Source organism: Orbicella faveolata, unplaced genomic scaffold (genome assembly GCF_042242905.1).
Source record: "Orbicella faveolata isolate gen_17 unplaced genomic scaffold, um_ofav_v1 contig_36, whole genome shotgun sequence".
Taxonomy (NCBI): domain Eukaryota; kingdom Metazoa; phylum Cnidaria; class Anthozoa; order Scleractinia; family Merulinidae; genus Orbicella; species Orbicella faveolata.
The window spans coordinates 16,275,445-16,419,055 of record NW_028301565.1 but is presented as its reverse complement, the minus strand read 5'-3'; the positions used below and the strand labels follow the sequence as shown (position 1 = coordinate 16,419,055).

The 143,611-nt window shown below is 39.5% G+C and overlaps 7 protein-coding genes, 5 long non-coding RNA genes, 1 other non-coding gene and 3 pseudogenes across 23 annotated transcripts in view; 8 read left to right on the top strand and 8 right to left on the bottom strand.

Annotated features, from left to right (window-relative positions):
• LOC110040220 (uncharacterized) overlaps positions 1-924 on the bottom strand; it is a 5,632-nt gene extending 4,708 nt beyond the window's left edge. For both annotated transcript variants that reach the window (XM_089275449.1, XM_089275450.1), the window contains exons 1-2: positions 676-924; positions 457-539 (exon numbers count right to left, since the gene is read on the bottom strand). The gene's annotated coding sequence lies outside the window, so the exon portion shown is untranslated. The remainder of the gene's footprint in view (positions 1-456; positions 540-675) is intronic.
• Positions 925-9,012: 8,088 nt separating this feature from the next.
• LOC149102440 (small nucleolar RNA SNORD24) lies at positions 9,013-9,085 on the top strand. The gene has a single exon (XR_016202783.1). It is a non-coding gene; the product is annotated as a small nucleolar RNA SNORD24 (small nucleolar RNA).
• Positions 9,086-11,864: 2,779 nt separating this feature from the next.
• On the top strand, positions 11,865-13,574 carry LOC149102439 (uncharacterized; annotated as a pseudogene).
• Positions 13,575-19,371: 5,797 nt separating this feature from the next.
• LOC149102438 (uncharacterized) lies at positions 19,372-21,410 on the bottom strand. Its single transcript, XR_016202359.1, has 2 exons — positions 20,924-21,410; positions 19,372-20,483 (listed from the first exon to the last, which is right to left on the bottom strand). It is a non-coding gene; the product is annotated as an uncharacterized LOC149102438 (long non-coding RNA).
• On the top strand, positions 21,403-22,697 carry LOC149102437 (uncharacterized). Its single transcript, XR_016202358.1, has 2 exons — positions 21,403-21,528; positions 22,294-22,697. It is a non-coding gene; the product is annotated as an uncharacterized LOC149102437 (long non-coding RNA).
• Positions 22,698-23,757: 1,060 nt separating this feature from the next.
• LOC110040192 (uncharacterized) lies at positions 23,758-29,717 on the bottom strand. Its single transcript, XM_089274730.1, has 6 exons — positions 29,462-29,717; positions 27,812-28,742; positions 27,293-27,358; positions 26,308-26,373; positions 25,425-25,490; positions 23,758-24,563 (listed from the first exon to the last, which is right to left on the bottom strand). Exons 1-6 carry the CDS (start codon positions 29,465-29,467, stop codon positions 24,238-24,240), a joined length of 1,461 nt encoding a protein of 486 aa, XP_089130856.1. The 5' UTR covers positions 29,468-29,717; the 3' UTR covers positions 23,758-24,237.
• Positions 24,552-27,790, top strand: LOC149102436 (uncharacterized). The gene is made up of 2 exons (XR_016202360.1): positions 24,552-24,675; positions 25,213-27,790. It is a non-coding gene; the product is annotated as an uncharacterized LOC149102436 (long non-coding RNA).
• Positions 29,718-46,169: 16,452 nt separating the features above from the next.
• Positions 46,170-49,732, bottom strand: LOC149102435 (uncharacterized; annotated as a pseudogene). Its single transcript, XR_016202477.1, has 4 exons — positions 48,700-49,732; positions 48,488-48,558; positions 47,882-48,067; positions 46,170-47,501 (listed from the first exon to the last, which is right to left on the bottom strand). The product of XR_016202477.1 is annotated as an uncharacterized LOC149102435 (transcript).
• Positions 49,733-52,839: 3,107 nt separating this feature from the next.
• Positions 52,840-59,590, top strand: LOC110066055 (uncharacterized). Its single transcript, XM_020773255.2, has 5 exons — positions 52,840-52,982; positions 53,585-53,672; positions 54,998-55,305; positions 55,974-56,374; positions 57,409-59,590. Exons 1-5 carry the CDS (start codon positions 52,855-52,857, stop codon positions 57,489-57,491), a joined length of 1,008 nt encoding a protein of 335 aa, XP_020628914.2. The 5' UTR covers positions 52,840-52,854; the 3' UTR covers positions 57,492-59,590.
• Positions 59,132-72,454, bottom strand: LOC110040341 (glycosaminoglycan xylosylkinase-like). The gene is made up of 8 exons (XM_020745559.2): positions 71,785-72,454; positions 70,423-70,509; positions 69,645-69,754; positions 65,707-65,878; positions 65,107-65,219; positions 64,484-64,565; positions 60,711-60,770; positions 59,132-59,972 (listed from the first exon to the last, which is right to left on the bottom strand). The coding sequence occupies exons 1-8, from the start codon at positions 72,384-72,386 to the stop codon at positions 59,747-59,749; spliced, it is 1,452 nt and encodes a 483-aa protein (XP_020601218.2). The 5' UTR covers positions 72,387-72,454; the 3' UTR covers positions 59,132-59,746.
• Positions 72,455-72,715: 261 nt separating this feature from the next.
• On the top strand, positions 72,716-79,890 carry LOC110040342 (mediator of RNA polymerase II transcription subunit 27-like). Its single transcript, XM_020745560.2, has 8 exons — positions 72,716-72,993; positions 75,281-75,428; positions 75,898-76,013; positions 76,386-76,476; positions 77,191-77,295; positions 78,118-78,156; positions 78,680-78,757; positions 78,996-79,890. Exons 1-8 carry the CDS (start codon positions 72,731-72,733, stop codon positions 79,143-79,145), a joined length of 990 nt encoding a protein of 329 aa, XP_020601219.2. The 5' UTR covers positions 72,716-72,730; the 3' UTR covers positions 79,146-79,890.
• Positions 79,891-82,282: 2,392 nt separating this feature from the next.
• Positions 82,283-102,477, bottom strand: LOC110040368 (TNF receptor-associated factor 2-like). 6 transcript variants are annotated; one of them, XM_089275046.1, is made up of 8 exons: positions 102,407-102,477; positions 90,767-90,954; positions 89,469-89,523; positions 89,204-89,308; positions 88,623-88,787; positions 88,059-88,136; positions 87,516-87,605; positions 82,283-87,293 (listed from the first exon to the last, which is right to left on the bottom strand). In XM_089275046.1, the coding sequence occupies exons 2-8, from the start codon at positions 90,904-90,906 to the stop codon at positions 86,235-86,237; spliced, it is 1,692 nt and encodes a 563-aa protein (XP_089131172.1). In that variant the 5' UTR covers positions 90,907-90,954; positions 102,407-102,477; the 3' UTR covers positions 82,283-86,234. The 6 variants fall into 6 exon arrangements, with proteins under 6 accessions (XP_089131172.1, XP_089131173.1, XP_089131178.1 ...); XM_089275047.1 differs by lacking the exon at positions 102,407-102,477 and adding an exon at positions 101,273-101,354; XM_089275052.1 differs by lacking the exon at positions 102,407-102,477 and adding an exon at positions 97,961-98,064.
• Positions 102,478-102,600: 123 nt separating this feature from the next.
• Positions 102,601-103,290, top strand: LOC149102434 (uncharacterized). Its single transcript, XR_016202478.1, has 2 exons — positions 102,601-102,746; positions 102,847-103,290. It is a non-coding gene; the product is annotated as an uncharacterized LOC149102434 (long non-coding RNA).
• A 1,602-nt stretch (positions 103,291-104,892) lies between these two features.
• LOC110040411 (uncharacterized) lies at positions 104,893-108,358 on the bottom strand. 3 transcript variants are annotated; one of them, XR_016202474.1, is made up of 5 exons: positions 108,220-108,358; positions 107,745-107,840; positions 107,295-107,399; positions 106,774-106,874; positions 104,893-106,632 (listed from the first exon to the last, which is right to left on the bottom strand). It is a non-coding gene; the product is annotated as an uncharacterized LOC110040411 (long non-coding RNA). The 3 variants fall into 3 exon arrangements; XR_016202475.1 differs by having other exon boundaries at positions 104,893-106,289; XR_016202476.1 differs by lacking the exon at positions 108,220-108,358 and adding an exon at positions 107,069-107,153 and having other exon boundaries at positions 107,745-107,779.
• LOC110040281 (TNF receptor-associated factor 2-like) lies at positions 108,220-126,996 on the bottom strand. Of its 2 annotated transcripts, none has more exons than XR_016202473.1 (9): positions 126,565-126,969; positions 113,991-114,153; positions 112,549-112,603; positions 112,284-112,388; positions 111,704-111,868; positions 111,145-111,222; positions 110,593-110,682; positions 108,880-110,370; positions 108,220-108,363 (listed from the first exon to the last, which is right to left on the bottom strand). XR_016202473.1 is itself a non-coding variant. In XM_089275045.1 (9 exons), the coding sequence occupies exons 1-8, from the start codon at positions 126,788-126,790 to the stop codon at positions 109,312-109,314; spliced, it is 1,941 nt and encodes a 646-aa protein (XP_089131171.1). In that variant the 5' UTR covers positions 126,791-126,996; the 3' UTR covers positions 108,220-108,363; positions 109,291-109,311. The 2 variants fall into 2 exon arrangements, 1 of the variants encoding a protein (XP_089131171.1); XM_089275045.1 differs by having other exon boundaries at positions 109,291-110,370; positions 126,565-126,996.
• A 4,536-nt stretch (positions 126,997-131,532) lies between these two features.
• LOC149102433 (uncharacterized) lies at positions 131,533-142,909 on the top strand (annotated as a pseudogene).
• Positions 142,910-143,611: the final 702 nt, after the last annotated feature.

Genomic DNA, 143,611 nt, shown 5'->3' with positions numbered 1-143,611 from the left:
AGTGATTTCAATTATTTGTATTTTTTTCAGTCAATATATAACAATCGATATACCTGAATACAGGAATTATCGATTTTATAGCAATCAATAATTGTAAGCAAGATTATAATTAGCATAACATGATGATATTGACGTTCCCTTATTCTGAGATTCTGCTTTCCGCGAGAAGTCCTCGGTCGACTACTGATTGATTAAGGATTTGAATCTGAGACGTTACGAGTTAAATCTAGCTTATGACCTTGCAAATATACAGTCTCGGTTAAACTGTAGAGTTCGACACCCGCGGCCGCAGAAAAGTAAACATTTTAAAAAGCTACGTGTTCGAAAAGACGATAAGCCCCAAATTTACAAATTCTGTCAATCGTGTATTGTTACTCTTTTCTAGTGTTGAGCGATGATTTCGATGTTTTGACCGAACAATAACGTTTGAGGGTAAAACACGTAGATTAATCTTACCTCGGCGAGGATCTTCGTGTCTTGTTCTACAGCCTGTTCTGAATACGTTTGTCTTCAACCTGTAACACACTGACCCCTGGTGGCTGTATGGAAAGCATGTTAAAAGTTAGTTTGAATACTGTAAAGCAACCAACAGAAAATACCAGTATCAAATAACAGCAAAATTTCAAAAATGGCATCGACAACGTGATTGGATTTGTTATTCTGTATCAAATATACCTGAAGTACAGAGAGATGCCAACTCAGCAATAAACTCCGTAGAAACACCTAGCACCTTGTAAATTCTGCGTTCAGAGCAAAATTCAACTTTGGAGCTTGCTCATTCCACTGATTTCTCGGAAGCAGGTATTCCTGTCGATTAATTCAGTATTTGAACGCAATATTCCGACGGAGTCGAGTTCAACGGCTGACGAAACTGATTGTGCAACATTTCTGCGACACTGTTATGAGGTTTTTTATTGATCACGTGGTTGTATAGATTCGGGGATTCCCATATTTGCGTGCGTCATCCGTTGGTAACTTATTACAGGTCTAAAATATTAACGAAATTTACCAAAACATGGGAAATAATCCTTTACGCTTTCAGACTTTGACCACTAAATAATGAAATGTAGAAAACTGTGTTGTCTCCACGAACGTAATCGAGGTGACGTCATGATGGTATGTTGCTGAATTACCTCAAAGATGGTCAAAGCAGCTTAGATCATCGTAGCTTAATAAGAAATAACGCGCAAACTACGGTGGTAAACATGGCAATAAAACGCATGTTTATCACCGCAGTTTGCGTGTTATTTCTTATTGAGCTACGATGGCCAAAGAAAAAGAATATTTAGATCATCGTCTTTTGAGAAAGCTTATGCAAATTTTTCTTGACAAAGCTTATGCAAATGTTTCTTGTCAAAAACAAGACGATCCAGAATCGTCGGCGAATTTTTTTGAGATAACGTAATACGCTCGACTAGGAAATTACCCTCCACCCCCTCCTAAGCAGGCGCTGTGTGGGAGACAGAATGACGAGCCTTGCAAGCGACCCGTTTTTCGAATTTCGTGAAAAATTATATGCATCCAGGATAAAAAAAAAAAAAAAAGACTATGCTTATAGAAAATCACGGGTTGAGACAATAATGTTACCGAAAGGCTTTCATTCTTGGAATAGCTTTTGCTCTGTGATGGGTACCTTATTACATGCTTGTGCCAGGTGATCAAGTATTTAGCACTTAGCAAAGGAGGACATTTCACCGGCGTGCTTTGCGCGCCTAGTCGAACCATATTATCAACGCACCTCTCACGTGACCTTATCATTCCTGAGGTGGAGAGCGTTCCGAAGGCGATGGAGATTGTTGAAGGGAATTGCGCTCCTTTTTCGGACTCAGATATTCTCTTGTGTGGACTCCAATGTTAAATTCGCACTTAGCTTTGCAGTTAGCAAACTTGAGCGAGGACCCTGGTTTTCATGGGCTCGAAACAATCCCTTCGTGGTCGATTTCGATACCAAAAACTTAAATTCTCACTCTGTTGTTTGAGGAAAGGCTTACCGAAGTTTTTTCAAGTCTTGAACGTATTTCCCATTCAGCACCGTTCAACAATATTAACGCCGGCAAAGCTATTTATTCAGTTTGCCGGGCGAGCTCGCGTTCCAGGAACTCCCGAAAACGGTTGATATGGATACATTCTTACCCATTTTCTATCTCACTTGTGTGTGATCATGAATATTACGGGACATAACGGGTAATATATCGGTCTTTTTTAACCTAAACCCAGGGTACCACCCCGGAGGTCCAGGATTCACCAGAAGGAATCTGGGAGCTATGATTCCCGGGAGGTACTCCAAGAAAAATTGGGTGGGGGTGTGCGGCCCGCTTCCCAAAATCCTTACCCTATTTATGACCAATATCTGCGATTTTGCCTTTCCTATTTATGACCTGACCCTTAAACCAATACCCAGCTGTTTCAGTCCTGCCTTACAATTAGTTTCCTAGTTCAGATCAATGTTAACTTGCCATAAACATAATTTGTGAGGGGCTTCTGTTGACGGTCTTATCGATAATGACAAAAAAGGAGCTTCTTCTTAAAAAAAAAAAAAAAAACATACTAGACTAGAGTGCAAAATCATGCCTTATTTATGACCAAAATGGCTAACAAAAACATACCCTTTCGGACCGCACATACCTATATAGCCCATACAAGGGAGTGCATTGATTTGCATAGCAAAGGACAATGAAGACAATTGACTGAAGGCAGAAGAGTGAAGGAGCTTTTTCTGAGAGGGCCATTTAACAAGTTTGCACAACCCAAACTACAGAAAATGTTTCACACCGGATTATATTCTGTTTACAAACATTTTTTTTGTCATTTCAATTTGCCAAACGATAAACAAAAGAACTCTTTTTATTTTATCCATGATATTATTTAAGTTATAAAAGAGCTAACACTACATTAAGCAATTAATACTAATGACTTAGTACATCTAATTACCAATAAGTAAATTACCAAAATACAGCGCGACTACTCGCCCAGGCCACTTAGAAGGAAACTAACAAATCAAAACTAAACTGAGAACAACGGACCGGTAGCTTCTCGTGACGGCAAGTAACGGTCTGTTTGACGTGAAAACATAAACACTATGGACTCCTCTCTGTTATATGCACTCTTAAAGATTCAGTCCTTGACGGCGAATTATCATAATTATAAATCTTGCTCGAAGCATTTGGCTTGATCAACATAACCGAAACCGTTGAAAAGCGTTAAAAAAATTTAGGATCGAAGCTAACCAATCAAAAATGGCTACGTTTCATGAGAGGTTCGCAACTCCTCGCACGTTTTTGATTAGATCTGTTGTTCGTATTTTTCAATGTTATTGGTGTGTCACATATACAAACCTATATTGCTTTACTCTTTTAAGGTTTCCGGTTTCTTTGATTTATAATAAACATTTACTTTGATACATAATCATACAATACAGTTCAAATAGTGTACAAACTAGTAAATATCCCAAGATTTCAGAATAATTATGTCGTTCAATACGTTAATTGTTACGAGGGTAGACTATAAAAAAGTTAGTGTCCACAATTACGATTTGTGGTACACATTTACTTTGATGCATAATCGACCATACAGGTCAAATAGTGTATAAACTAGTATATATTCCTAGATTTCAGACTATTATGTCATTCAAGACGTTGTAATGAGAGTATACAACAAATTTTAGATTGAGACAATGTAAAGTGTCCACTTGTACGTAAAATAGCGGAAGTAAATTCCATACATTTCCTTGCAGTTTCGACTCGGGATGTAGGATCAGTCTGTAATGGCAAGAAAGGTGTCCGTAATAGAGTGGACAGTGATATCAAGATAGAGTTATTGATAGACCGTGCCGTTTTTTAATTATAATCCTCTAAAGCTGTAATTAAGGGTGCAGGTCAAACTGTTGTCATACGCTATGAATTAAAAGAGCTAGCGAATGGCGCGAGTGTCATCATATGATATTCCCTGTAAGCTATTCAAAAATATGCTTCTACAATTATTCCACGAGTTCAAAATAATTTTGTCGTTCAATACGAGAGTAGACTACAAAAATTTTAGTCTGAGACAATATAAGTGTCCACAATTCCGTAAAAGCGGGAGTCCGTTATATAGCGGGAGTGATTTTAAAACACTTCCTTTTAGTTTCGACTCGGGATGCAACTTCAGTCCCTAACAGCAAGAATGGTGTCAAGACAAGAGTTTTCAGTCTGGGCTTCATCCAGGGATTTTGTAACCAGATGCATGTGCTTTGCCCAGCTTCTTTAGTTGTGTCACCATCAACTTTTTGGAATGGATTTTAGAGGATTGAAGACTCCCTAGCTGTGGTAAGTAACTGAATAATTCTTATTTCCAATGATAACCGTAAAATTCTGCTTAAACACACAGCGAGCCTATAAAAGTCAAGAACATGGCTTTTTTGGCTCTTTTGTGTAATGGTGGAAAGCTGAAACAACAGTCGCACAACAGTAGAAGTCGTGAAAAAAAGCATTCTGTTAACACAAGGGCATCATTTACGTACAGTACCGGTCAAGGGGACTGTAGCTTTACACGCACGTAAAGGGCATGTACTATACGCACTTTACGCGCAAATACACTAAAATGCGTGTAATTACACGCAGTAGACGTGATATTTCGTGTAATATTACTCGCATTCGTTCAACTGGAATTCATTAAGTGCATGTAATGAGAACGAAATATTAAAAGTGCGAGTAATGAAAACAAAACATTTACCGTGTAACATTCACCGTACTGGACTGCACTGCGATACAGTTTAGTCTTTAGCCTTCTTGCCTCTGGTCATCAAACGTTTCCGATAGAATCGACCTGTTTCCTTAAACCGACTTACCGCTTTACAGTAAAAGTATTTTTTCCGTTGTAGTTCAACAAGCGGCACCAGTGACTGACAGGCGTGCTAGGATTTACTCAGATAACAGAACATAAACATATGTCGCTTTCAATTTTAAATTACAGCAATTAGTGTACTTTAAATCAATCCGAAGATTCATTAAAAATATTTCGTACTCCGAAGCGTTCGGAGTTTACCGGTGTTCAAGAGCTTTTTCCAACGTGTTTTTTACCTTTTCTCGAGAAACAATGAGGGCGCCAGCGACTGATTAACTGAGGCTTGACGGACATGAAATAACAGAAAAACACAGCATTTCGCTTGAGATTTTCAGTTAATTTTTAAACATCAGTTATCCTTCTATAAGTTTAAAAAGCATTTGAAGATTCGTCATTAATAGTACCCAGACTGAAGCAAATGTTTTCTATCTGAAAACATAATGTTTTGATCTGATAAAAATGAAATTCGATCTGTTTCTTGATTAGCGTTGCCTAGCACGTGACCAACATATACCCAGGCGAAAATCCTGTACAATGTGAAAGTTGTTTGTTGTTACTACTTCATTTATTGCACACGCGTATACATATACAGACATGCGACGATCTGTTCACCAGCTTAACCCACAGATGAAAATCCCAATGTTTTTCTTGAATCTAGCTTATCAGTAGTCAAATGTATTGTAATTTAAGCACAGGCAGCCCAAGCTCTCTCTCTGAACCACGCAAGCAACACAATATGACATCGAATTATAAGGGTTTATATGGAATTTTCTACAAGATAAATAGTAATAATAACAATAATAATAATAATAATAATAATAATAATAATAACGAATATTAATATCATGAATAAGATATCCATGGAGGTAGTTAAAAGTGAAAATTCTCAATAAAAATGGCTTACCTTATTCCATACGTGTGTTATTTGCTCCTTGTGTGGTTATTTTACCTATTGAACTTGATTTAAGCGACTTTTTTGAATTCTGGTTTTCCCTTCATAAAGAGAGGACAAGAAGGGAGTTAGTTCATGGAACATTCAAATTTCACCGCTAACTAAAATAGTAAAGCTGATTGAACAATGGTGAGTTATTCCTCAAACTAGTCTATATTCAGAGCAAAGACTAATTCGAAACAGAAAGTACTATTAAGAAAACAAAGAGAAATTGAAAAATGACAGAGTGAGACTTCGCAGAATATTGACGTTAGAACGGGAGAAGGAAGGATAGCAGGGTTTGGAACGTTCTCCCCATCTCAGGCCCCCCATTTCCGACCCCCCCATCTCAGACCCACCATCTCAGGCCCCCATCTCAAGCCACCATCTCAGCCCCCCACCTCAGACCCTCCATCTCAGACCCCCCCATCTCAGTCCCCAAGCCCCCCATCTCAGACCCCCCACCTCAGACCCTCCACCTCAGACCCCACGCGTTTTTGCGTGAGACTACAATATCAGGCCCCGACAATGTCAGTTATTACGTTTTTCGCGCAAGACTACAATATCAGGCCCCGAACATGACACCTACAATCTCATACCCCACGCTTTTCGTGTGAGACTACAATATCAGGCCCCGACAATGTCAGTTATTACGTTTTTCGCGCAAGACTACAATATCAGGCCCCGAACATGACACCTACAATCTCATACCCCACGCTTTTCGTGTGAGACTACAATATCAGGCCCCGACAATGTCAGTTATTACGTTTCTCGTGCAAGACTACAATATCAGGCCCCGAACATGACACCTACAATCTCAGACCCCACGCTTTTCGTGCGAGCTTACAATATCAGGCCCCGACAATGTCAGACCCCACGCTTTTCGCGCGAGACTACAATATCAGGCCCCGAACATGACACCTACAATCTCAGACCCCACGCTTTTCGTGCGCGACTACAACATTGATCAGAAACCCTCGAACCTTCGTCAAAGATTCATTTTTCTGGCAATCTCTCAGCCGCGCACATTTATGAGTCGACATACCAGCCTCCTGAACGGGTTTATTTATTTGATTGAGGAGAGGCCAAAAGTGAAAATTCATTTTAAAACTTCAGTCAACGACATGTATTTACGTGGAATAAATTGGTCATTTAATGGGAGTCCATACCCTCTGGTTGCAAGTAGACGACTTATTTTCACCTAAGCGACATTGCTTAAACCGGTATTTGAAAATAGTGAAAGAGGCCTTCCAGTGCTGTCGATGAATATAACTATAAAAATTTCGGGCGTGAAATTATACAAATATCCCGATAAAGAAATGCTATAAAATCACCTTACGCTTGATCTTTATAAACGTGTTATACACTTCTCGTCGGTCTACCTTATTGCATAGAAAAGCTTCGGTACATTAAACGAGTAATATGCGAGTGTGAGAATTGCGTGACTACATGAAGCAATCGGATAATAACTTCTGAGACGGACATGATACCAATCCGTCAGTGAAGTCCGCTAATAAACAAAGGCATTTTGAGGTCAACAAAAATTTCAAGACGCTGGTTGCGTGACTTGAAACAAAGTGACGCATATAATTATCTTAGAACGTTTTGGGACGGATGCTTGCTTCAAAAATATATTTCAAAAGTATTTATAATTTATATATTTCCTAACAAAATAATACCAGAATACGGTAATAAGAAACGCGATGCTGTGAAGTCTATAGGCTAGAAAGGAAGTTGCAACAATGGCGACTTTCTCTTCCAGTGAACTTGCAGTTTGTTATTCGTAATAGCCATATTCCATAACAATTTCAGTACATTACTGAAGAATTACTGCATTACTTAGCACAACAGTTAACATAAAGTTAAACCCGACACATAAAACAGTCAAACCCGACTGATATGATCGGGGTCTGATATGGTACGTTAGGGTCTGATATGGTAGGTCGGGGTCTCGTATTGTATGTTGGGGTCTGATATGGGGGGCCTGATATGGTAGGTCACGTTCCAACTCTAATAGGAAGGAAGACTCGTGGCTGAACGCACCAAAAACGGAAATTATGGTCATAAAAGACCGACTGAGTTTTAGCAGCAAGATTACAGCAGCAGCTAATGCTCACCTTATGGATTCTCTTCTAGATATTTGGCTGAAGAATAACCATATTACCGTGGATACAATAATATTTTGTTTTAGAGCCAGCTTGAGTTACATTCAACTTCTTCGCGATGTACAAATCCAGCCACGTTTATAATTTAACCGGGATAATTTACGGGCTGCATATCGTCATCTCGCGCATTATTTCCTTTGCAATCTGCTTGTGTCTGGGATCTTTACGAGTTGAAGTTTCCAAACTTATTTCTTAACGGCGTTAATCCACGAAGGAGTAAAGACTATTCTGCCATCAAAACTGCTAGAGAGGGCATTTAAATTTGAGTAAACAGCTCGAAAACATACAGTTTTGTAGGTGGAAAAACAAAATTAAGAAGTTGAAATTAAAAAAAAAAGAAGTAATCATCTTTCTAAAGAAGCTATCCTTCATTTAATTCAAAAGGTACTGCTTACTTCTAAAAAAAAGAAAAAAATTACACCCGATCACTCTCCATGCAGAATTTTGTGGCAACTAAGTACATGCTAAAATTGGACCTGAGTGAATAAACCAATCAAATGGAAGTATTAGTGGCCCGTTGGGATTTCTGATTGGCAGGCCGAACACCTCAGCCTCTCTATATAGGCTCGCTCTGTGTTTAAATAAGACCTGGGCTTACACAAGGGTTTTTGCGTGGTATGTCTCCACAGTATTGTTGTAACATCAATGCTGCTGATGCACGAAACAAAACAAGAATGTGCAGGCCCCCCTTTTTTCTCCATTTCATTGTTCTTCAACAGTGGACTGTTCATGTCATATTGCACTACTACCTCCTCGTAATGGCCACTCTTCTACAATACAACTTTGTCTATAGACTTTATTAATATGTGGTGTAAGGGATGACTCCAGAATAGGAACATAAGAAAGTCGTTTTGTGACTTGTTTAGAAAACCTAGAAGCCATCTTTACATCGTCCAGGAATTTGAGTTGAGCATTTTGGTGACTTCAACTTGCTTTTGGCGGCATTTTTACAGAAACTGCATACTGACATGGAAATCAGCTCTCGTCTTCTCACCAAGGGGAGTTTCAAGGGTGAGCATAAATGGTACATTTTGGGACTATGTGACTGTCCATTGTGGTCTTTGATAGGTTTCGTGCTTTTGTTACAACTTTTGTGGCCAATGATGTATTATATATTTGCTAATCTTAAGCATTAGTGATGATAAGTATCACCAAATTGCCTGAGGCCACATTATTGAGACTAGGGTGTAAGCACCCTGTGTGAAGTATTTCTCAGATACCCACTAACAGTAATTTTTGATTTGCAATAGAGTGTGTTCATGTGACGTCATCAAATTCTCAAATCCAAAACTAAAGAGCCACGAAAGGTTTTATCCTCGTCAGACATAAGAGGTACTAAATTTGTTTCTGGTTACAAATTTCCAGCTCAATAGCGTCCTTCGTTTAGAAACCAGCGCATTTTGAGTTTCGGAGTTATGGGGGTGTGTGACATAAAGCTAAGATCGCATTTGTCGAAAAATATACACTTATCTCGTGATTTTTAGCCATTTTAGGAGTTAAAGTGCTAGTATATGGAAAAGTGCTTGTGTAAATGTTTTTTGGTTAGGTTCAGATAATCAGTCGACTAGATTTGCCAATATGAACTTCGTTAGTTCCAGATGTTTACACTATTTTTCGGCCACCATATTGGAGGGCTAAGGAGGTCCACCAACATGGCAGCTCCATACTAGGCTCTATAATTTTGCGTGGAACATTTCATGGAATATCTCGACTTTTGGACAACGCACACGCCTTAAACTTGGAGAACTGTCTTCTTTATTTATGGTCTATAATGTCAGTGACAATTTCTTGTCTTAATGTACTGAATGGTTTTTGATTTTATTTTTTTGTGTGACAATGAACACACTTTATAGCAATGTGGTCAACTTGTGAGTGGGTTCCAGTTAGATCAAAGTTTACATCGAAACAATTAGAGGCTTAAACTCTTGCTGACTTGTTTGAATTGACTTTACAAACCCATTTAGACAATACAGTTGTCTGGGTTTTTTTTTCTCATTATTGATGAGCCTTTTTATCTTGCAGGTGTATATACATTTGCATGTAATTCCATGTGCTTGCCAACTGTTAATCAGGTAATTAACATCTTGCATGTTATAAAATATTGTACAAGTCTAGAATATAATGTAGTCATGAGCCCTTTTGGTAAAGCTGTAAACTTTGCCTCTCAGTAAATCACTGAGAATAGTTATTAAATTTTATAAAGCATAGATGCCACCTGTCGTGTTCACTGTACATTTGAAAGCCAGTGATGATTTAACATATTCAGTCATAGTCCACTGAGTAATTTACTTTGAAGACAAATTCAATCCTGAGGCTTTCATTTGATCCTTTACCATTGCCACAAGTTCAAGGTAAGTATGTAATACTAACATATTTTTTTAGTTTTTCATTTAGGTACATGTTGTGTTCTAGAAGAACAACTTCGCAAGTCTATGTTAATCCGAAAGCAATGAAACTTGAATGAACTGGACATAAATTTAAAAAAATAAATATTAAAAAAAAAGTCTCGGTAGTCATTCCTTTAATTTGTCTATTTAAATAATGTAACGCCCTTCACTTTCAATGGCAACATTTCTTTCATTCACTGTTTTTTGTCAAGCCCCAAGAGTGAGTATCACATACTAAAAGTATTTTTCCCATTACAGACCACGTGATAAAAATTATTTATTCTTATGCACACGACTATTGAAAATTTAAAAGCTGCAAGAATTCTCAAGAGTTTAAACACATGGTATGAAATGGGGCAACAAATCGCCCAATCGAAAAAGGTCTATTGGCAGGAGGTAACATAACATGAAAAGGATCGTGAAAGGTCTTGATTTTCCAAACGTTATTTCAGTTCTAAATAATATTTTATTTAATATTTAATGCATAGAAAATTTTAATCATTGTTGGCTCTCAACATTTTGTGCTATTAGAGAGAAAACCTGGTAGCATGTACTGTAAACTGATAATGTTTGCTTCACCAGCTAAGCCATTGTCAAAACTTAACCATGTACCTATTTCATACCTGGTGTTAATATTCATGAAGCATAATTTAATAGTTTGTTCCATTTTGTCGTGCGTCTTCATCACAGGTGATGTCAAAATGTGGTAAGAACAAAAAAGGGGCACATAAGTCATAAGAAAAGTGTGTAGCTTGTGTTCTTACCGCACTTTGACATCTGTAATCTAATACTGAACAGATGCATGGCAACATGGAATCTATCTGTTATATATAAGAAAGAATCAAAACAATGTGAATGACTTAATAAGTAAGACCCAATGAAAACGTGAGAATAATTTGACTAATTATATAAACAATATTGTTCAGTGTCACTTGGACGATGTTTATACCATCTCCATTTTTGTCTTGTATTTGATATTCAAAATCTTGGTTATCCTTACTATTGATTTTTTTTCCTTCTTTTTTTTCAACATTTGATTATTGCTTAAAACACAGTTACAAGAGCGGTACAAACAATGACATAGTTAAATTACACTAACACTTACACTACCCACTAATGCTAATTACGAATTTACATTACATTACATTTCATTTCATTTCATTACATTGCATTGCATTGCATTGCATTACATTACATGCACAGTCAGCTACATCTAATTCAGGGTATGGTTGATAATAATAAACCCATGACTCTTGATGATCCTTAGCCTACAAGCAAGCTCTTTGCAGGGAAAGAAAGGAGAGGTTCTTTCTTTTCCCACGAAGAGGCTGCTAGCAGGCTAGATTCTACTTCACAGACTCCGTTCGAAATATATGAGACCACAAATGGTAGGAATTTCCTGGTTAGTGCTTCAAACCATTCTTTAACGCCATCAGAAAGGCGAACCTCCCTAAAGAAACAATAAAAGGGGCTTGGGTATATCCACAAGGCCCTTTGACCTAGATCTCGTGGTCCCGTGATGCTTCGGTGCTTCAAACCATTCAGTAAGTATTTTGCCTTTGCCCCGCTTTTTTACAAATTGTAACCGTTTTTTAGGCTTTGCCTCTGTGTTTTTACACAGTAGGTTTCTTTTAGGTGATATCTGTCGCTTTTCAGGATATCTAATTTGAAATCGCTGAACATGTCCCATAGAAGACACAAGTCGCGAAAAAGGTCTCGCTCTCGGTCGCCATCTTCCCGCCAAAACTCTGTTTCGTCGCCTGACGTACATCATGAAGGGTCCCCGCTGAAACGGCGCAAGGACGAAAACGATTCCCTTCAGAAGATTCTTCAGTCGATTGAACGTCTTTCCAACAGAAGAGACTCGTTCGAGTCCCGAGCAAATCAGCCAGAAACTATTGTAGATACTGATGATGATGCTTTGTTGATTATGGCTGATGAAACGTCAGGCTTTGGAATTAGCGAATCTTTGGCGACCGAAGCGTCTTTTAAGACTGCTACTACACCCGTTGGGACACCCGTAAAGCCTATTTAGGCACCCGTAACGCCTACTAAGGCACCAACAGAGTCTAGCAAGACATCTGACGAAGCTGAAAACTCAACGAAATCTAGTGATGATCGTGGGCTGTTCGACCCAGTTGCCAAGTCAACCTCCTGGAAACCATCAGCTTCTTTCTCCAAGTTTCTGGATACTAATTTTTGGAGAAAATTACATTTTATCTTACCAGCCATCTCTTGTTATTTTGGATGACTGGGCGACTCCTGAGGTGGATGCACTCTCTGCTCTAAAACTCGAGCAACAATTTAAAGTGAAAAAGTTTGTACAAGAAAGGGATGATGGATTGTTTAATGTTCAGTGTGCTTTCTTAATTGCCACGGGTCCACTTTGTGGCCTTCATGATTGTATCGAAAATGATTCAGCTCCACTTTATGACGAAATTAAAGTAGCTTTTGAGCAAGTTCTTTGCCTTTTAGGCTCAGCCAATGCTCAACTGTCTAACCTGAAACGACAGAGAGACCTCGCAGTCATAAACCGTTCGAGAACCTCGCGGAACTACCTCTGCCTAATGCAAAATCATGGCTATTTGGAGATGATTTCCCCTCCTTGGCCTCAAAACAGGCCGAGTTGTCAAGGGGTCTCACAAAAAAATTGGCACAGACTACAGGGAAATCCTTTTCTAGACGTAGTAATAGTTCCCAGTCTCAAAGCAGACATCGAGGAGACACCTTTAACTAGTATCAATCCACTGGGTATTCCAACCCTTCTAAATCTCAGTCAAATTACTAAGGGCCTCATTCAAAAAACGGGCTTTTTCGTCCCCCTCACCAGAAGGGACGTCAGCCAGACTCCCAGAGTGCATAGTGTCTTGGAGAACCCTAACATCGGACCCGCAGATTCTCTCAATTGTTTCAGGTTACAATATAAGTTGCCCCAAAACTCCTTTTCAAAAGTCTCCACCGTTTATTCAAACATCGGGTCAGGAGGCACTCCTAATATCCCAGGAAGTGAACGAGTTATTGCAAAAAGGGGCCATACTTAAGACCCCTTTTACCAGAGACAGTTTTTTAACAGCCGCCTGTTTCTTGTATTCAGAAAGGGAGGATCTTTGCGTCCGGTGATACGTTTTTTGAACAAGTTCATTGTACACGAGCATTTCCAGATGGAAAACCTCAGTTGCCTAAAGACGTTGCTTTTACCAGAGATTTTATACAAGTATATACAGATTTAAAAGATGCTTACCTTTGTGTGCCTGTTCACGAGTCTTCCCGAAAGTTCCTTCGCTTCTTTTGGAAGGGAACATGTTGCCAGTTCAAAGCTCTTCCATTCGGCCCCCCAGGATTTTTACGAAAGTCCTAAAACCTGTTGCCGCATCCCTGAGGAGCAAGGCCATTCGAGTCATTATTTACCTGAACGACTTTCTTCTTTTGGCTGCCACAATGGAGGTAGCTGTGAAAAATACTCAGCTGGTAGTGACTCTCCTTCAGTCCCTAGGTTTTAAAATAAACCTCAAGAAATCATTACTGATTCCAACACAAGTGATAACCTTCCCGGGTTTCCAAATCGACTCTATGTGCATGATGATATCACTCCCGGCAGAAAAGGCCAACAAAATTCTAGACTGTTGTCGCCGACTGCTCGTTTCTCAAAGTATCAAATTGCGAAACCTAGCAAGTTTAATAGGCCTGTTAGAGTCCTCGAGACCAGCCATTTGGCGAGCTCCACTACACTTTCGTCACTTGCAGTCAGATCTGATAAGAGGCCTATAAATGAACCAGGAGTCTTACGACGCTTTGATTGCCCTGTCACCGAGTGCCAAAGTAGAACGTGCTTAGTGGTTGAAACACACCCTCAATGCAAACGGCAGTCCCGTGCATACGGTTACGTGAGACTTACCTTTGAGACAGGTTTTTCAGTAAAGCCAAAAAAAGGGACGCCTTTAGCTCTAGATAATTGATGTGTTAGAGAGACTCTTTTGTGACCATCCTTTTGCACCCCAACCTTTCTTGGGTGCGTCAGTTGTGATCATATCCGGCGGAGGAAGGTGCAATGATATCACATAAAATGATGATGAAAATTTTATGCTGAAGTTTAGAAAAATGTTTTTGAATGAGGAAAAATGGCTTCAAGAAAGGTCTTCGGCACTTCCTCCCACGCAAATTTTTTCATGTTTATATTATTAATAAGTAATCATACGGTTTTTCTCGTTCAATTTGAAATTAATTTGCACTTGTGAGTTTTTCAAAAAGTTGAAATTGCACTCGCCGAAGCGGCTCGTGCAATTTCAGCTTTTTGAAAAACTCACAAGTGCAAATTAATTCCAAATTGCACTCGAAACCGTATGATTACCTACATGCATGTATACTAACAATATTTGGGCTGTATTTAACAAGTGCAGAAATTTATGCATACATTATAACTACTAGTTACTCAAAGCCTTTTTTTTGCTTTTTAGTTGCACATTTATCTTCAAATAGGCTAGCACTACTAATTGATACCCTAAGAAGTTATCATAAGGTGAACTTCAAATTGGGATGGAGTTTTCTTGCTGCCATAAACATGAATGCATTATTATTATTATTATTATTATTATTATTATTATTATTATTATTATTATTATGACAATAAACAGTTAACCAAAGGTGCAAACCGGTGATAAACAGTTTCTTATAGTACTACCAAGAAAAAATTGATATCAGCACTAAGGTGTAAGTTATAAAATTAATTTTAGTCACCTCTGTTTCCTGTTTCCCACATTCATTTGATAATGAGAATTATACTAGGGCCGCGAAGCGGCCTGAAGTTATAATTCAAATTATATGAACAGATGAAGTGAGAAATATATGAGACAACAAATGGTAGGAATTTCCCGGTTAGTGCTTCAAACCACTTTTTAACGCCATCAGAAGGGCGAACCCCCCTAAAGAAACAATAAAAGTGGCCTGGGTATACCCACAAGGCCCTGGGACCTAGATCTCGTGGTCCCGTGATGCTTCGGTGGCTTTTTGACGCCATGGAATAGACAGGTAAAAGAGAGACCCCATAGAAGGGAGGGAAGAAGGGTGGGAAGCTCATATATTTCTCACTTCATCTGTTCATATAATTTGAATTATAACTTCAGGCCGCTTCGCGGCCCTAGTATAATTCTCATTATATCTCACAGACTCCGTTCGAAATATATGAGACAACAAATGGTAGTTTTTAACGCTGCTACTAAGAGCAATAAAACAGCCATGGTTCCACATAACAAAACATTTAAATTATATATAAAAATCAAAACTCAACAGGGGAATAGCTGAGTTTACAAGTAGATCTACTTTGAGGATAAGAACCCAGTAGCAAAGTCTGAAGTAAACAAGGATTTATAGTAAAATGTTCTGAAAATTGAAGCAGAAGACCAGTCGGCCATTGACGTGATAGTCGACAGCGGGACAAATGCATTGGCAGCTGCTGTCGTAGATGTACCACGCACAGAGTGAGCTTTAAAAACTTGACTGTCTATTCCTGCTGCACTCATAAAGGTTCGTAGCTATCGCCCCAACGATGTAGAAGTGACCGGTTTGTGGGGGCGTTTAAATGAAATAAACAACTTATCAGGAAGATAAGACGGGATAACGGGCCGAACGTTCCTGGATGATTTTGGATATTGTCTGAAACAATCTATGGGACAGAGCTTCTTGTCTTGGTCAAAGCGAGCAAAAAATGCTTCCGCTGGTTTATCTGCACTGCCAGTTTTTCTAGGGACGGTGAGTTTGAAAAAACACCCCTTCTGGAAGGACGCTGCAATGTCTGAGATCCAGGGAAGCCAAGGCGGAAATCCGTTCAGGACAAGTTAATGCAAACAGGGTGACTAACTTCATTGAGATAGCTTTAAGTGATTGAGTGCTGTTTTTCCCCAAAGAAATCATGTATTTAATCATAACAATAATAATAATAATAATAATAATAATAATTTTTTTAATGATAATTAATAATGTTTATTAGTGGCTTATAAAAAATTACAACTGTAAAAATTCTTAGGACAATATATATGTCAGGGAAATACTAACTTACAAACAAATCACAAATTACACTCATTCTTTACAACCCTTATAAATTTGTCTATTATCATTTGTCGAAAAAATTTAAATAACAATAGTAAAAAATACTCTACACATTTAAATGGCAAAAACTGTACTTTAAAAATACACTGTAGCTATATGCAGGTCCACTTCTTGGCTCAGTGTTAGTGGCTTCGGCTAGAGTTCCCCAGAAATAGCATTAATAAGCATTAATAATAATAATAATAATAATAATAATAATAACAGTTACAGAAAACGAGGATGTCACGATATTGTGGGACATGCCAATACACACAGACAGGAAAATAACAGCCAACAGACCCGATATAGTGATTAAGGACCACAAAACGAAAACCTGTAAATTTATTGACATGGCAGTACCATCAGACAGAAACACATCCGTGAAAGTCACTGAAAAACTATCCAAATATAAGGACTTGGAAATCGAAACAAGCCGAATGTGGGGCATGAGAACGGAAACGATACCAGTTATCATTGGAGCACTTGGAGCTATCAAAAAGGGACTAGAAACTTATCTTGGAAGAATTCCCGGCCAATTAAGCATCAGTGAACTACAAAAGATAACCTTGCTAGGTACAGAACACATTTTGAGGAGGGTGCTATCAAGCTAAAAACTGGCTATCCCCTAGTGCCCCAGGACCATGGTATGGTCTCGGCCCTAAGGACTGTAAGCAAGCATTACGTGAGGACGATAATAATAATAATAATAATAATAATAATAATAATAATAATAATAATAATAATAATAATACATAATATTTTAACAGGAGGCCTCCAATCACCATAAGGTGTTTTTCAGGAGGGTCCTCTGAGAAAATAAATGTTAAACCAATTAAAATACATTAAAATCTAAAAGACAATATAAAGGACAAAAACCTATGCAGGTAAGCTATCTAAGATTAAAAACTAAAACAAGAATTAAATACTACTAACTAAGGTTAAAATGGTTCAATAAAAACTGTTTCAGTTTGTATTTAAAAATAGTTTTCAGCATCAGCTTCTTTAAAGCACTTGGTAGTGTGGCCCAGTCGTTAATGGCTACATTCCAGGTATGGGAATACCTGGGCTTTGGAGGACGTTTATTGGAAACTCCTTTAAGGAACCTAGTAACGTAAGGATGCTGACCCACTGAAAAAACCGTCTATCTTTGGATGAGTTGACAAAATAGCGGAACGATGAGTAGATCGGCAAGTCGTTTGTTGGAATGCCCTCAGCTTGGAAACGTTTGTAGAGATGTGAAACATGGCCAAGTGAAGGCGAGGATACACTGAATGAACTCGGTTCAGGTCGGTTGGGTCCGGTAAGAGGGTTGGACCGTTCGGTAGCAACACTGGCTGAGATATAGCAGTCTCAGCAGAATCGGCCACCAGGGCTGGGCTTGCCAAACCGGAGCAACGAGAATTAGATGCGTTTGGTCGATTGTTACCTTCGTGAGGGTTTTGGATATCAGACTGAAGTGGGGGGGGGGGGGGGGGGGGGCGGCATAGCCCCGTAGAGGAGCCCAGTTTATTGTAAAGGCTTTGTGTAGATGGCTCCGGGGTCGGGTCTCCAACTGTTGTAATCCGTGAGTTGGTTGGTTAGACGACTCGCAAGCAGATCTGTCTGATAATTCAGCAGAAAAGGCTGAATAATTGTTGGGACCAACTTCCACTCGCTCATGTCCTTGAATTCTTTGGACTCCTTGTCCGCTGAGACGTTGTCTCTTTCTAGGATGTGAGAAGCTATCAAAAGGATGTCTCTATCCTGACACCAATCCCACATCTCCAAGACCAGAGTCATAAGTTGGGGGAACGTGTACCCTCTTTGTTGTTGATGTAAGCGATGGCGGTAGTGTTGTCTAGCCGTAGAGATATATTCATGGCTTAGAAAATTTCTTATTGTCTTTCAGCCAATCATAATCCAGAATTACGATGTGTAGTTTGCACTGGTGTTGCACTTTTTTACACCGGTGTTGCACTTTTTGCACTGGTGTTACACCTTTTTTTAGATATATATATTCTTGATTTATTTTTTGTAATTATAATATTATTGTACTTATATTCTTAATTAATTTAAATTTAAATGTGTAATTGTAATTGTATTGAGCTGAAAACCCACTTAGGGAGCATCAATAAAGTTTGTATGTATGTATGTATGTATGTATGTATGTATGTATGTATGTATGTATGTATGTATGTATGTATGTATGTATGTATGTATGTATGTATGTATGTATGTATGTATGTATGTATGTATGTATGTATGTATGTATGTATGTATGTATGTATGTATGTATGTATGTATGTATGTATGTATGTATGTATGTATGTATGTATGTATGTATGTATGTATGTATGTATGTATGTATGTATGTATGTATGTATGTATGTATGTATGTATGTATGTATGTATGTATGTATGTATGTATGTATGTATGTATGTATGTATGTATGTATGTATGTATGTATGTATGTACTTGAACTGAACTGCTCTCATCTAATCAGAATTGAGTAATTTTTTTATGTATATTATTATGTCAGTTACTATAAGCTATAAAATTACAAAAGGACAAAAACATTGTTAATACAGGGCAAGTTCAGTGTGTTGTTCCCCTGCGAAATAAATTCCCAGTAGTCTGGGAATTCCTAGGAATTCCTAGGAATTCTTAGGAATTCCAAGTTATTCCAAGACATGCAAATTATGCTTTATCCAAGACCTTGGAATTTCTGGGAATATTTGGGAATAGTGGAAGTATGACTGGGAATTATTGGGAATTCCTAGGAATTCCAAGTTATTCCAAGCCATGCAAATTATGCTTAATCCAAGACCTTGGAATTTCTGGGAATATTTGGGAATAGTGAAAAGTATGACTGGGAATTTTTGGGAACAGCTAAAACACATGAAATATTGTGTTTGAAATTTCTATAAACTTCCCAAAATGTCAAAATTAAAGATGAACTCAGTGCATGAATCAGTTTCTGTGAATTAGTAAAAATCAACAGGATCATTTCCCTGGAGTTCCATACCTTTTTATTGTTGTCAAGCTCCAAGGTAATTATTTCCAAACAAATGTTACTACATTAATTCTAGTTTAAGTCTGACAACTCAACATAAAACTATAGCACTCATAACATTGCTTTTTAGATCCAACCTGATTTGTTAGTGTATATGTGCCCATATGGACCCTTAAATCAAACACCCAGAGTTTAACTGATAGAAAAATGGATGCTCTCAGATCTGATAAATAGATTAGGCAAAAAATTCCTGTCAGCATAAATGTATATATATTATTTACAATTTCAATAAAACCAAAAGTATATATATGCATGTATATATTTAATATAATTGTAGATTCACACACATACCCATCACAGCCCACTGTTGAACAATTTTTGACTTGATCCTTTATGACTTTAGGAAAAAGAGGAAGACATCTCTCACAGATGTCAGAAATGAAAAGCTCACAGTTTCCACACACTTGCTGTAAATTTGCAAAACTGTACTGTGACATTCTCTGGACAAATTACCCGTAGTTTCATTAAAACAAGGATATCTTTAGCAGCCTCTCATTGTCATACAATGTCTTGAAATTAAGGCCAGAATAGCCATACAGGCATATTCTTTGGCAGAAAATGTTCTTTTCTTGTGAACAATTAGTTTCACTTTCATCAGGGGAGTCCAGTGAATGGCCGTCAGCGTCAGAGTTCTCAATTTCTTCAGAGGAGTCAGAACTAGAAACTTCAACATCATTATCTGAATCACTGTCTGTAGACAAATCTGAGTTGTTGTGTGTATTACATCAATTGGTATTTCTGTGGTCTTTTCAGGTACAGTGTATAGGCAACTCAATTTCATCAAATGCTTCTGTGAAGCTTCAATTCTTGCATAAAGGTTGACTCCATAGTCCATCAAAGTCATCCACAACATTTCTGTCAACAGCCATCTCACTCAGGCGAGCCGAAAACTCTGAGGTGTTCTGTTCATGGTGCTGGAAATGATCTCCAGGAAAAAGTGATGCAAGAGAGGGAGATGACATCAACTGGTCAAATCTTGTAGATTTTGGTATGGGTATAGTGGGATCATCAATATGTTTCTTGTATTTCCTTGTCCTCGCGGTCACTTTAATTCATGACACAACAAAATCAAAAGAATAAAAAAGATTATGAGTCAGTGGGAAACAAATAAATAACTGACATAAATAAATGACAAATAAAAAAAACCTACATCTTGATGTATTGAAAAGACTATAGATCTCATATAATGTTAATCCTTATAAATAATTCAAAGGAAAAAATGATAAGCATTGCAAATTTCTACTTGCTGCATCGTGCTGACTGGGCGTTGAAACACGTGGGCTCTCAAAATAGATTTGGTGGACTTACAACAAGCTTAAGCTTATTTTGCAGAATTTATCTCGTTTTCTCAGGTCGATCTGAAACCTTTTAGGTGAATTTCGGCTTTTGGGGTTTTTAAAGAGCACACAATGCATTGCTTAGTTTGATTTATTTAGAATTATAGCTTATCATAACAGAAAATCCCTATAAAATTGGATTCCTTACCTTTGTAGTGAACTTGATTTAAGTGCCTCACGATCCTTTGTTATCTCGACAACCGTCGGGAACAGATCAACTAGTTAAAGTACGTTCCAGTTTCCTCGATTTCTTCGTAAAAAGTTTGTGTAGTTTTTTCCTTTTGAAGCAATACCCATCTTTCAAAAGACCACCAACACAGCGTGGAAAGGGAAGCAGAGTTACTATCGAAAGCGACTGGTCTGGCAACCTTGTTGCCAGTCTCACTCTCCTTCTTCTCCAGTTTCCATTCTCTCCTCAACTGATCAACTGAACCAATCACAGCACGCGAATTTTCACGTGACTATCCTGGTGACTGAGCGTGACAAAGATCGCGTTAGTCATTCTCTTTTGGCGCCCATCTTTGAATTTAGCGTTAACGGTTGATCGCTCGTGCGTATTAGTAGATTTCACTTCCAAAATTATATCAAAATGGTTTTTTCTGCGGTCCTGTGACTAGAAGAAAACAGCGTGAGTGTTATTAATGAGAAACATGTTATTCTTGGCGAAGATTTGGAGCTAAAAGAAAGTCTTACTGTGGATGTTTCAACAGGGAAAAATTCAAAGGGCAGATTAGCTGTATACAAAATTATTTGGTGAGTAATCAAATTCAAGTAACCCTATATTATACAAAGTAACTTCTTTTAGTTAGACAAAAGCTTTTGAATGAACTTTGTCATCACGAATCATACACGAGTGGGTCACTCAGTCATGGCATGAAATGAATTCTGGCTAAAGCAAGGTTGAAACAATTTAGGTTGCCCAGAGGGCATGCCTAAACAATTTGATTTGCGAATAACAAATCGTTTCTCTCGCCACACTTGTTCAAACGAAACAAATATAGCAGTTCTCGCTGATCCCAGTCAAAGTTCTTGACAAAAACTCCAACGAGGCAGCCACAGTCTGCATGAGTTTGATATGTCTCCTGTGTGTTTCAGCCTGACTGTATGGCAATCCGTGTTGATCTTCAATTTTGTCCATCCGTATATTCTTTTGCGTTTACTCTATTATTTCAATGTTCCTTTAATGTTTTAAGTGTCTTTTTTAATATTTCTAATGTCTAAATTTGGCTAAAAACCGTGATATATATCCTCCAATTCGAGAGTTGTTGATACACTTATAGAAGAAGGAAAACCTTGATTTAGTCTACTGTAAGCTCAAGATTTATGTAACATATTTATCAATAGTATACAAGCACCTTCACAATTATCAAGTCTTCTCTTTTAACATTTCAACCAGCTTACAGTCAGGCCTTAATTAGCTGCATGTATTAAACTGTGAGCACATAAATATTTGGATCTTAGTCTTACAGTACCTCATATATATCGCAGTGTAATGTATTTTTTTAAATTTTGTTTCAGGTGTCATACAACAAAGATGAAGATGAAGAGGCTAGCTGCAGAATCAACAGAAATAACTGAACAGCAGCTAAGTTTGCCCAAAGTCAGCCTTTTTTTTAATTTTAAGGAATGTCTCAGTTTTGTTCTTATCATTGATTCCTTACAATCATGAAAATCCAGATATGTTCCACACAATAACAATAATTTAAGGTAAAATCTTGTGTATGGAAAATTGTTGGATTTGTAAACTAAAAAAGTAAATTATCTGAAAAAGTTCTCTTTTTATCAAACATGTAAAAGTTTGACCTTCATATCTGTTTTCAGTTTTACTTTTGATTCTTGATGTAATGAAAAAGAAACAGGATGATTATTCTTATGTTTAAATTCATGAGAGCCAATGTAATAAACAATTCATTTAAAACCTGTTTGATGTGATATCAGTGACTTTATTTGTTATTTTAATGCTAGGCATTTATCATCAAAATTTTGTCTGGCCTACAAATGATACAAAATTCCCAGTTTTTCTCAGATTTTCCCAAAAATTCCAACCTATTCTCAAAAAATCCTACAAATTCCAAGTTATTCTCAGAAATTCCTAAGAATTTTTGGGAATTTTAAGGAATTTTCAAGGTGAGTATATTTCAGTTGGAATTCCTAGGAATTCCTAGGAATTCCAAGTCAGCTCTATGTAAACTTGGAATTCCTTGGAATTCCTAGGAATTCCGAGTCCGAATTACCGTGAAAATTCACACCTTAGATTCCTAGGAATTCCTAGGAATTCTTAGGAATTCCTAGGAATTTTTTCCTAGGAATTCTTAGGAAATTCCTAGGAATTCCTAGGAATTCTCAAAGTCATCTCACAAGGGTTAGCTTAACAACTACCAAACCAAGAATACAATTTTATCCAATTTTCAAGCTAATAAAGAATTCAAGCTAAAAAGCCGTGCTGACCTTGACAATTTTACAGAAGTTCAAGAAACTAAAATTATATTTTAACTAACTTGCTTAAAGAACATTTTTTGCATTAATTATTATCCTGTAAATGCTTTGTACCAGTAGGAAATAACATGTTTATCGACTGACTCAAAACACTGTGTTAAGTGTTTCAGTAGTAAAGTAATCAGTATCACTGGGTTGAATTCCAGTAAAATTACAAACTGGGTTTTCTTTACCATGGCTCACATTAATTTATAATGAGAAGTTTAGTACTGTACTATGATCTTGTTTTCTCCAGCCCCTTTTTTTGTTGTTTTTGTAGATTTTTTGTCGTACCGTTTTTTTTAAACATAATTTTGCAACAAGATGGTTTTTATCATCCTGATTCTAGAACTGGTGGGTTCATCAAGCAATGATGCAGTAGTCTTATCGGAAAGGTCATGGGTTTCAGTTCCCTGTCAATTCACTTTTTCAGTGACTGTTACTCCAGTTCTCAGGGTTGAAATCTACCATTGATTTGAATCCATTATTCACAGAAACCTCACATAATTACATGGGCCCTCTCTGCTTTATTTTCTTTCTCTCCAGTGATGAAAACATACAACTGTTGCTGCCCATTTCAGCTCACTTGGATTACTTATTTTCATTCTGCATTTATCAGATCTAATAGATTTTCAAGTTGCTGAAAGCTTGCTATATTGGGCTTCTTCCAGTGCCTGAAGCTTTCCTGTGTTTGCCCTTATCAGTTTCTGATATTGGTCCACCTCATCCTTCCTGTGTTTGCCCCCTCATCAGTTTCTGATATTGGTCCACCTCATCCTTGCCGAGTGCTCATCTCCAGTAGGAGCATGGTTCCTAGAAGCTTATGATGCTGGTTCCATCCCAGCATAGGCATCATTTTGTTCAGGCCTTCATTCTGCAATGTTTTTGAATGTAGAGTTGCTTGAGTTGTTAGCCAACTTCAACCTCATTCTCTCAGCTGGCAGGTTGATGAACCATTTCAAATGGGTTTTCACTTTCTACTGATTTTCAACGTTTCTCCCATGGCCAGTTGCAGATGTAGTGTGCCACATCATTCCTTTGACAAATAACAAGGGCCTTGACAAACTCCCTCATTGTGGTTTCCGGGGTAAAAGTTTTAAATTTTGCCAAAAGGCTTTCTGTAGGACTTCTATCAGCTTTGTAACCAGTTTCTATCAAGTCCAAATCATCAGAACTGATGTTCATAGCATATCCAACACTGCGCCACGTTTTTCGGTCTGGATTGCCTACGACATCAAGCTTGCGTTGAACATAGAAGAGCATTGGCTCACCTTTATTATCATGCAGCTGTTCCATTTCAGAGACACAGCAATCTGAATGCCAAGAAAAAGAAACATTTAGTTGGATAATACTCTTAATTTATTTCTGCTATGAAGTTCTCAAGGATGCAATGGGCTTTTGAGCCCTCCATACTCTATTGGTAAGGTAGGTAAAGTCTGCATACGAGCCAAGTGGCCCATCAGGCCAGAGCTTATCTCGGTTTCTGTAGCATGAAGCGACTAGGAGTATTTCTACTCCCCCCTGGATGGGATGCTAGTCCATCGCAGGGTTACCCCCAGCATTAAGTTTGCCGGTACCCATTTCTACACCTGGGTGGAGAAAGGCACTGTGAGAGTAAAGTGTCTTGCCCAAGAACACAACACAATGTCCCCGGCCAGAGCTCGAACCCGGACCGCTCGATCCGGAGACGAGCGCACTAACCATGAGGCCAACGCGCCTCCCACTACTCTATTGGTAGTTTCTAGAAATAATTGCAATTTGATGGAAAAAAAAAACCAAGATAACTGAACCTTGAGTTGATCAAGTGTCATAATCAATAAGTAAGGGTAATTAATTTTTAGAATTGCATACATCATGTTGCAAAACTAGAAAGTTTAAATTACCTGTGGCAATAAGTTTTGTGATTTTAATACCTTTGATAACTATTAAAATTGACGAAATTCTGTGTTACCATCTGAACAGGAACCACAAATGAATGCTGGCTTAAATATTCAGCCTTGGGATAGGTCTGACAGTGCATCTGATGGCCAAACGGAATGAGTCTGGACTAGCTATTGCAAGATTTGTGGGTTAAGGCTGTAAATTCATTTTTTTTTGACATTTGTCCTGAGCATCAACCACTTAAATAGTCGCTTTAACTCTCTTGCTGATATTACACATAAAGACTACCATACCTGCTGGAATGTTTTCTGTATTTGGTTCTTCAATTACTTCGGCAGACACTGCACCTGTTAAGTTGTCTGTAAAGATTATGATTGTAGTTTTAGATACTAAAAGAAATGTATAGCATATGATAAGCTATAATTGTGTGCATAGTCACAGGCACCTCATAAATAACAAGAAGCAAATTCAGGGCGGTCAGCACTCCTGACCAGATTCTGGACAGGCTGATGTCATAATTAAGGATAGATATTCTCTGACTGCCAGTTGCAGGTGCTTTCTCTCGTGAATGCTTGAAGGGGCTTGACCTTTTACCAATAAGGTGACTATCAACATAAGGTTTATACAGATACCTGCTTAATTAATATGGACAATTTTGACGCCACTTATACATGAACACAATCATTCTTGTGTAAGAAGTTTATATTTTGCCTTAATTGTGATGGTGTGGATATTTTCATGCATTTACCATCTATGTTACAAAACTTAAGAAAGTTTAACTTACCTGTGGGGATAAGTTTTGTGATTTTAATAACTTTGATAACTAGTAAAATTGAAACGTATTAAAATGTCACTAAATAAGGGTTAAATGCCCTTATGTAGCAGAACAATGGGTCTAAACTTGGTACAATTCTTGGTTGTCCACAAAACAATATGAAATGACCAAATTCTGTGGTACCATGTGAACAGGAACCACAAATGAATGCTGGCTTAAATATTCAGTATTGGAATAGGTCTGACAGTGCATCTGATGGATGAACTGAATAAGTCTGGACTATTGTAAGATTTGTGGGTTAAGGCTATAAATTCATTTTTACTTGACATTTGTCCTGAGCATGACTGCTCATATAGTTGCTTCAATTCTCTTACTGATATTACACGTAAAGACTACCATACCTGCTGGAATGTTTTCTGTATTTGGTTCTTCAATTTCTTCGGCAGACACTTCATTTGTTAAGTTGTCTGTGAAAGATTATTATTGCATTTTTAGATACTAAAAGAAATGTGCAGCATATGATAAGCAATAATTGTGTGCATAGTCACATGCACTTCATAAATAACAAGAAGCAAATTGGGCAGTCAGCACTCCTGACCAGATTCTGGACAGGCTGATGTCATAATTAACAATTAGATTATGAGCTCGAGATTTCTATAAAGTGATAGTTGATGAGGCCGAAGGCTGAATCAACTAACACCTCATAGAAATCGAGAGTGAATAATCTAATTGTTTTAGTAGAATTCTTACTAACATTTACTTCAAATAATGGTTTCCAATTATTTCTTGATGTATTATTAAACTTTGCACCTGAGAAAGGTCGCTCGGATTGAATTGTCATTTAAAATTGAAGTTGTGTGCGCACACATCAGTTTTCTTCAATAATTGCGACCTTTTTAAATGTCAAGAAACCGAAAATGTTCTTCATTTTGACTTCTCAGGAATTTAATTATCCATTTGCATCAAAATTTTCCTCCAAAACCTTGGAAAAATGGAAAAAAGGTTGCCGTTTCCTAGTTGACCTCCAGCCACTGCACACTAATGGCTGATAGTGTTCAATGGGTCAGCCAATCAGATTACAGCATTTGCATTAGTATACTAGTAGAATTCTACTAATTAAGGATAGATATTGTCTGACTGCCAGTTGCAGGTGCTTTCTCTCATGAATGCCCAAAGAGGCTTGACCTTTTACAGATAAGGTGACTATCAACATATGGTTTATACAGATTCCTGCTTAATATGGACAATTTTGACACCACTTATAATGGGGCCTAATTGTTATGGGGTGGATATTTTCATGCATTTACCATCCTGAGTGATCCAGACTTTGACTCAGTGCCAATTTGTTTGGTGAAATAAAAAGGATGCAACTTTGACTAAACAAACCTATAGGAGATGTCCTGCCTGAATCAGTAGGTTCACGGGTTGACAGTGGTATCCGTTCAGTAGAATCTGCAAGAAAAGTCAAATACATGTGAAAAGTTGTGATTGCGTATTATCAAGTTCACTGTACTTCAGACATCTACCATCAAGGCTAGAAAGTTTTAGAAAAACACCCTTTAACTTGAATTTGGTAGAATCATTGAATCTGACTCAAAGTCCATCCATCTTCCATCATTTCAGTGAAAAGAAATCAGAGAAATGACAGAGGCTGGATTGACTTTTGGCGCCAGATTCAACAGTGGTCATCTGAGAGAGAGCATTGTCATTCCTTGGTGACAAGGATACTTAGCACAGACAGGATTACACAAGTAAGTAGTAGTTACTTTCGTTACATTTGTTACTTTCAGAGGGTTGCAACTGTTGCAACTGTTGTAACTGTCGGTTGGATGCTCAAATATAGCTTAATTAATTAAATACATACCATACATGCATGTAGGCTGATTTATGAGTTTTATATCTCACCTGCTGTTTCTGAGTTATTTGTCCTTGAAAAGTGCTTCCTAATTCCTTTTTTTGAGGTTACTAGGACAAATGCCGAAATAATGACAATAACCGAAACTACCCCGCCCATAACAGTTCCTATAGATACAGGTCCATGTTCCTTCTGCCTATTCTCTCTTTTTGTTCTTCGTGTTGCACTTCTGAAATCGCCATTTGTGGGTGACACTGCCACTTTCCCCACGTGACTTGTGATAGGTGTACTTCCACCTTGCGTACTTTTTGATCCAGTTAATGATTTGGTTGGAAGATGTGCTATACTGGTAGCATTATCATGACTTTGGGGTTGAAAATGTTTTTTAGTCATTGTATCGTGACCATGTGGGGCAGTGTCAACAGTAGGTTTTGGGCGTGTTGGCTTAGTAGTCACTTTTTTCAAGGCCTCCCAACAGCGCTGATTTTGCTCAGTTTTTTCACATTGCCGGTCCCTGCTCATTCCAATGTCTTTGCACCCTTGACGTCTTTGAGCTTCACTGACACTGCCACAGCAAAAGTAGCATTCCTGGCAGCTGTGATTGTCATCAAGAAAATATCCTTGGGGACACTCCGTTCCACAAATGCGGTTTTTGTCCGGTGAGCAGTGCTGAATCACATTCTTTAAACCACATTCATGGCAAGCCTTGCAACTTTCTATGCCATGGCTGTTGGAGTATGACACATTTGCCTGGCATTGAATACATTCTATTTTGGTGTCGTTTCGAACCCTGCTACCACACTGTGGGGTCAATCCTTGACCTTCGGGACACTCAGGACATATTCTGCACATAGTCTTAACTCCTGGATCAGTGGGGTCATAGAGTTCAATTTCTGATGTCTGTGAACAACGTGCTGGTCGGGGCTTTCCTTCTGCAGATAATTGCAACCATGATAGTAAAACCACAAGCAGAACAATTTCCTAAAATGGAAAACGCGAGGAATTAATATTTGCAGGATTAAAAACTGTAGTAGTTAATGTGAAACTCAGTAAGTCCTCCTAGCTAGTTAATTTGACCAATAAGCCTGTTACATATACATGCCGCCATACATGCAGACATTAATACATATAGAAGTACAGTATTTTATAGCTTCTCATTACAGACAACGTGACATTCTTCAGAGAATTCTTTTGTCTATCTAAAAGTTATTCATTCATACATACGCGGCTATTTGAAAATTTGAAAGCAAGAATTCTCGAGAGTATCATCGCATGGTCTGAAAAGGAGCAACGAATTTTCCCCCTTGGGTCTTGGCAACTCCATGTAAAGCAACAAGACTAGATTTGGGTTACTGCAGCGTGGGTTATATTTACGTTTTCTAATTCGATATTCTGTTTGAAGAGAGACGTCCTCGATCGACTCTGCTAGATGAAGGCCTAAGATTAAGATGCTTATATTAACTTTCTGATTTCGATATTCTGCATTAGTTGAAGTCCTCGATCAACTCTACGAGATTAAGCCCTTAGAATTTGAGACGTTTGGAGTTAAAGCTAGCTTTCATATATCGGGTAGCGCCTATACAATGAGAAGTTTACAAATTCTACCATTAAATGGTTATTTTTTACAGTGTTAATCGATGATTTCGAAGTTAAGACCGATCGAACAACAAGGGGGAAAAAAGGTAAAAAAATTTTCTTACCTTCATGTCTTGTTCAATTTACAGCCCACATTACATTTGCCTTCAGCACGCAGGTTGCTGTATAAATGAACGACTGTTGTAATATAAAGTTAAGTCAAACGTTATAGAGCAACCAACTTAAAATACCAGAATCATGTAACAGCAAAAGTTTAAAAGAGTCTACAACGACCGCAAACTTAGCGGAAAATTTAAAGTGCAAACTCAGCAAAACACGTAATTTTAAGCCCATGCATCTACGTGATCGAAATTTCTGACTTGATGTGAAGTATGACTGGAATGTTTATATCAATTTTGTTGATCACGTTTTTGAGTTCGGGGATTCCCCTACTGTTACCAGTCATCAAATCGTCATCACTGACGACATACCTTGTTGCCAAGTTCAGATAGTACAATTAAAGTTTACCTGAATAATTTTCCGTCTCAGTGATTTCGTGACTGTTGACACGTTCGGATTTTTAACTCTCAAAATTAAGCCTTCAAGGATTTTTTTTTCATGTATTTATTTTTATGGAAAAAAATCAATGGACATTTTTTCTGTTTACAATCAAGGACATTTTAGGTTTTTCACTTAAGACCAATAAAAAAAAGGGAGAAGTCTATCTAGAATCGTCCTTTTAATGACGTAATACACACAAGTAGGACGTGGTCCAAAGTTCGTATGAGGCTATATATAGAAGGAAAACTGCGTGTCATTTGTTATGAAAGCTACTCGCTAAAAATAAGCCTTGCTCATCAGGAAGTCACCCACGGAGACAGTAATATGGAACGCCAGAACTGTCTTATGATACTTTTTTTTATTATATCGGGTGGTTATGTCATTATATTGAGTAGTTATGTTATTATATTCGGTGATTAACTCATTATACTCGGTGCTGATTCCATTATACTCGGTGCTTATGTCTTTATATGCGGTGCTGTCTTCATTATATTCGGTGCTTATTCCATTATATTCGGTGCTTCCCTCGTTATATTCGGTGCTTTCTTCGTTATATTCGGTGCTTACTTCATTATATTCGGTGCTTACTTCATTATATTCGGTGCTTACTTCATTATATTCGGTGCTTACTTCATTATATTCGGTGCTTACTTCATTATATTCGGTGCTTACTTCATTATATTCGGTGCTTACTTCATTATATTCGGTGCTTTCTTCGATATGATCGTCACCAGTCTTCGCAAGGGGTCGTACAATTTGGAGGTAGTCTAGGGAACGCCGGGAAAAACGGGTGTCACGAAAACTCAGACCCCGAAACAGACCCCGAAAACTCAGACCCCTCGAAATTAAAAACTCAATTGTTATCACCTGAATTGCTCTATGGCCACAATGGGGCGAGATGTTTATCTTCTCCGGTTTATGTTGTCGCGTCGATCGAACGGTGAAACACAAATATTTAACTTCTCAGGTTTATCGCTGTCGCGTCGGTCAAACAGTGAAGAACTAACAAGGTTTAGAACAGCAGCCGACACTGTTTTTCAAAACAGACCTTTCTTATGCAATCGTATGCAGCAAAAAAATGTGTTGTTCTCTGAAACATACTCGTTTGATCGCAATCTGCTTTTGACTTTATGTGCGTTACATGACTGTCGGCACGTAACCCGCAGAAATTAACAAAATTTAGAAAAAAAAAAAAAGAAAAAAAGAGTACATAGAGATAGCCATGTTTGCGTTCCAACTTATAACGGGAATAGTGAATATTTGTTACAGGAAACAGTAAGTTTCAAACCAAACACTTCTATTTCTTTTTTTTTTTTCTTTTTTTTTTTTTTTCATACCGCTTGGATTAGTTAATTATTAAATCTGCCTCGTGGCGGGGCCTTCGCGCCAGTTTTCAATTTTCTATAAAATGTTTAAGCAAGCAACCGGAACGATGATCCTGCTGGTATACGTTGGATCAGTAGTGATCTAATCGGCTTTACATATAAAATGAAGAATACAAAAGCAAAAACCGACACAACTTCTGGTTCTTTCCGTTGTGGCAAAAACTGTGCTACTTGTCCCTACATTTCTCACGGACTTACTACATATACCTTCTTTTCTACCGGGGAAACGCGCGCCATAAAATCCAACCTGACCTGTGACACTAAAAACCTCATCTACATGATTCAATGTAACCGCTGTAATTTACAATACATAGGAGAGACGAAACGACGATTAAAAGACCGATTTAATGAACACCGCCGTACCATAGATAACCCTAACAACAAATGTAAACCTACTACAGCCGCCGAACATTTCCTGTCCTCTCCTAACCACACTGCTAACGACATGCAATTAATCCCCATCGAAAAAATCGTTTCTAACCGAGACTCTATCCGTACGGCCAGGGAAGCTTTTTTAATTCAAAAAGGCAGAACAATTGATCCTAATGGTCTGAACATCCGCGAAGAAACATATTAATTGTTTCCATTTGTTTTCTTTTATTATGTTCTTTTATCATGTTATTTTATTTTACCGTATGCTTATCTTCAATTAACACGATCAATTACTTTTGCGTAGTCCGGTATTACGTAAATATCGGCTACATAAAAACACGCACCAATGTAAAATCTTCCATTGTACCTGAAGAAGGCTGGTTTGGCCAGCCGAAATATAGTACACCTTCAAAAAATCATTCTACGTTGTGTCGGTTTTTGCTTTTGTATTCTTCATTTCAATTTTCGTTCACTCACATTTCGAGACCAGACATGGCGGTTCAATCGGTTCGACCTTCACGTGCTTTTTACGTGCCGACAGTCACGCAACGCACATAAAGTCAAAAAGCAGATTGCGATCAAACGAGTATGTTTCAGAGAACAACACATTTTTTTGCTACATACGATTGCATAAAAAAGGTCTGTTTTGAAAAACAGTGTCGGCTGCTGTTCTAAACCTTGTTAGTTCTTCACTGTTTGACCGACGCGACAGCGATAAACCTGAGAAGTTAAATATTTGTGTTTCACCGTTCGATCGACGCGACAACATAAACCGGAGAAGATAAACATCTCGCCCCATTGTGGCCATAGAGCAATTCAGGTGATAACAATTGAGTTTTTAATTTCGAGGGGTCTGAGTTTTCGGGGTCTGTTTCGGGGTCTGAGTTTTCGTGACACCCGTTTTTCCCGGCGTTCCCTAGACTACCTCCAAATTGTACGACCCCTTGCGAAGACTGGTGACGATCATATCGAAGAAAGCACCGAATATAATGAAGTAAGCACCGAATATAATGAAGTAAGCACCGAATATAATGAAGTAAGCACCGAATATAATGAAGTAAGCACCGAATATAATGAAGTAAGCACCGAATATAATGAAGTAAGCACCGAATATAATAAAGACAGCACCGAATATAATGAAAAAAGCACCGAATATAACGAAGAAAGCACCGAATATAACGAGGGAAGCACCGAATATAATGGAATAAGCACCGAATATAATGAAGACAGCACCGCATATAAAGACATAAGCACCGAGTATAATGGAATCAGCACCGAGTATAATGAGTTAATCACCGAATATAATAACATAACTACTCAATATAATGACATAACCACCCGATATAATAAAAAAAAGTATCATAAGACAGTTCTGGCGTTCCATACAATAATGTTATTGGAATTGACTGCAGTGGAACCTCGACATAACTAAGGTCCAAGGAACTGGCATAACATGTTATGTAACGAAGTTCCGCTGTAGCGACGTTCTTTTCCATACATTTTACTATCGCTGGGGGGAAGAATATCGTTCGCTATACCGAGGACTTCGTTATGTAGAGGTTCGTTAAATCGAGTTTCCACTGTATAAGTATTAATACACAATTCCTATATGTATTTAATCGATTTCATGGTCAATAGTTTTATTGTGATAAAAGTCGGGTTTTCATATGCCGCCGACCTACCTTGGACATTTGCGAACGTTTATCGCCGAATCATAATCTGTCCCAGGCATTTACCGCCGGTCACAGTGATATGTGTATCCCCGTGATATGTGTATCCCCGTGATATGTGTATCCCCGTGATATGTGTATCCCCGCACACATATCACTAGTGATATGTGTATCCCCCGTGGGGATACACAAAACACTGATACGCGCCTGGGCATTCAACGAACGAAATGGCGACTCGGCTGCGAGGTTCCAACGAGCGCTGTAAAGAGTAGGAGAAACCAGAAATGAATTCGCGCCCAACGGAGCACATTAAGATTTCTCGAGTTTGGTTGAGTTCCAACCGACTCGATCGTATATGTGACTAAAACTTCGAACAGCGGATAGATACACATATCACTAATTATTTCATGGCGCAGTGATCTCAGTGTGTATTCCCTAAACACAGCCGTTAGATTGGCTATCTACCTGATCGAAGAAAAGGGCCAATTATTGCCGAAACGTGCTGGCTGCTTACTCGCGACGGCGTTTATACCCAGGTTGAGGTTTGCGGAGTTTGCAACTCGAATGTCTAAATATCTAAACTGAAATCGCGTGTAGGGGATACACATATCTCTAATTATTACACTGATGGCGCGGTGATATGTGTAAACCCTGAAGACAGCCGTTATCTAGGCTAACTGCCGAAGAATAAACGTCGGTTATTATGAAACTTGCTAGCAATATTCGCAGTATAGCAATGTATACAGCTTGAGACTTAACATATCTTACAAAAAGTCGAACTGAAAAGCGGGTGCTGGGGATACACGAGTGCCACTAATCATTTTATGGCGAGCGGGTCGAAGCAGTGATACCTGTTTCACTCCACGAATAATTTAAATTCAGATGCAAACAAGGCGATGAACAGTGGAGAATATGCGTTACTCGAGGGTTGAGAATGCACCGCGCAATTAATATCGTCCTAGAAATCCCGTGCCGCGAAACTCAAATTGAAATATATCTAGATCCATTTGGTGTTCAACTTTAAATTCATTATATCCTGCTCGCAGAAAACCATTTAGGATCAAGAACACAATTCCAGCAGCAGATACATAAGCTTTTTCAACAACAAAAATTGAGATTTGTGTTTTAAGTCTGTTTGGGTTAGTCGTTCGTCCAGTAAGCGACCGGACGACGAGAGCGCTTTCAAGGATGATATTGCTATTTAAAGTAGAGGGGAGGGGGTGGGGGATACACATATCACTGGTCGCCATTTTGGAGGGGATACATATATCACTAGTGATATGTGTGCGGGGATACACATATCACGGAGATACACATATCACTGTGACCGGCTTGCCTGCAAAGTTGACCTGAGTTCAACTTCGCAGGCAAGCCGGCAGTCGTCGGCGATTGTCGGCGATGAAAATATTTTATGTGAACACCATCTGGACCATCTGCGGACCCAACGTATGACGTAACAACTCTATTTTTTCCCACAATCCCATTCTTTACAGATGAAATTGTCGAAAATTGCGCCAATTCGATTTGCATTTCACGCCAATTTGAGTACGTCGGCGATCCATCGCCGATGGGCCGGGGACCCACTGGAACAGATCGCCGAACGTTGCACTTGCACTTGCAACCGGCGACTACGTTGCAAGTAGGTAGGCGGCATATGAGAACCAGGCTTTATCGACGTTATCACAATTTATTGAACATATGAAATAAATTTCAAAATCAACAACTCTTGTTCTATTTTGAGCTATGCGCTTTGTTAATCATCCATTCATCGACCTTGGATGACCTCACGTGAGAATCCCGAAAACCACCCAATCAGAGCGAACTTTAGCATCTTGATACGTGCTTGCTAAATTTGGCCACTGTCTTTTGCTCTCACACGAGATAGACTACAGTGCGACATCTTGTCCAGAATATTTTTCGTTTTTTCAAACTTTCTATGTAGACGAGAAACCTGTTACTCCGTTGTACAATATTATAAACTACTGTCAGTCTCCCCAGTAACGTTATTTATTTTTGTTAGAGGCAACCATTTTAATCTTGCGATGAGAAAATTCTGTCTGGCCGAAGCTTATTGGCGTATTGGAAGCCCGAGCACGGAATATACTGAGATTACGCAGCAGTCGAAATATAAGGATTTGCTATGAGAAAAACGATTCTATTCTTAAGACTAAAAAATACATGAACGTGTATTTGAATAATACTAAACTTACCTCTCTTCATGAGGGTTTCCATCTTACTTGTGAGATTTTTAATTTAGGCCTATTTACCACCATTTAGGTGGTTTTATCCAGTGGCGGAACTAGGGGAGGCTCGGGGGGGCCCGGGCCCCCATTGCTTTGGGTATTAAAAAAATCGCAGAAGAAAAGTCGGCAGGGCATGCAAAAACAAAAAAAAAAAACAAAAAAAAAACCGCCCCTCGCCCCCCGCCCCCAGCTCAAGGTCTGGATCCGCCACTGTCTTCCATATATCCTTTCATGGAGGAAAAAGAAGTGGGACCAAGAGTGGAATTGAAACCACCCAAGGAGTAGACCATTTGACTTTTGAGAGGGAGATGGATGATCATGGAAAATATCCTGCAGGCATACTTATACCAAAAAATTCTTGCACGCGACGTCCACTGCAGAAAAAAATTCACGCATATTCAGTGAGCCGACAAAAATATGTTATACGGAGTAAAATAAACATGCATGCGCACATCCCGAGAAAAATTTTCCTAGTGCACTAATTGGTTAAAAAAACAAAATTGTGCCTGTATGAAATCACACGCACTGCCCTCAAAAGTGAAATGGTCCACCCCTAAATAGCCATAAATCAGGGGAGGCGTTGCGTGACGAACCAAATAACGGCTGTGAAGGAGACTAGGGTATCATAGTATATAGTGAAAGTGGACTGTACCGTGCTGTCCAATACAGTCTGAAGACATTATGAAACTCAAAACTTAATTGATATTGTTAGATAGTGCAGTCGCACCCTTCAATAACGACCACCTTGTGGACAGATTTCTGTTGTAGAGAGGTGGCCGTTCTGGGGAGGTAGGGGTGTAATATGATACTTGATTTTTCGTGGGGCGCAACATTTTTATTTTTAAACAATGCTTATTGCAGCATATAGACACGTAACAAAATCAAAATGAAGCAATAAGAAATGAAGAGATACAGAGACCAAGGACGCGCGGTACCGATCACGTTTCCTGACCGTTTGAAATAAAATAATGGGGTTTTGTATATACAGTTTGTCAGTCCTTGATTAACTGTCCGTCTTTGAGAGGTTATTTTGGAAGTTGGGACACGCCTTGATGGCCGTTGCCGTTGTGGAGAGATGGCCGTTAGTGGGGATTTGACTGTGGTGACTGTTATCGCCTCGCTAACTGAAGAGAGGCTACTGGTACTCAATTTGTTCAGTTATAGTAGTGTATGAATATCTACATATATGTATCGGAAAATAGCATTGCAAGGGATTTAATTGGTTCATTTTCATTGCCCTTTAAAGTTTGTTTTACTTGATTTATGGATTCTAAGTTTTCAGTGAATTTTATACAACAAGAACCTGTTTAGGTTAAACATTTTAGGCTAAAACAGCTTCTTAAGGAAAACAGGTTCTTCTGCAACACTTAGCCAAACAGGTTCTTGAAAATGATATAATTATTAAGTTATTAAAATTAGTATGCGGGTTTTTACTGTACCACAGAGAAGTCTTATGACATCAACTAATTTATTTAACAATACGTCGAAAAGTTACAGTTACAAGGAAGCGACTTCTATACGATACAATTTTAATCTTTTTTCAAACTAACTTTGGCCCACAATTTAAGTTTCACCACTGAAAAAAATTCACAAAGCTTCAGTAATTTCCGTGCGCTCAAAGAAAAACGCCAGTGTTTGCAGTCAAGTTCCGTAAACTTTGCTTTCTTCCCACCCTATGTAGGGGTTGAACCCAGGCGGACGAAAAGAGAGTCCAGACTGAGTCCAAGCTATGCAGCCAGCTATGCAAGCTATGCAGCCAGCAGAGTCCCTACATAAAATTAGCATGTACATATTCCAGAATGTTTGTTTTAGAACTTCACAAACAAACAATTGCTTATACAGCGACTATTCTCTGGGACAATATCCCTCCTCACCTTAAAGATCTCAATACCTTGACTTCAACTTCTCGAAACATCTGAAACTTTATTTACTCTCTGAACAACAATCTGAAAACTAGTAATATTTCTATATGCTCCATTTTTTCCAATTTTATGTACATATCTCATTCTCTTAATAGCCTTTTTTCTCTTAAATCATCATAGAAACATAATAACTGGAGGCTGACTAGAAAACCCTTGGTTACTTCAGTCTCCAGACTCATATAGTACACTTTTTTCTTTGTCTTTACATTTCCCTGATTAAAAAAAAAACTGTAAATGTACGAGTAAAAAAAGTTATTATTATTATTATTATTATTATTATTATTATTATTATTATTATCATTATTACTATTATGATTATTATTATTATCACAACGCAGTTTTTTGTGTAGCATTACGTCTTAATTTCATCAGCCGGGAGAATGCACATTCCATAGCGTGACAGTAGAAAGTTCTGATTACATATATTGCGTGATGACAATTTCCAGAAACTTACTACAATCAACTCTTGTTATAGCAGACACGCTCGGGATTGTCATTTGTTGTCCGTAATAGACAGAGTCCGCAATAGTGGGGTGTGAGGAAAATGATCCTAGCTGAAGTGTCGCATATAACGTATACTGCTATATCTGTAAAGTTTCCAGTTTTCTTTCAATTATTTAAAGAACACATTTACTTTGATACATAATCATACAATACAGGTCAAATAGTGTAAAAACTAGTAATTATGTCACCAAACAGATTTCAGGACTGTCTCGTACAAGGAATCAGAACGAACTAGTTCAGGAATTCTTTAATATCGTGCGGAGGCTACAATAGATGTGTACGTCTCTGGACAGAATCATCTATCCATTACAATGGCTTGTATTTAAGCACTACATTACATATTCATAAACTTCATCTGTGAACAGCAGAAGTCAAGAGAATATGATCTGAGAGAACACATCCCCCATACATGGGACTCTTCCAATAATAATCTTTTTCACTCTAATTTTAGCGTGTGGTCAAACTGCGAAGCTATTTTAGGAAAGACACCTGATTTGTCAATTTAAAAGACGTAGTAACATTGGAGGTTTAGTTTTAATAGTTAATCAAATATGCAGAAACTTGCGCCTGGATTTTCGGAGCGTAATTAGTAAGGAAAGAGGAAGAAAAATTCTAACTGTCCAGCGCATTGAAAGAGCTTTCAGAGCCACCTTAAATTTTCAAAACTTTAAGGTGACTCTCAACCCCATGTACAGAGTTTTTCAAACTTTGCCAAAAGTTGCGTCTTATCATGCTTATTGAAATTTGATAAAATAACAAAATTTCACTGTGCCGTTTTTGAATTATAAGCCTCTAAAGTTGTAATTTATTAAGGGTGTTTTTAGCAGGTCATAATGTTGCTATGGTAACCTATTGTGTCACGAAAATGATAACAATGTGTCTACCAATGATTGGGCAGTTTTTTTGATATCATGATTGTAGCATCAAGTGATAAAGAGTGGTAATAATGACCTATCAAAATCTAACTGCTGGAAACTGCTTTGAGCCACCTTAACTTCGCTCTGCAATTAAGAAAAAATTACTACAAAATTACAATCATATGCTATGAATTAAAAAAGTTAGCGAATGGCGCGAGTGTCGTCATATGATATCCCAAGCTATTCCAAAATATGCTTCTACAATTATTCCAAGATTTCAAAATAATTTTGTTGTTCAATACGAGAGTAGACAAAATTTTAGTTTGGGACAATATAAAGTGTCTACAATAGACCATTTTACAATTGTCTGCTCAGTGAGGCTGGAGTTGACCTTGTTTTGATACAGACCTCACTGCTTTGGTAATGTAAATGCACCTAGTTAGCATCAGAACAACTTGTTTTACACGACAAAAGCAGTGAGGTCTGTATCAAAACAAGGTCAACTCCAGCTTCGTTGCCATCCAAAGGCCAGGTCACTGAGCAGACAACTGTAAAATGGTCTATTCCGTAAAAGCGGGAGTCCGTTATAGCGGGAGTGATTTCAAAACACTTCCTTGTAGTTTCGACTCAAGGGATGTAGCTTCAGCCCGTAAGAGCAAGAAAGGTGTCAAGATAGGAGTTTTTCTGGGCTTCATCCGGGGATTTTGTAACCAGATGTGCTTTGCCAAACTTCTTTAGTTGTGTCACCACCAACTTTCTGTTGAAAGATTTATTTCACCAACTTGAACTTCATTGCCTCTGGCTACTGTTTACTGAACCATATCACATAGGTTCTCACTGTGAATGAATTGGTCCAAAGTATTTTGCCCATGGCCAATTGCAGATGAGATCTGCCACATGGTGTCTACCACAAATAGTAAGGGCTTTAACAAACTCCCCCACTGTGGGTTCCTTCTCATAATTTTTTAATTTTTGCCAGCAGGCTTTCTGTAGGACTTCTCCCTGCCATACAATCAGTCTCTATCAAGTCCAAATCCTCAGAGCTGACTTGTAGAAGTTGTCCAACGCTGCACCATGTTTTACGAGTGGGATTTCTGAGCGCATTCATTTTAATGATGAATAACATCAGATTACCTTCATCGTCGTGTAACTGCTCCATCTCTGAGATGCGACAATCTGAAAATTGTTTTGATGAGTAAATTAGCAAACTGGCTTTTATCGTGTATTTCTCAAACATTTTCTGTGCCTTTGATTCCCCCATCTCTAGATCTCTGAAATAGGGACCTTGCTCAGTGTACACAATTTTGGCAATACATTAGGTAACAATAACACTGAGCTCGATTTCCAGCCGTATTGGGAGTGCGGTTGTTCATCCTCCTCCCAACTGGTGTGGGGCAAGGAACGCGGGCTCACAAAACGGCTGGAAATCGAGGGTATAATAACACTGACCCAAAAAATTTAACAAGTAGTACCAAAAATTTGTGCTGTGTGTGCGTTTGAAAATTTTACCCGCAGGAATGACGTCTGCTGCAATTGGTTTGCAAACGTCCTTGCCACACTCTTTAAGCTCTTTAGTTGTTAAGTTGTTATCTGCACTTGGTTCGCAAACTTCCTTGCCACACTCTTCATGCTCCTCAGTTGTTAAATTGTTATCTGCGCAGACAATGGAGGCACTTCAGTTGTTAATATGTCTGCAAAAGACAGATTATGAATGATACTTAAAAATATTCGGTAAAGAAAATGAGATGTCTCTCTCCCCTCTTGCAGACATGCGTAATTGAATGTTGTAAAAAAAGTAAAAAATGTTTTGCACATCTTCAGGTCATTAATAGAACCCAAAAAAATTGGACACCAAAAATGCCTGCGTGTATGGACATCTTTACCACAACTTATTATTCAAGGTTATTTTTAATGATAATATGATGATGCAACGCTATTACAATAAATTTTGGAGATCAACATATTTCAATGCATGCATGTCACCTGCAAAATAACACTGATTCAAAAATGTAGTGATTCAACGTCTGTTGACAATAATAATTAAACACAGACTTATGTCCTGGACCCAAGAGAGGGAGCTAACTGAAATTTGCAGGTTCAAGTTAACTGTCCTTCAAATTAAAGTCTCCTTTCAGTCTCATTGTTCCTGGACACCTGGTGTCTGTGAGAGAGTATCTGCCACAATTATCTATCAGTTGAAACATTTACACAGTTGAACCCAGGCTGTTTTACAGACACTGCTTCACATCTGTATACACCTCTTTGTTACAGACAATTAACTTAAAGGAACACTATGGTCTGACTGATTGTGTGTATTTTGATTAACTAATACCTTGAGGAGAAGCTCAGCCTGAATCCGTGTGTTCACAGATGGAGTTCAGTGGCATCAATTCAGGATTATCTGTACAAGAATAACTAGTCACATTATAAACTTCAGCCCTAGCAAGTGGTTTTTTTTTTCAGTACTTATTTAAATGAGTTAATAAAACTTCAGTTAAAAAATTATTATGTACTAAGAGTGAATAGAGCTCAGTGGATAGAGCGCCCGCCCGGTGTTCGGGAGGTCATGGGTTCGATTCCTGTCGGGGACTCAGAATTTTTCTTTGTCCCACGATCGTGTCATGTTGATTAATTCACCTTCACATTTCATTACCGAGCTTAAAATTCACCATCTTTATTAACTTATCACTACTCACGATGAATTCGATAGCGTTGATCCTAGCAGTATGCAGGACACCTATCATATATGAACTCAGTTAAATGACCTTGCTCTCCATGAGTTCTCGTAGCTCAGTGGATAGAACGCCCGCCCGGTGTTCGGGAGGTCATGGGTTCGATTCCTGTCGGGGACTCAGAATTTTTCTTTGTCCCACGCTCGTGTCATGTTGATTAATTCACCTTCATATAGAGCCCATATAAGGGAGTAATTCCCCCCCCCCCTCCCGGGGTGAGATACACAGAACTAAGCTAACGCAGTACTACCTGTAATCCCTCTGTCACACTCTGAGCCGCGCTCACTAACCCAAATGTATAATCTTTCAGCGACATCTTTCCGGCCCACGTTCTCACTCAACAGTGACTGGTGAAGTTTACGGAGAGTTGGTCGGCAGTCAAGCAGCAACTCCTCTTCTGTAGGACTTGGTTTGTCTTTCAAATAGTGAATATATCTCTGGTCTTTCTCAAATATCCCTGCTAAGGATCGATAGTCCCCATCACTTTTTCTCCGCGTATCCAGATCTATCTTGAGCTCCTTTAATAATGATTGAAAGTTAGGTATATTCTGCACTTGTTGATCCCATTTGCAGTCATGTCCTTTGGATTCTGTATACAAAAAATCGCAATTGAAAAAACCAAGGGAAAAATTTATTTACAACCAAAACACACCCATATGATAAATATAAAACACCGAACATCCCAGGAGAGAACCTCAACTTTTCCCCTCCCCCGCCCCTACCCTGACAAACAAACAGATTATCCAGTATCGACCAACGTAAAATATATGAATTTTACGTATAGTTCTCAGCGAAAAAATTTCGGAGGGGCCCCATTAAAAAGAGATATCCATTATAGCGAACCTATGCCATATTCGTATTCTCGGTATTGGACTGGAACTAGCTTGCAATGGAGTGCGGAGAATATCATTAAAAAGAGATAACTAACATTTACATCCCCGCATTAGCCTCAGTTGCAAGCTAGTTTCAGTCCCATACCGAGAAAACGAGTATGATCTATTAAACATACACTGACATAACAAATTTTAAGTCGCAACTAAAATTCAATAAAACTCAATGCAAAACAGATCAACAGAGAGGGAACTCCTTATTGTACGAGACTGTGTGTTTTCTGTAAACAGCTCATTGTATTCCTCCAGATGCAAATATATTAAATTGCAGTGTAATTGGTGGTTTGCAACAGATCCCGGGAGACTGAAATGACGAAAGCATGGCTCCTTCACCAGCTACAGGACGGATTGAAGCTCTTCAGTCAGCGTCGACTGTTAGCAGTAACTAAGGTGAAAGAGACGGTCATCAAAGCGACAGAAGCGACAGGCTCTCTGGGGCAGGTGAGAATTTCGGCCTCACCATCAGTGCCTAAAAAACCGAAGTCATGCACCAATGTTGCCCCGGCAAGTCCCACGTACAAAACTCAACATCAGAGTGAATGGTGAGGGGCTAAACAATGTGGACAAAGCAAGAAACTTAGGAAACACCCTATCTCACGAAGCCGACATCAATGACGAAGGCAAGTGCAAAATCGGCAAGGCCAACAGCGCCTTTGAAAGGCCTCAAACCAACACCTGGGAGCAAAGGGGCATCAGCCTCAGTACCAAGTTCAAGGTCTATTAGGCTGAGGTCATCACTACTTTTCTTTACTCCTGGACTGTTTGCAGCAGACCCACTATACAGCTGAACCACTTCCACACAACCCGTCTCCGTAAGCTGATAATAATCAGATGGCGGGGGCGAATCCCTGACACAGAGATCTTCTCTCGCATCAACATGCCCAGCATACACACCCTCCTAGATGGCCTGGACATGCACTGTGCTCAAGATGCTTTTGTATGGCGAACTGGCAGATGGCACGCGTCAAGTCGGACGACCTAAGCTTCGCTTCACAGACAATCTCAAGACCACCTTAAAGAGCTTACAAATTCTTGTCGATGCCTGGGAATTGCCTCAAACCGACCATCATGGCGCAGCCTGGTTAGTAAAGGAGCCAAGTCAGCTGAACAGTGTCGCAGAGCCATGACTGAGCCATGGGCGGCACGGAAAGCGAGAGCTGCTAGCTCCTCTAACCAGTGCACAATTGCGGCAGACAGTTCCGTGATCGCATCGGATTAATCAGCCACCTTCCTAAATATGCAACCAACGGTCAGTGACTTGGAGTCATAGTCATGTGTAGGAGTGTTTTGTGCATGATTTTGCTCGATTAAGGCTACAAGTAACGTACAAGTGATAACTATATTATTATTTATTTTGCAAAAGGACGTCAAGAGCAATTTACAAGATATCAGCTACAGTGAAACTTGTATTAAGCGGACACAGTTGGGATACTCACTGGTGTATGCTTATAGAGGGTGTCCGCTTAATAGGGGTCCGCTTAGTACAGGTTTCAATGTAGAGGCAAAACCTTTGAATAGTTACAAAGAAAAGTCTGCCTTGGAGAAGGGCAGTGTTGAGGGGTATCCAACGTAAGTTAGACAATCTCAGATAGTGCAGAGCGTAGTACAGAGCACTGACACATACCGTAAATCCTCGAATTAGCGCCCGGCGCGCTTATTTCAAATTTAGAAGAAAACGCGGGACGCTTATTCGAGGGGTCGCTTATTTAATTTGTCCCAAATCGTGGTCATGTATGATCGCTTTTTTTTTTAAATATATGTATGTGTCAGTTCCTCAGAAGGATCCTGTCTCTCTTGAATTAAGAACTACGAAATATAACCCCTTTAGCCGGTCTAGGCCTGCTGAATAAGGTTGGTTGAGCTTAAGGCAATGACTGATCAGCAGATCTTCACTACCATCCGCTGCGACGGTCAATGTGCAGTGCTTGAATGAGTCGATATTCACTTGCTTGTGATTGAACACGACCAAAACTATACATCCTTTGTTGTCTTAGCACTCTTCCATAAACCAGGGGAAGGGAACGGGTGCTTATTCGAGTAGAGGCGCTTATTTTAAATTTTGGCTTATAAGAGGGGCGCTTATTCGAAGGGGGCGCTTATTTGAGGGGAGGCGCTAATTCGAGGATTGATGGTGGCAGACGTGCAGGTTCCCAGGCCACCTCTGCTAACATCCAGTGGAAAAGTTTCGAAAAAAATGGAATACATTCAGAGGTATTCCTCTTTGACGTTTTAACCAGAACGATCGAAAAACCGAGGTACCATTTGCTTTTCTCGCACAGCTCCTGACCTTGATGGAATACGGAATGGTTCCAGTTCAAGGTTTCATATGCTGTCAATTGGTGCATTCTCATCCCATCTCATTTCAGTTGTTGAAAAGTTGTGCTGTTCCATTTGACAGAAAGTTCACACCACGCAAATGGAAAGAGCTCTTAACAGTGTATGGGCGTTCTTTTGTCCAAGGCGCAAAAAAGGAGGACGAGACATTACCGGAAGTATAAACCTAACTGCTGCTCCGAACTATAAGAGAGTATAGTCGTTTTTATCTAATTTCTTGTGATGCTAGGCTGTTGGAAATTGTATTCAGCGAGTTGTAGGCTCAACCTCCAAATATACGATCTATTTAATCAACTAACCAAGTAATCCGGCACATAAATGAACGGCGAATCACAGTGGCTAAAAACGGTGAAGAAGTTAGACTCAAAACGTCCAAATCAGCGGCAAGGCTGGCCAAGAATGTCAAACACGGCAAGAAAATACAACAAGGATGAAAATCTGGTAAATTACGACAGCGAAGTTCAAATGTACGCGCGTGCACGTTCTGGACCACGATTGGCTAATTAAAATAACCTGAAATCACGCGCGCGGACAAAAACTCTTTCTAAGGTGAGAGGGGTGAGTTCAGAGTTCGTAAAGTTGTGTGTATAACTACGATGATCAGTCATATCTTCATATCGGCTTTCTCCGCAGCTCAAATATATGATCTTTCACATATTCACCTGTATTTCGCAACAGTGTTGGGCGCAAAATGTTGCGCACGTTTGGCCACCCTCTTACGACGTGTTGCGAAGTCGCAACAGGGTGACAAACGCGCGCAATATTTTGCACCAAATAATGATGCGATATGTTGCGTTGAAAATGTTGCGATCATTTGGCCGGGGCTTTAGTGAAGCGGTGTATGACGTTTGCAGACTCCAGACTGCAGAAGTCCCATTGCCATTTCGTAACCTGAGCGCTAGTCAGGCTAACCCGATAGCTATTCAGGCTAACTGGAGTGATATTTAGGCGAAACTACGTGATTTTCAGGCTAACCTAAATGATATTACGGCTAACCTGACTGATATTAAGGTTAACTGCAGCACTATTTAGGCCTAAAATGATATTCACCCTGTGGTTTTTTCCCAGTGATAGCCAGTGACAGCGACGGAACAGTTTACAAGTACGGGTAGACATCAGTAGTCACTACGTGAATAGTTTTATCAGGATAGTTATCTTGTGGAACTCTATGCCTAATATATACCACTTAAGATGAGGATTCTCTCTAAAGTTTTAAAAATCAACTGATATTAAAAAATGCCACGTTTTTCGATCTTATAACGTCTTTGATGCAGACAGTATTCGAAGTGACAAAATTATCTGTCCTAAATGCCGCCTCTGTAATCCCTCGCGTGCTCCTGTTAATCTGTTTTTTTTTTCTTAATTCTTTTGTGGGTGGAATACGGGTTTAAAGTTCAAAGTGGTTAGGCAGTTAGGCCTTGTGGTGGACTTAAGTTCTTTTGTCTAGACAGACAGACAGACAGACAGACAGAAAGACAGATAGACAGACAGAGAGACAGATAGACAGACAGACAGAAAGACAGACTGACAGACAGAAAGACAGAAAGACAGACAGACAGACAGACAGACAGACAAACCTGCTACCAGACGTTCTTTTTACTCAAGTGGACTCTTGCGTATTCATCCATTCATTCACTTACTTACTCACTCACTCATCCACTCACTCACTCACTCACCCACCCACCCACTCACTCACTCACTCACTCACTCACTCACTCACTCACCCACCCACTCACTCATTCACTAACTCACTCGCTCACTCACTCATTCATTCATTCATTCATTCATTCATTCATTCATTCATTCATTCATTCATTCATTCAAGTTATTTCTGATTCATACTCTTCCTCTTTTCTTCCAAGCTTTAGGGATTTAAAATTTTAACGCCTGGTTTTGGACTGGCACTAGTTACGCACGGGAAATCATATCATTTTCAAAGCAAACTTTCCCTCGTATAAAATTCACCAATAAGCTTAGCAAAACGCTCCAAAATAGCATTCCTCTAAACATCGCCTTCAGCAATCCCTTAGCAACTGCTCTAAATCTTTAGTTAAGAAGGATCCCCTTTAAGTCTTTTACTTTTTTGAACTAGCAAACTGGATTCTTACCACTCCCTAAAAATGCGAGGGATTACCTTCTTCCACCAGTGAGCAAGCGCCAGTTTACGCATGTTCAAAGTGCAATGTTTCTCACTTAGTGTGTACCGAGGGCAAGTCAAAGAGGTCCCATCTTCATGAAATACTCGATCAAACGGTCATATTAGAGTGTATTACTCGTCATCTTAGTAAAGCTTCTTCAACAGAAGCTTCATCCGTGCAAGTTTAACTGTGCTCAGGGTCAAACAAGAAACACTTTTATACTGATTCGTTGATTGAACTTATTTAATGAAATACTATTTACACATTTACATCAAATTCTCCATCAAAATAAAGCAAGCGGAACTTCAGCCTACAACTGTCTTGAACTGTACAGACAATTTATTTCTTTTGTTTTTACTAACAAGCTCATAAGACTTCCAGTTCACAAGTCTCTGAAGTAAAGATTAGGCAGAGAGCAGACAGTCCATTCTTCCACAGGATTTGCTTGTAGAAAATGACCAAATTGACAAGCTTCCTGTTTTAGTTTTAATGCTGCCAGGTCTGTTTCACAGACTGAACTCTGCCTATGAAGGCTAATTTCATTGTCATGGAGAAGTCTGTAACGAATTAGAGACAAAAAGGTTAAGCAATTAAACTTGGATAGCTCAGTTAAGGCGCGGTGAAGTTAAAGAAAGTGAATAGTGCGCGACAAAGCAAACAAATGGTTTAATGATCCTGACTAGGAAACATTACGTTACCACTGCCAAAAGTAGCTAATATCAGGAAGGTAATTATCGTGTTTTTACACGTTTACTTAAAAAAAAAAATAGCATATCAAGCCTAATAACGGCTGGATAAGATTGGGAAGTGCATTGTACCCAAATATTCGTGACCTCCATTTTTCTACCACGTGTTTTGTTTCTCCGTAAGTTGTCATAAGGTAACCGTTGTCGTTTAAAATAAAAGTTTAAATGACTTAATAGAAACAAAAACTCACCTGAAGTTCCTGTCTAGAAAATTGCATCGCTCGTCTGTAATATTAACTGCAATTTCCTCAAGGAAAAGCTTTCGCTCCAAAGCTTTCACCTCTTCCTCCATTCCAGCAACCATGCAATCTGCTTTGGCTGTCTCAGTGTCAGGAATTGAGTCAGTGTGGAGGCATCTTCGGTATTGATCGAGTAAGCTACAGAAACGTGAAAAGAAAAAGAACCTCTTTTTAATACCCTGGGCATTTACACCTTAGTTTATGAGGGGACAATTATCTTATGAAAGAAGAGATCATGATCTAAGCTAACCATAAGCGTGAACTCAGATGTGTTCCCGCGCGTGTAACGATTTCCTTAACCAACGGAAGCTTGGAATAAAAGAATCGAGTAGCTCTGGCAACGATAATGACTTCAGACTGACTGCAATCGATCTTTTCTATAAGACTCCGGCGAGCGTCCATCCTCGCAAACGGCAAACGCAAAAAGGGCGGGAAGGGATTGGAGCGAAGAGATTTCTTCTCGTGTGCGCAACGTGTGCCCCGCACCCTTTTCTTTTTCTAGTCCCTTCCCGTGTTAAACTCGCTTCTTTAAGCCGAACACACTACTAATAAACTTACTCATTTTCAAGCTACAGTTGTTCCTGGAGACGAGTAATACATTCCTCTGCTTCTTTTAACTGCTTTCTTAGCTTTCTGTTGGACAAAAAAAGTTCGTTATCGACTCGATAACGTAGTTTTCAAATTTTTAGTGCTTTCAGTTGGTGAAACATTTTTAATTATGGTCTTTTTTTGGAATCGGAAAAACGTGACTGAATACCATAAAATTTCACTTGCCTTATGTAATCCTTTTTCTCTTTTCTCTTCGACTTATAAGAACTCCAAGCTAGTCCCATTTTAACTGTTCACGTTGAACTTCTCAAACAAAATTAGAGAGCTTTAAAAGAGACGGCTAACAAGACGCTTCTCTGTTTGCGAATAAAGTGTTTTACATTGTGACATAACAAAGGAGAGGAAAATGCGCGCGTTGCAATAAGCCAATCAGATTCAGCCACAACAGCCGTCATTCAAGCGCGAGCAACACGGCGAACAATGAGCATATCAGGAGTTATATATCGGTAAGTAACGGATAACATGAAAAAAGAAAGGAAGAAGGTTTCTGAGCAATTGACACAAATGCGCAAGAAAAAGGAATCAAAAGATCGTTGGATTGCTAAGATTGTGAAGATGTCGTAACCGTTCTAGCGCGCGCAATACTTGACAGTTCTTCAGTTCGCGGATGGCGCATCTACAAAAATAGACTTTCTAAAAGTCCTTTCCAATAAGTCTTCCCTGGCTTGTTGGTTTCGCCGTTGAAAAGGACTTTTCTCACTTGCAGCGCGCCAAATTTACCGGTGGATTTTTCCACCGGTGACGTAAATACACTTTAACCAATGAACAAACAAATACTGTCTTAAGGTGGCCCGTACCAGTTTTCAGGTTTTTGACGGCTCATAACTTTGTAAGAAATGAACAAAAAGGCAGATCAGGGCCACTGTAATATTTTTGTAGGTTTGGATTATATTATAAATAAGTTGTTATTTTGTCGTCAGCAGTTACCATGGCAACATTCTAAAAGGATTTTCCAGACCTGATTTTTCGCTTATGTCACTAATAACTAAAAAATTAACCCGGTGACCCCAAGTTTTTTTTAATCAATAGCTTTTGGCATCTGAAAATGAAAATGCACGACAATTTTAAAATAATTTTACGGAGCCGATTTCTTGTAAACTTGGAAAAACGACAATTTGCACAAAGTACAAATTTCCCTCCGGAGAATTTTTTTATTTCTTTTCTGACGCTTCCTAATAATAATAATAATAATAATAATGATATTATATTAAAACAATAAAAAGAAGGGGTCACCGGACTTGTTTTCATGTAAAAGCCGTCGCGAGTTCCGTTACTCCCACGCGCGTAGACGCGCATTCAAAAATCCAGACTTTATAAGATCAGCAGTTGCTCATGAGCTGTCTTGACTACCACAGACTGCTTCGTGTGCCCACGCGGGCGAGCGGGCTTCGAACAGGCGCTTTGTTTTGTTTGCTGCTAAAACTTCATTTACAGTTGTAGTTGTCGTTAAAGACAACCTCCTAGGCTTACTCTGTTGGATTTTCACACAAATTCTTGGTAGATTTGTTATGTTTTGCGAGTCCTTTATACGCTCCCGGTGGTTGCACGATCGACCGAGTTTCCTTTGAAATTTGGGAAACATCGAATTCCCGGAACAATTTTTCTTAAATACACAGAATTGACTAAAGTTGCTCTAGCAGGTAAACCCTCATTTATATGCGAATTTCGTCTCCAACAGTACAAAGTGACCTTGCGCGAATAAAGCCGCGCGCCGCCTTATTTGTTTTCGTCTTTCGGGTTTTAAATTTCCCGCCTCTATCGTACGTGTTACTCACGCGTGACGCACGATGGTAATCTACTCCCCGCGCGAGAAAACTGGTACCAGCCGCCTTAACGTCATAACGTCGCGCGCGATCAACGACACTTCTCGCAGAGCAAATGTCTGCTGAGTTCATATTACTATGAACTTTTGTTCATTTAGCCTTTGTCCTCGAATACCGTCACGGTTATGAATTTTAAGGAAGCAATTGGCTATGGCCTATCCAAGCCTAATTTCACGGCGTTGAAAGAAGGACAGAGAAAAGCAATGGAAGGCTATTTATCTGACTAATACGTGTTTGTCAGCCCACTGACAGAATCGGGAGTCTGTGTTTTGAGGTTCTTACGTGATCCGGATCGTTTGGTTAAGTTTGGAGCTTTTGAAGAAGAACAGAGCCATTCGTTTACTTTGTGTAATTGTCATACTTTTAGTTGATTTAATGAATGACCAAGTTTCTTCTCTGCAAAGAAACGGCATCGCAGCAAATTCAGTTGCATCGGCCGTTTAATGACTTTCGCGTCTTCGTCGTCGTCGTTTCTTCGATTCTAGAGAGCTTTACAGAATTAAAGCTCTCCCCGACTAATTCCGTTTTCTTAACTGAGTTAATTTGAATTCTTGTCGCTTATAGCATTTATCACGCAGCTCTCCGGTCGATCAGGACATCCGGTTAAAACACGTATGGGAGTCTTTTTACTCCTTTTTAGGAGGCGTTACTCAATGGAACAGTTTTCACCGTTTGTCAATATTGCTGACTACGTTAAACATACATGCACTGTACACAAATAGTTTCATTTCAGTTTAGAAGACTACTCGAAAAAGGTTTGGCTGTGCAAATCACGTCTGCTTTCGCGACGATCGCGCGCGGTGCACACGAAAAGTGAGAAATGTCACCTTCGCGCCATAAAGGTCGACACACACGAGGAAACTGGTCCGTGCGATTATTCCCCGCAACTAGTCGCGGGGACAAGTCCCATCGTGTGAACTAGCCACTTTAACCACAAAATCTAGTCGCAGGGACTAAAATTTGGTCCTAGCGACTAGTCCCACGAATTCAAATTGGTTTGAATTTTTGGGACAAGTCCCTGCGACTTGTTCCTCAAAACGCTTCGTGTGAACTGTTCGTGAGACAAGTCCCTGCGACCAGTCCCTTCGTGTAAACTCTTCAGGGGACTACTCGCAGGGACTAGTCCCCTCGTGTGTGCCGACCTCGCTCTGTGCTCTGAAGCCCACCTTTCGCGACCTACGTCGCTCGCGCTTGCGACTTCGTGGCTCGAGATTTATACTTCGAGATTACTTCGTCGCTCGAAATCATCTTCTCGCTTTTGTTTTTTTTTTCGCTTTTTTATTCGTATTCCACTTTGATCATTTCCTTTATCATCGTCAACTTCTTTTTGCGTTATATTTACAATCATCAAACGTTCTAGATTCTACTTTTGAATCCTATTATTTTCCTCTTATTGTATTGTGATTGTATCAATATCTAGCAAATAAATGATCCTGCTACGTCGTAAAACAGAGCCATCATTTTTCCCTGGGGCAGTTTAAAATTCTTTCAGTCGTTTGATCGCGAGAGCAGACTCTACGCGCAACGATTGTGATCACTGGCAAGTTACATTTATACCCGGGGGGAAGGGGGGGGGGGTACTGTCACATATGGGCTATATAGGTATGTGCCGCTGTGAAGGGTATGGTTTTCAAGCAGTTTACTCTAGGATAGGATATATAAATCAGAGCATTTGGGTCTAGAATAGGGTATCATTTTTCGCGAAACTGACCAGTTGTTTGAAGATTTTATGTAGACTAAGGAAACCAGGAATTGCCACTCAAAAATATAAAAAAATCAAATCGGTAAGATTAAATTTACGCAAATAAGCCTCCACAGTGTCGATAGATGCCGGGGCGATCTGGGGAGTTTACTCTAGTATAGGGTAGCAAAATTCAGCTGAACTAGCTCTGGTTTAGGCTAAGGGTTACAGGGTCCCAGACGGCACATCCCTACCCAGAAATTCCCAAAGTACCCCCGGACATTTATATAAAGTAAGGCATCCTGCATATTAAACAATTCCTACAGTCTTTGCCCAGACAAAGATTTTGTATGCGTCTATGCGTGACGCATGCGTTTGGTGTCCGTTTTAAAAAGGAACGACTGCTTACGTGTTCCCGTACAAGTTTCAGTCCAAGCAGTTTTTTTTATGGTCCCTTACGAAGCTTTTGAGACCTTGAGAGATCTAAAAGCTAAAAGGAATGAGTGCATTGACTTACCATGTTTGATTTCAAGCAAAATCGAATCGCCGATCAATATATGGCATGTATATCGTTGCTTGGATCATCATGTTCTATTTTTCCAGACCGTGAAAAGTCAGTCTTCAGGTATACAGTCCTAACTTGACTAACTTGACTTATTTCAGTTAACTCGTTTCAATAAAAGCTTAGAAAAAGCCGTAGCTAGTATTGCGACAATGCAAGCTACCTAATTTCGATGCCGAAATATGACACCCACACATGCTTTGCCTACATATCAAAGGTCCTTTGAACTGTGACGGGAGGGGTTTTTCCCATGCTCTTTCAATCATCAGATAAAATAGCATTTCGCAAAGTGCATCGCTCCTTAACCTATTTGGAGTTCGAAGGAAGAGCTTTGTCTATCGGGACAAGCAAGACCGTTTCGGGAATCTTCTGGTGGAGGTAAATGATTTGTGTTTTAATTTTGCTTACCGTTAAATTAAGTGTGCGACAGAAGTGCGCGGTGGCTTGGCAAGCGTATTAGCATTCCAGGTTTCTTCCGTTGTCACTTGTTTAGATGCTGACTAAGCAAAAACGGCAAATAAATTTTGCTTGTATGGGAATTATCCCTCAGTTACTGTGAAAAAAGTTGTCGTCTAAGGGAGCTAAACGTAAAAAAGGATATTTCAAACTTTCAAAGCCCGCACGATTGTCTGAAAGCGTAGCTTGACAAGAAAATGTGGCCTTTGAGTCGACACGAAGTATTTTGACTGGTTTTGCATACAAAGCATATTTAACATAAAGGTTTCACTAAGAAATAAACTATTTCAGCTGCCACGCTCGAAAAGTGGATGATTTTGAGGAAACAACATTTATTGTCTTGTAGACGTTTATGCCGTATCATATAATAAGTGTATTAGATTATTTGACTGAAAAATGTAAATTATCAGCGTCAAACTATTAACATACAGCGCGAGTGGCAGAAGCGCCGAAGCTAAGCGCCAAGTTATTTCCAGTACTTACACAGAGTCACAACAGTTCTAACTATCCTTTACACTTTTCAGGTTGTTCCATTGTAAAGCCATGTCCATTGTAATCATCACTGTGATCACGAATGCCTTAACGCTTTTATGGGTATTTTCTCTCTGCACGGTACGCTAGTTTGATAATAACTAATACCGTTTACCTCTTTAAATATTTTTCTCCTATATCCCGCTCAGAGATTGAAACGCACGTTGGAAATTTCCGGCGCATAGAGCATCAAGTTTCCGGCCGAGCACCACTTACTAAACTATAGAATTGATCGTTTTTATCGTCTGGTAACAAATTCTTTAATTTGGCTGAGCATAAACGGTTTTGAATATGTAGAGTAATTAAATAAAATTACAAAGTTATGAAACTGTCGGTTTATTCAACTACAGTGTACCCCATTAAAATTTCTCGACAGGTTTGGCTTTATTATTTCAGCAGAAAGAATGCACCTTAAAGCGCAGTTATATATAAGGAGAGTGACTAATGCTCCGGTTATTTAAATCTCCTCATTCCTGAAATACTGTACTTTCACTTTCGATTTCCACATAAAGAGTATAGTTGGCCTGAAATGTCAGTCATTTCCCGCCTTCAGCCTAATCCCCGTTAGGCACAGTCTTCGAGCTTCTACACAGCCATTAGTGCCGTTGTGCCGATACCGTTACCCGTCGTTCCTGTTCACTTTTTTTTTTTTAAATTCTTTTCTTTTGGTTTTCATTATCATTTATATTGGAGTTCTAGGGAATGGGTTACCAATTTTTTGGGGGGATGGTTAGGTGGCGGGTTTACCTAGTAAGGGACCTAGAGTTCTTTTGTATGCCCACCTGCCTCATGGCGAATCTTTAAATAAAAATAAAATAAAAATAAAGAAATAAATAGTTATCTGCTTTGCGTGATGATTTAAATAACGCGGTTGCGTGGGAGACTATTAAAACAAAGACACTTTGATATTTGAATTGTTTCACGAGCGAAGGGAAAAATCCCTTTATATATCAGCTATGTATAGAATGTAAATATAATTATGCTTTTCCCCAAATGACCGGATTAACTTTCAGTTTCGCCGAGAAACGCCCGGGGAAATTACCGACAACTTTTATATCAAAAACATCATAGGTTTCAAAAGAGTATTCGTAGATGTTAACTGTTATGTTGGTTCTGTCATACGGCCATCTTGATTGTACGTACCTGAACGATTTTAGCATAGGACATGAATGTTCAAGCATAACATTTGAATATTATGACGTTTTTATAGTATGCAATTAAGATGGGTTGGAACGACCAAGTTGAAATATTAAAATTAAATTAAAAATAGTTTATTGATTTTCCACTTGCAGTACAAACTTAACAAAATATGTACAAAATGTATCAAACTAAGTTCTGAGTAGAGTGTCATTATTTGTGACAAAGAGACCATAATCTCGTTTCTGATTCAATACAACCATTCTCAGTTTTCAGCGCAAGAAACATATCGCCGGAAATGCAGATGGAACCAGATTACTATAGGGAGACCCGACAAGGCAGTTGAATGCTTGGACTGTCCCAAATGTCCCGAGGGTCTGGGCTTGGTCCCGCAGTGCGGATCACTTGCTGGGGCTAATGCTCCTGTAAAGTGCGTACGGTGCAAACCAGGTGAAACTTACTCGGATAGGCACGACATCTCATCATGTAAGCCATGCACTATCTGTCACCCTAACGAAGAGATGATTAGTCCTTGCACTGAGACAAAGAACGCCGTTTGCGGAAAGTGCAATGCTGGGTACGTATATCTCTGTACTAACGAATGGACACTTTGTTAACTTCGGACACTTTCCATCTGGGAGCACCACCTCCCAAGGGGACGCCTGGAAAAGGCCCGACCACATACATGTCATAGCGAATAGTTAGTTTTAGAATTGTTAGTTCATAGTTAGTTTTTAACTCTTCGTCAGCAGGACGCCGTTGATAACATTACTTTGTACTGAAGGGTTATCCGAAATAAATATTCGATGATGATGATGATGACGATTATTGTTAACACATTGGTCGTATAGAACATTGGGTTCGCGGGTAAACTATTCTGAAAACAATCAAAAAGGTGTCTGTGTTCCCAGCGCCTTTATTCGATCCTAATGATCAGCGGTAGGGCTTATCACCTATATCCCTCCCGTTATTTTTCTCAGTCAGTCCCAGAGTCTTGAGTGTCTTGAGTCCAGGCCCCAGGCCCCATCTACAATAGTCTCCCTCGCAGCCGTTATTAGGGTCGTCACGCAACATGAGGAGAAGCGTTGCGTGACGACCCTAATAATGGCTGCGAAGGAGACTATGGTAGGTGGGGCCTGGGGTATGACTCTGAAGATTCTGGACACGAATTTGAGCCTTAACTTAAAACCGCCATTTGAGTAAAGATTTATCTGACATCTGCAGTTCAACTTTTTTCCACGACAGTTACTATCGAGCAGTAACCGGCGATTGTCATCCGTGTTCCTGGTGCTGTACCGACAGCAAAGACTGGAAGGAAGATATAGAAAAACAGTGCAGGGAACAGTCTAATCTTCCAGCCAAGCAGATATGTCGCTACGATGTCAACACTATCAAATGCGCACCTGTGGCAAGCACATCTCCGGCCTATGCTTCATTGGTAGCCACCCCAAAACCTGGCGGTTTGCAAGCCATGCAGGATACCGAGCCAGCCAAAGCCAACAGTGGATTGTGGCTGATTTTAGTCGCTGCTTCTGCTGCTTTTGCTTTGTGTGTCTTAATTGTCACACTGTTCATTTGCTATCGCAAAAGGGAGCAAACGCTGTCCCAGTTGCTGTGTTGTACGCGAGGCTGCGAGACTACGCTTCGTAAGTATCCGAATCTCTCTCTAGTCTACGAAATAGAAAAGTCTTCTGGTATTCCATGTAGAATCAATGTAGTCAGATAGATACGGAAAAGGACTGACAGACCAAACTGAACTGATCAACACTTGACATAGATAAAAAGTTGAGCCAAGAGAAACAGGGGCCCGTTTCTCGAAAGCCCCGGAAACTTTTCGGGCCCGGAAAGCCATAGCAAAATCTTGAACCTTACGATTACAGAGCTGTTTTATTCACATATTTTTAATATGAACAGAGGTTCACTTCATACAAGAAGTTTCAGGCGTATACACTTCTCCGTTTTAGATACAGATGAACCAAAAATGGCTTTACGGGTCCGAAAAGTTTCCGGGGCTTTCGAGAAACCGCCCCAGAAACGATAACACGGAAATAAGATTTACGTTTTCCTCCAAAATTTTTCCTCGAGAAAAAGCTTCATTTCTTTCATCACTATCATTCACGGCCTGGGGCCCCTTATTCGAAAGTCCCGGCAACTCAACGCACCCGAAGCCACATATTTTAAGATCTGAGTCTAAGGAACGGTAGTGCGGGTTTAAGGTAAAAAAAAAACCCAGTCCATTCTGTTTCGCTTTCTTACACTTTTATTGTCTGAATTTTAAACTTAGTATACCAGTGATATCTCGATCTTGAATGTAAACACGGCAATCAGAAAACAGCCCTTTCGGACCGGTAACTACTGGGACGTTAGAGAAAGGGATCCCTGGACCGGTACAGTCTAGATAAAAAAAAAAATTGCATTAATCCCTACTTTATTTTTCAACGCAGCCATGTCAAGTTAAGGTTTTATTCAGCGCAACGTTGCCTTGTGTCGCACTGATCAAAGTTGGCTAATGACGCTGAACATATTGACGGTTTGTTACACGACCTCACAATTTCATCCGAAATCTGAGCCGTGTTTTACATTATGCGATCACCGTGGTCTTATTGCCCTTATTTGATGTCTAAAACTCTACAATTTAAGTTTAATCAGATATCACTTTTGCTTTTCTGATCTTTTGCAGCAATACAAGCAGTTGGTAATCCTGAACCACGGTCACATTTAGTTGTAATAGGCGGCAAGCAAACCAGTGGGCAGAGGGTGTAAAAACCGAGCTACTGACTGGAAAGACAAAGAAGGCTTCACGAGTCCATAGTACCTTTTGTTTGGTTGATATTTCGTTACATCATGTAAAGTGTTGCAATACATACTACGAACATAAAACGGACTCTCTGCGAGTTCTGACTCGAAGGATACTGTTGTATTGACTGATAGAACATGTGATACGCTGAATGGACAAAACGTCACCTGCACTGTTTTAAAGTTTCGTTATAAAAAGGAATTGACTGTCTTCAAGCCCTCTCTGCCAGGCCTCTCTTAATCATACTCTTGCTCCTATTACTTCAAAATAATCGTCACTACGAGTAATTTCCCTGTGTATTTCTGAATTCCGGCCTTGTGAGAGCTCGATCTTTGTGTCACCTGATAAGATTCATGCGATCAAGCCGTTAGCGAGAGAATTCATATTTTCAACTGTTAGGAAGAACCATGCAACATTTCCTCATCAATCGACACAGAGAGACAGAGAGAGAGAGAGTCAGGTAAAAGACATATGATGATTTGCGTCTTCTCGGTGTGCGAGGCCTTCCGACGATCAATTTTCCTTGCCGACCGGGACAAGTGCTAGTTCGGTCAACAGTCGGAGTAGTGATTTACGTTCCGGTTCGTTAATTTGGACACAATTTACGATCACAGTCAGGTGCCGGCGTTATCATAAGTCTTGGCCTAGGACCAATAGTTCTACAAATGCTGACTGTCCCAGTCAACAAGTTTATATCAGTTAGTTATAGCCTGGTACGTTATTTCCGTAATCTGCTATCAAAGTGTAGATGGTTTTCATCCTGACATGATCAAAGTAGGTGTAGATGTGGACACACTTGACTGTTTTTTTTACTGGTGTCTGTAAGGGTTAACCCGCGTACACTAGTATTGAGAGCTAACCTGACTGTAGAATCAGTGATACTTAGCCTAATCTGAGCCGAGCACTACTGATTTAGGCTAACCGTTGTGCTATTTCCTCATTTGGTGTAAGGTAAACACAGGAAAAATGACTAAAAGTAACTGTTGGAGAGATTCCGTGTTTCTTTAAATGCACGTCTCTCTTGGGCCAGTATTGCGAGAATAGTGGGACAAAATCATATATTTCTCCCGTGAAAACATTTTTCCTGATGTTTAACAGTTTGCGTAATGAGGCGTGCGCAATCACAGTTAGTTACCACGATGCAACGCAGACGATCTCTGTCCGTCTGTACGATCCGCACAAATCGCACGGATCGTCTAACCGTTTCACCGAGGTTAAGACTCAAGAATATCACTTGCAATCAATGAGATGCATTTTTCGGTCTGTACATTGACCGGAAACAGTTAACAGTCTGTCAAACTGTACAGATGATAAAGTTGTTTTTTTTCTCCAGCTGTATCAGTTTGCCGACACTGGACAACCCTCAACTAAGGCCCAGTTCACACCAGCGAAGTCATGTCATGTTTGCAGTGTGAACATCTTGACATAATGGCAACATAACAGCATGAACATGACGACATCAGGGAAAAAAACCCTGATATTTGCCGGCGTTATGTCTTTATGTCGATGTTCATTCACATTACCGACATAAGCGATTATGTCGTTATGTCATTATGTCGCTGGTATGAACCAGACCTAACGGGATAGAAAACAATCGGACATAGAGTGTAATAAATCATCCTTTTATTTTTAAGCTTTATTTTCTGAAATATAATTTTGATATTACTAATCAATATGTTCTCAGAAAAAGATATATTTTTAAGCTCCCATTAAAGTTGTATTCTAGTTTTTTAGTGAAGTTCCCTTTTAAAACACTGTCTAGCTAGTATTTTGTATTTCCCACCCTTTCAAAAAGTTACTCTTTTTGTAATACTAAAACAAGCACAGCCAGTTCATTCTAACGGCCTGGCTATGACAAACCATCTCCGAACTCAAAAATATCTTTACATCTTTAAAGAAATCTACAATAACTCCCTACGGAATAGCTACAAAGGCAGACAATAAGGGATTATAAAACTAGGATTTCATTCAACGTTAATTTGCTTTTAGCCATGTGAGGTACAATCCGAGTTAGTTCAGGGCAGAGTATATTATTTTTCAGAATGAAAATAAATTTAGCAACCAATATCTCGCGCGGTTTCATTTCAACGTATGTGTAAATTTCCATACCCTGTTTCAGTACAACACTGGTTAAGAGCATGACCTAACTATATAACTTATATTTCAAAATTTGTATCGAAACTTGCAAATAAATAGATAAGTACGAGAAGCCCGTTAAACTCTAAACATCTTCTTCAGAGACCAACACTCCAGCCTCTCCATGGCTTTTGATACAGTTCTTTATCGTGTCAATGGCGATTTTCATTCTTCTGTCGATGGCTCTAAAGTGAGGATCTGATAAGACCGGCGCCACAGGATCTTCTTCCGTTGCTTTCCGTAGAAGTTCACTTAAGGGCGTATTCTTTGTAGCTATAGACTGAAAGCGATTCCAAGTTGACCGCCGAATTCTGAAAGAAACACAAACGACATTTCAGTTCACTAACGGTCTATGGAATGTCGGAGATTAGAGACTGCAAGCAAGCAAGTAAGCAAGCTACTTCAGAATTTTCGGGTCATGTCCAACAGTGCAATGATAATTACTCGTAGTGTGAACAAGAAGCAGAATGCGCAAAATATCTTTTTCATTGCTTCGTCAAGCGACAGAAAGCGCGGGAAAAGGTGCACGACCCAAACAACGTTTAGTTTTGGCTTATACTCTGATTGGCTGAGAATAAAAAATCTTCGAAACTTGTTCTGATTGGTTGGAGCCGCACGTGGTACGGATGGCTTCCTGAAGCACAGCCAACGCTAGTCATTTTTCAAAGTCATCGGAAAAGTAAAGCGCTTCAGTGAAATAAGTACTTCTCACTTTCAACGTCAGCGAAATTTTCTTGCTTATTACTGCGCACTTTAAAACGCTTCTCTGCATTAAACTGATAAAAAGTTTCCTTCTCCTTTTTCCATAATAATGAGATGAACAGGTTATCGCTCTGTTGTCTCAAATCGAAGAAATTCGGTCAGATGTTGGCGCGGATACTTCACTGAAGTTTTTTCTGACTTAAAGATGTTCGCATGGATGTTAACCACAAACTGTATTCTTCAGAAGACTTCGCGTGGTAATATGTACCTTTTCATTCAAAATTGGCAAAACCAGAAAATCAAATTTAGAGGAGGAGTAAGAAAGGTTTAGATTACTGTTGACTCACTTGCAGCATTGATAAATAGGAGCCAGGATGGACATTTCATCGTGATAAGGATCGCCAAAACTACAGCAAAAATATAACACTTCGTTATTACATTGTACTTGTAGTCCTCTATTAAAAGGATATCTAAAAAGGCAGGCAGGCAGGCAGACAGACAGACAGACAGACAGACAGACAGACAGACAGACAGACAAACAGACACAAACTTTATTTAAGCTCGATTAAAATTAAAGCTCAGAAGCTTGTGGGGTCATGCAAAAAATAATAAAATAAAAATTAAATTAAACTTCGCTCAAAGTACATACATGATAGATATAGCTCATCTAAAATTCGTCGAAAAAATTAAACTGAGAGGGATTAATTAACTAATTATTCTATTTATTAAATCCATTTTGAAATCACTGGTTATCCTTGCAATCTGATTGGCTCTCAATGGTGCGATTTATTCACGAATCGCACTATTTTTTGCTCTAAATCGCATCTTTTTCTCAGCCAATGAGAATGGGCCAGTAAAACATAACAACCCATCAGATTTCAAGATTAGTTTAAAGTAATCAATAAAATTTCAGGAAAATGAAAGGCAAAAAGCCACTGTGTGGAGAATTTTGCAAATACTATTGCCAAAACTTTGTTGTTATTGTAGCTTTTTTTCCAAAAATATTGACAAATTTAATTAATTAGTTTCTGAATGACGATTATGAGCTCCTTTAGGCTGAAGACCTACTTTAATGGAAGTTCCCAACTTTCAGTGTCCATTTTGACGAATATTTTGGCCATTTTTCTTCAACATCTGCTCAAGATCCGTATGATACTGAGTCCAGTAAAACATAAACAAACGAAAACCACACAACAACAAATTCAGAGTCATCTCAAGAAGGTAGATGTTTCCAGGTTTCCGGTAGTTTCAAACGAAGCAACAAAACAGCTCAACTCTGTTGCTGTGAATAAACATAGTCAACATACGTCACACTGCACAAAATAGTGAATGAACGAACGTCTTACGAAGCCGGTGCCAGTCCCGCCATCTTGGAAATATCTTTTGTTAAAACAAATGGCACTGCCAGAACTTGACAAGGTCCTGAGTATTGAGTCCTACGCCGAGGTTACAAAAAGAAACGGAGATGATAACGAGCTGGACCCCGTAAAATCATACCATTGAACGGCATTTAAAAGAAAAAAAACGTACTATCCACTTGGCATCGTACACTCGAGGGAGTTTCACAACTCAAAAGAAATCGATCGCAGAATTACACAGGATATGCACCTTCAAATTTCTTCTCCAAAGACAATGAAAAGTCGCAGCCTCAACCACAGAAGAAAGGTAGGCCTTCCATAATTGATTCAGGCGACGAGAATTGCACTTTTATACCTGAAGTAGACTATTTTCGACTTCAGATCAGAATTGCTTGTTTCTTTGTCATGCTCGAATGAGTTTTCGTCACATGACATCGTTTTGCCTACTAAATTAGACGTAACGGCGTTTCCGGTTCCGCTTTTTTTTAACAAACCGGCTACTGGAACAATACACCAAAAATCTAAAATTTAAGGCGATAAAATTGTGCGATTTCAAAATGGACCTAATAAAGTGGCAATTGAACTTCGTGTCGTGCAATTTTGGTCTGAAATCATACTTGTGATTTCAAATCGAACTCGCGCTGCGCGCTCGTTCGATTTTGAAATCACGCGTATGATTTCAGACCAAATTGCACTCCACTCAGTTCAATTACCATTATTAAGCAATGTATACATGCTAAACCCTCTACTAAATCTTCTTCTACAGTTCCCTGGATATTATTACAATCTGAATATCTAAAATTGGCCGTTGTAACAGAAGTTTCCTCGAAGATCAACTCTTATCACTGAATCGAACGGATTTTCCTTCCCAGGTCCTTATACTTTGTGTTCGCAAAATCCCTGTCTTGGGACAATCTATATGGTGTTTTAAGTACATAAGTTTCAATACTTCCGCGTAAAGATTGTCACTGCTCAAACTACAATTTTGTAGTCAATGAAAAAGTATTTTCACCGCAATATTAGCGAGAGAAATATACGACGTTTCGAAATCGTCGGATTTCATTGTCAAGTAAATGTGAAGGTTAGCTTTTGCATTATAAAAAAAGTCTACAATTTGCGCATATTTGTGTTGAAAACATTCCCTCAAGCCTTACTTAATCAGTGAAAAAGTAGAAAAGTTTATTTCTTCTAGTTTCAATTTTTCTCTTGGCCTTAGCCGAGAAACAATGCATCTTTATACAGCTTTGTACGCTGAACATACAGCCTACGCATGTGTCTTTCGTTGGGTCTTGCAGACACATTTATCTTATAAACTGAGTTTAGTTAGTTGACGGTTTCAATGAAGCCGACTCTATTCATGCCTTCTAGGTTGTCATTAGTTGCTTCTTTCAGGTTTCAAGCTGACTTTATTTAGCCGTCTCTGTTTTGTTCCTAACATGATGTAATCAGGTGTTTCCTTAGTACTAAGAGAGTGCTCTTATCCTCATAATACGATTTATATCTCTGCGATTTGCTTCGAAGATCTACACCCACGCGAAGTTACGAAGAATGTAAAGTCCAAGTTCTACGTGTGTTCTGATTTCCAGTTGTAGCAGATCCGACGGTACTTTGGAACCCGTGAAAAGTTCCTAACACAGCAAGCGAGTTGCTCCGAGCTAATAGACCATTTTACAGTTGTCTACTCAGTGACCTGGCCTTTGGATGGCAGCGAGGCTGGAGTTGACATTGTTTTGATACAGACCTTGCTGCTTTTGTCATGTAAATACACCTAGTTAGCATAAGAACAACTTGCTTACACAACAAAAGCAGTGAGGTTTGTATCAAAACAAGGTCAACTCCAGCCTCGCTGCCATCCAAAGACCAGGTCACTGAGCAGACTACTGTAAAATGGTCTATTCCCCAAGCGCAGTCGTTCAGCCAGTTAGGTCTTTCAAACATTTCCCCAGTTAAAGTTCAGAGCGGAAAAACCTGTTGTCACATCTGATGGAGTTTTCACCATAGTTCGTGTTAAAGCGTGGCATTGTTAGCAAATCATACGACTGTTCGCCAAGAATGCATGCCCTAAAGCCTTCTTTACTGCAATACTGTAGGAGTCCTGTGGGAGTCAGGCTGTCGTAAAATGCGTTATGTGTAAACTTATAGCTATGGCTCAGAGGATGCCAGTTGGCATGATCTAGCACATCTAGCGATCTCATATCCTTTGGTAAATTGAAGATTATTCTTGCGGCCCTACAATGCAGTCATTCCAAGCAATAAAAAAGATCAGCATTTGAGCACGACCTCCAAATAACAAGGCCATATGTTATTGATGGTAGTATAACTTTAAAATAAAAATTTGCAAGAGCTTCCTTTGGTAAAAAGGAACAGCGCCCAGTGGTTAGAATGTTCAATTCACGATGCGACTGCCCCCGTAATCCCAGTACTGCGTTTTTGTACAAGGCAGTTCACAATAAATATAGTGTGCCCAGCTTGCTTTACCCGGCTGATTGAATAAATACATGTAAGTATAATGTCACACCAGTTAAGGCAATGTGACAAAAACCTGTGTGAAGCAAACATAGCAGAAATACTCTTTTTTTAAAGGAGCCTTGTTGGACACATTAACCCTACAGAGACTAATGCTTCCCTGCTGAGTTCAAAAATACTGTTACAGTACAGACGTAAAAGACAACTTCTCCATGAAACGGACTAAAAACGACCATTGATTTGCCTAGGTATCTCAGCAGCATTCCTTTTCGCGAGACACCTAAAAGATATGTTACCTCTTGGCGTTGTCCAAATGCAATGGCATTCCAGTATCTTCCTCTTTTAAAAAGGTCTCGTAGTGATGTCTGTCTGCGTTTCCTAACAAAGAAGAATATCAAGACTTACAATACTTGTTGTGTCACCGATGGAAAGCTAAAACTGCAACTTAACGCCATTGCAATACCCTCAATACCCGATGTATATGTATTTCCAAACTTGCATTATAAGAATCATTCTTAGGCTTACGAGTTAGATGGGTTTTGTATAGCGTAATCAACTGAACTTCAAGGCTCCTACAGGTATTAAAACAGTGCGAGGTCAGGTCTGTACCGTAATTTCCGAACTAAACTTGATACGCTTGTATGATCTGGAGCGAAAAGCGTTTCACAGAAAGGAAAGAAAATGAGGACCAGTAAATTACGATACTGACCTAGCCAATGAGGTTGACACATGAATGCAGGAGTTGTGGGCTATATGACGTAATCGTTCAATTCGAAAGGAAATCAGGAAACTAGTCACAAGAAAATGGGATTCTTGGAATTTATACTTAATGAGTTCCTTCTCCTTTGCTTACACAGTCCCTCTCTAAAATATCTCTGCTTTCCACGTAGACCGTATATAAAATACAAGGATTACCAACCTATTAAAAAGTCAAACAATGCTGTGTCCAAGAGATCTAGCAGACGAGGGCCAGAATCATAAGGTGACATGTTCACCACCTTCTCTTTACAGTAGTTGTTGTCTGTCTCCCACCTGCGACATTAAATTAAGGAATTAACTAAGCTGTAGGAGAACGTGGAGGGAGGGAGGGGAATAAGAACTCCTAGTATATTGAACACAATAAGTGACACGGGGTACCAAGAAAACCGTGGCATTCGGAAACTGTTGCGCCGATCTCGAATCGTCTCGTTTCTGTGTGTTTCTGTCCGTCTCGGAGTCTAAAATCGTTCAAGTCACCCTTAGTCTCCAGGTCTCGGCGAGTCTCACATTTTAGGACTCGTCACCTCTTTCATACACTGTGTTGATGAGATAGTGTGTACCCACGTATTTAAGGTGGACAGAGCACTTCTGAGCTGGGTTCTCCAAAGTACGATTTAAAAGCTACATGTATTCCAGGACTACAGCAAATTATGTTTCTAGTTTAGTATCTATGCATGCATGCATGCATGCATGCATTCATTCATTCATTCGTTCAGTAACGCTTTCTATGTATATTTTCTGTCCTATTCCATATACTTACTTTGCCTTTCTTGTATCGCTGTATGTTCTCTGCCAAGGATGTGACCACTTTGTGAGGGGCCAACCTTGCGGTAGCCATAATGTTACTGAGCCTTCCATGACTGTACCATTGGCACAAGCAGCATCTGCTTTCTTACAGTAGTAACAACGACCATAGAAACAGGTATCTCCGCCTAGACAAAAACCAATACATAATTAGAAGCTACTCCCATTACAAAGCATGTGCAGAAGGCCAAATTGTTACTTAACCCGTTAAAAATTAATATAGCCAGTAAAACTGTGTGATCTAACTCAAAAGTAACAGCAAAATTATCTCTAGCACATATCCACATAACATTTCCAAACAGTAAACAATTTCTCCAAAACAAAAACTTGGCAGTTTCATTCTCTTTTCAGTCATATTTTTGTACTGATTACTACAATGTAGGTGGCTTTCTAACTTGAAAATAATTCTATCATAAAACAACGAGAGAAAAACTGGACATCATAACACAAAAAAGTCATAAAACAAAATGGTTTATTACCAGGTTATTTTTATTCAGTAATTTGGAAAAGGGGCTTAAGACTAAGAAAGACTAAGAACCTCGGCAGAGGCAGTGTCGGCTGAAGAGGACAGAGTAGCCTACAGACAGAGAGCCTACAATACATGTGCATGTACAGTCCAATTCACTACCTAGGAGAGTGGAGAAATGATGAATTTATTTGGAAATATAAGAATCACAAGACAATTACTGGTATATTTTGTACAGCTGCGCATTAATCAATGACATGAAGAAGCTAGTCATAAAAGGGGATAAGTGACGATTTTGGTTGCTTTTCTTTTTTCTTGCTCCAAATTAGCTGAATTTTTGCATGTGGTCTTCAATGTAATAGAAAAATGTGGTTCTGTATTTTTGTCGCTGGTTTTTGCTTTGTTTTCGAGTTAAAACGTAGGCAAAAAACTTGGCTTTTCCTAGCCATGTCTTTAGGAGTTTATTTGTTGAACAGCAAACAAGCAGACTGTTTATAGTGTATGAAGTCAAAACCAAATCCCACAGCATATAGAGCGGAAATCTGGGAACGGATTGTTTACACCGGTTATTGTGACGTGAACACAACACGTGAATCGATCGAGCGTCAAACGAAATGCCATCAAACAAAAAAGAGATGTGCCGTATTAGAGCTCTGTCAACTAATATCTTAAGCATTGTTTTAAAGTACCTTGTGTGCCTACCTGGTGGTTGAGAGACATCATAAAGCCTCGATAAACCCGTAAGTCATCAGCACGTTTTAAAGAATCAAAATGTGTTCTGAAACTTCGAAGGCAGCTGATATACCGTAATCGTGTTATCGGCGTTCGAAGTCAGATCGAGCCAGGTAGCAAAGTCCAAGAGCAGTTCTTGCCCAAGAAAAATACCCTCTGGTGAGTTGTGGCCCATTTGCCAAGCGTTGCTAGCGTCAAAGTTTGGAAAGCGAGAACTGGTTTTAGACTTATAAAATTTGTCTTGTATCGACCGCCATGTCTTCCCGCGCACGAGGTGTAAAGACCCTTCCCGGCATGCCTTGCGATTACGTTCTGCGGACGTTTCTCGAACTGGTAACTAGATTTAAACATAATAATGGCCAGCAAGTGGCGATCGATTGTAACAGATCTGTGATCCAGTCTGCGTTGATTTTATTTCAAATCGACATGATTTGTAGTGTTTTGAGCTTCTGGGATCAGGGGACATGCAGATGTATGGAGACCCGTACGTTGCGCAGAAGGGTTAATCTGTTAATCTGTCAGCCCTATTTATAGAGCGTTTTCACGTGGAGTCATCAAATTCTTAAATCCAAAACTAAACAGCCGCCAAAGTTGTTGTCCTCATCAGGCATAAGAGGTACCAGCGCATTTTGAACTTGGAAGTTATGGCGGTGCGTGACATAAAGCTACGATCGCGTTTGTCGAAAACTATGTTTTATCTCGTGATTTTTTAGCCATTGAAGACGTTGCCGTATTTGAAAAAGTGTTTATTGAAATGTTTATTTGTTTCATTTTATTTTTATTTACACCTTTTTTTCACCTGAAATCAGCATTTTTGAGCTTATACGTTGCGTGAAATTACCATTTTCAGGAGCCCATCATGGGCTCCTACCATTTTGCTGTTTTCTAAGTGAAACCAACATCCTTGCCGTCACGCGTTAACGCGAAATCAACATTTTAACCTATTTAGACCTGAAATCAACATCATTGAGCTTATGCGCTGCGTGAAATTGACATTTTGCTGGTCTCTAAGTGAAACCAACATCCTTGCCGTCACGCGTTAACGTGAAATCAACATTTTAACCTATTTAGACCTGAAATCAACATCATTGAGCTTATGCGCTGCGTGAAATTGACATTTTGCTGGTTTCTAAGTGAAATCAACATCCTTGCCGTCACGCGTTAACGTGAAATCAACATTTTAAGCTATTTAGACCTGAAATCAACATCATTGAGCTTATGCGCTGCGTAAAATTGACATTTTGCTGGTTTCTAAGTGAAACCAACATCCTTGCCGTCACGCGTTAACGTGAAATCAACATTTAAACCTTTTTTGACCTGAAATCAACATTTTTGAGCTTGTACGTTGCGTGGAATTGACATTTTGCTGGTTTCTAAGAGAAATCAACCTCCTTGCCGTCACGCGTTAACGTGAAATCAACATTTCAACCTTTTTTGACCTGAAATCAACATTTTTGAGCTTATACGTTGCGTGGAATTGACATTTTGCTGGTTTCTAAGAGAAATCAACCTCCTTGCCGTCACGCGTTAACGTGAAATCAACATTTCAACCTACTTAGACCTGAAATCAACATCATTGAGCTTATGCGCTGCGTAAAATTGACATTTTGCTGGTTTCTAAGTGAAATCAACATCCTTGCCGTCACGCGTTAACGTGAAATCAACATTTTAACCTATTTAGACCTGAAATCAACATCATTGAGCTTATGCGCTGCGTAAAATTGACATTTTGCTGGTTTCTAAGTGAAACCAACATCCTTGCCGTCACGCGTTAACGTGAAATCAACATTTAAACCTTTTTTGACCTAAAATCAACATTTTTGAGCTTATACGTTGCGTGAAATTGACATTTTGCTGCTTTCTAAGTGAGATCAAAGTCCCTGCGGTCGCGGCGGGCCGATCCTCTGTTATGATAAACCGAGGCGAGACTTCCACTTATAACAAAGGCTTGGCTTGGTTATTATAACAAAGGATCGGCTCTGTTTATCATAACAAAGGCCCGGCTTCGTTTATTTGCAGCCTCGGCGGGAAAAGGGCGTTAGGTATTTTAATCAAAAGTGAACTTTGTCGAAAACGCTCCAAATTTCGCATAGAGTTTTGTTTAGGTATGTTTAGCAATGTCCCGTAGTTTTTGCGCTAAACCTTGCTTCGTTTTCAGGATATTGCGTATGCAAAAAACCACTCGGTTTTCCTAGCGGCGTCTTTATAAAGCGAAGCAAAAACCAGCGGCAGAAATACAGGAACACGTTTTTCTATTACATTGAAGACCACATGCAAAAATTCAGCTAATTTGGAGCAAGAAAAAAGAAAAGCAACCAAAATCGTCACTTATCCCCTTTTATGACTAGCTTCTTCACATATAGTATGTACCAGAAAGTGAAACTTCTGACCCCTACTGTCGCTACTGTTGGGATAGAAAAATGCTGCTGTATTATCTGGGTACATGGATTATTTAAAGGTATTTTAAAATAAGAAAATGACTAACTAATCCTTTTTGAGGCCAAAGAAAGTAGTCATAACAACGAGGTGGTAGTTAAATTGGTGTTCTTAACTGATTAAACATTATACATGGGAATGATCAATTCTTAGGAAAAATGAATCCAACGTTTTTTAAAAACTGCGAGACTTAAAAGTCTCACTGACAACAGTATTGCTAAGTTGCCCAGGCTTTTTATTCGTCAGTATATATATCTTACCCTTTTTAAAGAAAGTGTCTAGAAGTCGCTTGTCTGCTATAGGTTCTATCTCATCTTCTAAGTTTATATTTCTTCCAACAACAGGTGGAGCTCTGTAGAACCCTAAAATTCTGCAATTATATTGTATGATTATTTTTGAGGTCACTAAAAGTACAAGAATTAAAAATTATACTTAATGTGGGCCCAAAGTTTATTTGTAAGTGACAATGTGTAATTAGCAAATACTTAAAACAGGCAGCCTGTTGCTAGGCTGGCATTAAACTTTAATTTTTGTAGCATGAAACAACTGAGAATACTTTATTTTTACATATGCATAACTGTACTTGACAGAGTTTACCCTCAGCCAAATTTGGCTGTACCGTTTCATACACTTTGGTAGAGAGATGCACTGTGAAAGTAGTGTGCTATTGCCCAAGGACACAACAGAGCTTGAACCTGGACCACTCGACATGGAGATGCCTGATGGATTTGTACATATGTGTGAAGCAAAACTTGCTAAGCCAGTTGTTACAAACATAAGTTGAACTCTATGATCAGGATATGAACTTGAATAGATGCTATTAAATAAAATTTAATGTAGTTTTAACACTGAGATGCACATGTGGGTAAGAGCCAGCTGCATACTAATTGAATAAAAGCTGACAACAAGCTGAAATTTCACTCCAAAAACTAGAATGTAAGATTTTGAAGTTGCAAAGGCCAGACAAGCCAGCTGGGCTTGTTAATCATGAGTCATCTATCAGAACTATAAAATTAATTTATTTGATCAATAATGCACCTGTCCAAATGAAATGCTGCAATTTCTCCATTATGTCTGTCAAAACCAGCATACGGAGTTCCTTCCACTATGAAGTCTCTAGGATATCTGGGAAGAAGAAATGTTTTCACTTTGTCTAAGCTTATTTCAGGTATGGCTGTGACAATAAGAGTGACCTTTCCTTACAGTTAAAGTAGGTCTGTATTAAGCAAGACATGTGTATAGTCAAGACCAATGATCTAAATTATATGTGGCTAAATGTAATTTAGGCTAAAATAAACGTGAAACAAGATGCTTGCCAGCAGTCTCCCTCAGAGTGAGTTCCGGGTGGCCAGGGGATTTGTGCAGGGGGTGCCAGGATTTTACAGCTCAGCTTTGGATGTCAAATCATTCCATGTATTTTTTGCTGCTGGACAGTGCTTGTTAAGCTTTTCTCCCAGCCCACCCGTCCCCCTTTGGCTTGAGGGTAAGTATGTGGAAAGTATCCTGTGTTTCCACTGTTTTTTTAGTGTGACAGTGCCTGGTGGTTGCCACAGGGTTGTCATGGATACCCTACGAGCTCGGTTTAGTTTGCTCTCAGGCTCCACCATCCTTTCAGGCACCATTCCCCAAGCTCATCGTTTTTTGTCAAGTTTAACTTACAGAAAAATTGTACTTAGTGGAAAAATAGTGATTAGCCAGTGTTTTGTGATTTCAATCGACCAATTGATCAATCAATCAAGCAAGCAAGCAAGCAAGCAGTCAATTAAATAATCAAAACTAATTACCGAGCAATCTTTCATTATTCCAAGGCTAAGGCCATCCTCTTTTGTTTCTCCGTCTAATGTTGTAACGACATTGTTAAATCGTTTTTCTTGTTAATAATTCTGTTAAGTGTTGCCACCATCTTAGCCTGCAAACGTAGACGTATTTCCAGCTGTCACTTGGTTCCGCTGAAAAATAACGTCTGCGAACCCGAGCCAGGAAATGATTTCTGTGACATAATGACTTTTGTTTCTCCTTGGCCAATCAGATTTCATGATAGAATGAAACTCGAGTGCTCCTCGCAGCGAATACATCGCGCAGTAGTTCTGGGGTTATTTGAGCTAAACTGTGATTGGCTTAGAATCCCTACGTTGTCTTAATTTTACAATAACATCAACCAACTTTTCCACCACATTGATTTTGGTTTCATGTCTTTGTTGTTTCCTTGCTTCACAGCAATGATTCTGAGGTACCAGCCCTCCCATTCAGAGACTTCTTGTGATTTCTTTTTTTTTTAGTCTTTTTTTTTTTCAATACAACCAACTGACGCAATATCAGGAAACACATTTGACACTAAATGTAAATAATAATAAAAAATAAAACAAAGGGATGGCCTGGATACCTCTTTTTTGGTCTTACCTCTTAGGCTTGAAAACTACTCTCTGCTTTCCCTCAAGAGTTAAAGTGGCTTTCAACTGTGTGCCACGGTATCCAACGCCGGCTGCTATAACAGGTTTATACATCATGGCTTCTAATATCATATTGACTGCATCAGTGTCATCAGGAGGGGTAATTTGTCGAGATTTGACCATGTCTTTCCATATCAACCATGGGTCGTCATATTCATAGTCCACATCATTATTGGCATTCCTTGCGTTGTTGTCGTGTTTACTAACTGTGTTTTTGTGATCCTTTTCTACAAATCGCTTCTCTAACCTTGGTTTTACATGTACGTCATTAGAATCAGTGTTCGTTTTCACACTTTCCATTTCCTCGTTTGATCGCTGGACATGATGATGAGAATGATCGATTCTGTTGAAATCCGTTTCGTCCACCGGAAACTGTGAATCTTCATGAACAGAAAGTAACAGCGGGTGCTTCTTGTCCGAGACTCGCATTCGTAACCAAATAAATGGTACTATAAGAACAAATACACAGAGGCAAAACGCAAAACGCTCCTTAAACTTCATGGTACCAAAATACGCTCGATAGAAGACAGAAAATGGCCAAAGGTCCACCATGTTAGCCGAGGTCTAACATCGTGTCGCTCGATCTTTTCATATTACTACAATTTCTACCAGGCATTAGTAATTGATGAAATTAAAATGAGCCCACGTCATCCGCAAACGGGATGGGGTAGGGTGACCAATAATAAACCAATGTCAAACTTAAACTGTTTGTACTAAATATTCTGTTTTCCCTGCCAAGTAATTTGATTTTTTTTGAAGTTTATACTCTTCAATAGAATTTCGTTTCCTCGATAAATTGTGCTATAACAGGATAGCCTTGTACCTGTGTAATTCCAGTGGACCCTAGGCAGTTATACATTGTCCCTTTTATCAGCGGTTTGCCACTGATATTGAGGATGCTGGGGACTGGCACTGGTCAATATCCTGCCCAGAGTCTCTCCGGCTGCGCGTTGGGAATCATGGCGGACAAGGTGAAGAGCATAGATGAGGTCGTTTCCACGGCAAATAGTCTAAGAGCGACTGTGAGCAAAGTTTTCCAAGATCTTGCAACTAATCCCAGTGTAAACAAGGAAACAGGGGATTCTTCCGAGACTTCTAAGGGAGGAAATATAACTCAAATACTGAAGAAAAATCTTACAAGTGTACACAAAGTCTTGAGGTGAGCACATTGAAAAGATGTTGCCAATCCTCCTAGTTAAGCAAAATAGCATTTTTTTTAATTGCAATACTACACTTTACGTACAATTTTACAAAAAAACTAAAGTTACTTACATCACTATCTACCACTACTTACAAATTACAAATTACAATACCAATCAACATTGCTTACAACACTAACAATATAACAAACTTTTTTACAGGAGTTAACTCTAAAAAAACAACGATATTACTAATAGGGCCAAAAAAAAAAAAAATTAATAATAATACAACTAACAGATATAATACTGCTACTGCTGCTAACACACTCTTCTATCAACTGATGAAAGTAGATATGAGCGAAAAAAAAAATTTATATATATTGGGCCATGAAATACTAAGTTAAAAGCTGTTCCAAAATGTAAAGGAGAACCTAAATATCATTTAATTAAATTACCTGTTAAAACAAAAGTTCAAAGGAGAGATCAGGAAGTTATAATGACTGGAGTATTTTGTGCTACTTCTGTTGGAAAGCGTTTTGTGTTCCTGTAGTAATTGAAACATGTTTTTCTACTTTTAAATTGCATCTAACCTGATTAACGTATTCTATTGAGGATGGTTGAACATTTTTGCACTTACAAGAGTAAATGTAAAATCTACCAAGTAGTAAACATTGATTGAATAACAAGGTACTCCTCTCTCCTTGGAGACCTAAACATTGGCAAAAAGCTAAAACTTGTGAGGCTGGTATTAAATCAACAGAGAAAAAATTGTTGAACGCTATTCCAAAAGGCTTCTGTGATCGGGCATTCCCAGAAAAGATGAAACAACGTTTCTTGTGCTGTTTGACAAACACAACAAAGATTTGATTCTGAAAATTTAATTTTAAATAGAAAAGAGTTTGTAGCTATTCTCCTGTGTTGAAATCTGAACTGGAAGTTCCTTAATTTCGTGCTTAATGTACATATCCTAGGTAGTAGATAAATTGACTCCCAGTCCAAACTTTCCACATCGTCGAGTTCACAGTCTCTAATCCATTTCTTTTGGCTTTTTTCTGGGTGAGTACATTTTTCGGTGACAAGGATTTGGTAAGCTGCCTGACTTGGTTTGTTAGACGAGTTAACTTAAGCAGTACATTTTCTAGATTTTTTTCTCCTGGTAATGTCAACTTCAGAGATCTCGTAGCACTCCTGATAGCTGAGGTTACTCCACAAAATTCAAGGAACGAAACTGGAAAACTAAACTTATCTTTGAAACACCCGTAAGATATTATTCTTAAATCACTTGTCATCAGATCGTTAATTTTCATCACCCCTGCATTAGCCCAGTGTTCATAAAATATAGTCTTGCCTGTGATTCTGATCATCAAGTTATTCCAAATATGACCAGCACTGAAATTAGCTTGAGAGGCAAAGGAATTCCTATAATTTAAGTCCGTCCACAGTTCAATAAGTTCCTGGATGAAATCATCTTTTAAATGAAGTTTTTTGGCATCTTTTGGCGCCAAATTACCGAGAAAAACTAATTTCCCGCCTACCTTAGATAAATGAAAATTGAAAAAGCACTTCCATTTAGATTTGCAGTCATTTGAAATATACTTAAGTATCCATGAAATTTTCAAGGCTTTATTAAATTCTATTATGTCTAGCATCTTCTGTCCTCCATCTTGGTAATCTGCTATCATTTCAGTCCACTTAATTTTGTTGCCCTTGTTATGTGAAAGAAATTTAAAAAGAAGATTGTTTGTTTCTTTGAGCGATTTTGAACATGACGTTGTTGATGACAGAATATAGACAAATTGTGATGCAGCTAGAGCCTTAATAACTGCGATTTTACCAATTAAAGTTAATCTCTTGTTTCTCCAATTATTTAAGATATCCTCTACCTTATGAACCTTCTCTTTGTAATTCTTCTTCTTACTCTCTTCACAATCAATGATAGATAGCATTTTTACCCTACGCATTGTTTAACCATAGGTCATGTCTATGTTTATAGTTATTTCCAAAATGCCCTAGAAACCTTCTCTACGAGATTGTAATAATAATAATAATAATAATAATAATAATAATAATAATAATAATAATAATAAAAAACACCATTAGGCTTACATGTAGTTTTGGAACTTTAGCTAAAGTTTTATAATTTTGTGTATTAGGACCAGTGTTGTTGGTGTGTTTTTAGTGTGGAACCCAAGCCTCTTGCAGCCAACAATGGACAAAGCAGACTGGCTAAATAAAGCTTAAGCTATCTATTTTAGAATTGTGAAAGTCTGAATGGAATTTTTTGTTTCTTTCATGCTCTTAAAACAGCGAGCTAGATAAAGCAAATGAGGGACTCTCTTCATTGGATGGTCGATCTCCTTCCTTGGGAAATACAGGACTCTTAAGCTTGGATCCAGTTGAAGACAAAACCCCTCTCTATGACAAACTTCTAGAGACTTACGACTGGCATGAAAAGGTAATAACTGAATAGAGTTTACGTGCTTCTGTGCATCATTAATGCAAACACGAGGGTGTTGTTAAGAGGACTTTTTCATGGCATTATTAAGCTTTGGAAAGTACGTGTACATGCATTCGTTTTGTTTTTCGATATTGTATCAAGTAACATATTATTAAGCGACTACTAAAATCTTGAAATACACAGTAATGCTTCATAACATTTACTATTTTGAAGTTCAATATGATATGAAAGACAATTGAAAAGTACACAGAACAGAATAAAGTGATCAGAAGTAGTATATATTATAAGAAGTATTACAAACTAAAACAGAGCAAAAAAGAGAAATGATTGTAGACAGACTACCTTGTGTGAAAACCTACATTGTCATGTAACAGAGTTTATGGTCAATGTACATTCTACATGTATCAATGTTTGTGATTTTATGTTGGTTTACGAAAAGATTTTTTTCTTGTGATCAAACTGGCAGCTGACTTCAGAGGCTCAACACGCTTTATTGTGTTTAAAAAGACATCATCCCCCAGCTGCACAAAGCTTGGATCGCTCACCCTCATCAGCAAAGAGGGCAAAGACAAATTTGAAAGGGTAAATATTGGGAGAAGGTTATCATACAGGTCATGATGTTCACTCCACTTGTGATTCTAGGGTCTAACACTCTTTGTCATTTTTTATTGTTTGAAAGAAATAGTGCATGAACATGAAAGTCATGTGCAGTGTAATGAGCATACTACTGTCACTCTAGTCTTACGGTGGCCTTGTTTATTGAGCCCAGTCAAAATGTATTGTAGTAGACAGGATTAAGGAAGCAATAGGCAGTAAAGCTTAGGTAGAGATGGATTTGTTATCAATCAGGATAGGTGGACTCTTGTGTGAAGTTGGTGGCAAATCATTTCCTGTGCATAGCAAAATTGCCAGCTGATGGCAGATAGTAACGTGGCTGTTGATTGCTTTTTTTAGGGAAATACAGAAGGCCTTGCAGGACTGCAAGGCTTTGTATCCTCGCTTAGAGTTGTCAATAGCTAGTGCATGTGGTGCCCATGTTCTGAAGGTTAGATTTTTTTGCATTTCAGGTCATGATTATTATAAGCTACATGTTTGTCAGGAATCCTTCTTGTAATGTGTAGTTTTTTCCTTTCAAGCAGAGATTAAAAAAAAACAACAAAACCAACAAATTGTGGGAAATGTAGTGGCCTAAACATTAGCGTACAGTACTCTGGATCAAGCAGTTCGGGTTTGAGTTCTGGCCAGGGTCCTTGTGTTGTGCTCTTGGGCAAGACACTATACTCTCACAGTGCCTGTCTCTACCCAGGTGTAGAAATGGGTACCAGCGAATTTCATGCTGGGTGGTAACCTTGCAATGGACTAGCATCCCATCCAGGGGGAATTAAGTAGAAATACTCCTAGTCACTTCATGCTGCAGAAACCAGGATAAGCTCTGGCACTATGAACCACTTACCTTACGAAGATCACTGAAATACTCTTGATACAAAATCAAAATAGAGCAAGGATGCTTAAAATCAGGGTATATTGAGATGGATTTTTCTGCTAACATTAACATTAAAAGTAACAAACAAAATTAGGGAATACTTGTGATATGAATATGGTCATTTTGCAACCATTTAATGTACATGTATATCTAAACCTCAACTGGACCTTCAGGGCTGTACTTGTTTTTATTTGGTTTGATCTTTACAAAAGCTTACTAAAGTGGTTGAAATCTGATAAAAATACTTCTACTAACAGTGTAGGTAATCCCAAACAGGTGCTTGTACCAAAGACACTCAAAGCTACAATAGTACTGCGCATGACAGAAATCGACCAGGTGATCATCAGAGGAATACAGGAGAGCTCTCTTCTGGAAAAAGAGGTGAATATGCTCGTGTTGCTCAGTTAAGAGGGCCTGATTGTTCCACGGAACATCAATGATCAACAGTTGTCCTAAGGTTGTAATTTGCACAATTCACAAGAAAGAGACATTGTTGCATTGTGTAGGGAAAAGCTTGACCCAAAGATTTTATACTGAAGACACATCTTTGCAATCATGTTTTGAATGTTATGCAAAAAAGGAGAGAGAAATACACCAGGTAAAATCATAAGATTCTAATAGGAGAGCATTTAGTAACTGCTGGCATGCATGTACATTTCACAGTTGGTACTGCTACATTTTGTGACACTTAGTAGTTGCCCAAATTGACGTTTTTATTGCCATGGTTCTCGGCTGTAAACGCTCGTTGTAGGCGCACGCCTTTAAAGCTATACATTGTGAGATCAGATAAACAAAACGTCAAGCGGCTGGACTCAACAACTTCTTGCGTTTGTTGCGGCTTGCGGTTAGAATTGTAACTTGCGGTTTCTTGCGCTTAGATATTTAACTTCTTGCGTTCCCAAAAATTCTTGCAGGTAAACCGCAAAACACCGCATTAGCACTTCTGGCGCCGGTTTGTGTGTTCTCGCAGCGGAAGAACGTCTTATTTGTTATCCTGCAACAGTTGCTGGCAAACCAGCCTGACGACGTATGAAGTGTTTGTTACGATTCAACAATCTGCCTTGCCATTAGCCTAGTACCCACGCCTTTCCTTTCCCGGTCCCAAATTCGTGCGTGTTCTTCGCGCTCGGCCTCGCTTGACTGTTCTTTTACGTTTTGTTGTTGTTGTCCTTAGTGTGACGTTGGTTTTTTTTCCTTTTGTAGGAATCACAGTCTCCGTCACGCCACGTTGTATTTAGCAAGGTAGCTGCTAACAATGTTTTGGAGAACTGGAAGCTTTGTAGCAGATTTCAACCCCGTCACAAGTGTTATGTTGATTTTGGTGGCTCGGTCATAGCTTATGGACTGAGCACAAAAACTTCCTTGACTTAGAACCGAATATTTTTCCGTCCAACCCAACCTAAATCAGTCAAAAAGTTTTTCTTTATCATACATTGTACCACCTTTATTGGGCTTGATTTTTCATAGTTACTGTAGAACTCTACTGTAGGTATGGTCAAGGTGGTATGATTGTGCTTACTAAATGAATTGACAACGTGTGTAGCGGTGGACGGCTTTTTCTGCACTGGCTGCCGGTTCACGGTGTTGTTTTCTAAAGGATTGCGAGCCAAGAAAGAATCTGCTTCTATCAAGAACCCGATAATCACATGGCTGTACATACATGAACGTTTGAAGGTTGTCACGCTATGCCCCGAAGGAAGCGTTGTGTGACAAATTAAGGATGGGCTATAAAGGTAACGCTTGTCTTGTAATTGTTATCCCTCAGATAACAGATTATGCCACGTCTGTAGTATTACATTACTACTCTGCTACCGATCCCACAGCTCAAGTGCGAGGCTTCTTGGTAAGTTGAATAGTGTTTGGTGATCATTGGTTGTAGGAGTGACTCTTGTTACAAATTTAAGTCGTCAGACTTAAGCTAGCCTCTACATCTCTGATATTCACAATTTAAATCCGCTTTACGCGTGCGTTAAAATACTTATATTGGCGATAGTCCCAATATATATATATGTTTTCACGAAATTTTCCCTCATGTGTAGTGAAAACAACGAAAACATTGGCGTTGTTGCTTTGTCTTTCAGAGGTGGTTGAACAGTTTTCAAGCTCTTTTCTCCATTAAGTGTGTGGGCTGTGGCCATCACTTAAGGGAGGAGGCAGACAATGTGTTACTACCCCCTTGCTGGCGAACTTACGAAGATCTATCACCCTACCACTACCAATGCAGGCCTTAGTTACTTGCATACAGCTTTGTTACGGCGGACTGATTGTGGCAGGCTGTTGAACATAAAGAAAAAGAAGAGAAAGAGAGAAACTTATTAAAACTCGAAAAACCTTATTTTCGCAAAGGCAGCGCAAGTTTTGGAAGAGGTTTTGTGAAGCTCAAATTTGGGACAAGGTTGACGTACAAGTGGTTGGATAATTTTAATGGCTTGGGTTCCCTGTTTATGTACATGACCGGGGTTTCATTCAGGCCTGGTGTCGTGTGAAGGTGGAGTTTTTTCCTTCGCCAGGTGTCTGTAGTAACCTTGGTAATATCAGGCTTAGGACTTTCTCTTGATTGGGGGATTGTTATTCGGAACTCTCCGGCACCACTTTCGACTGTTTAAAATGAATGCCGAAGGTCAACGTTGCCAAAGATTCGATATACTTAGAACTGTTGTCCATGCTAACATCAAATACTGCAAAACAATACTGCAAAAGAAAATTAAAACTGTGAAGACTTCCAGCTATTGGGAGGCTGATAACAGTTAGCTGTTAACATTATTAACGTGGCGACATGGAGGTGAACTCGCCACTGCGTGTGTTAACTCTAGTGGTCATAACTGGTGTAAGGATTTGAACGCGGGACTACCAAACCTCAAATCCGTCAAAACAAACACTGGTCAATCTGCATCCACAAATCAAGTGATCCCTGTAAATGTACATGAGCCTTCCAAAAACAACATCGTATTAAAAATATTGCCATGTTCACCCATATCTCTTGACTTTTAAACTGGCATTGAAACTGGTATTGGGTTTATTTTACTATAATGTCATGCGAGAAAACAACGCGCTTCACATTTGGAACGAAATATGTATTATGTAGTTGTGATAGCTGCAGAGCTGAAACCTATAACTAATCTACTGAACTCTCAATCTCATAGCCGTTGGAGTGACTTTCATAAGTAAATAAATGGGTCTTGGGGGGGAGGGGGGCGGGGCGGGCACTGATGTGAGATGAATTAGTGCACTCTGCGCAGATATGAATATGAGTAATTGTGACAGCTTCATTTTACTAGCCATTTTCTAGACAAAGATTGATCATAAACAAAAACAAAAAACAAAAAACAAAAAACAAAAAACAAACAAACAAACAAAAAAACAAAACAAAAAAACGAGCGAACAACTCGAACCGAATAAACCTAAAACCAAAATCACAAGGGTCAATTAAAAAACATAAACTCTTTGGGTTGGTGAGAATTTTAGAGCCAACAGTGCATGCCATGTGTTTTGTTTCTGTTTAAACAGAGCGAAACAAGGAATGAATGGATTAAACCAAAAACTGTATTTATGTAACTGAGAAAATCATCACTACAAACACTTGTAAACAAAAGCTGGCCAACAGAAACACTACACCGTGGGCCAGTATTTACGGATTATTAACTGTCAAATCTAATCTTCAAATCCAAGCTGGTATTGCTGACTTGCAACCAGTCAACTTATCATTTCCACTTGAAAATTGGTGGGATTGTCGCTGGTAGTCTGGGTCGGCCGTCTGTAGTTTCTTTTCTGTCGGTTCAAGTCTGTAGCCTGTTCTGATCTTTGTACATACGTGATTGCTTTGGGGTCTCAGACTCGTATTTGCTTATAATTATAACAAACAAACAGACCGACCGACCGACAGACAGACAGACAGACAGACAAGCCAGAAAAGACCAAAACAAAGGAAAAAATAGAACAAACAGCGCAATGAAAATAGACTGTTCACAGTCCCCTATTTTTCCGTGAGATCGTAGATGTCGATCGTTGAGTTCAACGGGCCGCCATCTTGGTCTCTTGATGCGAGCGAAACTGGGGAGAGTACAAAATGCCCGTGGGTAGTAGCGGTGGGGTTAATAGCATGGAGGTGAAGGGGCGAAAAAAATAGGGCCGGTAAAAATAGATTTTCCGTCTGCCGTGCCCTCCACCACCCCTACCCACGGGCATTTTGTACTCTCCCCAGTTTCGCTCGCACGAAAAAATAGGGGACTGTGAACAGTCTACAATGAAAAAGACCCATGCCGTCTTTATGCTAGAACTTGAGAGCTGTATACAATACTGATTAAGAAACAAACGAATAAATAAACAAAACGAACAGAAGAGAGGAGAAACGGTGGACTAAAAATAAAAAAACCCTTACTTAGGCGGGGTTTGAATTATAATTTTAAAGGTGTCTTTGTTTATGATTGTATCGTGAACAACTTAATGCATATCCAAATCGCCCGTGCTTGTGACTAACATAGGGTAATGGTATTCAATTTCCGGAGAAAATCTTGTTATATACCATGCCCTATTGGGTGAAATTAATGAGCAATCAATAAAATCGATGACAATATGAACGGCGGTTAAAGTGGTTAAAAATCTTGTGGCCTACTATACCTATCAGTCATCGATTACTCATTGATTGTCGACAATAGTAAATGTCCAATCAGCGGTTTACTTGTTGATTACTGATCGATTACTCATTGGCATCACTGTTGCCATAACTTAGTTCAATGTATCGGAGTTTGACGACCCGTACAAATGGCCGAACTAACTGCACTGCAGTTCAGAAGCGACGGGGTGAAACACGCTTATATATTAACTCTTAATATAACCACATGGGGTTATGACGTAGAACATACTACAGTCGCCAATAAATAATACACACGGATACTTGGGTTAAACCCTAGTGGAAAGGTCCATTTTGTTCCAGTGTCATATAACAATGTTGGAAGAAACTGTTAAACTTTGTTAGAGCCCTGTTGGCACTTGTTAGGACAGAGTTTGATTGAAGCTAAACTTTTGACCAACATAAAAAGTCTGTGCGGAACAATGCTGTTTGGACCGTTTGATGTAATATGTTAAACTCGAGAGACAGTGTTCCAACACATTTGGAAAGATCGAGAAGAGGGTTGAAACTAAGGTGCGTAGCAGAGTATTTTTGACCAACTTTGAAGTGTTTGGAAATGTGACAGAACACTGCCTTTAGTGTCTGATATTTGTTGTCCAGTCAGTCGAAACTAACCAAGAACCAAACTGAAAACCGGCGGAGAGAGAAAATCACGGTTACGGATATGGCGAAAACAACAATCTTGTCGAGGAAAAGGTGGTTGTTATTCATCGTGGTAGATGCAATAATGCAACAATCTTTATCCTTACTCTCTTAACTATAATTTATAATTTCATACATAGTTACAAGCAAAACTAGAGTATTGAGCCGTATGGGCTAGCGGAGCAAGGTAGCAGGTTGATATAAGTATTAAATGATTTATTAATGAGTGAGAATAGGGCTTTACACTGATTTCAGTGCAACACACATGGTCGATAAGACACTAAGAAATTCGAGTATATGGCTGTGGCTTTCTACCTGACATAACGCTGTTGCTAAGATTTACAATGCATTTAGAACAACAAACTAATACCGTATCACGAGAGATGAGCTAGAAGGGAAAATAATGGAAAAGATTAACACTAGAAACTTCTTGAAATATGTGATAATATATTTACAGTACAGCAGTTCCAATGTGGAAACTCCCTTTGTAACAGACCTGGTGAGTAACATTGCCTTCTTTAGGGAAATTTTGATCTGTCGAGTTCTTGCGAAAGTTGAAAGAATTCCCTGATGAAGTATGTTACTTAACTTACACTTTATCTCCCTGGTGTAGTGTGCTACCTGCGGAAGCTCCGATACTTGTTAACACAAGGTCTACGTTTCTCGCACTTGCCCTAGCCTGCCGGCTGAGGTTCCAATTCTCTAGGACCCTGAACAAAATGCTCAAGTGAACGCTTTCTTGTCTATTTGACTGATTTCAGGAGTGACGAGGGTAGATTTCTTGTTTTCATGTTGCAGGATTGTACTTTTTAAACGGAAGTCCAAGTTTCATCAGGTCTGATTCAGAGGGACGAATGGAAAATACACACATAAAATAAGAAAAACACACATCTGATAAAACAGCGTTCACTAAATACTACTAATCTAAAATTATTTACATGTAGCTAAAAATCTACTGAATGAAAATCTTCTAGAATATCTATCTATTCTATCTACTTAATCTAATATAAAATTATATACAGAAAAAAATTTAATTAGAATCCGTTTTTAAAATGTCTCATAAAAAAATTACAAATCTCGCGGCATAAAACATGTCATGAGCTGCAGAGACTACAGCGGTTAAGCCCCGTCCACACTACGCCGGAGGAATTTGAAAACGGAGGTTTCATTCTGAAAACGCATCAAATGTTTTCCGGCCAGGAATTTAAAAACGCAACAATCACCGGTCATTTTGGATTTGTGTTTAAGGAGTCGTCGTTATCGAAAAACAACGTTTCCAAAATGTTTTCTGTCCACACGAAAATAACAAAGCCGGCGTTTTCAAATTCTTCCAGTTTGAAGAGCGCTTTCGTGAGGCTCCGCTTTCTTGACGGATTGGTGTGGACGGTAGGGCTAACAGAACAGTAGAAATAAAGCTGCGTTTTTATTCCTCCGGCGTTGTGTGGACGCTGCCTTAGAGTTATTTTCCAGGCCTGATAAATCAATTTTTCTAATCTTGTACATGAATGAATTAAGACTAGGTGATGTTCTAAGACCTATGCTTAGTTTTGCCCGAAGAGAGCGTTCTAAACACCTGATATGGTATAATAGATGATTAAACCAGGGTGGCGTTAAGACAACCTAGTTGCGTATGGTCGTCAAATCTTAAGACGATTATGATACCAACGCTCTGGTTACCGAAGCGTCAGTTCAATTCTCAAACCTGGGTTAGATGCAAAACTAAGTGGTAATTACAGAATGAATGCGTTAATTGAGTAAAAAGTCCTATTTTCATCGAAAATGATTCTGTACCTTTCCAATCGTCGAAAACTCCTTGTATTCCACGATTACGTTTACAAGGCAGTTTTTCACAGTTTTCACTGGATCTGGTATCGTTTCTCCTGACGGGTTGTTGTTACAGACCAGCGGCTCTATCAATGATGGAGCAGCAGCAAAAGAGAAATCGGTTTTCTCTATTAGTTCCTTCCCACCATCCCATTTTCAGTACATAGTTTTGTTTGTTTGTTTTTTTTTTGCAAGAACATCAATTGTTAAAGCGACTGATCGTCAATTTTAATCTTTTATGGGGGTACGTCGAATTCCTTCGCCCGCTCGCTTTTTCGGTCGTCCCCGCTGACAAAGAGCCTGGAGCAGGCTAATACTTACTTTGGTCTTATTACCGTGACCACATGGAGCACGAGGCCCCACTGTAGCCTGTAATGATATTCTTGTCTTAATTTGTTAAACGGTGGCATGTTTGCAAATTACATATACAAGATTTTTTTTTTGCAATAACTGTAAAAATTCTCGCGCACTCATTGGCTAATTTTCATTGTCAATAAGCGGACAGACGCATGAATTTGTAATCTATGCGATGTTGACGCGACGAGCGACAGTGAGCAAGTCGCAATTTGTTATTGTAAAATACGAATTGACGTCAGTTTTTCAGGCGTCTGTCCTGTTATTGACAGCGAATTTCGTCATAACATCATCGTCGACATAACACTGACAAAGCTGTTGATCCGCAGACTGCTTTTTTTTTATAAAGTAGGCTGCGGATCAACAGCTACTTTGACAGTGTTATGACGAAATTCATGATCAATAACAGGACAGGCTCATGAAAAACGATAAATGATAAACATGATAAACCAAATCGAATAGACCTTTTCACGGTTACCTTTGCTCATATGCCTTACAATAAAATCTGGCATGTATGTGAGGCAATTTCGGGCTGTTTTGTAGTTTTAGCCCGAAATTGCCTCGCGTCCACGTTCGATTACATTGTAATGCAAAAGAGAAAAATTAACCGTGAAAAGGGCCATTGCCCGGGCTATCTTGCACTGACAAGATAGGACTATCTAACAGTGGCGTGAAGAATCAATATTAAAACAAACACATCTGATCTAACGTGAACTAGCTTAGTAATGTAAAAGTGCAGTAGCTGGTAATTTTTATGTGAAACAATGAGAATGAATCAGTTATTTTCCCTCGCTAGAATCGGTGTAAAAATATGGAACGGTATCCCACTAGAACTCCGTGAGTTTAGGAAGATACCCTTCAAACGAGAATTTACTGAAGTAAATTTTCGAAAATGAGGAGAGAAATGCTGATATGCCTATTTAAGTTGACTTAAAACGTACGCATTTCATGTTTGTCACGTGTGCATAAGGATCGGCAAATCAAAAAAAAAAAAAAAAAAAAAAGGGAGAATGGCTTCACTCTTTAGGAGTAGCTTTCATCCGTTAAGAGTTTCATTGAAACTACTTGACTTCACTTTTGGTGGATTACCAGAACACTTAGTTAACTATAGAGCGCTTTTCACTTCAGTGTCAAAAGTAATCCTCATTAGCTTTGATTACATTAATACGCTTTGCTATTGGTATAAAATTAACGTACCACTTTCTCATCCAGTCAGACGTGAAACCAAAAGTTAAACAACTCGCGACTCACATTTTCCCGCGCCTTGCGTCAGCCTCATGTATATGGTTCGAGTCTTGATTAGTTTACTGGATTGTCAGTATTCTCCCTGATTGGCCAGTGATTACCTTGGTTGTGGTTACTTTTCAACACTCAATTGAAAACCGCTCTTATAATCAATTAGATAAATAGTTATTCTGATTCGACCCTAGTCACCTTTTAGTGGACGTCTGAGGACGAGTCAGATCAGTTTCCTCTAGTTTGTGAACAGGCTCCAGGCGAGGGGGAAAAAATTTCGGCGAGCGAAGCAAGTCGACAAGCGCCGCTCGCCATTGTCTTTTTCGCCCTGTAACCGAATCGGGAGCCTGTTCAAAGGCTAACTTTCTTTTAGAGATATTGAAACTATTGTCTGCTTCTAAAGTCGGGGGAGAAAGTATCGGTAGATGGAATTTCTGGCTGTCGAGACCGGACTGAGCTCGCCGGCAATGTTCTTCTCAAAGGTACTAATGGACTTTTGAAGTAGTGTAGATTGCTCGCACTTTTAGCGCTGTTCTTTGATAAGTGATTAAAAGCTTTACGGTATTGACCGCAAATACAAACTTATTCCCCCGATTCTCTAACTGTAACTTACCAGGTTGTCTTAGTTATATGTTTAGAGATCCAGAGTATCCACTATAATCTTTAAGAACATGGTGTCGTCTCGTACGTAGGCGTGATTATTCAACTCTGACAGTGGGCAAAACAAGGGGCACCCGCTTGCAATGTTTGTCTCCCGCCTGGGCCTTTGGAAAGACGAGCTGGTTGGATCGGGTCTGAACGCATCGATCACATGCTCCACATTGTCTTGATCCAACAACATCATGGTGACCTTCTGTCTGAATGGCCAGCGGAGTAACGCGTCAAACTCGCCGCGCATGACGACAAAAAACAGCGACAAGTGTGTTCCTTTGCCCATGCCGTCCCCATTCAAATACAGACGGGCGCACATTTTGTACCCGTGGCGACTGGTGTAAAAACACGGGCTATAAATAGACGTCTGGTTTCCGCTGATGGCATCGTTTCTTCGGCGAGCGTAATCCGATATTTTCCAAAGCAGTGTCCCGTCGTACGTGGAAACTTGCTGCTGTCGGACATATTCCTCGATGTCTGAGAGAACAACGTTCCTGAGCGCTAAATTGTGCTCTGAAGATTCCATTCTTCTCTCAAGTCGCCTTATGCTATCCACTGCACCATCCAGCTGGCGTTTAAGTGACGATACCTCTTGTCTCAGATCGTTGAGTTCGCGCCCATTCTCGCTTATTAGGAACTCGATGTTATTATTCCCATTTTCGGCATTCGTGAGACGTCTAGAAATCTCGTCTGTGTTATAAGAGGGTTGTAGCGAGGAGAACGTTGGCGTCACTGCTGGAAGTGTGTCACCATGGCTTGCAACTCTTCTTTCCAACCTTACCAGTCTTTCAGAATTGTCCTGAAGCTTCTGTCTCAAGTCTGTTGTCTCGCGTACAACTGCATCTATGCTTGATATAGCACTGGAAATAGACCTCTCGGAATCCCTCATCCAATGATCGCTGATACCGCCACCACATGCACCACCAGAGGCAAGCTGACTTTTCACTTGTTCCTCCAGACGCAACACAAACGCCAACAACAGATTCAAGTGGAGCATCGAAGACACTTCGTTGTGTTTCGTGGCCTCCGACAGCTTCATTTTCTGTCAAGTAAATAGTGTTAAAATGTAGTCTACATAAGCTTTGATCACGATCCAGTGTTTACATGTAGGCGGTCCATTGTGACAAGCACAACTGGTCCTTTTTTCCCGACCTCTTTGTCTAAATGCTGTTAATGCTCTGATACGTCGGTGAATGGTGAACATTTCTTGAAAGAAATTAGCTCAGTTTTCATGCCTTTCAGTTTAGAATATTTTGATACAAACCTTGCTCTCACCGCAACCAATCGGTTGAAATGCGCAGCACCTCTCAACTGCTTCACAGTCACCATTGATGGGGCTAAGGTGATTTGCCATCTGTCAGTGGAACAGGAGGAATTAAGAAATAATTGGATTAGAAGTGAACGTTATCTTTATTAATGCTGGACTTGTTCATTGAAAAGTCCAAACCCAGGCAGACTTCTCAAGTGATAACACCGGGTTTTGTCCATCCCAGTAGTATTGCCTCTTGAGGACGAAATTGTGTCTCGGTGCATACGCACTGCAAAACTGTAGAATTCTTTGAGAGTAAAGCGCGACCCACTTTGTTCGGTTTCTTATGAGAACAGCTAGAACAAGCAATACAAGTAGTATGCGAATGCTAAATTAGGTATGATGCCTCGTTGCTGAAAATCAAAAAATCTAATCGGCTTTGTTTAATAAGGCTAAAATGGAACAATGGTTCCAGTCACAACTGATTGTGACGTGTTCTCCGTCATGAAGTAAAAAATTCATCGCGTATCAGAAAAATAAGAATTTAAATATGGCTACCTCTCCACGTGGAATTCCTTCTTTGCCACACCCGCGGCACGTCACGAGATACATTTTACAATCCTGTGCTTGGTGAGTCTGAAAAAAGATGGTAAAAAGGTACCAACGAGGGCCGTGTTCAATAAGGAATCTGTGTGTTTAGTATCTGATATCCAGGCACGTTGGATTAGCACGAATAGCAGTCAACATCAGTTCCGCAAAAGGACATCGAAGCCTGATCTGGTCTGATTATTTTTGAGGAGAAAGTAATGTTCTCCGCCGTAAAGCCATTATTAGCTTGCGTCTGAGATCGCTACACGGCGCAAGACAGGGGTGTTTCTGGGGTTAGGGTTTAGGGTAAGGGTATTGCTGAAGATGATCATGATAATCACTTCAGAGATCCACTCCTTAGTGATAGGATAAGGCAGTTCACTAGTAAAGAAGTCAGGTGTCTCGCCCAAGAACATAGCTTATGCCACTTGATCGAGAATCCAGGGTGTTATTCATTAGGCCCCAGCGTTGCCTCTGCGTCTCCATGGTGACTGTATTGAGTATTAACTTCCTAATGCAAGTCACCCAACTAACCTTAAGTACAGCTGCTGTCAAGGATTCTCCACATAAGGGGCACAGCTGCGAGCGATAAGGACATTCATGTTCCACGTGTCGCTGAAGGTCCGATCTCTTAATTCGTTCGCGGCAGTTGTAGTTGGAACAATTCTGTCTTTCCGCAGGGCAGGACAGACGGTGCTTCTATGTGGAAAGGAAAAGCAATACGAACTCGTTCACTTCGCTCTCCACTTTGCATTATTTTGTTTCACTGAGTAAGTGGACCAGGTGATTCCGTGAGAGCCCAATATCGTCCCCAGAGCCCTTGTGTACGAGCATGATAACAACCCTAAGAAAACGTTGTATACCAAGACCATACCAAAGGATTTTTGCTTGTTTTCAGATGTTATGCTTAAAGCTGTGACAGGTTCTGTTTCTTACTCTTTGGTATCTTGTTGTGCTTAGTGAGGGCGACAAGACGTTATGGTTGTACAGGTGCTGCGGTAACTGTGATTATGGAAGGTCTAAATGCATAGTGCGCATTAATTACTCTTAGAGTGCCGTTGATCATCCTACGATAAGTACTGTTATTTCAGGTATAAAACATTTGTTTGGCTTACATCAATGTATCTTACTTCCCCTCTCCATTCGCAGCCATCGCTTGAATTGGGACATGCGACTACCAGAGAAAGTACTTCGCGTTTCATAAAGTTATCAAGAAATAGCTGTAATGTGACATGGACACGTTGTTAGTCATCTGTTGTAAATTAACCAAGGAGTCAAAAATGAATTATATTGAGCATTGTGCGCAAAGCTATGAAACCTCTTTGAAATGAAACAAATAATTTTGCCAAAAGAACTTTTAAAAGCTATTTACATATATACCTGGTCTGCTGGAACTGCAATCTTGTCAACAAAGCAGATAAAGCTTCCATCATCCCTGTGCAATGTAGAAGAAAAGACGAAAGTGTGTGTGTGTGTGTCTTTTTTTTCGGATGTAGAGCTAGAAAGCTGAAAACTGGGGCATTCAGAGAACGATGAGAGAGTTGGCCAACATGGCTAGAATGAAATGGAATTGCCATCACTATGCGACATATTATCATCATTACTTGCAAAATAGGGTCAGCGACATCATGGTATGCCATGCTGCATGTGGTGGAAACACCATAAAATTGTTTGGGAGCAATGTCGCAGAAGCGTAACGCGATTCTACTTTTTGCAAGTAACAACTTCCGGGAGGCCCAGCTGTAATTTTGTAATCTGGTAATAGCGTGCATTATTGCACTTGTGTTGCAGTGTGTGTTGGAAAATCGTCGAAATTTGAGTGAACCCCTCCAAATCCTGCAACGTCTCGCTCAACCTTGCTGGTACGGCAATGTACAATTACGTGAGCTAAAGTTTGAAGGTTGCTTGACCAAATACATATTGGTATGTATCGACACGGTTTTTATCACTTTTTAACAAACATAGATACACAAACAGATCGCCTTGTTTCAAATAGACGTTTCGCATAGAGTGGTTAATAATAGTGGAGCTCCGGCGGCCCGAAGGGCCGCCAAGTGGAACACCATAACTATAAGAACAGAACCACATGCATGCATAAAAATAGAAACCCGTGCAACTCTTTTTTCATGATCAACATGGCTAGCGGCACGGATCGCGGGCGCGTGCGCCCAACGATGACGACAACGACGACGTCGTGCAACATGGCGGCCATACTCCAGCTAATACCAAGTCTTGGTTTACAGCGTACGTGTTTGATATTCGACATCCATGACATGGTCAATTGACACCTGTCAAAACAAGGTATTCACTGACCAGTTAACCGAAGTTTTTTTTTTTTTTTTTATACAAGTGTTTTTCACTGCTTTAGGGTCGGGGCTCCTGGTGTAGTTTGAGATTATTCAAAATCAAAACAGAAGGCCGAAAATATAAAAGGAAAACCGTTACCGCAAAGTTACAAAACTCAAATCAAAATTCTCGCTTATCCTGGGTTAGCTTAATTGGGTTTTGAACAAAGCGGCCGCTTTTAGGTTTGGCTAAATCTGTACATTATATGTGTATGTATTGGCATATGGTGATTAACTGTTGCGCGCAATGCTGCAGAAGTAGACAGCGACGATCTACTTCTGCAGAACATAGTGTCATTTCAAAATAAGGCACAGTCATGATTCTGCAGTTACCTTTTTAGATTCGTGATGCAGGAGTTGCAATAAACATGGCCGCAGCCTGTCTGCACAGGATCTTTTAGAATGTTACTGCACCAAGAACACAGATATCTTGGGTCAATTGTGCTGTTTATAGATACTGTGTGCCCTGCCATTGGGACAGTTGTCAGTCTTGTATCTGACTAATTAAAGCACTTGTTTCCCTGAAAACAGAATCGGACAGAAAGAATGAAAGTCAGTCAAAGTTGGAGTTGAACACTGTTTGAGTAGTTGAATGTTGTGATGTCATCGTTGGCGGCCACCGCGGAGTAACGGCGCGCTGATTTTATTGAGTGAAGGATTTATATACAGCGTCGGGGAGGGGCGTTGATGTCTGTTGACTTGACCAATAATCCTTTAATAATTGATTCACCAATGGCTGGCGAAGTAATGTAAAAAAAAGCAAAACAGCAACTCCTGTCCCTGTAAAAAGAAAAAAAAAAAACAGCTCCTGCCAAGGCTGATGAAATGTTATTCTCGGAGTAAGGCAAGCAAAGCCAGGTAAACAAATCACTAAATAGAGATGGGTGACTAAAACCAATCTACAGGTACAGTGTCCATGGGACACTGATGTAATGCCATAAATTATTTGCGTTTTACAACTGAAGTTTGAAAAAGCTTTGCTATCCTTTTATAATGCATTACTGTTCTCCCCTTCCCTACCCAATGCACTATTGAAACTCAAGAGATATGATGGATACAAAATTTTAGAAATAGCCATGTCCACAAACAGCGTAGAGATAGATATGGCTGATATAAGAGTACGGACCAGCATTTCAACTGAAACGAGCTCTGACTGTATATTCCTCAGTTTAGGCCACTGCTTATTTAGATATTTCCAAAGGGCCCTGATAATAGCAGGCAAGTCAAGAATTTAAAGACAACAACAAAACTTTTAAGTTTGAAAGACATGTTTCGACAAAATCTACTGTCATCTTAAGGCGATTGATGTACAAGCTAAGGCGTTGGAAGTTGAATTTATAATAGGAAAATGCTAATTGTGATGAACTGCGACAACAAAATGAAGCAAAGCGTGAAAGAAGTAATACAAAGTAAGGTAAAGCTGAGTTAAGAGGAAGTACGTTGAGGATTAATGTCAGTAACAAACGCAACGCAAAAGCTCCGTCTCTAGAATCCTGTAAGTTTTGCAATCAGTAGATAATTGGGCTCTGTTAGTAAAGGTCTGACAAGTGAAGCGTGGATAGTTAAGTCAAGCTCGTTAGTTGAGCAATTTTCTATACCTTCAAATACAATAAAAGAGTTTCTTGGTTTCACGAAGAAATTCATGTTTTGTCCGTTGCGTAGCAAGTAATGTCACATAGCTCTGTAGTAACACTGTAGTAAGTGACCGACACCTTCATATTTACTTCAAAACAACATTGCATTCGAAACTTGCTGGAGCATGCAGTTTGTTTATTTGAAACGAAATTGAAAATGAAACTGCGATCGTTGTATCTTTACTTGGAAAATTACAGCGGCCACTAAATTTCGTATTTCACTGATAAACATCGACTCGATTCTGCTGAATAGTTTTCAAAACAGTTTTAATCGTCTAATTCTAAGCGATAACATTAATTGAAAGCTATGCTAGTGATTTAGTTTAGGTCATAAGTGTTATTGAATTCGGTTTGCATGCCATGACAAGACTCTTCCTGTTCATAGCCTCATTTGTACATACTCAGTAGGGCGATTTATACTTCGTGGTGAGTCTCGCTACTAATCCCGCTCATCGTACATACCGCTCATACTGGGTGCGTAAGCATACAAAGGGGTCTTTATGCACTGCCATATTTACCTGCAGGCGTTACATTAGTCTTCCTGCATCACAGAACCAGTCTTTGTTTCCTGTAGGGCACGACCCTACTCACTGATTCCAAGAATTCAACGACGCAGACAACAATGATAAATAATTTAAACCTTTCCAATTCAGTCTTTTCCATCGTTATCAAGTAAAGCTTTCGCGTACATTGCTATATATGAAACAACTATACGAAACACATAACCAGTTGAGGTCAACAAACCGTTTATAACCGACGCGACTACATGTACAATCGCACAGCCTTTAGCACTACTTTGGAGTCGAGTACCATTCAAGACAATGGCGCTAGCTCCTTATTAACAGACGAAATTTCGCTACAGATCTTTTCACTTAACAGCTTTCACTTTCATCATGAACGGTAAGATTCACTTACATTCCTCGAAAAAGGATTGGTAGCGTGGAACATAGCATGTCTGGTGGAACTCCTTTCGCCTCCGATGTGTTATTCCATACGCGCTTCACTGAACTTGATTGACATCTGTTGGATTATTTTACAACTCCGGAATATTAAATTGGCTTGTTACCCGAACGACGACGGGGAATCCCCAAAGGTTGAATACTGTTTACCTTTCAAATTGAACGTACTTAACAGAGTCATGAAATACAATCGTAGCACTGTGGATTGGAATATGACCATCGCGTTGTCTCGTTGTCTTTCAGTTACAAATTTTGTCGAATACATATTTTGTTGAATTGCAACACTAGGGTTTAAATTTAAGATTCCAGCCTTAATACAATGGCGGTCAATATCAGTATAAAAAAGATCGAAATTGTAATATGCAGTGGGCTTATAACAGTCATAGTAAGCTAACCACAAACTAAGGAAATTAGCGTTATTCTGTCGGTTTTCGTAAAACCCAGGGCGTGGAATATACTAAACAAACATGGTCTATTTAAAGACCCTCAAAACATTGGTACATGTGGTGAGTCGAAACTTTCTAAAGAATTGGTAAGAACATTTGCCAAAAGTCCTTGTAGATAGCTGTCATAGTCTCTTGAAGCTGTTCATGGGTGAGTGAGTAATACATGCAGTACATGGCCCAGACTACATTATATAATATCATTTTCTTATCTCAGCGTTCCAGAGCTAAAGAGCTATCACGAGAATTCAATCTACATCTTGGGAAGAGTCTTGTGTATGCTAACATAACTTAACTTTAAGCAAGCATTACACAAAACTGCCTGACGTTCAGAGAAACTAGAGTTAAAGTGCGCTCGTTAGTCACGTGAACGGGTTGTACACATGCATACGCAGGTTATGAAACGAATAATGTTTTCTTTCCGCAATAGCAGTGATGACTTTGTACAGTGATGACCGGCGACTTTATAAGTCATCACTGCTATATGGCAACCTGAAAATGTGACTATTGTGCATTTCTCAAAACAACTGTACGACATCATCGTATCATTTTTAGCCATTGTTTTCTATTTTCGGTGTGGCAGCCAATCATCGAGCATCATTTTCACAAGAATTTGACCTCAAATGACACTAAACGAATTCGGAGATGTTGTTTGAATACTCGAAGTGAATATATCATATCAGTCGCGTATTCCATGTTTCTCAGTTCATGTATGTTTCTTACGTCAAGTACTACACAGATGTTAACCAAGCTAACGGAAAAGTAATTTATGAATATCGCCATCGTCGAAAAGGGCGTTTTCCCTTTGTTGATCTGAATTTCTGGGCTGAGACTCACCGGACCGAAAATAATTTTCGATGTTTACAGAACTGTATGTAAAACGCTGCGCTCAGCCAAATGCGATTACTGAGGTCATACATCAGTACTAAACGACTGCGCGGTGAACTGAGACGAAAGAAAAACAACGTTCAATTGAGAAAACGTAGAAAACCTTTACCCATTACTCAGGAATTGATTTGTTACCACCGGAAATTGCAGCAAATTTATAAGTGCACTGTGCACGTTATTTTGTGGGTGTTAACGATCGCCGAAAATTGTTTTTAGAATTAAAAACAAGTGCATCAGTCTTAAGGTCGTAGCCGATTATACACAGTCTAATAAGTGATTTGCTATACATTTCATTTTACAGTGTTAAGCCAGAAAACGAACTCTTACCCACTGTGCTACATTAACTCTAGCATTAATTAACTCTGCATACTCTAAATCTGTAGCTTGATTTTAAAATAATTACGTGTGCAAATTTTAAGTTTTACTAGAGGCGATCACGTTGCACGGTTTTCTTAATGCATACATTGTATTGTTACCATCCATAAGGAACAAGCAAAACTAAAACGAACTAAGACATAATGAAACATGGCACAAAAAAAGTTAGTTTAAAGCAATTCACAGCTTACGTCGGTGTTTGTTTCTCAGTTCGTCGCTAACTATAGTAAATATATTTATGTCAATGTTCTGGAAGTGCGTTCCGTTAATTTATTGACGTATCGTCACATCCCAGATGACCGCCTTTATGGGTATTGTGTTTTCTCTTAAACCAGCATCAAGTCATCATCATTATCACCCTCTGTGCACTGAACAGGCATTCTCTCTGGAAAAAGAAATCATAACCTATGTGTTAACAAAATACGTTTTCATTGAAACTAAGAAAAACAGCCTAGGGTTCTCAAGAGAGAAAGGTTGTCTTATATGGCGTTACATGACTAAATCATTTTTTTTATGTATTCAAGAATCCTGTGGTCTGAAATGTCGTAAACAGCGCGTAAGGACACCTGTCTCGTTCACTGGTGTTCACACACTTAGAAGAGAAAATAATAAGACAACCCATAGCTGATCAGTTTAAACCACTATAAAAAAAAAAAAAAAAAAAAAAAAACGTTTTCGTTCAGTTACTCACCTTCGTAACAATAATTTCCAACAGGTCTTCTCTTTTCCTCGTCATCCCTCGTGGCACGCAAGTAAAACCACCAGACAAATGAAAAACACCACTTCACCATTCTAGACATGCAACAAAGCATTTTTCCGTGGCTGTAACTAAACAATTTTCCGAAAAGGCTTCTCTGGAAGTGCACGGTTTCGCCAACTAAATCGTCTTTTTAATCAGTGTGTGTGAACACTTCAAATTGCGCTCTCGTCTTCACCAAATTGGATGTGATGATAGACGGTCACTCTCAAGACCACAAGAACGCGAGCCTTGTGCGGGTTGGCTTCAGCAGCACAGATCCTCTACAATATCTAGTACTTAGCCTCGAGCTGCATTTTTCATACAGCCCTTGACCCAATTGAATATAACGTGGGTGACACTTCCACTAAAAGCAACCGGATGTATAACACCATTACCGTGAATGGCGGCCAATCTTTAGCATAATTTTGATACAGAAATTGACCACAAATGCGAGACTTGTGACACTGAACTAATTCGGAGATACTGTTATTTAGTGTTAAAAAAAGTGAATATCTTGTTAGACGCGTATTTCGTGTTCACCGGGGTCTGACCTCAAGGGAAACGTCAAGTACTACACGGACGTTAAACAAGCGTAAAAGAACTTACAGTATATTATGAATATCGCCAGTCTATAGAAAAAGTTTTTCCTTTATTTGACTGCCTTCTAGGCTGAGACTCCCCGAAGCGAACATGATTGGCGAGGTGTTACAGAATGTTTTGGGAAACGGTCCAACACGACATCAGTGATATTACTAGGGTATCTAAAAGATAGTAATGCTGCGGCACATTCTGTTGATAGTGACATATTTAACGCCGTGATTCATTTATCTGCGCGTTCCAACACTTACATTAACTGTTATTTCTCAAAGTAGTGTCAAATCGTGGTGTCACTTAAAATCTGTCGTTGTATGCATCAACTTCATGCATGATGACGCATCGATGGCGAGGTGTGACAAAGGATCGAGAAAAAAAAGCACATTGTGATCTGAAGTATGTTTGGGCATAAAACGATACACATCAGCCTCCCCTTTACCAGATCGCGAAAATCGAAAGATGTGGAAATTGTAGGAGCAGAAATCTAACTTACAAATTCTGTACTGGCACGCATTAAATATCTCTAGAACTCGACAGAAGAACACAGACTGTGTCGAGAACGTGTCCACCGCGATGTGTGAAAATGCTCAAGCTTTAGCTTAAAGTCATGTTTCGATGAAAAGGAATAGATTGCAGCATTTATGAAATCAGCGTGTTCCACGGTTTTCGTTTGTTTTAATTATTCTACAGGCTTTAGTAACGACGATTTCTTAAGAATTCGGCGAAGGAGGCGAGACTGCTAAGAAATGACATACTAAGATTAAGATGTCACAATTAATCGTCCAGATTTACAAACTTTCACATACTGCATGGCAAGAGTTGTGAAAGTCAAGCACGATCTCCTTCACATCGTTTTACAGGTAAATCAGAGCAAACTTTCTCAGTGGAATCCACGCGAAAAAGGACGACGGCTCGACGAGTATGACATCCTCGTGTTGTTCGTGGCGCAATGCGCTCCAGTAAAAGTGGCGCAGTGCAGTCTGGTTAACTGCAATGCATTCTGGTAAAAAGTGATGAATTCGAGAATTCGTACCCCCTTCTATATATTCTTCTTAAATCCTGATTATGTTGCTGCTCGCTCGCTCCACAGCAACTACCACCGGAAATTGCAGCAAATTGATAAGTGTACTGTGTTATTTTGTGGATGTTTATGATCGCCGCCGGAAAATTTATATTGGAATTAAAGACTTGCGCATCAGTCTAAAGGTCGTAGACGATCATGCACAGTCTCATAAGTGATTTTCTATTCATTTTATTTTACAGTCTCTACAGGGTTAAGCTAGAAAACGAACTCGTACCCGCTGTGCTGCTATTATTTGTTTGTACTGACTCACTGGAGTAACGTTTATTCAGCCTACTCTAAATCTGTAACTTGATTTTAAAATGATTACGTGTGCAAATCTTTAAGGTTTACTAGTGGCGACAGCCTCACCAAACGGACAGCATCGTTAACATGAAATTTCTTTCAGTTCCAGATCCTGTTGCGCAATTTTGCGCTTAGATATCGTTAGACTTGTTAGCATCCATATGAAGAACAAGATAAAACACAGAACTTCGACGAACAAAGAAATGAAGCATGGCACACTAAGAGTTACGTGGATGCATCCAATAATGATCAACGAACGATTTGATTTGAATATCGGGACAACCTGCGGCATAACTTGCTCCGCACGGATGCCAGTCACGGTATCATGTCAAATGTAAATAATTCACTTTTGTACTTTAAAAGTAAAGTAAATTCTAAATCAGGGAAAGAATCTGGCGCTGATTAAAACCTGTCATAAATTTCAGGTGCATAAACTTGGCTTTGGAAATAATTAGATCGTGGAATTAACTTTTGCTATTATTTGCGAGGTAAATAATCCCAGTGTACATTATTACAGAACTAGACCTACTATTTCTTTGTTGTATTTCCTCGATTGCAGTTGAGCCGTTGTTTGTAGATAACTCTCTCTTGGTTTCAGGGTTATTCAAATTGCACACCAGCAACTCCCTTTAATAAAAGAAACGATGTAATGCTGCAGTCTGATTTCATCAACTTTCATAATTTTTTTCAGTTTTGCAAGGTCAACGAATTTGCTCATGATTAATTCTCTGCGATGATTGCACCATCATCAGAGACATACTGAGCTAATTTAAAATGACTTACAATGTATCTATCTATGGCGTGCGAATAATTTTGTCAAATATACAGCTGCTGCTGTAATATAACAACTTGCTAAATTATATGAACGTCTAAGTTTAAGTGGCATGCTTGGAACTAGGTAGATGTAGCTAATCACATTGACCGCTACAACATTCAACATTTAACTTTTTTAACATTTTAACATAATAGTTTGTCCGATCCCCCAGTGTCGTCAGATCGGACATTTTGACACTAGATCTTTCAGTTTCAAAGTTGAAAGTCCGAGGGGAATGCCCCCGTTTATTGCGCATAATCTCTTTTTACTGCGCGAAGCAATAGGTTTAATCTTTTTTCTTTCAGTTTCTTCCCCAACCCTTCCATTACAGGGGTGCTTTGCATTCATCCAAAAATTCCGGAAATTTCAGAACGGGAGGTACTAGTTCAAAAATTTCATGGGAAAGTATCTACGAAAACAGTGATGTCGAATGTCCGAAATGCGAACCATTCAACAAACATTCCGGAAGCAAAATCGGCAAACCGAATAGAACGAAAATTTCCGGGAAAAAATGTTTAAAGTTTGGGTGAGGTTGTCCTCTTCTGCGGATAGAAATTCTGGGAAAATGTTCCATTCCGGTGCAGTTGATGGGAAAATGTTGTTCTAGTCACCACTGGAAATTTTCGAATATTATACCCGGGAGTTTTCGTGGAACGGAAAGTATCTCGGGCTTTCGCCCGGGGGAGGAGGAGGGGGTGGTACTCCCAGAAAAATCGGGTGGGGTGTGCGGCCCGCCACCCAAAACCCTTACCCTATTTATGACCAAAATCTGCGATATTTCCTACCCTATTTATGATCTGACCAAAAATTCGAAACCCTATTTATGACCTAACCCTTAAATCAAAACCCTGTTTCAGACCTGCGTTATAATAAGTTTCCTAGTTCAGACCAATGTTAAATTACCGAAAACATAATTTGTGAAGGGCCTTTGATGATTTTCTTTTCGATAATGACGAAAAAGTGGCTTCTTTTTAAAAACATACCCATATCCTGGCTAGAGTGCAAAACCCATACCCTATTTATGACCAAAATGGCCAAAATCAGCTAAAATCGATACCCTATTTATGACCAAAACAGCTGAAAAACCATACCCTTTGGGGCCGCACATACCTATATAGCCCATATAAGGGAGTACCCGCCCCCCCCCCCACTCCCCGCGGCTTTCGAAACCGAAGCATCTTCATGTACCAATGGAGGGTATCAAGTTGTTACCAGTCGGCACTCCCCCGTCGGCTTTTACAAACAAGGATGCTCTTGGGTTATGGCGTAAAATTGATATTGCTAAATGCTCCACATGTTATTGAAAAGAAAACAGTGTACACAAAGGTTAATTTTCTCTGTTCTCTGTTATTAATAATACATTGCCAAAGCATAAATATGACAGATTAAAAAGGCTGAAAGTTCAGTCCATTGCATTTAAAGCCCTGCGTTTACGTCTTCCTATTCAATAGGGTTGATTGATATTGTGTCAAGGGTAATAATATCAGTAAAATGCGCATCGATAAAACAAAAGATGCGTGCTCAAGCAAAAACACTTACAGCACACAAGCAGCTTGAGTCTTCGTGTTCACTGTTTTTTCCCTGCACATTTTGCATTTAATTAATATCTTCCTTGAGTATTTGACTTACCTTTTGTGTCAGTATGTTAATAGCACGTTATTGTAAAACGCACAAATTATACTTTTCGACATCTTACTTAAAAGCAAGATGTTGACAAAATAGCCAATACAACCGCAGGCAAATTAGAATACATCGGGACGGAATATTCCGCTTGAAAGCGGAAGTTAAAACTACTTGTCAAGCAACCGACTGAATTTCGTCGAAGCCGTTTTCAAATTCGGTTATATCACTTCGTAAACGATTGCAAACAGCTGTTTTTCTTAAAATGACTTAAGCCCTAATATCTATCTTGGGATCCCATGAAGAACGTTAACTTTGTTCTTCTTATGCAGTGGTTCTAGTGAAAACAACGTAATAGGAACGAGTGTGGTCACTTTTTACAGTGTTCCTCTGTTTACCCTTGTTCATTATTACGCTTACGTCTTAGCTGCTGTACTCACTGGGTTATGCTTATATTGCAAGTAAAAACGTGCACTAGAAACCGATTTTGAACTAGAATGCGCTAGTCGACCTTTGGTAAAGGCTGTGTTTTTAACTGGAGGTAGTACGTACAGGTTCAAGATAACAGAAGTATGTTCCTTGCTTTACCTTAAGTTGCACGGATCGGACTTGGTGCAGCGATTTTCTGGTATAAAGACATTTCGACTCCCCAAGTTTTGCAAAATCCTGCAGATAGCCCGACCAAAGACCGACAAAATCATCGAGTTCCGTACGGAAATGGTTTCGATAATTGGGGAATCCCCAAAATCCTATTTTAAGTGCAAGGAGGGGGGGGGGGGGGGGGCATACACAGACATTTGCTATAGGCATCTTGCTGTTGTGGACACTTGAGTTGTTTCGGGACAAAATGATAACCAATGAGAACGACTTTCACCCAAAGAGAAATAAGCCATCAGTGAGACGAATCGGTTACCCTATATAGAATTTGTACAGGTAAACATGAAGGAAATTAAGGCATAAGTTCTTCGAGCACTAATGTTCAATCTATGTACTTACATTTGCTTCATTATTCAAAAGCCAGCTATTTTTGTTCACGTCCATGCCATTTTTGTTATTATAAAAATTACCTATTGAAAGAGAGGGAACTGATGTTTGATTGGTACAATCAGCCAATCAAATATGTCATAAAGGTTTGATCAAGAAATTGATAAACGTATCAATATTTATCGTATCATTTGAGCACTTAAAACGCTTAAATGCTGGTACTTTTATCTATTTTCGAAGGAAATTAATAGAAAAGTACCGAATGACTCAGCCTTTAAAGAGGAAATAATGTAAACCGGCCAAGATAGTCTCATAGCATATAAATTATTGTCGATTTTCATGTGCACTGTTTTTCGAATCAATTTAAGCGCCCTTATCCCAGGTTTAAAATCAAAAATAAATGTTGCTTGTTTGTGTTCTTACCCAGAATGTAATTCTCTTGTTGTTTCGGGAACTGGTTTGAAGAGGTCTTTGAACGAGTGGAACATAGACAGAGCATTCCAAGGACTAGACTATCGCAAAAAAGAAAGAAAGCATTTCTGGAGGGCAATATGTAATATTTCATGTTTGCAGAGGCGGGGAAATTTATCATTGTGTAACGCATTCTTTTACCGACTGAGACAGTCTGAAACGGCGCAGCAACGTGATAGTCACAGGTCATCTTCACTATTAACTTCTAACTTAAAAATATCTTGAAATTTTTGTTACGCAGGCCGTGCTGTTGAGATGTGAAAACTCGGCCTTTGTTTTACGTTTAGGGAAGTTTGCGTTGATCATCCATGTGCCGTTGCTGTGTTTGCTTGATTAGGAGAATGCAGCTTCCGGTTTTGACCCGCCATATGCAAATTACGTTAATATTGTCACGGTAGATTTGACCTCCATTTTGTTTATCATTATTATTCTACTACATCGGATGAAACGAGCTTGGAAAGCATATCTATTTTAGGATTTCAGTCTACTGGCTGTATATATATGCAATTATGAAATGATATGCAAATTCCACTCTGTTGTTCATAACGGTTCGACATACGTAGGCTTGGGAAGACTCCCGATCAAGTTTTGGCGCAATTCATATCCGCGCGCGATATGATAAAACAAACGTCAAATCCGATTTATTGAAGAGTTTGAAATAAACGAGAACTCAACAATTGTTGTTATACTTACTGAATCCTGGGTGTTCTATGTTGTAGAGTTTATCTTAGTTTATTTTGGTACAGTGCATTAATAATCACAGTTTCATCGCTTTCGGGTTGAAGTATAAAATCTAATAAACATTATGGACCGTGGTGTGAAATCATTTAAACGCTGCTATCATAAAGTCGGTCATCATGACTTCGGGGCAGTCTGTAGGTTTTACTAGTTACAGAAAGATTTCAAAAGATTTATATATCCTGCGTCAATAGCTAGCTGATCAGTGCAGTCGATAGTGATCTTCTGACTACCGTGCATAAAAATATATCACATGATTTTAAAATCTTATTAGCAAAGGGTGATGGAGTCCACTGTTTGATAAGTTATTCAGATTTGTTCAGTATATCTATTAACTAAAGTCCTTACCTTAGAAATCCCCTATTGCTTTGTGTCTCGGCCTCTGCCAGTATAGAATGATAAAACTGCTTCTGTAAGAGTATTTTATTTTGAATTTTGCGCTGTTTCCTCTGCAGCCAATAGGAGAACGGATATCTTAGGACCCGCGCTATATAAGGAGCCTTGGACTTAGCGAACTTTTTTTTAGACACGGAGCTGTCAACATCTCCGGGTCGCGATGCACACAAGTTTCTTACATCTGCTGTTACTACGTACGGTGCTAATGAAGAAATATCTGAATATCTGAAGCGTGGAAAGTGTTTGTAAAATGTTAGGTGGAGGTGACATTGTCACAGAAAAACGCGTGCGGGTAAGTACACATCACTTTCTGTTACATCGATTCTCCCTGTGCTGTTGTTAGCCTCTAGACCTGTATTTCACGAATTGTTTTGGTGCCTCTCTTTTCCTAGGTAACTCTCGAGATTGACGAGAGCAAAAAGGATGAAATTATTCGTCTCCTTCGAGAAACCGAGGTCTTTTGCGAAGTTGTGTCCGTACGGCGCATCCAAAGTGGAAGCGGCCCGGGGGAAACGGTTAATAGACTATATAGTTCGAACGTTTGATTTAGTTAACTAATCTCTCCTTCGTAAACTTGGCTTCTTTAAGAAGATTCCAAACTCGATTGCAGGAAAGACGTCGGCCAGTTAGAAAAGCAGAAAAACTATTTAAGGATAATTTGATATAACAACACCGTTTCGAGAAAGCAAGAGTTTTTTAATTGCGGGCTTTTTCTTAGTGATAACAAATGCAACTTGATTCCCCGGTGTCGAAGGTCACATCACAGGGGAACTGAACACTGTATCAGCAATAACATAATCATTTACATTCTTGTAAAATAAATGTACTGTTATTTACTTGTGTTCCTGGGTCTTTTTGGGCCGTTAAGAAGGGATTTTACTAGAAGCGAAGGCCACATGTTCCCCATATCATCTTGTCTGCCGCTTTGTAAATGTAACGCTCCGATAACATCACGAGTTATTATCTTCATATAACTGACTCTTCTAACGCGCGGCCGTTATGGAACCCGAGAATGTCTCCCCCGATGACAGTTAATAGTTACAGTGAAACCTGTATTTAAGGGGACACCCTTGGGACATTCACTAGTGTCCGCTTTAAGGTCATTCCACTGAAATAGAACCTGCACTGAGGTTATTGTCAAACTTTGCCTATTGATTGTTTATATTATAAGAACTTATTTTGAAATAAAAATGAGGGGTCCCCATGTTCGTTTAGGAGCAACAGCACCTTGTTTGTACCCAATAAATCCTTATAATAGCACCATGATTATAGCCCCGATTGCATGCTAAATTCACATTTCCGACGATTGTTTCTTGTTCTACACTGAGAATTGGTTCTTATTTATTTTACGGAGAGAAATCTATTACTCAATTCAAAACAACAGAAAAAAATGATAGGTCATCGCACTCGTTTTCGAGGAAATGACGATTTACCTCTATGGCGAGGTCCAGCTGTAAAGAAAAAGCCGCCATTTTTAATGTGCCCGCGCTAATCACGTGTGAAATTATGTACAGTAGGGATGCGAAGTGCAATACTGGGGAATGACCTTAAGCAGGTTCTTATATATTGTGCAACAATAGTTAATTATTAACCCTTTTATAACTCAGTGTAACACAGTGTAAGATCAAAGTCTGCTCATAGCACAATGTCCAGTCAGTCAATATATCAATCTGAAATAATCTACTTAGCTTTAAAACGACATCGCTGAACAATTTTAAAGGAGTCTGAACTGATTAAAGCCCTTGCCGAGAGTGTCCGCTTATCGCAGGTTTTGCACAACAAAATGGCTTAACTGATTGGTGTCTGCGTCCGCTTAACAGAGGTGTCTGCTGAGCTGAATGCAGGTTTATTTTACAGTAAATGGGGATGGAAAATTTTGGGATTCAAGCTGGTGTCCGTTATATAGAGGACGTCCGCTTAATATGGGTCCGCTTAATACAGGTTTCACTGTAATGCCGAAAATGTAACCTCCAGACGTAATCGGAGCGTCATATTTACAAAGCGGCAGACAAGATTATATTTGAAATGTAAACCGCCTTCGCTTCTATTCAAATCCTTCTAAACGGATCATAAAGACACAGGAACACAGGGAAATAACAGCATATTTTTTTCCCATGAATGTTATTGCTGATACAGTGTTCGGGTCCTCTGTGGTTACATCATCCTGCTTCCGGCGATACCTAAAACATTCAATGTGGATTTGCATCCCTTCTTACTTTTATTAGACCAATGGGTATTTCTGCTCAAGAAGAATTGTTTATAGCAACGTGAAATGGAACAGTTTCGAATGAGCGCCCCGGACGCCAATTCGAGGATTTACGAGGATAACTGCGTATGATCAAGTGATTGAAAGAAATTCGTTTTGAGTAAAACAAAATCAATCCTCTTCGATTGTTCGTCAGATATGTAACTTAGGCTAATTCCATGTATCTCCAGGACTGAGTAAGAAAATACACATCTTTATTATATTTTCGGGGAAACAAGGGTGCCATCTTGCCTATCTTGGCGAGAAAAACAAAAGTATCAAGTTACAAACGATTACGTGAAAAGTAAAATTCTGACATTTACCACCTCTAAGTATTATTTAATTTAATATGAACGAAACTCAACGTAAAACACCGCAATAAAATTCGACGCCGTCTTGGCAAACGGTAGTTGTAAGTTATTTTTGGGCCTTGAAAGAAAATACAAAAACGAAACATAACATTATGTTTTATCAAGGTTTTGTCCGCTCATATTTTGCAAAGGGGAAAAGGCCTAGCTAACCACCAAGGGAGAGAAAGGCGAGGTTGAGGACTTGTGTGACTACTGTATCAGAGCCTTAAATTGCACTCTGCACTATCTAAAATTGTCTGGTTGGCGACTGGTCTGACAGTACTGTTCAGATGTGGCTTCACACAGCACGTTCTCATTTTAAAGAATTGAAACAGAACAGAAAAGTGAAACATACTACTGTAACCACTAAAAGGTGATGTACTTCATTTGCAACTGTCCATTGGTGCTTTCTTCAGTTGGCTTTTTTATTTATCAACAAAGGGAGCTAACCCGGGGTAGGGACTCCATATATAAAGGACGGGGGTGCTGGTCGTACCTTTTAGGGGTTAAAAAAGCAATTTTGGTACCTCTTAGTATTCAGCCTTAAAAGGTCCACGGCGGGAGCTTTTGAGATACCTTTTTGGGTATTAAGCCCCAAAAATATGACGGGACATAATATGTTGTTTTAGAATTGGTACTTCTTGAGGTGAAAGGAATTCCAAGCCACGCCTAAAAAATAGGATCTCGTTACCTCTTAGGGTTTCTTCTCAAAATTTCTGACGAGCACCTCTGTCCTTTTCATATGGGAGTTCCCCCCCTGGGAGCTAATGGTAATCATAATAATAACAGTAATAATTAACAGCTATATCGCGCAATTTACATAAAGTTAGAAAAAATAGTGTCTTTGTTTGGACGTTCGTCATCCTTTGTCTTTCTTTTTCTCACTGTTGTCAGCCTTCAGGCATTTACCGAACATTTAGCATTCAGTACTAATAACAGGTTCAAACAAGGGAGTGTACTTGATGTAAATTCTTGTAACTGAGGTACTGCCACTTTTTGTGAAGATACATGTAATACTAATAAAAGTATTGTGGTACATCCCCAGTCTAGTACCGTAAGCTGCATTCTCATTTCATTGGTGTCTTTACGACTGAAATGGAAGCGCTTCATGTTCATAAATTAATAAACATTACTATGTGCAGTGAGTAGTGCAAACGTTCGTTTGTTTGGTGGGAGGAATGTTACTGCCCACTCGTTGACTTTCCACATACTGTATGAAATAAAGTGGTTATTTGCAGATCTGTGGAGTAAAGATACAATTCCACTCAATATTGATGTATGAATCCCGGTACTACCAAGGCATAATCTTCAGCGAATTTTTAGGGGTTGGTCCCCACTACAGCCTTCCGGTATGCTGCAATAGCCTGTGCAGTAACAAGGGGTCAGTTTTTGCTGCATTCATAGGCTTGCTGATGACATCGAGACTCCTGATGGCAATTGGAGTGATCCCCCTGTGCCACACAGATAAAATGAATTAAACAACCTTTCGACCATATGAACAATGTTTACTGTGTAGAGCTAGAGGTTCCGATTCAGTAGCTTGTACAACCTTGATAATGATGAGGTGCAAAGGGCTCGATGACCTGTGGGGTGAGGGAAATAAAAAATATCGTCTCAACAGTCACTAACCACTCATATCTACTTGTACCCTGGGAATAAATCTCTTCTGGTCACAAAATTAGGATCACAATTCAAAGGTACATGTACCTCGTGAACCCTTTTACCTGGTAATGGTCTACAATGTTTACTATGTATCGTTTCAACTTGTCTGCATCGCCATTACAATTCTTCATTGCATAATAAATATGCGTCTTGGTGCACTTCACTGTCAAAACAACGGAATTCATTCTTAGAACGCTTTTTTAACTTTAACTAACAACGGTATAATGCATAAGATTTTCACCACAAAAGTTACTCAGGATCCATTGGATGATAATAAAATACAGACAGGCCACATCACAAGTAAACTTTATGTAAATAACTTTCTGCACAGGCATGTCTCCTCAAATGGAAAATTACCTTTGTCTGACAACTCTGCAAGCCAAGACCTCTCTGAGTCCCTAACAAGCCTACTGGCAACCTTTTTGATGGCCTTCTTGACACCCTTCCCAACATTAGTGAGTAAAGGAAAACAAGAACTACCATTAATTATCACAGAGACTAAAGCAGTACATAGCTACTAGCTTGATGCAGATTACAGGTTAATCCATACCAGTGAAATATAGTACTTTGGTTGGTGACCTACCATGCCAGCTGTCATATGAGTTTCTGATCCCTTTGGTTGCTAGCCACTGCCTCAATGCCGGCACATGCTCATGTGCAACTTCACTGACATGTTGACCTACAGGTGCTGCAAAGGACAGTACATAAGTGGGTGCCAAGAAAAACATTATAGGGCTTTGGGCTTCATAAAACACCCAGAACGTAAATGTGTGGAACAAGCTGTATTTGCATAAGATTTGCATAAGAAATCAGTGTGAGAATTCCTCCTTGCTATGGGTGAAAGGTGACAGGTTCAGAAAAATTGAGTCTCCCAATACCTTGGAGTCACACATTAATGTTAAGATAAATCCTGGGAAGAAATGTCAGTACTGTGTTCATTTTGGGCGAGCCAAAAATATTCTACTTCTAACAATGAAGTGCTTATAATTTTTGGGTATATATAGTGCACAGCCAAAACAACATTGCAACTTACCAAGAGCTGTTAGAGAATCTACCACTGCTTTAGTCATGGGTACTTCTCGTGATGTCTTCTTTATCCCAATTCAGGCAATAAATTACCCTCTTGTTTCTGAAAAAGAGATGGCAGAGAATTATCAACAATGCCACATACTAAGTTTCATTCAAGCAGAGATAGTTATAGTGCAAAGTCATCATCGGAGGGCATTATTCGCTTGTTTTTCGCTGTTTTTTTTGTCCAATTGCCGACTTGCAACGTTCTATAGTGAAGTTAAAAATCGTCGGTACCGCGTCTTTCTTGACTACAAGTTTACGAAGCTGAAAGAGAGTCCCAACAAACTCCTTACTACAAGATTTAGTTCGAAGCTGTCTTCGGTAAAGTGTTTTACACAAACGCACGAACACTTCGAGGGAATAAAGCATTCTCTTTTCATTTTTATAAGCCATTCTCCTTTAAGTTTTCGGTCCTGGGGGAACTTGAAAGTGCTAACCTTTGATTTTGAGTGGTTTTCCTTTGAAGTTCACTGAGAACTTGAAACCAAAGCAGTTTCAAATTTCCCGCATTTCTTGAGCTCACCAACAGTGACGTCACAAGTTTTATTTCCGACAATTGTTCGACAATTTTCCCGACCGCTCTACGATTATGAAGGATAAAAAACAATGATGTTAACTTTCCAATATTTCCGCAATGCTTCTTCCAATTCGTTTGAAATTTCAGAATATGTTTATTTTATACTTAATGAACACACTGAACCCAAATGGAAAAAGTGTCTTAATTTTGGTTCATTTGACCTTTAAAAGAACACTGAGTTAATTAAAGAGCGCTTTTCACTTCAGTGTCAAAAGTAATCCTCATTAGCTTTGGTTACATTAATACGCTTTGCGATTGGCTTAAAAATATCCTACCACTTTCTCATCCAGTCGGACTTGAAACCGAAAGTTAAACCACTCGCGACTTGCTCATACACGTTTTCCCGCGTCTTGCGTCAGCCACATGTATGTGATTCGAGTCTTGATTGGTTTACTGGATTGTCAGTATTCTCTCTGATTTGCCCGTGATTACTTTGGTTGTGGTCACTTATAAACACTCAATTGAAAACCGCTCTTATAATCAGTTAGATAAATAGTTATTCTGATTCGACCCTAGTCACCTTTTAGTGGACGTCTGAGGACGAGTCAGATCAGATTCCTCTAGCTTGTTAACAGGCTCCATGCGAGGTGTAAAAAATTCGGCGATTGAAGCAAGTCAACAAGCTCCGCTCGCCATAGTCTTTTTTGCCCTGTAACCCAATCGGGAGCTTGTTCAAAGGCTAACTTTCTTTTCGAGATTTTGACACTATTGTCTGCTTCTAAAGTCGGGGGAGAAAGTATCGGTTGATGGAAAATTCTGGCTGTCGAGACCGGACTGAGCTCGCTGGCAATGTTCTTCTCAAAGGTACTAATGGACTTCTGAAGTAGATTGCTCGCACTTATAGCGCTGTTCTTTGATAAGTAATTAAAAGCTTTACGGTATTGACCGCAAATACGAAACTTATTCCCCCGATTCTCTAACTGTAACTTACCAGGTTGTCTTAGTTATATGTTTAGAGATCCAGAGTATCCACTATAATCTTTAAGAACATGGTGTCGTCTCGTACGTAGGCGTGATTATTCAACTCTGACAGTGGGCAAAACAAGGGGCACCCGCTTGCAATGTTTGTCTCCCGCCTGGGCCTTTGGAAAGACGAGCTGGTTGGATCGGGTCTGAACGCATCGATCACATGCTCCACATTGTCTTGATCCAACAACATCATGGTGACCTTCTGTCTGAATGGCCAGCGGAGTAACGCGTCAAACTCGCCGCGCATGACGACAAAAAACAGCGACAAGTGTGTTCCTTTGCCCATGCCGTCCCCATTCAAATACAGACGGGCGCACATTTTGTACCCGTGGCGACTGGTGTAAAAACACGGGCTATAAATAGACGTCTGGTTTCCGCTGATGGCATCGTTTCTTCGGCGAGCGTAATCCGATATTTTCCAAAGCAGTGTCCCGTCGTACGTGGAAACTTGCTGCTGTCGGACATATTCCTCGATGTCTGAGAGAACAACGTTCCTGAGCGCTAAATTGTGCTCTGAAGATTCCATTCTTCTCTCAAGTCGCCTTATGCTATCCACTGCGCCATCCAGCTGGCGTTTAAGTGACGATACCTCTTGTCTCAGATCGTTGAGTTCACGCCCATTCTCGCTTATTAGGAACTCGATGTTATTATTCCCATTTTCGGCATTCGTGAGACGTCTAGAAATCTCGTCTGTGTTATAAGTGGGTTGTAGCGAGGAGAACGCCGGCGTCACTGCTGGAAGTGTGTCACCATGGCTTGCAACTCTTCTTTCCAACCTTACCAGTCTTTCAGAATTGTCCTGAAGCTTCTGTCTCAAATCTGCTGTCTCGCGTACAACTGCATCTATACTTGATATAGCACTGGAAATAGACCTCTCGGAATCCCTCATCCAATGATCGCTGATACCGCCACCACATGCACCACCAGAGGCAAGCTGACTTTTCACTTGTTCCTCCAGACGCAACACAAACGCCAACAACAGATTAAGGTGGAACATCGAAGACACTTCGTTGTGTTTCGTGGCCTCCGACAGCTTCATTTTCTGTCAAGTAAATAGTGTTAAAATGTAGTCTACATAAACTTTGATCACGATCCAGTGTTTACATGTAGGCGGTCCATTGTGACAAGCACAACTGGTCCTTTTTTCCCGACCTCTTTGTCTAAATGCTGTTAATGCTCTGATACGTCGGTGAATCGTGAACATTTCTTGAAAGAAATTAGCTCAGTTTTCATGCCTTTCAGTTTAGAATATTTTGATACAAACCTTGCTCTCACCGCAACCAATCGGTTGAAATGCGCAGCACCTCTCAACTGCTTCACAGTCACCATTGATGGGGCTAAGGTGATTTGCCATCTGTCAGTGGAACAGGAGGAATTAAGAAATAATTGGATTAGAAGTGAACGTTATCTTTATCAATGCTGGACTTGTTCATTGAAAAGTCCAAACCCAGGCAGACTTCTCAAGTGATAACACCGGGTTTTGTCCATCCCAGTAGTATTGCCTCTTGGGGACGAAATTGTGTTTTAGGATTGTCTCGGAGCATACGCGCTGCAAAACTGTAGAATTCTTTGAGAGTAAAGCGCTACCCATTTTGTTCGGTCTCATAAGAACAGCTAGAACAAGCAATACAAGTAGTATACGAATGCTAAATTAGGTATGATGCCTCGTTGCTGAAAATCAAAAAATCTAATCGGCTTTGTTTAATAAGGCTAAAATGGAACAATGGTTCCAGTCACAACTGATTGTGACGTGTTCTCCGTCATGAAGTAAAAAATTCTTCGCGTATCAGAAAAATAAGAATTTAAATATGGCTACCTCTCCACGTGGAATTCCTTCTTTGCCACACCCGCGACACGTCACGAGATACATTTTACAATCCTGTGCTTGGTGAGTCTGAAAAAAGATGGTAAAAAGGTACCAACGAGGGCCGTGTTCAATAAGGAATCTGTGTGTTTAGTATCTGAAATCCAGCACATTGGATTATAACAAATAGCTGTCAACATCAGTACTACAAAACGGGATCGAAGCCAGGGCTGATTAATTTTAAGGAGAAAAAAAGCCATCATTAGCTTGCGTCTGAGATCGTTACAGGGTGCAAGACAGGGGTATTTCTGGGGTTAGGGTTAACGGCAAGGGTATTGCTGAAGATGATCATGATTATCCCAAGAGCATATCAGTTCAGAGATCCACTACTTAGTGAGAGGATAAGGCTGTTTACTAGTAAAGAAGTCAAGTGTCTCGCCCAAGAACATAGCTTGTGCCACTTGATCAAGAATCCAGGGCGTTACTCATTAAACGACCGTGAGCGTCGCCTCTGCGTCTCCATAGTGACTGTATTTAGTATTAACTTCCTGATGGAAGTCATCCAACTAACCTTAAGTACAGCTGCTGTCAAGGATTCTTTGCATAAGGGACACAGCTGCGAGCGATAAGGACATTCATGTTCCACGTGTCGCTGAAGGTCCGATCTCTTAACTCGTTCGCGGCAGTTGTAGTTGGAACAATTCTGTCTTTCCGCAGGGCAGGAGAGACGGTGCTTCTATGTGGAAAGGAAAAGTAATATGAACTCCTTCACTTCGCTCTCCACTTTGCTTTATTTTGTCTCACTGAGTGAGTGGACCAGGTGAGTCTGTGAGAGCCCAATGTCGTCCCCAGAGCCCTTGTATACGAGCCTGATAACAACCCTATGAATACATTGTATACCAAGACCATACCAAAGCATTTTTGCTTGTTTTCAGATGTTATGCTTAAAGTCGTGACACTTTCTGTTTCTTACTCTTTGGTATCTTGTTGTGCTCAGTGAGGGCGACAAGACGTTATGGTTGTACAGGTGCTGCGGTAACTGTGATTATGGAAGGTCTAAATGCATAGTGCGCATTAATTGCTTTTAGAGTGCCGTTGATCATCTTATGATAAGTACTGTTATTTCAGCTAAAAAACGTTGTTTGACTTACATCAATGTATCTTACTTCCCCTCTCCATTCGCAGCCATCGCTTGAATTGGGACATGCGACTACCAGAGAAAGTACTTCGCGTTTCATAAAGTTATCAAGAAATAGCTATAATGTGACATGGATACGTTGTTAGTCATCTGTTGTAAATTAACCAAGGAGTTAAAAATGAATTATATTGAGCATTGTGCGCAAAGCTATGAAACCTCTTTGAAATGAAACAAATAATTTTGCCAAAAGAACTTTTAAAAGCTATTTACATATATACCTGGTCTGCTGGAACTGCAATCTTGTCAACAAAGCAGACAAAGCTTCCATCATCCCTGTGCAATGTAGAAGAAAAGACGAAAGTGTGTTTTTTTTTGTTCGGATGTAGAACTAGAAGCTGAAAACTGGGGTATTCAGAGAACGATGAGAGAGTTGGCCAACATGGCAGGAATGAAATGGAATTGCCATCACTATGCGACATATTATCATCATTACTTGCAAAATAGGGTCATGCGACATCATGGTATGCCATGCTGCATGTGGTGGAAACACCATAAAATTGTTTGGGAGCAATGTCGCAGAAGCGTAACGCGATACTACTTCTTGCAAGTAACAAGTTCCGCGAGGCCCAGCTGTAATTTTGTAATCTGGTAATAGCCTGCATTATTGCACTTGTGTTGCAGTGTGTGTTGGAAAATCGTCTTAATTTGAGTGAACCCTCCAAATCCTGCAACGTCTCGCTCAACCTTGCTGGTACGGCAATGTACAATTACGTGAGCTAAAGTTTAAAGGTTGCTTGACCAAATACATATTGGTATGTATCGACACGGTTTTTATCACTTTTTAACAAACATAGATACACAAACAGATCGCGTTGTTTCAAATAGACGTTTCGCATAGAGTGGTTAATAATAGCGGAGCTCCGGCGGCCCGAAGGGCCGCCAAGTGGAGCACCATAACTATAAGAACAGAACCACATGCATGCATAAAAATAGAAACCCGTGCAACTCATTTTTCATGGTCGACATGGCTAGCGGCACGGATCGCGGGCGCGTGCGCCCAAAGACGACGACGACGACGACGTCGTGCAACATGGTGGCCATACTCCAGCTAATACCAAGTCTTGGTTTACAGCGTACGTGTTTGATATTCGACATCCATGATATGGTCAACTGACACCTGTCAAAACAAGGTATCCACTGACCAGTATCACGTGACCATATCGCGGGCTCAGGTTTATAGCTCACCAAGTACTTGTTCTCGATTGGATCGCGGGCTCATGTAAGTTTAATTTGTTGTAATCAGGGCCGGGTTGTTCGGAAATTGGTTTAACGCTAATCCAAGATTAAAAGTTAACCGAAGTATAAATTTTTCTTTTATACAAGTGTTTTTCACTGCTTTAGGGTCGGGGCTCCTGTTGTAGTTTGAGATTATTCAAAATCAAAACAGGAGGCCAAAAGTATAAAAGGAAAACCCTTACCGCAAAGTTTCAAAACTCAATCAAAATTCTCGCTTATCCTGGGTTAGCTTAATTGGGTTTTGAACAAAGCGGCCCGGGAGTTCCGCTTTTAGGTTTGGCTAAATCTATACATTATCTGTATATGTATTGGCATATGGTGATTAACTGTTGCGCGCAATGCTGCAGAAGTAGACAGCGACGATCTACTTCCGCAGAACATAGTGTAATTTCAAAATAAGGCACAGTCATGATTCTGCAGTTACCTTTTTAGGTTCGTGATGCAGGAGTTGCAATAAACATGGCCGCAGCCTGTCTGCACAGGATCTTTTAGAATGTTACTGCACCAAGAACACAGATATCTTGGGTCAATTGTGCTGTTTATAGATACTGTGTGCCCTGCCATTGGGACAGTTGTCAGTCTTGTATCTGACTAATTAAAGCACTTGTTTCCCTGAAAACAGAATCGGACAGAGAGAATGAAAGTCAGTCAAAGTTGGGGTTGAACGCTGTTTGAGTAGTTGAATGTTGTGATGTCATCGTTGGCGGCCACCGCGGAGCAACGGCGCGCTGATTTTATTGAGTGAAGGATTTATATACAGCGTCGGGGAAGGGCGTTGATGTCTGTTGACTTGACCAATAATCCTTTAATAATTGATTCACCAATGGCTGGCGAAGTAATGTAAAAAAAGCAAAAGAACAACTCCTGTCCCTGTAAAAAGAAAGAAAGAAAAAAAAAAAAACAGCTCCTGCCAGGGCTGATGAAATGTTATTCTCGGAGTAAGGCAAGCAAAGCCAGGTAAACAAGTCACTAAATAGAGATGGGTGACTAAAACCAATCTGCAGGTACAGTGTCCATGGGACACTGATGTAATGCCATAAATTATTTGCGTTTTACAACTGAAGTTTGAAAAAGCTTTGCTATTCTTTTATAATGCGTTACTGTTCTCCCCTTCCCTACCCAATGCACTATTGAAACTCGAGAGATATGATGGATACAAAATTTCAGGAATAGCCATGTCCACAAACAGCGTAGAGATAGATATGGCTGATATAAGAGTACGGACCAGCATTTCAACTGAAACGAGCTCTGACTGTATATTCCTCAGTTTAGGCCACTGCTTATTTAGATATTTCCAAAGGGCCCTGATAATAGCAGGCAAGTCAAGAATTTAAAGACAGCAACAAAACTTTTAAGTTTGAAAGACATGTTTCGACAGAATCTACTGTCATCTTAAGGCGATTGATGAACAAGCTAAGGCGTTGAAAGTTGAATTTATAATAGGAAAATGCTAATTGTGATGAACTGCGACAACAAAATGACGCAAAGCGTGAAAGCAGTAATACAAAGTAAGGTAAAGCTGAGTTAAGAGGAAGTACGTTGAGGATTAATGTTAGTAACAAACGCAACGCAAAAAGCTCCGTCTCTAGAATCCTGTAATTTTTGCAATCAGTAATAATTGGGCTCTGTTAGTAAAGGTCTGACAAGTGAAGCGAGGATAGTTAAGTCAAGCTCGTTAGTTGAGCAATTTTCTATGCCTTCAAATACAATAAGAGAGTTTCTTGGTTTCATGAAGAAATTCATGTTTTGTCCGTTGCGTAGCAAGTAATGTCACATAGCTCTGTAGTAACACTGTAGTAAGTGACCGACACCTTCATATTTACTTCAAAACAACATTGCATTTGAAACTTGCTAGAGCATGCAGTTTGTCTATTTGAAACGAAATTGAAAATGAAACTGTGATCGTTGTATCTTTACTTGGAAAATTACAGCGGCCACTAAATTTTGTATTTCACTGATAAACATCGACTCGATTCTGCTGAATAGTTTTCAAAACAGTTTTAATCGTCTAATTCTAAGCGATAACATTAAATGAAAGCTATGCTAGTGATTTAGTTTAGGTCATAAGTGTTATTGAATTCGGTTTGCATGCCATGACAAGACTCTTCCTGTTCATAGCCTCATTTGTACATACTCAGTAGGTCGATTTATACTTCGTGGTGAATCTCGATACTAATCCCGCTCATCGTACATACCGCTCATACTGGGTGCGTAAGCATACAAAGGGGTCTTTATGCACTGCCGTATTTACCTGCAGGCGTTACATTAGTCTTCCTACACCACTGAACCAGTCTTTGTTCTCTGTAGGGCACGACCCTACTCACTGACTCCAAGAATTCAAGGACGCAGACAACAATGATAAATAATTTAAACCTTTCAAATTCAATCTTTTAATTTCTATCAGGTAAAGCTTTAGTATACATTGCTATATATGAAATAACTGCACGAAACAGATAACCAGTTGAGGTCGACAAACCGTTTATAACCGACGCAACTACATGTACAATCGCACAGCCTTTAGCACTACTTTGGAGTTGAGTACCATTCAAGACAATGACGCTAGCTCCTTATTAACAGACGAAATTTCGCTACAGATCTTTTCACTTAACAGCTTTCACTTTCATCATGAACGGTAAGATTCACTTACATTCCTCGGAAAAGGATTGGTAGCGTGGAACATAGCATGTCTGGTGGAACTCCTTTCGCCTCCGATGTGTTATTCCATACGCGCTTCACTGAACTTGATTGACATCTGTTGGATTATTTTACAACTCCGGAATATTAAATTGCCTTGTTACCCGAACGACGACGCGGAATCCCCAAAGGTTGAATACTGTTTACCTTTCAAACTGAAAGTACTTATCGGAGTCAAGAAATACAATCGTAGCACTGTGGATTGGAATATGACCATCGCGTTGTCTCGTTGTCTTTCAGTTACAAATTTTGTTGAATATTTTGTTGAATACATATTTTGTTGAATTGCAACACTAGGGTTTAAATTTAAGATTACAGGCTTAATACAATGACGGTCAATATCAGTATAAAAAAGATCGAAATTTTAATATGCAGTGGGCTTATGACAGTCATAGTAAGCTAACTAAGGCAATTAGCGTTATTCTCTCGGTTCTCGTAAAACCCAGAGCGTGGAATATACTAAACAGACATAGTCTATTTAAAGACCCTCAAAACATTGGTACATGTGGTGAGTCGAAACTTTTTAAAGAATTGGTAAGAACATTTGCCAAAAGTCCTTGTGGATAGCTGTCATAGTCTCTTGAAGCTGTTCATGGGTGAGTGAGTAATACATGCAGTGCATGGCCCAGACTACATTATATAATATCATTTTCTTATCTCAGCGTTCCAGAGCTAAAGAGCTATCACGAGAATTCGATCTACATCTTGGGAAGAGTCTTGTGTATGCTAACATAACTTAACTTTAAGCAAGCATTACACAAAACTGCCTGAAACAAGACGTTCAGAGAAACTAGAGTTAAAGTGCGCTCGTTAGTCACGTGAACGGGTTGTACACATGCATACGCAGGTTATGAAACGAATAATGTTTTCTTTCCGTAATAGCAGTGATGACTTTGTACAGTGATGACCGGCGACTTTATAAGTCATCACTGCTATATGGCAACCTGAAAATGTGACTATTGTGCATTTCTCAAAACAACTGTACGACATCATCGTATCATTTTTAGCCATTGTTTTCTATTTTCGGTGTGCAGCCAATCATCGAGCATCATTTTCACAAGAATTTGACCTCAAATGACACTAAACGAATTCGGAGATGTTGTTTGAATACTCGAAGTGAATATATCATATCAGTCGCGTATTCCATGTTTCTCAGTTCATGTATGTTTCTTACGTCAAGTACTACACAGATGTTAACCAAGCTAGCGGAAAAGTAATTTATGAATATCGCCATCGTCGAAAAGGACGTTTTCCCTTTGTTGATCTGAATTTCTGGGCTGAGACTCACCGGACCGAAAAGAATTTTCGATGTTTACAGAACTGTATGTAAAACGCTGCGCTCAGCCAAATGCGATTACTGAGGTCATACATCAGTACTAAACGACTGCGCGGTGAACTGAGACGAAAGAAAAACAACGTTCAATTGAGAAAACGTAGAAAACCTTTACCCATTACTCAGGAATTGATTTGTTACCACCGGAAATTGCAGCAAATTTATAAGTGCACTGTGCACGTTATTTTGTGGATGTTTACGATCGCCGAAAATTGTTTTTAGAATTAAAGACAAGTGCATCAGTCTTAAGGTCGTAGCCGATTATACACAGTCTAATAAGTGATTTGCTATACATTTCATTTTACAGTGTTAAGCCAGAAAACGAACTCTTACCCACTGTGCTACATTAACTCTAGCATTAATTAACTCTGCATACTCTAAATCTGTAGCTTGATTTTAAAATAATTACGTGTGCAAATTTTTAAGTTTTACTAGAGGCGATCACGTTGCACGGTTTTCTTAATGCATACATTGTATTGTTACCATCCATAAGGAACAAGCAAAACTAAAACGAACTAAGACATAATGAAACATGGCACAAAAAAAGTTAGTTTAAAGCAATTCACAGCTTACGTCGGTGTTTGTTTCTCAGTTCGTCGCTAACTATAATAAATATATTTATGTCAATGTTCTGGAAGTGCGTTCCGTTAATTTATTGACGTATCGTCACATCCCAGATGACCGCCTTTATGGGTATTGTACTTTCTCTTAAACCAGCATCAAGTCATCATCATCATCAGTCTCTGTGCACTGAACTGGCATTCTCTCTGGAAAAAGAAATCATAACCTATGTGTTAACAAAATACGTTTTCATTGAAACTAAGAAAAATAGCTTAGGGTTCTCAAGTAAGAAGAGTTGTTTTATATGGCGTTACATGACTTGATCTAGATCATTTTTTTTTTATGTAATTCAAGAATCCCGTGGTCTTAAATGTGATAAACACCGCGTAATTGGGTGATGGCATTTGAAAGGCGGTTTTTACACGGCTAGGAAATAAGGGTACTTGTCTCGTCTTCTGGTGCTCACACACTTAGAAGAGAAAGTAATAAGAAAACCTATAGCTGATCAGTACAAACCATCAGTTACTCACCCTCGTGACAATAATTTTCAACAGGTCTTCTCTTTTCCTCGTCATCCCTCGTGGCACGCAAGTGAAACCACCAGAAAAATGAAAAACACCACTTCACCATTCTAGACATGCATCGATGCATTTTTCCAATTTTCCGAAAAGGCTTCTCTGGAAGTGCACAGTTTCGCCAACTAAATCGTCTTTTTAATCGGTGTGAACACTTCAAATTGCGCTCTTGTCTTCACCAAATTGGATGTGATGATAGAGTAATAAGACGGTCACTCTCAAGACCACAAGAGCGCAAGCTTTGGGCAGGTTGGCTAGCGAGCTGCTTTATTCATACAGCCCTTGACCCAATTGAATATAACGAGGGTGACACTTTCATTAATAGCAACCCGATGTATGATATCATTACCCAATGGCAGCCAATCATCGAGCATCATTTTCATTCAGCAATTGACCACAAATGCGAGACTTGTGACAATGAATTAATTCGGAGATATTGTTATTTACTTAACTGAATATCGTGTCAGTCGGTGGTATTGCGCGTTTCTGCTTGTCTGATCACCGGGGTCTGATCTCAAGGGAACCCTCAAGTACTACACGGACGTTAAACAAGCGTAAAAGAACTTACAGTATATTATGGATATCGCCAGTCTATAGATAAAGTTTTTCCTTTATTTGAACTGCCTTTCTGGGCTGAGACTCTCTCAAGCGAACATGATTGGCGAGGTGTAACAGAAAGTTATGCAAAACAGTCGAACACGACATCAGTGCTATTACTAGTCGATCGGGCAGTGAGCTGAGACCAAAGAAAACGGTCCGTAAAAATTCCCGTTACACAAAGGAATTGATTTTTCACCAACGGAAATTGCAGCAAATTTATAAGTGTACTGTGTAATTTTGTGGATGTTTATGATCGCCGAAACGTTATATTAGAATTAAAGACTTGTGCATCAGTCTTAAGGTCGTAGCCGATCATGCACAGTCTCATGTGATTTTCTATTCATTTTATTTTACGTACAGTCTTTACAACGTTAGAACACGAACTATTACCCGCTCTGCTGCTATTATTTGATTGTACTGACTCACTGGAGCAACGTATATTCAGCTTACTCTAAATCTGTAAGTTGATTTTAAAATCTGAAACTTGATTTTAAAATCTGTAACTTGATTTTAAAATGATTGCGTTTGCAGCATTGCTAACATGAAATTTCTTTCAGTCCCAGATCATTTTGCGCAATTTTGCGTTTAGATATTGTTATAGTTGTTGACTTGTGCATCAGTCTAAAGGTCGTAGGGGATCATGCACACTGGTTTCAGAAGTGGTTTTCTATTCATTTCATAAAACTCTTACCCGCTGAGCTTTTGTTATCAGTTTGAACTGACGCACTGACACAACGCTCATTCTACCTGCTCCAAATCGGTAACTTGACTTTGAAATGAGTACGTGCGCAAATTTTTAAGGTTTACTAGTGGCGACAGCCTCACCAAACGTACAGCAATTGAACATGAAATTTCTTTCAGTCCCAGATCGTGTTGCGCAATTTTGCGCTTAGATGTTGTTAGATTTGTTACCATCCATAAGGAAAACAAGATAAAACACAAAACTTCCACGAACAAAGAAATTAAATATGGGATACAAAGAAAATCTGTAACTTGGGTGCACCCAATAATGATCAAGGAACTATTTGATTCGAATATCGTGACAACCCGGCATAACTTGCTCTGCAGGGATGTCAGTAGTAACATGTCAGTTGTAAATAATTCATTTTTGTACATTAAAAATATAATAAATTCTAAATCAGAGAAAGAAACTGGCGCTGATTAAAACCTGTCATTAATTTCAGGTGCATAATCTTGGATTTGGAAAAATTTAGATAGTGGAATTAACTTTTGCGATTATTTGCGAGGTAAATTATTCCAGTGTACACTTATTACAGAACTAGACCTACTATTTCTTTGTTGTATTTCCTCGATTGCAGTTGAGCTGGTGTTTGTAGATAACTCTCTCTTGGTTTCAGGGTTATTCAAATTGCACACTTGCAACTCCCTTTCATAAAAGAAACGATGTAACGTTGAAGAGTGATTTCGTCGACTTTTATATTTTTTTCAGTTTTGCAAAGTCGACGAATTTGCTCATGATTAATTCTCTGCAATGATTGCACCATCACCCGAGACATACTAAGCTATTTTAAAATGACTTACAATTTATCTATCTATGGCGTGCGAATAATTTTGTCAAATATACAGCTGCTGCTGTAATGTAACAACTTGGTAAATTATATGAACGTATAAGTTTAAGTAGCATGCTTGGAACTAGCTAGATGTAGCTAATCACATTGACCGCTACAACATTCAACATTTGACTTTTTTAACATTTAACATAATAGTTTGTCCGATCCCCCAATGTCGTCAGATCGGACATTTTGACACGACAGATCTTTCAATTCCAAAGTTCTAAGTCTTAGGGGAATGTTTGTCGGGTGGAAAGTGATATGAAACCCCTGTTTACTGTGCATAATCTCTTTTTACTGCGCGAAGCAAGAGGGTTAATTTTTCCCTTTTAGTTGCCTCCTCAACCTTTGCATTACAGGGTTGCTTTGCCGGCTTTCATCCAAAAATTCCGGAAATTTCAAAAGGAGAGGTGCTACTTCAAAACTTTTCTGGGCAAGTATCTACGAGAACACGGTTATGTCGAATGTCCGAAATGCGAACCATTCAACAAATATTCCGGAAACAAAATCGACAAATCGAATAGAACAAAAATTTCCGGGAAAAAATGTTTAAAGTTTGGGTATACTATGGCAAGCCGTTTGTAGCAAAATTCAATCCTTGCAATATATGTTTAATCCCTTAAATAATGGTTTTATTTAAACATATAAAAAGGCATTCAATCCAATGGCAAATAAAATTTTTGGTTCAATTCAATCTCTTAATTATCATGATTCAATCCAATACCTGGAATATTGATTCAATCCAATACCTAAAATATTGATTCAATCCAATACCTGGAATATTGATTCAATCCAATACCTCGAATATTGATGCAATCCAATACCTGGAATATTGATTCAATCCAATACCTCAAATATTGATTCAATCCAATACCTCAAATATTGATGCAATCTTCCTGGGCCGAGCGCGGCCAACAAGAACGAGAGTAACTGAGCACTAGAGGGCACTGAAAACATGGCGGGCGAAGGAGAACTAGAGTTAGAAGTTGAGTTTCCTAAGTTTCTTGCAGACATCTTGGATAAAACGGAAATAATTTTTGAGAATTTGACTCAGAAGTTGCAGAAGTGCACGCCGACGTTCTTGATCAAACCATTAGTCTGCTTAGGTAAATGAGGCAGTGCTACAACCGAGACATAAGGGACACGGAAAATTTAGATTCCATTACTGCCGCTTTTGTAGATGTAAGTTAACTAATTTTTATGTCACAAACATATTTGTTTATTAAAAGCTGTGTGTGCTAGCTTTTTCTGGCAAATAACATAAACTGTGGGAAATTTTGCTACCACATTGGTCTTTGGTATTGTGCATATTTCTGCTGTCCAATCATTACTGGCGCACTAAACTTTGAACTGTAAACAAAATTTTTGCTGTGCCGTGTGCACAGTCAAACACGTTTCTCACAAAAACTGTTTGTGTAAACCTGGCTTTAAGTTATTTTTGAAATAAGAACCTTTACATTTTACAAGACAGCAATCATTGAACATGGGGATGTGTTTTACGTTTTTCAATGTTGTTGCCTCATGTTTTGCATTATTTAACCCACATGTGGTACTTCTTTCCTAAAAACGATGTTTTCCTTGATATTCTATGATAAACATGGCACCAATCTGTTGTGAATATTATCGGGTACCCAGGGCTCAAGGCTAACACTACTGCCAACTAGCCACACATTTCAGTTTTGAATAGTAGATTTTTGCACTTTCACTAGCCATTGTGACAATCATGATGGAATGGAGTACTGGTCTACTGGATGAAAACAAAATTGAGAATTATCCTGACAAAGTAAAACTGATTGAAGAGAATAGAAACTAATGAAAACAGGGAAACTATGAGTGGATTTCATGGAAATAATTGCCTTAATAAGCATATGATAAATATTTAACTATTAAAGGGAGATAAAAGAAAATGGCAACACTGATAAAAGTACATCAAAGATTGAACATAAGCATATTCAAGAAAAGCAGGATTCGTGTTTGTGGGAGTGAAATTTTCTTAGTGATTATTATTAACATTTTAGGTGCAACAAGAAATGTCCAAGATTGACCACCACTCTTGTAAAAAAGTCAGTGAAGCTGTGTATGAAAAAGGCTGGCTGGTGCAAAGTTAGTTTTGGCTAGTGACATGAGTCCCGTTAGTAGCCATTACGCCAGTGCACCAAGAAGTTAGTCTTGTGTCCTGGGTACTTTTGAAAATAAGATAACAAATTAACCTTGCAACATTTTAACATCTGTTTTGATAAGCACCTGAAAAATCTACAAGGCAGAGTAGTGCACATGGCAGTTATCAAATGCCCTGATTTCTCTTCAGTTTAGTTGTGTTGCTAGAAGTTAGGCATTCTGTAATTCAAGCAGTTTCTGAGTTTTGTATATCAATGAAAAGGAAGATGAGAAAATAATTTACTTGACACAGGGTGAGGTTTTCTGTTGTGAATTGAGTTGCAAAAATACTTTAAGGGCCATAATCTCCTTTACCCAGCCCACACACATGTAGTATCATGCAATTGTCAGTTGCCCAAGTTTAACTGTCACTAGTTCTAGAGCCTCTTGGAAGATGTCTACTTCCATTTGACTTGATTATCTTAAGGGATCTAGCCTTTCCAATGCAAATGACTGCACTGAATCAAGTTGTCCCAGGTCAATTTCTTCAACTACAACATTGTTATCACTGTCCAATGGAGTTGGACCATCCGGATCATCACCATAGTATTCAAAATCATATGACTTTCCATTTGAAAGGGGGTTTTCAGGCTGCATCATATGATTAAGCCACATTTGGTATGGCAACCAGTTTTTTTTTTTCTCTTCTTACATTTTGGTGGTTGAAAGCTTCAGTGAACTGGCAAAGAGCAAGGTTTATCCTTGGTTGAAAAATAAATGTAAGGTGGAAAGATGCACTGAATTATCAGTGTCCAGGATGCCTGACAATTCCATACTGCAAAAAGTGTAAAAGTACAAGTGGGAAGCACAACGGAAACATCCCTCCATAATCTTTCAATTCGTTGGTTGTGTTCATGGCCCTGCAGTGAAGCTGCCCCTCTCCTCTCTTCTAACCTGCTCCATTGTATATCACACACCAACGTTTTCAACACCATGATCTACTCGTACTCGAAGGCCAAAATTCTCCGTCTCTCTTAACGGCACCCAGAAACAATTCAAGAACTGTTTCTGCTTTATTGTTGGCACTACATTTCAAAAACGTTATTCTCCGAGAAAATCCGTCTATACAGCCGTGAATTAGTATTTTCCATCGGATCAGAGAGTGATGTCCATCCAGATGCCAAAGCGAATTTACGCACCCCATCTCAAGACAGTATTTTGGGGATCAAATTTTGCTAACCTTTCTCTTATTCTTCTCCGTTGAACCCGTAACCCAATGGTGTTGTAATCGGTTGACGGTAACAATCGTAAAATAACGAAACAAACAACGAAGTAACTTAAACGGTTCCAAGTTGTACGTTTATTCTCCTCGCGATGACGGTATGCGAATATATGCTTACAACACGATCTCGATAATACGACAGAACAAAACAAAAGGCTCAAAATACAAAATCTCGTATTACATGTCAATTGTTAACTCTGGTAACACAACATGTCACGGTCATGCAACTATTAGTCTCTTAACAAATGGACTTAAAGAAACCTGCAATGAAATTATATCCATACTCTTGAATGATTTCGGTTCCTTATCAGGTAAGCTGTCGAAACCCCTCATATCTTCTAAGCCATATTCTGTCAATCTTCTGTGAATTGTCCATCTCCACACTCCAATCATCTTTGTTATCGTTGTCCAGATGAATCCTAGTCCTCAAAGTTCCTCGAGCACCTCAACAGGAATTTTAAGAAATGGTCTTCCATGATTTCGTCCTTTTTCGCTTTCTATCGTAATGGAATCCGCAGTAGAACTTCGGCGTGCGCTTCTGCAACTTCTGAGTCAAAATTCTCAAAAATTATTTCCGTTTTATCCAAGATGTCTGCAAGAAACTTAGGAAACTCAGCTTCTAACTCTAGTTCTCCTTCGCCCGCCATGTTTTCAGTGCTCTCTAGTGCTCAGTTACTCTCGTTCTTGTTGGCCGCGCTCGGCCCAGGAAGATTGCATCAATATTGAATCAATATTTGAGGTATTGGATTGAATCAATATTCCAGGTATTGGATTACATCAATATTCGAGGTATTGGATTGAATCAATATTCCAGGTATTGGATTGAATCAATATTTTAGGTATTGGATTGAATCAATATTCCAGGTGTTGGATTGAATCATGATAATTAAAGGATTGAATTTTGCTACAAACGGCTTGCCATAGTATACCTTGTGAGGTTGTCCTCTTCTTCGGATAGAATTTCCGGAAAAATGTTCCATTCCGGTGCAGTTGATGGGAAAACTTTGTTCTATTCGCCACTGGAAATTTTCGAATATTACACGCGGAAGTCTTCGTCGAATGGAAAGTATCTCGGACTTTCGAAACCGAAGCATCTTCATGTACCAATGGAGGGTATCAAGTTGTTACCAGCCGGTACTCCCCCGTCGGCTTTCACAAACAACGATGCTCTTTGTTATGACGTAAAATTGATATTGCTAAATGCTCCACATGTTATTGAAAAGAAGACAGTGTATGCAAATGTACTTCTGTCTGTTATTTGTTAACAATACATCGCCAGAACATAAACATGACTGATTAAAAAGGCTGAAAATTCAGTCCTTTGCCTTTAAAGCGCTGTGTTTACGTCTTTCTATTCAGTAGGTTTGTTTGATATTGTGCCACAAGTAATAATATCAGTCAAATACGCATCGATAATGCAAAATGTGCGTGATCAAGCAAAAAAACACTTGCCAATACAACGCACAAGCAGCTTGAGGCTTCATGTTCACTGTTTTGTTCTTGCACATTCTGCATTCAATTAATATCTTCCCTTGAGTATTTGGTTTACCTTTGGTGTCTGTGTGTTAGTAGCACGTTATTGTAAAACGCAAAATTTATACATTTCAATATCTTCTTTAAAAGCAAGATGTTGAAAAAATAGCTGATGAAAATTAGAATACATCGGGACGCAATATTCCGCCTAAAAGCGGAAGTTTAAAACTACGACTTCCTATCAAGCAACCGAATGACTTTCGTCGGAGTTTACCAATTCGGTTATAGACGTTATATCACTTAGTAAACGATTGCAAACCTCTGTTTTTTCTTAAAGTGACTTAAGCCGTAATATCTATCCCATGAAGAAAATTCACTTCGTTTTTCTTATGCAGTGGCTCTAGTGAGGAAAACGTGATAGGAACGAGTCAGTGTTGTCTTTCCTCACGATACTCCTCCGCTATGTTTATCCTTATGCTTACGTCGTAACTGATGTACTCACTGGGTTATGTTCATGTATATAACACCAGAAAGCCACGAGAGATTTCTGATAACACTCATTATGTTGTATACCAGTAGGCGCTTGCCCGTGGAAGCAAGCATTTGCTCCTGGCATATTTATCATGGGGAAGTTTGTGGGGTGCCATAGTTCCATGACTCTGCAACGGATTGTTACGAAACTTCGCAAATTTCATAAATTCGACAATGATAAATTGATCTGTTGAGGTTATTTTGTTTTGCTTTTGTTCATTTGGGTGTAGTACTACTAGTAGTGCCGGGTAGGCTCAAGACAATTATATTCCTTACTTTACCTCTAACTGCACGGATCGGCCTTGGTCTTGCGACGTTCTGGTATAAAGACATTTCGACTCCAACATTTTTACCACATTCTGTAGATAACCTGAACAAAGAGCCACGGTTCGACAAAAAACACCGAGCACATCGAGGAAATGCGTTTTCAGTTCTCTGATATAGCCAAGAACTCGTTGATTCCTGTTTGTTTCTGATCCGGTGATTCGGGGAATCCCCGAGTCTCATGCAAAGTTAATTTTTTCGGAACCAAATGACAGTGACAGTTGACCAAGTTCGTCCCAGTGTAATTCGGGCATCTCGTTTGTATTACATACGTCCACCTCTGCTGGAAGCGGATGTAGTCAATACATTCTTAAAACTCCCTGAACTGGTGATCATAACAAGTCCTACATGTAGCGATCGCTAGTTACATCGGTCTTGCATTGGCTTTCCGAGAAAGAGAAATGATTCGGCCGACAAGATTAGTGCGAGTACGGTAATTGAACGAGAAATCAGTTACTCTGTACGGAACTTGTTATCGCAAAAATTTTAAAGAAAGCAAAGGAATGCATTCAACGGGCACTTGTGCTCAATCTTACCTTACTTGCTTCATTATTTGAAGCATCGTTTTTAATGCGTCAAAAACTTAAACTATTCACAAAAATATTACTATCTAATTTATAAAACTACTGTATTTATGTTTTGTGCGGCTATTTTCGTATCAATTCAGGCGCATTTATTTCTAGATTTATTAAAGTCAAAAATATATTAGGGTTTTTATTGTTGGCTTCTTACCTTGAAAGTCGAAAATTATGCAAGATTGGTCAGGAAGTTTCTTGTTGATTTGGGACCAGCCGGTTTGAACAGGTTACAGAACAAGGACAGAGCATCAGTTCTAGAACTAGACTACGGATATTAGAGAGAGAAAGCATTTCTGTAGAGCAATAAATAACGGTTGTTTGAAGAGGTGGGGGAATACTTTATTGTGTAACGCTGTAGCTCTGCAACTATGCTGAGAGGTCCTGAAACAATATCAGCAACGCTATTTAACCATGATGTAAGTGTGAGTCGACCCCACTGACAGCTACTGACGTAACTTGGCGATTACTGAAGGTGAGCGTTCAACATACCGTCACACTAAAAGCAATCTTAGCTACACAGGCCATGCTGTTGAGATGTTAAAACTCAGCCCTTGTTTACGATGGTCATAAACGATGTCACTGATGTGACACATCTTTGATATGTTTGACTAATTTACGGCAGCATGTAGCTTCCGGTTTTAACACACAATATGCAAATTACGTTAGTGTCACGGTAGATTTGACCTCCATTTTGTTTATCTTTATTATTCTACTACATCGGATGTAACGAGCGAAGGTGGAAAACATATCTATTTTAGGATCTCAGTGTACTGGATACATAAAGATGCAATTATGAAATGATTCCCGAATTCCAGCCTGCTGTTCATAACGGTTTGACATATGCGGGCATTTGAAGAGTCTGGGAAGACCTCGATCAAGTTTTGGCGGACAGCATTACCGCGCCAGATATGATAATGCCAACGTTAAGTCTGATTTATTCAAAAGATTGAAATAGACGAAAACCCAACAGCTGTGGTTATGCTTACTGAATCCTTGCGGCTCTATGGTGTAGGGCAAACTGATTTTGAGATAGGTCCCTTAATAGTAAATAAGTAAATTTCACAGTGTCGCCGCTTCGAGTTTCGATTCGAGTTGAAGTATAAAACAGTATTGACCGTGGTGTAAAATCATTTACAAGTTGCTATCATAAAAGTGGCCATCATGCCCTTCGGGCAATCTTTAGGTTCTTCTAGTTAGAGAAAGATTTCAAAAGATTGATCTACTGTCCTGCGTCAATAGCTGATCACTGCAATCGATAGTGATCACAACTGCCGTGCATACTATACATTGTATAACATGATTTTAAAATCAGGTTAGCTGAGGATGATGTAGTTCACTGTTTGATGAATTATTCAGATTTGTTCAGTATATCCATAAACTAAGGTCCTTACCTTAGAAATCCGTTATTGCTTTGTGTCTGGGTCTTTGTCGGTATATTCGGCTTCCGTAAGAGTATTTCACTTTGAATTTTGAATTTCACTTTGAATTTTGCGCGGTTTTTCATGGATCACTGCAGCCAATAGGAGTACGGATATCTTAACAGCCGTTAAAAAACGGTGGCGCCCAGCCGGCAAATAACCCGCGTGTAACCTAAGCCCGCGTGTGCTGCGAGGGGGATTCTCTCGTATATATAACATTTGTAATGAGCAAATTTCATAAAAAAATGTTTATGTGCGCACGATTACAATTTGATAACGATAAAAGAGGTAAAAAAATCTTAATACATTTTTTTTGTAATTGGATAATGGATACCTACGCCATTCGCACGTTACCGGTAATTACGCGCGCTTTTGGCTTCCTTCTTTAATGTGTGGGGAAAGCGCTACTGACTTTTTCGCTCAAAAGAAGTTCTGAAAAGACTTCTTTTGGATTTGGAAATTTGTTCTTGATATGATTAATTACTAACTGGACTCCCGCCCGTGTCGTACAATACAGGGAGTAATCTTGTTCTTAATTTAAGATGTTGACATTTCTCGCGCGATTATTACTCCCCTAATTGTATTCCACGAAATAATATAAACGACAACAAAGACAACAACAGTTTAGGCACTTCCTTGATAAAAGATGAAAGAAGGCAAAAATCCTAATACAATTTTTTAACAGGAAGCTGCGATAGAACTGCTAAACAACAAAGGTGCGATATAACTGATTTTGAATGGTCAAGCATTCTACAGTTTGGTGTAGCGCAAGTAAGAGAACGATCACCGAGGATTGCCCTGGATTTAAAATTGGATTCGATTTTCATGGCATATAGAGGGAGATGCTGCTGTACAGGGTATGGTATTGGGTCTCGCTGCCCTCAGCAGAGTACTGATTTGGGGCGCGTCCAGGGTCTGAACCTGTCCCTTACAGAATGTGGTTAATTGTATTATTGCCGCAGTCGATTATGTTTTATACAGTACTCGACAATTCGAGATCAAGACATTCGCCGATATTTAGCAAGTCTTAGTCAACAACAGATAATTCGTAATAATTTTCAGGACAATAAAATAATTACATGGTCGTATATAGATTTCGGTATTCTTCAATTCTAGTCAGTTTTTTGTCCTCAGAAAACAGGCATCTAGAAAAAAATTGGTTGTTGTTTTTATGGGGTAAGGCATTAAAGATTTTCTTGGTCCTGAAATGGTCCGAGGCTTCAAACACCCTGCTTCACCACTACAATAAAACATGGTTCAAGTGCTCGCCCCACGGGATCCATATCTGGGTCAGTCGCAGCGGGAAGTTGCATAAATTTTAGAGGCTTATCTGTGTCTGTTAGTTGGGCTGAGGTTTGGTCACAAAGCCAATACTCGAATCAATCTGAATTAAAAGTAATCAATCGGTTTAAATGGAAAGACAACGAATGTATTTCATTTCGAGACCGAAGTTTGAATTGCATTATTTGCTCAAATAATGATAGTACCGAAAATTTGGGGCACAGTTGCAAAAGACGCCCTTCAGATTCCTTTAAGACTTTAGAAGAAGAGTTCAAAATTTGGCTTATTTGAGCAGCCAATCAACATAATGCCCCTATAAGGCACCGGGCTCAGCCACATAAGAAAGATTGTTATGGTCCTGGTTCCTGTGTGGAGCTGGTGAACGTTTAATTAGGTCTTGCATGTTGTACACCAAATAGGCTTTGCATTCACAAAAGCAGTTCATTTTAAATGGACAACATTGTTAGCATATACTCAGTAGCATTCAGATTGCGGTTATGGACCGTTCGTTGAGGCTGAATTTATCTCGACCTTAATGTTCGTCTTTTTAAGACGCCGCTAAGACATCGATTGAAATGCGTTTTAATTGAAGGTTGACATCTATTGTTGTTTTCCAGATTCTATGAACAAACGCTTTTTAATTATGTTGCCATGAAGTCCGTGGAAAACTGCTGGTAAATTTGCCTTCACAGGAAACTTAAGATTATCCAAACTAAAAAAAACCTAACCGGATACACGGTTTCTACAGCTAGAGCAATGAATAAAGTGAATACCGTGCGGTTATAGTAAGTGTTACCGTCTCTCATTTCCGTAGCTTGTCGCTGATAGCAGTCGACCCTACCTTCACTTTTTCAGTCCGTGGGGGGATTAGTGCTTGCGAAAATCTGGCTCTGATGCGGTGATTTTGGTTAATCCCATTCTCCTAAATATCCTTTAGCAGGAAGCAACAGATTAGGGTGGTGCAATCTCAAGCATATTGTCCAAAAAGTGATATATTGTTGAACGTGCGAAGTTTCGAGAAGACTTTAAAAGTAGTATACTATGTTGGAAATTAAGCCTCATTTCGGCCTTCCCCTGCCTTCCCCTGCCTTCCCCTGCCTTCCCCTGCCTTCCCCTGCCTTCCCCTGCCTTCCTTGCCTTCCCCGTGCCTTCCCCCGCCTTCCCCCGCCTTCCCCCGCCTTCCCCCGCCTTCCCCCGCCTTCCCCCGCCTTCCCCCGCCTTCCCCCGCCTTCCCCCGCCTTCCCCCGCCTTCCCCCGCCTTCCCCCGCCTTCCCCCGCCTTCCCCCGCCTTCCCCCGCCTTCCCCCGCCTTCCCCCGCCTTCCCCCGGCTTCCCCTGCCTTCCCCTGCCTTCCCCTGCCTTCCCCTGCCTTTCCCCGGCTTCCCCTACCTTCCCCTACCTTCCCTGCCTTCCTGCATACTGATTTAGATTTCCTGCATACTAATAAGCGTCACTCTAGTACAATGAAGACAAAAGGTTTGCCCAGACTTGCCCACCAATAGTTAACACAGATTGGTGTATTCCAATCTCTATTATGTTTTCAAAATAAAAGCGCGCTTTCCAGTATCACTCTCGCAATTCGTTTGTTGGGAAAATTTATCTTTAGACTTTCAGGTTATCCTTGACGTTTATCGATTATTACCGTTAAAATGGCTTGCTTGACCATAAAAGATATCGAAGCTGCTTTGAACGCTTGCGTATCAGTCCGCGATTGGGAAGCGTTGACGGAATCGATCCAAATTCCTGAAGTGATGGTACTAATGGCTTATGAGGTAAGTTTTATAGTTATTTGCTTGTTGTCATTGCCTTCACCGATTCACTCCATATAATACTGTTTCTTCTCTGATCTTTGATGTTTCTTTTCCTTTAGCCCTGCGAGAACCATGAATCCGTAGATGCGGCCGCAGAAGTCATGAATCACGTAGCTGATACGGTAAGTTCAATGTGTATTAGTATGTTTAAACTTTCTTCTGATACCTTTTACTCAGCCCAGCGTACTAATCTTTATAACTTTCTCTTATTCCCGTAGATTGAGTCTAATGAGGAAAGAATAAGTGCGTTGGAAGAAACTGATGCTGCGGTGAATTTGAGTGACGATTTGGTAAGTTTATTTTGGGTTTGTTAAACATATTTTGTAGTTTGGTAACTGGAAATGAACCGCGTGGCGCTACAAAATGTAAGTCACATTCATAATTTACTTTGCCTTGCGGCTGAATTGTATTAAACTCGTCATTGTGTTCTAAAAAATTATGTGATAACTATATGTTTGGAATACAACTTTGCTAACATTAAACTTATTTTCGTTCTTTTTTTTTTCAGAGTAATCACAATTCACGGTTCCTTCTGGAAACGGTAGATGAATTATTTGACGATGTAAGTTTTGTGTCATGATCGCTTGATTTGATGAACTAGTTTCGTTGCAAAATTACTGTTATTGTCGTGTCCTTTGTCCAGTAAACTTAAGTACTTCTCTGTACTTATTTTCAGTGGTATGGTGAAGTGGATCAAATACCATCTTGGAATCCCTCGGAAACCGTGAGTGAATTTGTTTGTTTCTAGCGCGTTTCGAGTTTGTTAAAAGTGGAATGGTATCTGCTGTTCAAAAACATATGTTCTAACTGATATTCAGTTCTATTGATCAAGAGTGTTTCATTGTTGTTGTGATCACTAATTAATTTTTTTCTTGAGTGAGCGAAACGTGATTAAATTATTCATGATAGAAATTTCAATCAAAACAAATGCTACGTTGTTTCAACGAGAGAGACTATTTGTTAGTAATTTTCCCTCGACTTTTACTTTAATAATAAGGTAAATAGTGAAGGTTTATACTAAGACTAGGTAACAATTAATTATAGGCTATTCAAACGGGTGACGGGCAACCACCAGCCAAGAAACAGCGCAAAGAACATCGCTGCGACACCTGTGGGAAAACGTTCGCTCGTCCTAATCATCTAATAACTCACCAACGTATGCATACCGGTGAGAAACCTTACGAGTGCCCGCGCTGCGATAAACGCTTTGCTGACAAGTCGGTACTCAATCGCCATCTCAAGGCACACGAGAAGGGAGCCACCGAGCGCACCTTCACTTGTGCCACGTGTAGCGAAACATTTCACCACCGCGCATCCTTTAACGCTCATATTCGCACCGCACATCAACCACAACCGGCTCCCATCAATAGAAATCGACCTGCAACCACAGAAAAATCAAAAGACGCACCAGCTGTGAAACGAAGCAAGAAATCTGCTGATCCTGCTACTCCACCAACAGCCACTCAAACCTCAGCTGCTACTGCTGGTTCTAGCTGGCAAGAAGATTCAGTCCTCATTCCTTCAAACCTCATTCCCAGTAGCGAAGAAAATATAGCAGTAACATACAGGCAACACTGGCCTCAGATCCGTACCCGGTTCAGCCGAGGTAACAGACTCCAAGACTGGTATAATTTCCGCCTATCGACGATCAGTCCTGTCATCCTCAGAGAACAGCTGAGCCGCATTTTTGCTGACCAACCAACAGTCTTCAAAGTCAACTTCTCGTTTGGATTTATCCTCCGTAATACAGAGACTGGGGCCCTCCAGTATCATCATCCATCCGCCAACAACAACTTGGTGTTGGAACAACCGTTCCTGGTTTCCAATCAAGACGATTTAGAAGTCGCTGGAGAAGGTGACAAATGAAAATACGTCTCTCAAGTGTGAACTGGACCACGCTAGGAAAAAACTAAAAGAACAAGAGGAGGAGACAGCGAGACTGTGGGTGGAGCAGGACGAATTAGAGCAGTACAGCAGGAAAAGCTCGCACGAGATTCATGGTTTACCAGAAAATGTTTATTCGTCGACCGAAGAAGCAGTCTTGGAGATAGCAAAGGCGCTGAATGTTGAGATGACACCTAACGATATCGATATTTCGCATAAACTCAAACGCAAAGGAAAAACGTTCATCATTGTCAAGTTCAGCGGCCACAAGATCAAAACGAAGCTGTACAAAGAAAGAACAAAATTAAAGAACTTCAACATAGTAAGCGTCTTTCCTAGCTTCAGTAACGCCGCCTCAGCCGGTCAAGCTCGCATTTTCATCAAAGAGAATTTGACGGCATATCGACGTAGCCTTGTTGGTAAAGCAAGCAGTATACGGGAAGACGGCACCATTTGCAGTCTCTGGACAAGAGACGGAAAAGTGTTTGTAAAAACCTCGCCGGATGGAGCGCCAATCAGAATTGTCACAGAGTATGACCTAGACAATCTCTAACTTTAAAAGCGCGAACTAGGAACTTCTGATTTTTTTTTTTTTACCTGACTGATTTACTTAGGTCTTTGTTTACTCGTCGACTCGTTATGTTTACGAGCTTGGATGTATAATCATGTTTTTTTTTTTTTTTTACTTCCTTCGATACGTAAGAGAGGAAAGGGAGTAGGTCTTTAGGAACGAAAGAGGTAAGTGCCCTAAACTCGAAATTAGTTTTGCGTGTTTTGTTTTGCTTGTCGGTTTGATTTTTTTTTCCCCGTAATTGAATTTCAGTACTTGAACTCAAACTTGCATTTTCTGGCACTACTTACTCAGCGGTTTCTATAGCTGCACATTCCATGAATAATCTTGATTTTAATGAGAAAACTTGTAATTTGATTTCACTTAACGTGCGAGGCATAAGGGACCAAAGTAAGAGGAGGAGCATTTTTTCTTTCCTCAAGGATCAGAAAGCATCGTTTTATTTTCTACAAGAAACGTTTTCTGTGGTCGAAGATGAACCTATATGGAAAAAGGAATGGGGAGGGAGAATGATCTTTTCTCACGGCAGTCGCCATAGCAAAGGGATATGCATTCTAATCGATCCATCAATGAAAGAAAACTTAGAGTATTCTTTTTCAGACAACGCGGGTAGAATAGCGCTAATTACGGTGAGCTTCAACAGTATTAAACTGTCACTTTGTAATATTGACGCTCCCAATAATCCAAATGATCAACTGCAATTCATTCAAGAACTTAACAACTGCTTGAGAGACAAAGTAGAGTTAACGACGCTGATTGTAGGTGGAGATTGGAACTGTACACTAACAAAGAAGGACAAAAAAAGTGGTTTAATTTGGAGGCCAACGAACTTTAGAAATGCGATTTTAATAACAATGGATATCTTTGATCTCATTGATAATTAGAGAGAACGGCACCCTAACGTAAACAAATATTCATATACATCGAAGGCTTTGAATTTAAAATCAAGGATAGACTATTTTTTAATATCTAAAGATTTGAAAAAATTCGTTAAAAAGGTTGACATTCAGACATCAATCGCTCCAGATCACCAAACGATCTTTCTATCTTTAAATTGGCCAAAGGACACACCCAGAGGCCCCGGCTTCTGGAAATTTAACAACACATTGCTTCAGGATGAAGATTATATAAAAGATATTCACGACAGCTATCCTCAATTACATCAAAAGTACTCGGACGTCCATGACAAACGGATTTTTTGGGAGCTCTTAAAAATGGAAATTAGATCAATAACTATCGCTTTCACCAAGGCAAAATCGAAGATCATAAACACGCGAGAGCTCGAAGTCAAGCAGCAGTTAGACACCCTTGATGCTATAATCTGCGATAGTAGTGATCTTCAGAACATTAACCGTGAATTAAAACTGTATGATGATCTCAAAAAGGAGCTACAAGGGCTGTATGAACGCAAAGGGAAAGCGGCAATGTTCAGATCCAAGTGTCGCTGGTTGGAGAGCGGAGAGCGCCCAACAACTTACTTCTTTAATCTAGTGAAGAGAAATTACAACAAGAAGATAATTACGAAACTTGAATTGGAAGACGGTCAGGTTATTGTCGATGAAAAACGGATCCTGTCAGCAATAGAGTCTTACTATAAGGAGCTTTACACATCCAAGAGTTTAGCAACTCAGCTTGAATTTGATCAATTTACTCACAATTTAGAAATTCCAAAATTATCGGATGATGAACGCGACCAACTTGAAGGCGAATTGACTTACGATGAATGTAAAGAGATACTCCAAACCTTTAAGGATGGAACGTCACCGGGTGAGGATGGTTTCACAGCGGAATTCTATAGAAATTTCTTTGACATCATAGGTAGGGATCTCGTTGATTGTCTGAATGCTGCTCATGATAAGGGTCAATTATCGATCTCACAACGTAGAGGTGTAATAACTCTAATACCAAAAGAGGAAGAATCGTTATTGAATCTCAAAAACTGGAGGCCAATTACGTTGCTAAATGTAGATTACAAAATAGCTTCGAAAGCCATAGCCAAAAGAATGGAACCCGTACTTCCAATTCTGATACACTCCGATCAAACTGGATTTATAAAAGGTAGATATATTGGGGAGAATATTAGACTTATCAGTGATCTAATGGAACAAACAAAAAAAGATCAAACTACCGGCATTTTATTATCACTCGACTTCCGCAAAGCTTTCGACACTTTGGAATGGCCACTCATACACTACGCATTAGATTTTTAATTTTGGACCAAATTTAAGACGATGGGTAAATGTTTTTTACACAGATGTAGAGAGCGCAATTCTTAACAATGGATTTTCTACCAACTGGATTAAACCCTCAACGGGGGTAAGACAAGGTTGCCCCCTATCTCCTTTTCTTTTTATACTTACAGCAGAATTAATGTCGAATAAAACCAGGCAAAGTGAGAATGTAAAAGGAATTACTCTCTGCAATAATGAAATCAAAGTGAGTCAGTTCGCAGATGATACAAATCTCTTCTGCCATCAGCAGAGAATTCTTTGTTACTTTTAGGAGAATTTGGCAAGATCTCTGGTTTAAAACTTAATATTGATAAAACTAAAGCTGTGTGGCTTGGAAGGTGGGCCAACAACCGAAACAACCCGTTAAATCTCAAATGGGTGCGTTGTCCAGTGAGGATTTTAGGTATATATTTATCATATGACATAAAAGGCAATGAGCATTACAACTTCAATCTTAAAATACAAAAACTCCAAACGAATCTTGACATATGGAGATCCAGACACTTGACCTTATTTGGAAAGGTACTGATAATAAAATCTCTAGGGATCTCGCCTCTTGTCTATTCCGCTTCGAATGTTGACGTTCCAAAGGATGTCATCAATAATGTAAAGGGACGGCTATTTAAATTTTTGTGGAAAAACAAACCAGACAAAATCAAACGTGCAGGTCTTTACCAAGACCACGACAAAGGTGGATTACGTATGTTGGATATTGAAACAATGATAAAATCATTACGTTTGGCTTGGATCCCAAGGCTTCTGAAGGGCGGGCTCCATAACTGGAGGACGGTACCGGATCACTGTTTTAGAAGTAGGGGAGGTCTAAGATTTCTCCTTAATTGCAATTATTGTGTCAGGTTTTTAGATGATCTTCCAAACTTTTACAAAGATGCGTTAAAAGCCTTCAGCGAGCTTATAAATCTCTATTCCGAGGATAGCCCCCGTGATACCGTTCTTTTCAACAATAAAGAAATCCTAATTGGTGGCAAACCTTTCTTTAACAAGGAGTGGTTCTCCAAAGGCATATGCGAAATCCAGGATCTCTTAGATGATAATGGCCGTTTCCTATCTTTTAGTGACTTTCAAGTGAAATATCGATTAACTAGAACCAACTTTCTCCAGTTTTACCAGGTTATTGACGCTATCCCAAAATATCTTTTACTGAAGTCACGAACTTTGGAGTCGTCGGTGTTGACCAATTTCGATGATCTATCGTCCTTTCTTTTAGGAAATGGGGTAGTAATTAACCTCTTGAACGCAAAATCAAAAGACTTTTATTGGCTTTTTATTAACAAGACGTACACTGCTAAACAAACTGGTCCGAAAAGATGGGATTCCACGGTAACTTTAAAAGAGGAAGACTGGAATAATATTTTCAAATCAATTCGAATAATTTGTAAGGAAAACAGATTAAAAGAATTCCATTTCAAATTTATTCACAGAATTATTGTAACAAAGAAAGAACTCCTTAGATTTGGGATCAAAACTAACAGTGATTGTCTCTACTGTGGAGAACAAGACTCTATTGACCACACCTTTTTTGAATGTCAATTCACCGGAAACTTCATTAAAAGCTGTTTGAATTGGTTTAATGATGTCAACAATACTCACTTCAATCCAACTACTGTAGAACTTTTATTTGGTACTCACAACAAAAAGTCTACTGTTGACAAGCTGTTTAATTATACTCTCTTGTTCATGCGTCGTTATATATACACTAGAAAATTAAATGAGGATGCGTTACTCCTTCCGGACTTCATTAACAAAATCAGGTATAGATACATTCAAGAAAAATTTCCTCCTGAGTAAGAAAACAATGCCTCTCCTCTTAAATATCAAAACGTCCGAAATTTTCCTTGCAACTGTTATTTCTTTAATTTGTCTCGTTTGTAATTGCTAAAAAATGTAAAAAATATGTTATTATCTTAAAAGTTATACTGTAGTGAGATTAAGTTTAGATATCAGAATTAATTTGTTTAATTTAGTGATTATAAAAAGAGTGACGATTAATAATTGCATGTGTGTAAGGAAATGTACTGTAATTAGTGTAAGGTGTAAGTACTTGTGTTGTAGTTACTGTTTCTATTGTAAGTATTGTAAGATTTTTGTGTTGTAATAGCAATAAAAAATGTTCTTTATTAAAAAAAAAAAGACGATTTAGAGCGCTTGTATGAAGAAATCAACAACATCGACTTTCTCGAGTGGGTTCGACAACAGCGCCCTAATAGTAAATGGATGGTGGATCTTGTGACCAGTGTAACGTGGTTTGTTTGGAAGATCAGGGATCATCCAATTGGCCGAGGAAAATACTTGCCCGGGTACATCACCGAAAACCGGGGAGTCGATGCGTTGGATCGTAACATCCAAAGAGGTAAACCTTATGAAGATCATTTGTGTTTCTTCCACTGTCTGGCTTTACATAACGAATGCCACACGAAGAATTTAGAGAGAGATACCAAGCATTATTATGAGCAGTACCGAGAAGCAGGTCCATCCAAGAAGAAGTTTCGTGGGGTGAAGTTGAGTGAACTAGACGACCTGGAGCTGTTGTACAAGGTCAATATCCAAGTATACAGTCTCGCCCCCACACAAACCCACAGTGAAGACGAAGACGATGAAGAAAACACTCCTGACATTGCCGCTACACTGATCCGCCGTTCACATCGCCACTACTCCAGCACACTCTACTTAAACTTATACGAAAACCATTTTTCGCACATTAAAGATCTCGCTCGTTACAGTAAATCCTTCTGCTGTTCATGATGTGGCAAGTACTGGAAAGATATGTGGAAATGTCAGCGTCATGAAAGGACATGTGACGGCAAAGTACAGCTCAAGTACCCCGGCGGAGCTTACCATGTTCCTAAAACTATCTTCCAAGAACTTGAGGAAGAAGGTATTATTGTCCCCGAAGAAGCACGCTATTTTCCTCACCGCGCTACCTTCGATTTTGAATGTTACTTTGACAAGGAAAAAGCGGACGAATTGGCGAACACAGACAAGTTAACCTGGCAATCGGCGCATGTTCCCCTCACTGTGAGTGTGTACAGTGACGTGCCTCAGTATCAAGAACCGAAATGTTTCGTGTCTAACGGTGATCCAGGCCAGTTTATTACAGAGTTTATCCAGTACTTGGTCTCCATCAGCACGAAAAGTTCTTCTCTGTTACGCGAACAGTATGCACCCGTGTTTGAAGCGACTAATCATGCAGCTGTCCCTAGCCGTGGTGAGACGCATGAAGATCAACTAGCACAAATACTCGTAGACATCCATGAGGAAGGTCAGCAAGCCGAAGATGAAGATAGTGAAGAAGGAGATGAGAGCCGGGGAATTGATTTGATGGCGAGCGACGATGAGGAGGATGAGGAAGAGATTGAGTCTGAAAACGAAGAAGATCGCGCATTTCTCGACGACGAAGTGAGTGAAAACGATCCATCGTTGTATAGAAGATTGAACGTGGAGTTGGATACTGAAAGGAGACAAGAGAGAAGACGGAGGCGTGAAGATATCGCAGAATGCGAAGATGTGTTGTTTGGTGAAGCACAAACCAGTGATAACAAAGTTCTTAACAAACTAGCTGAAAAACTGAACGCATACATACAAGAATTGCCTGTCCTTGGCTTCAATTCCGGCAAGTACGATATCAACGCTGTGAAAGAATTTTTGTTCCCGTACCTCATTAAGACTAATCCCATCAAGTTCACTGTCAAGAGAAACAATAATCATATGTGTCTGAAGACAGATTTCATCAAACTCTTGGACATTTCTAACTATCTCGCTCCTGGGTTCAGCTATGACCAGTTCCTGAAAGCGTACGAATGCGAGCAAACCAAAGGTTTCTTCCCTTACGAATGGATTGACGGGCTGGACAAGTTAGAGGAAACGTCACTACCCCCTCACCAAGCGTTCTATTCGAGTTTAAAGAACCAAAACATCTCAGAAGAAGAGTACCAGTACTGTCAGCAAGTGTGGGAGGAAAACGAAATGGTCACCTTTAAAGATTTTCTTGTCTGGTACAATAATCTGGATGTAGTTCCTTTTCTCGAGGCGGTGGAGAAAATGAGCGGATTTTGGCAAGAGCGAAACATTCATTTGTTTAAAGATGGTATCTCGGTTCCTGGTCTCACCCTCAAGTACCTGTTCTCGTTCTTGGATGAGCAAACTTACTTCAGTCTCTTCGATCAAGCTAACAGTGACCTGTATCACTCGATCAAAGAAAACAACACTGGAGGCCCTTCAATTATCTTCCATCGCTACCATGAAGCCGGCAAAACAAAAATAAGGGAGGCTGAGAGAGGGCAGACTGCCAATCTGTGTGAGAAAATCGTGGGATAGGATGCCAATCCCTTGTTCCTTTGGGCCATCATGCAAGATATGCTCACCGGTAGCTATACAAGGCGCCTAGCAGAGAACGAGTTCAAACCGAAAAGCTCCATAAAGATGGCGATCGAGTGGTTGGAATGGCTGGCTTACAAAGAGAGAATCCATATTCGTCACCAACTCAACAACACTGAAAAACGTATTGGTGATCGAAAACTCCCCGTGGACGGGTTCAACGCCCAGACGCAAACGGTCTATCAGTTTCACGGTTGTTACTGGCACGGTCACGACGGCGAACTTACCCGTGGGAAAGAATTAAACGAAAAACGAAAGAAACCCATGGCAGAGCTGTTGGAAGAAACCAGAGCCACCAGCGAGTACATTCGCAACAAAGGCTATAATGTGGTGGAAATGTACGAATGTGATTGGCGCCAGATGAAAAGAACCGATCGTGACTTGCGGCAATTCATTGCTACTGAAGTTAGACGAACCCTGGATAAGGTTAAGATCATGAGCCCAGAGCGAATTTTGAGCGAGGTGCGACATGAGCGTTTGTTTGGGTGTGTGGAAGTGGATATACGAGTGCCTGACAATCTGAAAGAGAAATTCAGCGAGATGTGTCCCATCTTTAAGAACACGAACATCAACCGCGGCGATATTGGAGAATATATGAATGCGATAAGTTAATAAAGATGGTGAATTTTAAGCTCGGTAATGAAATGTGAAGGTGAATTAATCAACATGACACGAGCGTGGGACAAAGAAAAATTCTGAGTCCCCGACAGGAATCGAACCCATGATCTCCCGAACACCGGGCGGGCGCTCTATCCACTGAGCTACGAGAACTCATGGAGAGCAAGGCCATTTAACTGAGTTCATATATGACAGGTGTCCTGCATACTGCTAGAATCAACACTATCGAAGTCATCGTGAGTAGTGATAAGTTAATAAAGATGGTGAATTTTAAGCTCGGTAATGAAATGTGAAGGTGAATTAATCAACATGACACGTGCGTGGGACAAAGAAAAATTCTGGCCTCTTTGTCCCTCTGCCAGGGACAAAGAAAAAACGCTTGGAGCATGGTTTGGAAGTGACCAAAGTACACCAAGTGGTTGAGTTTACCCCCAAGCCTTGTTTCAAACCGTTTGGAGATGCTGTGTCTGACGCGAGAAGGGCAGGTGATGTGGACCCCAGTAAAGCTATCATAGCGGATACGATGAAGCTGGTGAGTTTTTGTTTCATTCTGGGTCATAGGGTAGGGGGATTGTATGTTTGTATAGAGAAAACTGATAAAAAAAATCTTGTTTTGCTTTTAGGTGGGAAATTCATCTTATAGAAAAACGATTACCAACCAAATGAAGCACTTAAACGTCGAATATTGCAGTGATGCAGAGGCCAGTCGTAAAGTCAACACTCCGCTGTTCCACAAGCTAGATAATATCACTGCAGACACATATGAAGTAGAATCATGCAAGAAAAGTATTAAGTTAAATTTACCGATTCAAGTCGGTTTTTTTGTGTACCAATATGCCAAGTTGCGCATGCTACAATTTTATTACGATTTCCTTGACAAGTATCTCGATTGCGCTGATTTTCAAATGTGTGAAATGGATACCGATTCAGCGTATATCGCCATTGCAGGGGATAGTGTGGAGTCTTTAGTCAAACCAGAGTTGCGCGAAGAATTTCAGCAAGATAAATGTAACTGGTTTCCCCGTACCGACACGCCTGCACACAAGGCTTATGATAAGCGAACTCCAGGTCTTTTCAAGGTTGAGTGGGAGGGACAAGGGATTATCGGTTTGTGTTCAAAAACCTATTACTGTTTTGGAGCGAAAGACAGGTTTTCTTGTAAAGGGGTGAACAAGAAATGCAACGAGATTAACAAAGACAAGTATCTCAATGTGTTGCTCACCAAACAGAATAGCGCTGGTGTCAATCGTGGTTTTCGTGTTGTGAACAACTCCATGTATACCTATACTCAAGTTAGGGATGCGTTCTCGTATTTTTACCCCAAACGCAAAGTGTTGGAGGATGGCGTCAGCACGCTCCCGTTAGATATTTAAAGTTTTGTAAATAGTTTTTTTTTTCGTTTTTGATAGATTGTAAATAGAGTTGTATATAGTTTTTTCCTCGAAATAGTTTTCTCATAGAATTTTGCCGAAAGATTGTACATAGTTTGTAAATAAATACAGTTTGGTATGCTAAACATGACTTGTTTTCTGTCAAGCCTCGCGCGCTAGCTCCACGCGAGTTTCCACGCCTGGGGAAGAAATACAGCTTAAAAAAATGGCCCTTGAGGCCCTTGTGGCCCTCTTGGCCCGATAAATGTCTTGTTATAAACTGTTTTGTTCAGTTGTAATCCAGCTTTCAAAACGTGAAGATGGTGCGGCGAACGTGTAAGCATTGCCCAATTCCAGGATGTGGGTCAAAAGTTTTAGTTCGTTTGGCTAATCATTTAACTCAAGTACACGAGTTAACAGAGTTAGAACGCAACTATTGGTTACAATTTGCCAAGTTACAGAAAACCAATGTGCTTCGCGTATATGACAAAGAGACTGAACCTAAAACGATTTTTCTGTAAGTCTGAGAGCATGCCGTTCAATTCGTCAGTTGTTATCATGGATCCAAGATGGAAACATCCCTTCCCTGCTCTTGTGGCAGGACCGTCCTGTTGTGGGAAAAGTCAGTTTGTTAAACGTTTACTAGAATCGGGCGAAGACATGATTGAAGGCGCCCCAGAAAACATCATTTGGTGTTATGGCATTTACCAACCCGCTTACAACAAGATGTTGAAAAGTATTCCAAACATCTCGTTTGTGGAAGGCGTCCCTGGTGATTTAGAATCCATGATAAACCCCACCATTCGGAATTTAGTGGTCATTGACGATTTGATGCAAGAACTCAGTAA

Excerpts from the sequence above, each read along its gene's own strand:
- LOC110040341 (XM_020745559.2), bottom strand. The coding sequence starts at position 72,386 with ATGGTGGACCTTTGGCCATTTTCTGTCTTCTATCGAGCGTATTTTGGT. Across the intron at positions 70,510-71,784 it reads GTAGTTTTCAAGCCTAAGAG|ATATCCTAGAGACTTCATAG; the intron begins GTAAGACCAAAA and ends TCTTCTTCCCAG. Across the intron at positions 65,220-65,706 it reads AGCGATACAAGAAAGGCAAA|GTGGGAGACAGACAACAACT; the intron begins GTAAGTATATGG and ends TTAATGTCGCAG.
- LOC110040281 (XM_089275045.1), bottom strand. The coding sequence starts at position 126,790 with ATGAGACTCGGGGATTCCCCGAATCACCGGATCAGAAACAAACAGGAA. Across the intron at positions 111,223-111,703 it reads TGACAGCAGCTGTACTTAAG|ACTCACCAAGCACAGGATTG; the intron begins GTTAGTTGGATG and ends ATCTTTTTTCAG. Across the intron at positions 110,683-111,144 it reads AAGGAATTCCACGTGGAGAG|ATGGCAAATCACCTTAGCCC; the intron begins GTAGCCATATTT and ends TTCCACTGACAG.
- LOC110040342 (XM_020745560.2), top strand. The coding sequence starts at position 72,731 with ATGCTGGGGACTGGCACTGGTCAATATCCTGCCCAGAGTCTCTCCGGC. Across the intron at positions 75,429-75,897 it reads CTTACGACTGGCATGAAAAG|CTGACTTCAGAGGCTCAACA; the intron begins GTAATAACTGAA and ends TCAAACTGGCAG. Across the intron at positions 76,014-76,385 it reads GCAAAGACAAATTTGAAAGG|GGAAATACAGAAGGCCTTGC; the intron begins GTAAATATTGGG and ends TGCTTTTTTTAG.
- LOC110066055 (XM_020773255.2), top strand. The coding sequence starts at position 52,855 with ATGCTCTTTCAATCATCAGATAAAATAGCATTTCGCAAAGTGCATCGC. Across the intron at positions 53,673-54,997 it reads GGGTATTTTCTCTCTGCACG|TTTTCAGCGCAAGAAACATA; the intron begins GTACGCTAGTTT and ends AACCATTCTCAG. Across the intron at positions 55,306-55,973 it reads TGCGGAAAGTGCAATGCTGG|TTACTATCGAGCAGTAACCG; the intron begins GTACGTATATCT and ends TTTCCACGACAG.
- LOC110040192 (XM_089274730.1), bottom strand. Across the intron at positions 26,374-27,292 it reads AGGCAGGACATCTCCTATAG|ACAACTTAACAAATGAAGTG; the intron begins GTTTGTTTAGTC and ends AATCTTTCACAG. Across the intron at positions 25,491-26,307 it reads TACAGAAAACATTCCAGCAG|ACAACTTAACAGGTGCAGTG; the intron begins GTATGGTAGTCT and ends TAATCTTTACAG.
- LOC110040368 (XM_089275046.1), bottom strand. The coding sequence starts at position 90,906 with ATGGCAGGGCACACAGTATCTATAAACAGCACAATTGACCCAAGATAT. Across the intron at positions 88,788-89,203 it reads GGGAAGTAAGATACATTGAT|AAGCACCGTCTGTCCTGCCC; the intron begins GTAAGCCAAACA and ends CTTTCCACATAG. Across the intron at positions 87,606-88,058 it reads AAGGAATTCCACGTGGAGAG|ATGGCAAATCACCTTAGCCC; the intron begins GTAGCCATATTT and ends TTCCACTGACAG.